This window comes from Ambystoma mexicanum, chromosome 2q, assembly GCF_040938575.1.
Source record: "Ambystoma mexicanum isolate Mex_15411 chromosome 2q, UKY_AmexF1_1, whole genome shotgun sequence".
Classification (NCBI taxonomy): domain Eukaryota; kingdom Metazoa; phylum Chordata; class Amphibia; order Caudata; family Ambystomatidae; genus Ambystoma; species Ambystoma mexicanum.
In genome coordinates this window covers 559,481,776-559,625,954 of record NC_090924.1, presented here as the reverse complement: position 1 = coordinate 559,625,954, position 144,179 = coordinate 559,481,776, and positions in this window count along the sequence as shown.

Below are 144,179 nucleotides of genomic sequence, written 5' to 3'. Positions count from 1 at the left end.
GATCCAGTTTCTGTAGTATGTGCATACTAACCTGAATATCTGAGTCTAATCTGACCATAAATGGATTTTAAAAGTTGTCTATGAATTCTGTAATCTGCTCTAGGGTGGAACATATGCCATTGACAATGGGCCTGCTTGGTGGTAAATAATCATAATTTGCATGCACTTTGGGTAACACAATAGATGAATAGTTTCAATGGATACTTTAGCTTTTTTTGGCTAAAGTCTTTGTTGCTAATGAAACCTTCAGTGTGCCAATGCTCTAGTTTCATGTTAGTACTTTTGGTTAGCTACAGCCATGGGGGATCTCTTATCAATTCATAATCTCCTTCTTCTTGTAAGTGGTGATTTCCTTTTTTTATATACTCATCTTTGTTGAGAAGAACCACATTACCACCCGTATCAGCTTTCTTCCGTCTAAATCAGTTTTGTTACTGATTTCCTGTAGACTTTTATATTCTCCTTTGGTTTGATTACATTTTGAAAAGGGTCTTTTTTTAGAATATATATCATCCAAAGTAATGATGTCTTTTGTTACTGCATTGAAGAACAGATCTATTGAGTTTTCATTTGGCAAGATTGGATTACATTTAGATTTCCCTACTTGTGCCATGATTAATCATCAAGTAATCTATGAGACGTAGTGTATTAGGTGTGTTATCATCATCATCTATGACACTATAATGGCACAGTTATGAGTTGGTGGATCTGAACAAGAGCCGGTCAAGTGGCACAGTGAGTAGAGTGCTCGCTTTGACATCCGTGCAGAGCTTGCTAAGGCAGGTTCGAATCTCAGCAGGGCCAAACTCAGCCTTTCATACTTCCGAGGTCAATAAATGAGCACCACACACCGTGGGTAATAATAAGCAGCACTCAGATACCTGAGGGTTTGTAGCGCTATATAAATGCAAAATTATTATTATTATGAGTAACATTGCAAATATTTCACAAGTGTGAGTGAAGTGTAGTTACGGCAGGCATCCCCTTCAAGTTCGAACCTCTTCCTTTGTTTTGTCTGCAGTGGAACTAGTGTTATCCGCGCTAACAGCATTATTGGAGTGCTCACCCTCCCTGTTGTTAGGACTATGGTTAGTCCTTCTACAGTGTTCATCACTGGGACACCAGACCTCACCTGGAAACAGAACGGAGGCTTAGAAATCTCACTCTGGTGCAAAGCACCATGAAGTGTGAGTGAAGTGCAGTTACTGCAGGTATCCCCTGTAAGTTTGAACCTCCTCTTTTGGTATTGTCTGCAGTGAAACTAGCATTAACAACGATAACAGTTCTATTGGAGTGCTCAGCTTCCACGTTACCCGTTAGTTTTCATCACTGGGACGCTGGATATCAACCTCACCTGGAGGTGGAAGGACAGTCTTAAATACATCCCTCCGGCACGAAGCGCCTTGAAATGTGAATGAATTGCAGTTACTGCAGGGATACCTGCAAGTTTGAACCTCCTTCTTTGGTGTGTCTGCAGTTGAATTAGCGTTAACAGTGCTAATAGCATTATTGGACTGTTCAGCATTCCTGTTGTTAGGAATATAGTTAGTCCTTCTACAGTTTTCATCACTGGGAAGCCGGACCTCAGCTAGAAGCAGAACAGTGGCCCTACAAACCTTGCTCTGGCGGGAAGCGCTTTCACAGTGCGAATGAAGTGCAGTTACTGCATGCATCTCCTGCAAGTCTGAGCCTCCTCCTTTGGTGTGTCTGCAATGGAACTAGCATTACAGCACTATCAGCATTGTTAGGACTATGGTTAGTCCTTCTACAACTTTCATGACTGGGACACCAGACCCCGCCTGGAAGCGGAACAGAGGCTTAAAAATCTCACTCCGGCGCATAGCACCATGAAGTGAAAATGAATTGCAGTTTCTGCACGGATCCCTGCAAGCTTGAACCTCCTTCTTTGATGTTTCTGCAGTTGAATTAGCATTAACAGTGCTAACAGTATTATTGGGCCGCTCAGCATTCCCATTGTTATGACTACAGTTAGTCCTCCTACAGTTCTCATCACTACAAAGCTAGAGCTCACCTAGAAGCAGAATGGTGGCCCTACAAACCTTGCTCTGGCAAAGCACTTCAAAGTGAAAGTGAAGTGCAGGGATCCCCTGCAAGTCTGAGCCTCCTCCTTTGGTGTGTCTGCAGTGGAACTAGCGTTAACAGAACTATCAATATTATTGGAATGCTCAGCATTCCCGTTGTTAGGACTACGGTTGTCCTTCTACAACGTTCATTACTGGGCTGCCAGACCTCACCTGGAAGTGGAACGGAGACTTAAAAATATCACTCTGGCGCTAAGCACCATGAAGTATGAGTGAAGTGCAGTTACTGCAGGTATACCCTGCAAGTTTGAACCTCCTCCTTTGGTATTGTCTGCAGTGGAACTAGCATTAACAGCTCTAACAGCACTATTGGAGTGCTCAGCGTCCCCATTAGTTTGCATCACTGGGGCGCTGGATGCCAGACCTCGCCTGGAGGTGGAAGAACAGCCTTAAAAATATCCCTCTGGCACAAAGTGCCATGACATGCGAATGAATTGCAGTTAGTGAAGGGATCCCTGCATATTTGAACCTTCTTCTTTGGTGTGTCTGCAGTTGAATTAGCGTTAACAGTGCTAACAGCATTATTGGAATGCTCAGCATTCCCGTTGTTAGGACTACAGTTAGTCCTTCTACAGTTTTCATCAATGGGAAGCTGGACTTCACCTAGAAGCAGAAGGATGGCCGTACAAACCTTGTTTTGGCATGAAGCACTTTAAAGTGCGAGTGAAGTGCAGTTACTGCAGGGATCCCCTGCAAGTCTGAACCTCCTCCTTTGGTGTGTCTGCAGTGGAACTAGCGTTAACAGAACTATCAATATTATTGGAATGCTCAGCATTCCCCTTGTTAGGACTACGGTTAATCCTTCTACAACTTTCATGACTGGGATGCAGGATCTCTCCTGGAAGCAGAAGGGCAGCTTTAAAAACCTTGCTCTGAAGTTACTGCAGTTTCTTGGGTGTCAAGGTTGGGCTCCTCATGGTGATCTCCTCAAGTGGGATAAGAATTCATCTTTATTCCAACTTAGCATGACCACCTATGATGTGTGCAGGAAAGCTAATATACCAAAGGATGATCTCCTGTCCGAAGCAGCAATGGGGGTTACAGAGTTAGTGGAGCCTACTAGGCATGCAGCTAAACATCTAAGAAGTAAGTCTTAACCGTTATACCGGACGGTGGCCAGCTGAACAAAATAACAAGTTTATTTTGACATCATTTGGAATGGACGTCTAGATTATCATTAGAGGGGGAATGACAGCATGATATGGGGTTGGTCGAGTCTGAAGATGATTCTGACTAATGGGATGATAACATCCCACCCCACCCCCGAGTACGACTTGCCACCCATCTCGGACTTGATCTCTGATGCCTCTATCCTTGCCCATGTGAACTCCCAAGAATGATCAAAACGTATGCACTTGTCATTAGTACATTGTTCATCCCGGCATATTATGGGGGGTAGGAGAGAGGAGGTGTTACTTTATTCAGCAAAAAGGAGTTTTCGATTCCTTGGCAAAATCAGCTGAAATGTTTGGCAGGCAGCCTCAGTCAAAGGATCTCGGCCACAGCTCTCCTTTGTTCAATTGTCCTGTTCAACTATTTGCCGCTTGGGCTGCTAATGGTCAAAGATCGTCACTCCAGGATAGTGGGCTGTACCGGGACCTGCGATTGTCGGGGGACGCTATCAACTACCCCTTGAATTACATTCCTGACTTGGAAAATTCAGTCAGTTTGCTCAGTTAAACTAGTTCTGAATTCCCTAATGAATGTATATAATAATATAAAACAGGACATGAGTGAACTGAAGACAATGTTGAGCTTGAATAACTCTAAACTGTGCTCGTTGGAGGGCTATATTAGCGCCCAGACTAAGGCATCTTTGTCTCCTGTGACTCAACCTCCTCCTACAATGCCTGTTGCAACGGTATTGGAGATATCTTCAATAGTCCAACATAGCTCTTCTGTAGCTTCAGGAAGAGAGAATGCCATCCCCATTCTTTCACTCGCAGTTTATAATATGTCTGAAGATGCAAACTGTATTTTACAATGAGAAGAATTGGTGGTTGTAAAGAGTAAAAGTCTGCTGTGGCAAACTGCAAGTCAAAGGGAAACATCAACCTTGGTCTGTAAGCCAATAAAAAAAACGGAAATCATGAAAATGCCTAAACATCAGGGGAACTGCAGATCGTGAAAGTTTTTTCGGAAGCTCAGGTTTAAGTTATTACTCTCTCAGGAGATGGTGGATAATGGTGGCTTGCAGCATTGGTCTGATTCAATAGAGGACAATTGGCCGTTAGCAAAGGAAAAAGGAAGCATTGGTCTAAACTGAAAAATCGGAAAAGTCCCAACTCGGTTGTAGGTACAATAATACATTTTCTTCATAAAGAAATTCCTCAATGAGAGGTGGAGGAAACCGAAACTTGTGAAAGTGACTGTGCTGTCGTGGAGGATCTGGAGGATCTGGACCCTGAGATTAGGGATGTTTCTTCTATACTGTGTGAAGGGTGAAACATGGCAGAGATTCTTTCAAAACCTCTGATAGTCAACAAGGTCTTTATAAATGATCAACAACCTGCCACAAGTCCTCATAGTAGATCTGGTCTATGCAAAGGGTAAATGACACTTGTAAATCAGGATTCTTTTGAATACATGCCTTTCAAACAAGATGCTGTTTATGACATACTGAGACTGGAAAGAATTTTAAAATCAAGGCAAGGATTCACTCTTAATATATCTCATGTTTTTGACCTTTTTTCCAACATCTGTTGCTTAACAAATGTCTATTCCAGTGATCTTGTCCTTGTAGACTTCTCTGATCCACAAAGAACTGTTGTGGTCTTTTTGCATATAAAATTGAAACTCGTGTTTGAGCTGTTGCTATCAGAGATGGAGTCGCTGCTTTTTATGGGTTATGCTCTCTTTAAGTGGGGTTGCCACAGCTGGAGCAATGCTCAACAAGGCGTATCACATGATGATAGAACTCAAGGTGATGCGGTTTTAAGATCAATGGCTGTACAGGATGGGAGGGTGTCTTCAAGGAAGTCTGTCATGGATTGGTGTTGGCTCCTGAGTTGTTTTGCAGGAGATTGTACGAAAGGGGGTATTACATTAGGAAAAAGTCTACAATGTGAACTCTTAGAATACACAAGGTTTCAATCAGCTTTTACAGAATGACAGAGAGCTTTATCCTTTTTTTGACATGGCATGTTATTAATTTACAGGAGGTTTGGTGGAAAGATCTCCCCTTCTTGATGGGTATACCATTTATTTTCAGCCTGCTATTCAGGGGCTGAAAGGCAGACCATTGGGGAGTTTGATTACAGCAGTGAAAAATAATCTAGGTTGGGATTCATGGTGTGTGCATACTTCCAGCCCTTGTCTCTATGCTGTGGGGTTATCAATATACCAGAGCGGGAATATTAGGAGGAATCTTAATGATTAATATTTATTGAAATCATACTTCTAAGGGACTGATGCGTTGGTTGGCCAGGTTGCTGATCTGTTGCAGGACTTGCATGCCTATGATGCTGGAGATTCTGTGATATTACTGGCTGAACTAAACTGTTATGTGCAAATAATACAAGAGAAGCAGAGCTAGTGAAGATCATGATTGATACCAGGGTATGAACCAATGCGAAGAAGTGGAGACAGCCTATGACTGAATGGCATATACTATGTGTGTAGGAAGATTACCACTGCTAATAGAGCAGGGAGTCTTGATTCTATTAAAGACAAGGAGGCGAGCATTATGCTTCATCTTCAATGTGTTCCTGTCGCCAGCATATTCAACAACAGACACATTTTGTAACTTTCCAAATGGAAAAGGATGTTTTTTCTTTCTTTTTCAACAAAAAAATCGACATTTCCCTTTGTTTCAGGTTAACTGTAGTCGCAATTTCCTGCCACGTGATCATGGTCCTTCCTCTTCCTGTTCTCTCTCTCTTCTTTAATTTTCTTAAACTGTATTACAACTTGCACTGAACTTTGAACTAGACCAAACATAGGGCTTCATCACGGGTTGGGCGGTAACGCTGTGCTAATAGCGCTGGCGCTATCTGCTCTACCGCCAAACCACCGGCGCTATTAGTGCCAGATCACGGGTTTGGCAGTATTGGAAGTCTCCATTCCCCATTGAGCCCATTCGGGAATGCCCCATTCGCCATTGGGCTCAATGGGGAAATTTCGCGCTCATAACGCTGGCGGATTTCCCGCCGACGGTATGAGCGTGAATTTTCGGCAGATTTCCCCCCAGCTCAGAGCTGGGGAGAAATCCGCCGAAGCCCTGATTTGGCAGACCTTTAAATCCGGCGGCAATAGCGCTACCACCAGATTTAAGGGTTACCGCCAAACTCTTGATGAGGCCCATAGTCTCTGTTCCTTCCACTGAACTCTCCTGCGTATCCTTTGCAGTAACTGGCAGCCTCTTTCCAAGGAAACGGACGCTCTTGGTTTTGGAACACATTTTTCTTTTAGTGAAGATGCGTTTACAGTTGGTCACAAGATCTTGCTGACCCCGAGGGGAAGCTGTAGACCGGTGAATTGCATCTTGATCGTTTTGTGTACAGACTACTTCTGGAAATTGTCCAGATACAACATGATGCTTTGGACTATTTAGTCCCTCCTTGGAATACCAGCAATTTTTGTTGGGCCTCTTCTGATAGTAATGCGCACTCCACAAGCACACACAGCAAATTCACTTCAGGCTTCTGATGAAGAGTGTTACCCCTTGAAAACGCGTAAAGCCGCCAGCATTGTCTATAATAAATGTGTGTTTTATCTCGACATTGAATGTTATATACAATTAAAATTTACTGTGTGCTTTTACAAATCTTGTGTATAAGTAATACTTTCAATAGAAAATGTAAAACTTGATTGATTTCACTTTTTCAAACTTTTTGTAATTAATTAAGTACGACTCTTTACTTCCTCTCGGGTGGTCCCTTGATAGTGTGCACGGGACGGGAGGGATCCGTATAGGTTCCTTTTGTTTCTTTTCGTGGGCCTGTTTCTTAAACGGCTCGTGTCTCTCAATAACCTGGGTCAGCTGTTCTTCTGGTCCTGTCCTAGTGGAAGAACATAATGAGCATGTTAGGGAGGCGGATACACACCCTATTCTGGAAAAGAAATCCATTGTGAGTAGATTACTATACATTCACATCTACTCTCCCGTGTATATAGGGCTGGAAAGTAATGCTCGCCTCCTTATCTTTAAGCAGGGATAATCTTCATTCTATGTCAAGACGGAGGCAAGCAATTTGCTTGTTCAAAGCTTGTCATTACCGTTGCTGCTACTGATTGCAGAAGCTTGAAATAGAATGTTCTAAAAGTAGTATTGCTGGCCAAGTCAGTCACACGCAGGATATCTTGCAGCAATACGCCCTGCGCTAGTGCGGCACTCTCAAAGCCATTGCACCGCTGACAGAATGCGCTCCGAACTTAACCATATCTTTTCCTGCCAACTGCACCACTTCTCTCACCCATCTCGCTATAGTAGCTGTTGCTACCGCCTTGTGCGGCTTTCTACGTGCTATGAGCAATTGTGACGTGCCATTGGTCATATCTCCTTGGTCCTATGCTCGTATTCTTGTATGAAGGCTGCCACACACAACTTGCGGTGCTCCTGCAGATAGGAATAGACTATGGTTGTTGAGCCTGTCTTTGTTCTTCAGACCAGGGAAAAGGTCACTTCTGGTCCATGCACTTTCCTATTTATGTCTAGGGCTCTGACATCTGCTAATCTGCTACATGAAACTAGGCACAGAAGCAACACCAGTTTCCCAGACAGTTGCTTCAGAGAAATGTACCTGTTCCTTGGCCAACTGGCTAGCAGCCTCAGGACTACGGAAATGTACCATAAGTTGTCATACCTCAGTGCCACTGGTTTTCTGATTCTTATTCCTCTAAGCAGTCGAACCACCACAGTGTTCTCACCTACAGACACCCCCTCTATTGGCAAGTTTCCCGCTGATATTGCGTATCTGTATACCACTAATTGTCCAGTATGCTTTACTGTCTTGGAGTAACTCTTCTAGGAAATTCAGTATTTCCACTAGAGGGGCTGAAATGGGATGAATACTTCTCCCTTTGCACAACTGTGAACATTTGTTCCAAGCTATGTCGTAGCTCCGTCTAGTTGATGGAGCCCATGTCTCTGCGATGAGGTGAGCAGCCTGTGCCGAAATTCCTGGGAGATTCCAGCATCTCCTGCTATCATGAAGGCCATCAGCGGAAGAGTCCCTCTCACTCTCAGACGATGAAATGAACCATTTGGGTCTGTGAGACGGCTGTCTCCTGGGGGTAACACTCTCAGATAATCGATCACTAGTTCCATCAAAATCAGGAACAATACTTGTGATTTCCATTTCGGGGCCACTACTATCATTGTCGCTCTCTCTCTGTGAACCTTCGCTAGAACCCTGTTCATCATTACAAATGGCAGGAAGGCATAGTGCATGTCCCTGTCCATTCTTGGAGAAAAGCATCTACCCCTGCCACTGTCGGGTCTAGCCTCCAGCTGAAGTAACTGCTCTTCTGCATGTTCAGTCTGTACACAAACAGATGTGTGTGTACTGGTCCCCATAACTCCTCTATCTGACGGAAGATAGTCTTATCCAGCATCCAGTTGCTGGAATTTGACATATGCCTGGAATTCCAGTCCGCTACTACATTGAGCAAAACCGGAAGATATTCTGCTACTACCGAGGTCCCTGACTCTAGGCAAGAGTGGCAAAAATCTTTCGCCAGTTCTGATAGTAATCTGGACGTCATCCCTCCTAAATGATTGATGTACCTGACTGCTGATATCTTGTCCATCTTCAGCAGGATACAAGAATTCACTCTGTCTGAAACGCTTTGATCGCAAATGAACTGGCTGGTAACTCTAGACAGTTGATGTACATTTAGAGCTCTTCTGAACTCCATTTTCCCTGTGTCTTTAATTCTCGACAGCGGGCTCCCCAGCCTGCTCTGCTGGTGTCTGATTCTATCACTAGGTCAGGCCGATCCCCAACTATGGCCTTCCCATTCCAGGCATCCATATTCTGGAGCCACCATTCTAATTCCGTTCTTGAATCTACATCTAGAGGTACGACTTGGTGATACTTCAGCCCTTGTTGGAGGCGTTTTATTTTCAGTTGCTGGAGGGCTCGATAATGTAGTGGCCCAGGGAATATCACCTGAATCGATGCTGCTAATAGACCCACTACTCTCGCTATCGTTCGCAGTGAAACTATGCTTTTGTTCAGACAATTCCTTATTTCTCTCTTTATATCTCTTATCTTTCCGGCTGGTAGTTCCAGTGTAGCAGTCCTGGTGTCTATGATGAAACCTAGGAACTCTATCCTCTTTGTCGGTATCATGTCTGATTTTCCTATGTTCACTAGGAAGCCTAGCGACGTTAGTAGATCTCTTACCCAACCTGTCTGATACAGAAGTGTCTCATTGCTGTTTGCCATCAGATGTTGTCCAGATATATTGTTATCCTTATTCTCTTCTCTCTGATCACTGCTTCAATTGGCTTCATGAGCCTTGTGAAGGCCCAATGACGCTGAAGCAAGCTCAAAGGGCATTGTCGCAAATTGCCAAAATTGTCCGCCCCAGTCGAACGCTAGGAAGGGACGATACTCTTCTTGGACTGGTACCCTAAGATAAGCGTCTTTCAGATCTATTCTTGTGAGCCAATCGCTCTGCCTGAGGGTATCTCTGAGCTGGTGAGTTCATTCCATTTTTAAGTGATGGTAAGTCACTCATACGTTCATTTCCAAGTTTATAACAGATCTCACTTTGTCCTTCATGTGCAGTAGGAACATGTTGATTATAAATCTTGGGGTTTAGGTGCTGGGCTCTATAGCCCTTTCCGTTGCACGGCTTTTCAGCTCTGTGTGCAAGGTCTCTTTCTCTATCTGTGCTGACTGTATGGGCTGTGGGGGTGGGCTTGTATGGGTATCTGCATGAATTCTAGCTGTAGTCCTCTGACTGTCTGCAGTACCCAGGTGTCGCTGGAAAGTGTGCACCAATTCTCCCAAAAACATGATGTTCTCCCCACAACTGGCGGATACTGAATATGTTTCACCTGAGGGGAAGCTTTGTCCTCTTCTCTGGCCTCTGCCTTGTGTGCAAGGTCTCTTTCTCTATCTGTGCTGACTGTATGTGCGAGGGGGTGGGCTTGTATGGAGAAAGGAATAAAATGAAGATCAATCATAATGCTAGCCACCGTCTTGACATAGAATGAGGTATTCTCACTGGGTATTCCTTTGACAAAAACTTGGCTCAAGTGGGGCTGCCTCCATGATTGATTACATGTTTATGTTATAGTCTAAGCTTGATCTTTGGGAGTTTCGTGGTTCTTAAAACAGAAAAGAGTGACAATGTTTTACTGCAAGGAGTTCTTCATTTTCTCAAAATATTTGAGAAGTTTCTGATGCAATCAACTTAAAGGTTAACAATTCAGGTACACGCCTGAGCTGGTCTCTGAGGCTAATTAAGGTATTAAATGCTCAATTGTGTCTTCGTGTTGTCTTAATGCTGAAACAAGATCTGTTGAATGATATCTCGGCTCTCAACAGTGGAGTAACTTTGCTGAAAAAGTTGGGGGGGACATTACATCTGAAGAAAAGGTGCGCCAGCCAAATGAATGAGGATAAAATGGTGTGCCATTAAAGCATGAAAGTTGGGGGGGACATGACATCTGAAGAAAAGGTGCGCCAGCCAAATGAATGAGGACAAAATGGTGTGCCATGAAAGCATGAAAGTTGGGGGGGACATGACATCTGAAGAAAAGGTGCCCCAGCCAAATGAATGAGGACAAAATGGTGTGCCATGAAAGTTGGGGGGGCTAACACCCCTGCCCCCCCTAAAATTATGCCCATAGCTCTCAAGTTCTCACATTTCATACATTCTAAAATGAAGGCTGTGGGGGAGTAGTTTTGTAACGCCTCCCACAGGACAGTCAGCAAAAGGAAGAAATTAGATCTTGAGGTACAAGAAAAAAAGAGGCAATTAAGCAAGGAAATATATGCAGCGAGAATATCAAATTAAGCAAGGCATTGGTTGGTTTAATGTAAAAGATCTAAATTGAGCATTTAAAAACTGTCTAAAACGGTGGAAATTACATATATATCAGAATGAGGGTGAAACAATGCTAAAGTGTTTATATAAACAGGACAGAAGGGATTGTTGGTCCCTTTTAAATGATGATACAGATGCCCAAGTCTTAAGACAACTAAGTGCCGTCGCAGATGCAGTCTGATGGATTACTTGAAGCCCCTGTATGCCTCGGTGACGAAAGATATTGTGAAAATTCAAGGTGACCGGCCGTTGTTATTAACACATGATGAAGAGGAAATTAAATTACTTATAAAGGTCTCAAATGCATAGCAAGCTGTGGCACTGTACCAGGGGTCCTCCACCAGAATATAAATCCTGGGAATTCAAATCATCCAAAAAATGAACATACACCAAGCAAGATGAAACATCAATTTATTGGACCCGAACAGCTGGGAAGCATGGTTCAGACAGCCCTGTGGGACTGAATTCAATGAAGTAAGCTGTCGACACCATCCACTGCGGTGGAATATTTTAAAGCTAATTTCCCAAATTACCATACAACATTTTATTTTTATTTTTAAGGCAGGTCACAAGAACTGATTGGTGGGGCCACATCAATCCCCTATATCCAGATATGCGTTGAAGGTTCCTAATTGCTGGATACTCTTTTTAGCCATTGTTGCATTAACCCCCCCACCCCTGTGACTTCACAAACCTTCCCACACCGCCCCTCAATTACGTGATCAGTCAAAATCACTTTCTTGACATTGGCTGACAATGTCCAATGTACATAATAATTCAAAAAGGCATCAAGCGCTCCTCTCCAGAAAAAACATGGCTTGATAACCTGTTCTGAGATGAGAGTTTGCAGCACACGCTTTTTGCTCACTGTACCTTTCACAGATGGGAAATAGCCATTTGCATATCAGTCTTTGTCCCGCCCACATGGGCAATCCAGCACCGAAATGCTATGGCAATTCCTCTCTGAACAAGAGTACCAACAGCAACCCCATACACGTGTTTCAGCCTTGTTGGGCCTCATCAGTGAGATGAAGCACCTGCTACCTTTTTTGCAATGTACATAATAGTTTGAGATGGCAAGAGGTGAGACAATCACATCAGGCCGGACCAATGGTGTGCTCCGCGTACATCATCAAGAGCACTGTACAATGTTGCACACTGGGGATACCAAAACCTCTCCCCACTGATTCACTCATCCCATGCCCCATAGAGCCAACCCCATCGCACTGGCTCCCCAGTTTCCCTTCTCACACCTTGCTGCCAGGGGTAGTCTGCGAAAACTATGCCACACTGTGGCTGGAGTTGAACCAACTGTATTTAATTTCTATTTCTCTGCCAATTCGCCCCATGTACCCAGGTGCCCAGCTCCTTGACCTCAAAAGTATCTCTTACAGTCACTTCTCTGTGCTTGCGTTCTCCTGGAAAACTTCAGCCGTGCAATATTTCAGCCTACTGTTTTTGCTGAATGCTCAAGAGATACATATTGCTTGTCACACAAGGGCCTGCAGCTTTCTCCTTATGAATGGTATGTGTGATATGTTTTCTAATGTTTGCTTTCAGATAAAATTACTTCTCTATTGTTCACACATTGCTAAACAGCCCCACTACCATATACTGCACTGCAACATCTTGCACCCCCACCCACTGCCCACTCTATGCAACTACCCCCGCTATGACAAAAGCACTCACCCTTCATAGAGTTCCACCGTGTGACTTCTCGAACTGTGCCTGCTTTGGTGCCACTATATACAAGCAGCACCATGTTCAATGACGTCTCCACCCTTGATGTCACCCTCCACATTACTCTTGAAATCACCAAGTTACTTGCACAACTGGCACATGCACCACCCTTGCAAGTGTTGGATCTGGACCTTTACAACAGCACAATAGAGTATCTAATGTTGTAATGAAGGCAAATCCTGCACCGTGGGCTAAGATCTGGGATGTATTATTTTGGTAGATTTCAGAGTCTTGGGAACGTGCCATAATAATTCCCATGTTTAAAAAGTGAGACAGGACCAATCCTATCAATTACCGCCCCATTGCTTTACCCAATGTGAGCAATAAAATGTTTGCTTCCTTGGTGTTGAAGTCTCGAAACGACTGGGTGATGAGTGCTGGCAGACTGGATGTAAATCAGCCAGGATTTAGGAGTGGACTAGGAACTCAACTCACTATTGTTTTGCTAGGTCTGGTGAATAGATAGATGAGGCAGAAGAGGAAAAGACACTATCTTTCATGTGTGGATCTCTCCTCTGCATTTGACAGGTTCAGTAGAGACACTTTATGGACAAAACTGTCTCATTGGACTATCCCATATAATCTCTTGGAGATCTCAATGGCCTTACATTTCAATTACAAGATCAGGGTGCGTTTTAATCAAAAGGGTGATTTATCTATGCCAGTTGACACTGATAGATGGGTGTGCCAGGGCTGCATCCTGGCATCTACTCTTTTTAATGTTTGCTTTTCCTCTGTGCATGCAGTATTTAGCATACGCTGATGACCCGGTGATACTCAATCAAACCACTATTGGATATAGCAGTATGGCTGGGTCAAGCAAAAGCATTTCCTGCAAGTGTGTGGTCTCTGCGTATGCAGTATTTAGCATATGCAGATGACCTGGTCATACTCGATCAAACACGTATTGGGTTGCAACTCCACTTTCAGTGAATACACAGAGCCTCATGACCTGGACAATAATGCTCTAAAGACGAATATAATGGTTTGTGGTCCAAAAAGAAACACGCTTTTATATGGAAAATGAAGGGTGTGCTCTTAAGTGTGGTGAACCAATTTACATATTTGGGCTTTTCTATTTATACCTGACAAACAAAGAAAAAGCATATGGATCATATGAAAAAAAGTATCACATTCTGTGCCAAACTAAAGGGCTTAGTAAAAGATTTGGGAAGTTTTCGCTCGTGCCTCTGATCATCTATTGTAAAAACTAAATCCTGCCTGCACTGCTATATGATGTTAATTTGTTTGCCTTTGAAGAAGTATGTGGCTGGTAGGTTTTAGAGGGCCTGACATGGAGAGGTGTGTTGTATTCCAGCTGCCATTATTCGTCAGGAGGAGCTTGGTCTCATTTTGATAAGAGTTTGTTTAGATTATAGAGCTCTCTCCTTTTATTGGAAGATCAGGTTGCCTCTCCATACATCTTCATTTTTAGACTTGAATTCAATGTTGAATGATAATAGCTCCCAATGCCTTCGGACATGGGTTTAATTTTGTGAACAGACCTCTAGGAGATGGCTTGTTCTAGTGAACTTCTGGACTCATCCCCTTATACAATTAAAAAAGCTCTTTGGGAGCTTGATTGGATAAGAATGAGGGAGTCATATATGAAATGTTCTCTACATCATGAGTTGCCCTTGCTCCTAAAGACCCTGGCAGTGTGTGAGGCTTATATTAAAGGGATTCCCTGTCCATCTTGGAGGAAAACATTTCTATGGTTATTTATGAATCTTTTACTTACTGCAGAAGTGGATGGCGCTAGAAGAGCAATTGAGCAAGTGGAAAGGATCTGTAGATTCTGTAAGAGAGAAAGGTCTGTTGAAACATTAAAACATTTGTTAGTGATCTGTTCCATAACTCATCCAACTAGATATAAATACTTTAAAAAATTCTCCTTTGGTGGTAGGTTTTTAATTGTGGAAGAGTTTTGGAATGAACACAGGTTTATTTGGTTCTAGCTATGGTTAGACGTACAGAAGACATTTGTAACATGATTTGATTATTTTTTCTATATTGAAACAGCCGTTGTTGGATTTATTATATTGGATGTCTTTGGATATATTGTGTATTGTGTTTTTATGCATTTCTGTATGTGTTTTTTATTTTTAATCATTTTTCACATATGATTTTATGTGTGTAAGGTTTTAATGAAAAACCAACGACACAATAAAAAAAAGTACACAACGATTTGGAATAAAATTAGTTTAATCAAGAAAATTGATATTTCTTTTGGAATAAGGCATCTAAGGAGGATCACTTCCTGAGCTTGAGAAGATTATTACTGACAACACTTAAGATTGCAAGTTTGTGTACCCGAATTTAAATGAAAAGCTTGAAACTTTGAAAAAAATGTATTCCGCTGCTATATGTTTTTTTCTGTGAACACATGATTAAGATCTGAAGTAATACAATAGTTGATTTATCAAAAGTTATGCACTATACATGTGGTTACTTTATAATTGTATTCGAATTGGGCAACTGTGCACAGATAGAAGTGCACTTTAGTAACCAAGTTGCCAAATAGTCACTGTACTTACTAACATCACACTAAGATTTGATTTTCTAAATGTTTAGCTCAGACAGTATTCCAGGTCCACTTTTTTCTACCTTTATGCTATCGTATTTAAAGTTTACAACTGCCACCAGGATAGCAACAGGGGTGCACATATTAAATGCACCCCCTGCACTGTAGAGACTTGACTGTCATTGCAGCTGTCAAGAGGGCACCTGTGACCTGAACCTGCTCTGCGCCTCTGATGAGCAGGCACTGCAAATCATGCTGTTAATTCAACAGTGCACTAGTGTAGACTATGCTTTTGGCATGGAGCTGATGAAAGAGGGACCTGTTTAGCAGGTCACCCTTCTGAGATGGAATTTCCCACATAATTTTACTCATTATTAAAAATGAAAAAATACAGGGCTTCTACACCCTTGCCCTATGGCAAATCCACACAGTACCATTCACATAAAGGTACGAGAGGACCATTATTTGCCATTGTCTGTATTCCACTGCAAAGAGTGTTTTAGAAAATTGACATCTGAAAGGTTAGGTTTGCACGCGCTATACCCCCTGAATTATTTTATTTGCTGATGTTGAGGAGTGTGCTACTGCCCACCTTCAAATAAAGGACAAAGTAATGTTTGTAATTAGAATTGTTGCCCAGTTTTTACTTCCACCTTTTGCTTTAAGGCAAATATTGGTGAACTTGGAATTTTTCCCTAGTCAGGTAGCATTTATCGCATTAGGCATTCCCAAAGGATACTGCATGATGTGTATGGTTTCATATCAATGATAAGATGAGTGGTATAAAAAAAAAAATGGTATAGTGTCTTTTTCCATCAGGTGCACATTTATAATGAGGACCTAAAAGTGCCTAAAGTTATCTTAGCGTCCAAACATGTCTAGTATCTTCAACTATCCATGTAAAATTAAAGGGAGGGGTGATTTCCAAGGTTGGCAACCATGGTTTGGTATAATCTACCTTCAAGTACTAGACAATAATAAGAATGGCCACCTTAATGAGAACACCCAGGTCCTACTCCTGAGTGAAACACATAAAACCAAACCATAAAACAACAATCTTCCCTCACTCTCTCCAGAATAATGGATCCTGTAACACTCCTCCAGGAATGATCAGCACTTATTCTCTCATCTATAAGCATTTACCGGCCACCCAATGGCCTCCTGTATAAATCTGTTAACCTAAATCTATTGCTCAAGATCTCAGAAAAGTGGGACAAACTTGCTTCCATATCCGGAGAATACTTGCACTGTAAAGCCAATTTGCTGCAATAAATGGTGCTTGATAAAGATAAATGATTATACAACAGATCAAAGATCGAGCTCTCACTGCCACGCTGGCATAACCATGCCCACAACCAAAAATACAATTTCTAGTATATCTCGTACATTACTGAAAGCATTTATAAAATATATATGTTACGTTATTTTCTTAGCATTACATAATGCCATCCTCACCTTGGCAGCAGTACTCAGTACTTTGGGCCTCAGTACGAGTTTGGTGTGGCAGTAATGCTGTTACCTTTTTGTGACATAGGTCCTCATTACGAGTCCAGCTGTAACCCTGCCGGTGATATAAATAATCACTGGCGCCTGACTTCTCGGGAACAACAGTGGATTACAACCCTGACCATCCAGGAAGTCAGGCGCCGGCAATTTGTAAGTCCCCATTCCCCTAGAGTCCTATGCGACTCTATGGGAATGTGCACCACGGAAGCACCGGCACTGTTGTTAACGGTGCCGGTGCTTCCGTGATGCTTACCTACCGTGGCCTTTGTGCCCAGTAGGGTCAGCCCTGTTGGGCACAGTGGCTCCAGCAGGCAAACCCATAGTGTGCTGATCCGTAAACAACGGTGCCAGTAAGCTTACCGGCACCGTTGTTTCTGGACCGGCACACTTGTAATGAGGCCCATGGTATCCTCCCTGACAAAGACGTGGCATTAATTAGCCATTAATGTTTATTCTGGTCGTAGGGTAGTCAACGTTTAGTCATCCACGTAAATAATATGACAATTTTGTCATTTACAGAAGACACATGACTAAGTTGATTTAAACTGACAATTAGTGACTAGGTTGGGACAACAACGAATGATCCATAGGAATCACAAGTTTAAGTTGGAGGCTGGTATTGCAATTCAGTGTCACAAAATCAACTTGACTCAGATGTGATTAAAGGCACATGTAATCCATACATGTGTTGTGTATACATAAGAAATTTAATTGAAATTGCATGCATTATGTCCATTAATTATATCGTTGAAATTCAAATTACATCCATATATGATCATGAGATGTGTTAATGTATTGCAGGTTCTTTTTCAGTTTCAGGTGCTATGCTGATTCCTGGCATAACTAATATGAACAGTATGAATAGCTACATCTTTTAATTAATTGGAGCATAATTGTACTTTAAGTTTATCCAATGATTATGCTTTTTCTGTATGCAGTAATTCCATTACCGTCACTTTATTTAGTGGTAACAGAATTACCGCCATTTTTACCACACAGCCGAATTCCAAATTTGACCTTGCAGTGGTGGATTTTCCTCCAGCATTATGCTGGTGGTAAATCCTTCCCTTAAGTCAAAAATCATGTAATTACTGCTCACAGAATTTACCTCTAACAGTAATTCCTCCAAATTCCCAAGGAAGTCCTATGGACTCCAAAAATTGTGAATTTACGCTGCCCTTCCACTACTTGTAATCGCATAGTAAGCACAAAGTACAGAGTGTAAGCAACGATAAACAGTTTGGTGGTAATTTGGTGGATTTGCACCCGAATTACTGCCAAACTGGTAATGAGGCCCTCTTCTCCGGCCAGCCAAATAAAGCATTTTTGTAATGCTTGTCAGAGCTAATGTCTCAATTCATTTCAATTTCTTTCTTTCGTACAACTGTAAAAAATATAAAAGTAGGGGAACTTCGGCTCTGAGTAACTATTCTTCGCAAATCAGGCTGAAAAACAGCTATTCTGCTCCAGATAAATACATTCTGGATACTTTATCTTCCCATTCTAATGCAATATAGCAACTCAGAGAGACTAATATGGAGAACAGATTACATAATGGAATAAGTTAAAGGATGATTGAAAGTATTCCTGAATGCACATAAGACCTAGGTGCATATGTTTGTTCATTGCAGACGAGTAGTGAGGATTTGTAACAGAGGAGCTTGTGTTTTGTCCTCTGCAAATGACTATAGAGATACTTCATAGTGGAGATGAGTGGAACTGGGGTAGACATAGGTCAGACAGAGTGGCATTCCTCGACCTAAGAGGCCTGTGAGGAACTTCATGTTGGCAAATATGTTCAGACCCCCTGTTGGCCAGTCTGCCAGAAGGACCATAGAGGGATAGGTGTGAGAACACTTTCTGGAATATGGAAAACGAAGTATGCTCTGTTGGTGACATAGGTAGGAGGGGAAAACGGAAATCAGAAGACTTCCAAACAGACGAGCTGCTCTTTCTACATCCATAAGGGCTGGGGAAGAGTCAGTTGCATATCAGGCAACACAAGAAGTGACTGACATTTGTCAAACTGCATTGGCCTGCTGGGAGAACTTGCTTGTTGGGAAATATGTCAAATAATATAAAAAGCCAGTCTGTTCCAACATAAAACATGTGAGAGAGGAAAGATAGTGGTAGAGAGCACCGTATCCGCTGGGGTTGTCGGATAGCGTGAAAAAAGAAATAAGAATCTTTGGAGACTTTCATTCTCTAGTGTGGTGGGAAAGAGGTGGGGCAAGGGGATGTGGGCCAGGATTTGGTGGAATTTAGTGAATACCCCTCACATAAGTGCTTTCTTAGAGCTTTTAGGTTTTAGGGAAATGTATTCACATGTAAGACCATACTCTGTGTGATTATCTCTGCTCCAATACTATCTGCCTTTCTGGGAGAGTCCAATCTCATGTTTGGGTCCCCTCTTTAAAAGTAGTAGTGAGATGCTGTTGACTTACCTTACATGTACCCTGTACTTCTGTGTTGCTTAACAGACAGAAACCAAAAGTATTGCAAAAGTGGGCATTCTTTATGGTAATTGTAAATTGTGGTATCTATTTTGTTCATTTCAACCTATCCCTTTGCATGCCTGAAGCCTCAAACTTGTTGTCTCTAACATCCGCCCCATTTCTCTTCTACTCTATTTATCTAAGCTTCTGGAGTGCCTTTTCTATTTTCATATCTCTTCTTTTTTTAATGAATCATCTGTTCTCGCATTCGTTTTCAGTCCGGATTTCGTCCCTGTCGCTCCACTGAGACCGCGTTAATGTGTGTGCTCAACTCTCTTCTGTCAGCAAGCCACTCTAAAGACTCTTCTTTTCTTATTCTTCTTGATTTATCAGCTGCTTTCAATACTGTTGATCGCTCTTTACTTTTGGACTCTCTCTCTTCTTTTGGTGTCAGGGGTTCTGTTCTTTCTTGGTTCTCCTCTTATCTTTCTAATAGAACTTTTTCTGTTTCTTGGGCTGGAAAGACTTCTGCACCTCTCTCTTGAGCAAGGTGTTCCCCAAGTTTCTGTGTTGGGTCCATTCCCATTCTCACTCTATTCTTCATTACTTACTCCTGTGTTTTCTTCTTTTGGAATCTCTCATCACTTCTATGCCAACGACACACAACTTTTCCTATCCTTTTCATCTGTTTACACCCGAAATTCACCACACTCTCATTTCTTGTCTCTCTGCCATTAAATCGTGGATGGCGTTGCACTTTCTTACCCTTAACACCGGGAAAACTGAGTTTGTATTCCTCCCTGCCAACACATTTCCTCCACCACTGTCTATTTCGTTTCCACCGTCTACTCTTTCTATTTCTCCTATTGTGGAACATCTTGGTCTTTATTTGGATTCTAATCTTTCTTTTACCCATCATATTTGTCTCAGATCCCGTTCCTGTCGCTTTCATCTGTATAATATTTGCAAAGTTTGCTCTTTTCTTGCCTTCCATGCAACTAAACTGCTTATTTCTTCTCTTATTTTCTCTTGACTCTTCTATTGTTCTGTTACGCTCTTTGGTCTCCCTTCTTCTCATCTTATTTGAAATCTATAAACCATTCCTATGTTCGCTTACTCTGTCTTCTTTCCTATTGTGATTCTATTTCAGTATCACTTGCATCTTTTGGATGGTTACCTTTTCATTCTCAACTTAAATTTAATTTTCTCTGTCTAGTCTTTAAATCTCTGTAGGGGCTAGCTCTAGACAATTTTGCTGCTCTCCTGTCCTTTTATACTCCTTTTCGATCACTTTTTTCTTCTTGTCTTTTTAAGTTGACTGTTCCCTGTCCACCCTGCTCTCAGTCTCGCTTTCGTTCCATCCAGCTTCTTGCTCCTCTTCATTGGAACACTCTTCCTCTATCTCTATGATCTATCACTGCCTATACTCTTTTTTGGGTCTCCTTGAAAAATCATCTTCTCCATTGTCCATGATTGTTTGCTTTCAGAACTGATACTTGAATTTCCTTATATTTCAATATTGTTGTACCGTTGTTTTCAATTTTGTGCAGTGCTTTGGACAATAAGCTTTAATAAAATACAAATACAAATGCAAAGCCTGGCACTTGGAGTATCACTGGTTTTGCTTATGCACCATCCGCCTGTACATATGTTTCCTGTGTTTGTGTTAATCTGTTTTTTTCTGGTTTGTGTCCGTTAAATATTGTTTAGATGTCTATTAAATGTTTATTTGCATAGAAAGAAATGAATTACACATAGGAACCCATATTACTTTTTAAACTGTATTTTTCTAAAATAAAACATATATTTGGCTTCATATTCATCTTGTCAAACTATTCAGCATTCGTCGAATACTAAATATGGTATTTGGTAGACCACTAATTAAAAGTGATTTTCAACCTATGCCACCCATTCACTCTCTTCTCTTTTCTGTTAGCTTTTACAAGGACTGTCTTCAAACTACAATAATGACATACTAATTGTGTCATTGACACGTACCTGTGCAATGACTATGAATCATCATACATATGTTCTATGAGCACCAGGAGAAGGGATCATGTTTCCACTCATGATTACCTCAGCATTAATGTCGGGGGCTGGAAACCATGCCTCATGTGCTTCGCGCAGTTGTATGAAAATGAAAAGCACATATAGAGACTTTTTAATGAACATCATTGTTAGGCAAGGTTGTATGCAGTACCCTGTCGGAGACTGCACCAGTCTTGTCCTCTTGGCAATAGTTAACACAACCTTTGGTATAAGCATGTACTACACAAGTTGGTAGAGTGACTGAGCAGTCAGTCTCATCTCAAGAGGGGTCAATGTGAGCTATAGGGTTGCAACATAGAGTTTCACAGTGACAAGTATCCAAATAAACGCTTACACTCAAGGTTTCTTGATTAAATAATTAACAGTCTGTTGAATAAGCCTTCTTGAGTAGGGAGCAAATATGTAACACTTAAAATATACTTCAAAAATACACATTTTCAGTTTCAATAAATCAGTAGTTACCCATTTGGGATGGCACAGAGGTGCTTCCTACACCCTGAAGTGACTTAGATAACTAGGACACTGTGGACATTCATATATCACTGGTACATTTAGAGCAATACTGAGTATGGTGTCAAAAGGAAAAGGTTAGAAAATAAAACAATGGTTAACATATAGGCCCTCATTACAACCCTGGCGTTAAGGGGTTAACGGCGCCGTAAAAGGTGGCGGCATCGTTAACCCCTTAACGCCTGATTACGAGGTCCCTTTGAAGGTTAGAGATTTTAACGCCTGCTTATTGCAAGCGTTAAAAACCAACCCGCAAAGGGACCTTGGTGCTAAGTACGGTGCCGCAATTTGCGGCACCGTACTTAGCGACTTCCCCATTCCCATTGAGCCCTATGGGGCAAAAATGGGAATGGGGAAGGGCCATGGCGGCATGGGGAATTACCACCCCGCCAACCTCGGAATGGGGCGGTAATTCCCCATTCCGCCAGGGTCGTAATGAGGGCCATATTCTTAAGCAGGTAAGTACTTTTAAACCCCCCAATGCAATGTAGATTACCCTTTCCCAGCAACACAAGTTATAGAATGTTTGACTTTTTGGAGGGACAGTTAAAGCACAAAGCCAGAGGTTATAAGAGTCTTTCAGGAAGCCAGGACAGCCAATGTCACTTGAGCAAAATCTAGAGGAGCTGAAGCACTTCTTGAAGGTAAGTAAAAAGTCTTGTAAAATGTTTTAGAAATCTTTGTAGAAAATGATGGGCCGCAAGCTGGGAGGCTTGTGAAGGGCAAAGCTGCAAGCAACTCTGCAAAAGGCAACAAAGGCAAGTCTCAACTGAGAGCTAGCAAGGCTGCACGACAAGAGGAAAGTACCCCTTAGTTTATAGTACCTTAGGTCTGAAGAAATTGGTTCCAGCTGGCTTATGTTCCAGTTCTAGTATGGCAGATGCTGTTGTTCCTGGGCCTCAGTCTGTACAAGAGGGAGGATGTCGTGGGGCTCCTGCAGTACGATTCGAAGGTCAGCTGCAGCAATGGGCAAACTTCAGATCAGCAGCACCTTGCGGTTTCAGTTTCTCGCAGCTAGCAGTACTGTGGTTCTCAGATACCTTATGGGCTTTCCTCACATCTGGGGTCCAGCACTCTGTTGAGGTGGCTCAGGCTCAGTCAGTCCTGCTTCATGGGAGTCCAGAGGATCTTCCTGGAGCTTGGGTCCAACTTAAAGACGACACACTCGAGTCTGGTGTTCCTCTCCCTGGCAATCGGTTCCTGCAGCAGCAATGGAAGTACAGCCAGATCTGATAGGATTTCCAGATGTGTTCGTCTTGGGGTCGATTGGTCCCACATACCCAAGGGGAGAAGTCGTCCTTTGCAGGGCTCCTCTAGTGAAGGAGGATTTGGAGCATCATCACTGCAGCAGGGCTTCACTGGACAAACCAACGGTCCAGGAGTTGTAACAAGTGTCTCTTCCAAGTTCTTCTTCAGATTCCTTCGTCCAATGGTCGATTCTGCCTTCCGAGCAAAAGACCTTGCCTTTTATGCAGGTTTCTCCCATTTATTTGCAGCCTAGCTGTCCCACACACAACAGGGTGGCTGTCCTCCAAGGACAGCCAGCTAGCCAATCACCCTTGGGTGCATTCTTGTAACCAAGGGGATTGGGCAGAGGGTGTTTTGTTTTCAGGCACCTCCCTCACTTCTTGCCTGCCAGGCACGCTGGAGCCAGAGGTGGGCTTCACTGGTGAATCCCATCAAAGACAAAATGAACAAAGGGACCAAACCTGAACGAATTTTCCAACAAGAAATAGCAAAAAAAAGAAGACCGGCCCATTTTGACAAAATGGGCACCCATGGATGCTTTACTGCAGCTGCAATTGTAGAAACACACAATGGTAGGAAAAAGTACACCACTGTCACCAGAGGGGATACTAAGTAACCCCTCCAGCACCCTATTGCAAGATAGTGTGTGCTGGGTCTATAAAGTTACACATGTAGGTAAAGTCAATTTCACTTCACTGCTCTTGGAAAAGGTAGTTTCATCAAGAGAAGGTATTTAAACCTTTGGGGATTCTGGAAGATTTCCCTGTGCCACTGCATTGAAGGTGCTGTGTGTCACAATGTAAAAAGATGATTCCTATGTAGTTTGTCAGACTCCAAAACCAAAAGAAACACAGTGTTCAAATTAAAGAAAAATATATGAGAGAGTGGGAAAAAGGCCTCACTCTACCCAGGATAAAAATAAAGAAAGTCCTAAAGTCCCACAAAAAGAGCTGGGGGCCTCTAAGGTAGAAAGGAATTAGCATGTTTCTGAGAATTCTCCCTAACACTCATTTGACTAACATTTCTCTAAGCAGAGCACGTTCTGTGATCATCTGGATGATATTTTGGAAGATTTAAAACACCCAGCAACCAGATTTAGATGTCAATATATGAATCACTTGTACCTAGACTCATTTCTATTCCTGAAATGTTATTTTAAAAATAATTACAAATAATTCCTTTTCCAGGGGTCTCCGTGTTGTATTTTTCTAGGCATTTATCTTTTACACTGGAAATAATATTTAAATGTAAAGGTCATCATTTCATGATTCAATATTTTTGGGGGTTGATAAGGTTTCCTTGATTCACTGTTACCTCCACGCCTAAAATTAAAATCTCCTACAAATGAATGCGAGTCGCCAAGGTCGTGCTTTACTAGAAATATCAAAAATAAGTGAATGCCACATTTGAATCCTACCCCCAAAATTACCGTGCATACATATACTACATAAATATGCTGCACACATCTCTTCCAAGAGAGCTGTACCACTAGTATGAAAGCATGGAGACGGGGGTATTGTCGCGATTTGTGCTCATTCATGGAATACCTATAAACGTTCACTACGGACAACTGCTTTCCCAAGTGCAAACCTCTCATATAGCCACTGCTTCATGTCTCTCTGTTGAAAAGTCCATACGAATTTGCATAGAGAAAAGTTTGGGGATACACACTTTGCTTACAACAATTCGATGCCAGGGTGCAGCATGCCAATCTATTGCACGCAGAAATGAAGCCTACATTTCTGAACCAAATGTGTAAAACACTTCAGTACTGATTTACGGAGCGGATTGTAAGCCACCTAAGGACACAGCGTGCCATGTGTGCCTTCTTTTACATGTCTGACCATTCCTCCGTCCCTAATGTAGCAATCCCTCCTCCTTCCACGGGTGTCTGCAACCCCAATATTAACATGTTCTTCTTAGGTCACAGCAGAGATCTGCCGTCAATTTGATTTATTTGCAGAGAGGGTCCACTCCGACTGGCTTTCATCCAAAGACAGATTCGGCAGCAAAGGGGATTTAAATGCAAATGTGCCTTGGAAGGGGATGACTGATAAGGAAAAGAGGATTAAAGCCTCGTTTATTTTCAGTTGTGTGTCAACTTCTGTCCCTATCGGAAGCTTGAAACACTCCACAAAGCCTGACTCCAGGCAAGAAGTGTTACAGTAATCATAATTCCAGAGATAAAACACACATGGGCACTCGCATGCACACACAAGCACATGCCCAAACGTGCAGATACACTAACATATACACATATGTACACACTCACAAGCATCTGAACAGACACACAGATGCAACAGTCAATAAACCACAAAACCACTTTTTTTACACTTGTTGTTCGCCCTGATGCAGCAGCTGCTCCAGATCCTCCACTCCTCGTGCACAGGTGAAGAGGTTAAGGAAGTCAGTCCTCTTTGGAGCCACAAGGAGGACATGATGACAGGACTACAATAGACGCCCTGATGGGCTCCTGTGATCTGGACTCCTTTGAAATCCCCTAGAGCCTGTAGTGACAGTGGCACTGCAGACTTCTCTGTAGGAGAGTGTGCCAAATTATTCTTGTTATGTAGCACACTCATGACGTGCACTGCTGTCCAGCAGAGAGATTTTGAATGTGTTCAAATAAATCATTTGTACAAATTCCAAAGGCCAAAGCTGCTTACTACTCCAACACCACCATTGCAGCCTCTAACAGGAGAAAAGCCCTCTTTGAAGTATTAAAGCATTTTACCAGACCCTCACCTGACCCAAAGCACCCAACAAATGGGGACAAATGTGACAGAATCAAGAACAATGTATTTTAAAATAATAGACAAAATCCGACAGATCCTCGGAAGTAACCACACAGCATTACGCCCCCCCCCTGCACTCCAGTAGGCAGTGTCTATCTGGACCAAATTCTCTCCATTCTCTCCCAAAGACCTCTTAAAAGCAATTGCTCCCTTCAAATCTACTTCATACTTTGATGAGATCATTTTTCCTCCATCATCAAACAATTGATGTTCCCAGCACAAAACCCACTCCTCAGCATAATTAATGCCTCCATCGCAGAAGGGTAATTCCCAGACATCCTCAAGAGTGGTCTCATAGGACCCCTTATGAAAAGAAATTACCATACACCGAGATGACCTGGACAATAACCTGCCCATTATGAACCTTGCATTTATTGGCAATATATTTGAAAAGTACTCGATACACAACTACTCGCCAGAATTGAACAAATAAGCCGCCTCTTACACAATTATCATTCAGTGTTCTTCCCGCAAGTGTAACATTGAGGCACCCACCATCCAGGTCATGGACGATGCCCTCCAAATCATTGATTAGGGCGACTCATGCCTCCTCGTCCTCCTTGACCTCTCAGCTTCATTTGACACCATTGGCCACCAGATCTTCCTATACCTTCTCTCTAAAAGGATGGAATTCTGTAGCATGTCCTGAATTGGTTTACCTCCTACCTCTCAGGGAGACACCAGGCCATTCAGATGAACACGTTGCATTCTACAGTCTCCTGCAGAGTCCCTTAAGGATTCATCTTCTCACCAATCCTTTTTAACCTTTACATGGAGGCTCTAGACACACTCCTCAAATCTCCCAATACAGCCATCCATCAATATGCGGATGATACTCAGTTGTACATGAGAATTATAAGCCGACAGGACATCAGTTGACTCCAAGATTACCTTGCCATCATTCAGTCCTGAATGTCAACTGGCTACCTCAAACTTAACCCATCCATGACCAAATTCATCCTCGTCTGTCCCCCTGCTGAACGACACATTTTCTTACAGCGGCTCAATGATATGCGTATAGAATTATTTGATCTGCAACTCTTGGATTCAGCAAAATCCTTAGCCTTCACCACTGACAGCAACCAGTTCTTTCAGAAACACATAGCCAAGATGGCCCAAATGGCCTGCCTACAAATCTCCACCCTTCGCAAAGTCAAACCCATAATCCTACTTCAGGACTGCAGGACCGTAGTGCAGGCCCTTGCGGTCTTGCCGATCGATGAGGGAAAGAGCCTCTTATCAGGGCTCCCAACCACTCACATTACTCCTCCATCATGATGTGCACATCTTATTACAGGTGTGTAGAAATGTGACCAAATCACCCCCCTCATATGCAATCTACATTGGCTTCCTCACCAGGCCAAGAAACTATTTAAGACTGCGCGTATCATCTAGAAAGCAGTCAAGAGTAGCATACCAGCGTACCTAGCAGCTAAGCTCCACATATCGGATGGGACACACTCCTCATGCAGCAAACCAATCAACCAGCTGAAATCATGCACCTGCAAAGAGAGGACCTGCAATCAATCTGTCTCTTCTCACACACCCACCCTTTGGAATTCAATCATGGTATCAACTTGGAATGCCCCCACAATTCACCAATTGTACACATTTCTCAAAACAGGGCTTTTTCAACAACACCTCATGGAGGCTAATCCCAATGTATGTACAGATCGATGCACAGACCATAACTCACAGTATTACGCTATTGTTAAAAGCTGGCTATCCACACCCTGGACAGCGCTCTGCTGCTCTCAAGCTAGGTGCGCACTTTAATCAATCAAATAAAAATTAAAATAACATTATAAAATGAACATATTACAAACTTAAACTGAAACAGACTGATACATTATTTTAAGTATTTGTTTTTGTACCAAAGACCACAGCTGAATGAAGATCATCTCCTCAGTGACGGGGCTTTGTGCCAGGCTTTAAGTGGGTCGCGGCTAGGTGGAGTGGAGCCACTGTAGTCTCCAAGAAAATTCCGTGAGCTAGGCAGCTGTCAGAGCAACCCCAGTTCCCCCTGTTAGTAAGCACCCGGTGTGAGAAAATGCCATCTGGCAAAGGAGCAGAGCCATTGCTTTTTTGATTTTTATTAGTACATAAGCTGATGTGGGTGATTCCTTCTCCAAAGGGGTAATCTGCTAACCAGGTCCCACTTTGTCGCAACTCCATGCCAAAAGCATAGTGTACTTGTGCCCTGCTGCATCAGTAGCCTGAATCACAGCACCTGCCTTTCTCGTGGCACAGAGTGTGTTCAAAGGTCATAAGATGCCCACTCAACCACCACATCAACATCAGTCACTGCAGCACAGGGGTGGCATTTAAGGTATGCCCCCTGTACCCAAACTATGATGATCATGAGTACCCCATGCTTGTGGCAGGGTAATGTCTAAGAATAATCTATGCGTCTAGGCATAGTGCATGGTGATACTAATGATCATGGCCGTCACATCCCAATTGATATTGCACTTGTGTCAGCTCATGTGAGTCAAATCTGCTATGGAAGATAATGTGTATTCAGGTGAGATGGGCTGATAATACTACAGGGTAGGACAGAAGCCCAGAAGACCCAGCCTCTCTGTGATTCTCTTTGGTAGGAACCAGTAACCCCCTCCACCAGAGACAGCCACTTAGCAGGCAGCTGGCCTGGGCCCAGGTATCAAAGGAGCACACCAAGTGAGGAGGGGTAGCTTCACACCAGAGTGCTCCATGTCCAAAGGTCTTTGTTGTCAGTAGGAAGGAAGTGCACAGGAGTAGGATAAGCAGGAGTGCTCTGGACACTGGAAGAAACCTTCCACCTCCTTGTTTCTCACTGATACTCTGTCCCTTTCCTGTCTCCTCCACTTGCTCTGGAGCAAAGCACTTACGTTGCAAGATCAACAGGGCAAAGTCCACTCGAGCCAGGTGCAGGGATTGGTGCCCTAAAACAGGCTAACATTAAACCAATCACCTGAAGACATCCCCCATTTCTTCAAGGCCGAATAGACGTTGCGAACATGCTCACCTGAACTTCCTTCAAGACAGTTGCACTGTCCGAAGCCCTCCACTAGAGATGATTGAGCAATTCAAGACAGAAGAAAGGTCTGTCCCCTAACCACTCCCAGGGAATATCATGAGTGACCAGTGCTGAAGACCAGGACCAAACATTTGTCAACAGATCTTCTGTGCCAGAAGAGCAGACCGTGAACTGGAGCATCCTGTCCTCAAGTCATTTGCAAAGGCTTCACAGCAACTGGAGGACCAGACCAGCCACAGCTCCCTGTTCTCTCACACAAAACCCATCTATCTGTGTTACCCGCATCCTGAAGAATAGGGAAGGTGCTGGTGCTGGTGTTTGCATTCCTCCAACCAGCCAAACTATTGCACTGCATCTAAACCAGCTTGACACTGCACAATGTCCTAGCAAAAGCACATCACTCGTTAGGTCCCAAGTGACTGCTCAATGCTTGAATCCAAACCGAATCACTTGAGGGTAACTCGCAAACTCTCACCCGGGGTTACTTCCACTGCTCAGCCTAGCTAGGCCAAGAATCGCCACCTCATTTACTGGACATAAACGCATCCTTGATCACCACTTCAACGACCGTTGCCCGATGACTCAAACCACTGGAGCGTCACTTGCCAACCTCTCCCAGTGGCCAAAGCCTGACTCAACCTGGCCAACTATGAAGCGTTTCTGTGACTGCCCCAACCTGTCTCATTAAACTACTGCTGTTGAAGCACACATAGCACCCACATTCACCCATACTCAATGCCTACATGCTTCCAGGGCCTCCATGATCCTACATGCCTGACTGAGCCTGATCAGCTCGCACTGACGTTCAAACCCACGTCTGATGCGTCAGCCCACCGGGAACTGAATTGAGGTACTGTGACACTGAACTGCCCCCGCGGTCCACTTGGGCCCTAGAGAATGGTTATGTCACTATTGCTCCTGTTTTCAACCTAATATCTGTTTTATGGTAGTACCTTACCTACCACCCCTGGAACTGTACTCAGAGTGCTACTTTCCACAGTCTGTCACATCTCTTCTGTTCTTTCCTTTGGTGTGGGTTTTGTATAGTAATCGCTTTTAGTTTTACTCGCAGATGTGTTTTATTAAAGTGTTTACAGTTGTATAGAAACTTGATTGGACATTCCCTTTATTTGGAACTGTGATAATGTGCTGTTAGGGTCACTACTGGCTCACCTTCACACCCCTCTTGCGAGTACAGTCTTTCCTTGTCCCACATTACCACAAAAAGCAAAGGATGTATATTGCTTGATTGACCCTGTGTTACCATAATGATTGTGTTGTGTTATGTTTTGGTTTGTAGAAGTTTGAGGTCTGAGTAGGCCATTTTATCCCTACTCATCCTTGTACTCCTCCTGCAAGGCGGAATCCAATTTGTCACACCCAGTACCCGAGTGTGTGCATGGGTGACATCTCCAACCCCCTGCAGGTAAGCACCCGGCACCTGAGTGTGTGCAAGGGTGATAGACCCCAAACCCCTGCTGAGGCACCCCGCACCTAGGTGTGTGCATGAGTGACTCTGGTTTGGGATGGATGATGGATGACAAACATAGGTTGTGACAAAAAGCCAGCATGTTACTCTGAAAAGCTGTATAGGTCCAAATGGTTATATATGGCTCATGGGTTTCAGCCATTTTATTATGAATGAAATAAGCAGAAAGACCATGTGCATTATGACCTAAGAAGGGGGTTACACTGTCATGGACCTATCATTTATACAATGTTGCATTTATTCTTGTGTTTCCAAAATTCCCTTTGATTGCATGGAAAGCAGCCACTAATTGTAGTGCTTTGTCATGTGCGATTTCAAAGCGAGCTGAACATGAATGGGGGCATGTGGAAGCCATGCATGCCTAGCTTCCCGCCCCCAAACTTTACACGCTCCGCACGATTTTGCCTCGTCGCCTTTCACGAGTCCACCTCAATTTATAAAGCACTGGATGCGAGAAAAGCGAGGACGTGCGCCCCAGCATCTATTATGCACCAGCAACCAATAAAAACACACAGTGGAAAGCAACCCTTTAATCATCACATGCATAATGTGAAAGAGCCTCCAGGACTGCTAGAGAGTGACAATATAGAGTTGCCTTCTGGAACAGGAAACACAATCATACAATGACAAAGCACGTAGATCTGGCGATTGTACATGCGTTGCTGAGAAAGAAGATGCGAGAATGCATCAAAGACTGTTGGTACTGTTTGGTAGCGCTTTAGTGGAACTGGAAACAATGCAACGTGCACTCTGTCTGATCTTTCTTAAGCTTAAAAAGCTCGTATAATGGGCACTGGTGGCACTTCAAAGTGCAGCTGATCCATTTAATGTGAAAGTATCAGCACTCTTTCACAGGACTGCTGTATTTCAATGGGCAGCAGTAGAGATCCTCAGAAGGGTTCGTTTCTACTTATAGGAACAGTGCAGTCATTCTGTAGTACTGCTGCGTGTACTTGTTGTCTTTCTCAGTAAAGGGATCAGTGTCTGAAGGGTCTAAAGGCATAGAACCAAGTACCGCTCCTGAGCAGATGTTATACACACCTCTATGGAACATTCATGGAACCCTCGTGACTTTTCCCCGTTCTGTCATCAGACAATACTGCCCAACCCCATCGCTTTTCAGAAATATTCTTTATGGTGAAAGCATGGGTTTACTATGCAACGAATAGCTACAACCTCCGTGATTGCCATGAATCTTGAATCGTCCACGTCTGCAAGAAAGCTGTGGTTAGGAAGGGAATACATGTGAAACTGGAAACATCCCCAGATAAGCAGAGCTCTCAGTTCCTCCCATGTCCAGTGTGAGTAATTAATCCAGTCCTTCATTTTGTAAACATGGTGAGATGGTCATCCCTGCGTCTATTAAATGGAGCAATCGCATCCACGTCCCAGAATACAAAGGGTAGCACGAGGAGGGTTGGAGGATCTACCCGGGCATGACACGGGTAAGCTTGACGGATCTAGAAAAGAAACCTATCAATGGAGGAAAAAGCGGAAGTCAGGATAATGTCCCTTTAGAGTCACCTGTCCAGGGACAGCTTTCTTCACACAAACAATGGGCAGACCATGACTAGATGGAGAGCAAATCTCTGCCTCATGATCCTGCACAGTATGATATATATTATATATATATATATATATATCATAGTATATTATCATGCACAGTATGATATATATTATATATATATGATAGTATATTATCATGCGCAGTATGATATATATTATATATATATATATATATGATAGTATATTATCATGCGCAGTATGGGTTGCTACAGTGCGGACACAGACATAGGAACCAGCAATCCACCCTTCATTTCTAGACACACCTCTATCCACCCACCAACATAATAGAAGAGCTAGCAGACTGCAGGCAGAAGGGCCCAACTAGCCAGGGGGTGGAACAGCACAGAGAAGATAACCATGAGGTCATCGGGCAGGAGGAGTAAGAAGAGGGCTGTGAAACTTGGGTGTATGTCCCCAAATCATCTCTGACATGGCACTTATCGGCGGGGGACGGAGGGGCTTGCTCACACGGCAAACATGTTGCAAAAGAGAAGCCTGTGAAACAGAAGGAGGGCGGATACGCCTCGTGTTACTAGATGAGGTGCATGCAGTTCTGAGCCAGAGCCCGGTGTCCCTAGGCCAAACGCCAACACATGGAATAGATTACTCACAGAAAAGCAGGAATATAAAAGCCTGAATTGTTACTAGTGAAATCAACTTTGATAACATTACAGCAACTTGAAATGAGCAAAGAAGTAAGAACTGTTACTTGCTTAAACATCATATTTAGATACTTAGCCTATAAAAGAACATTCCCAAAAACGCATGGATGGCAATACACCATAAACATTTTATGAATTCAAACATAAGCATGCTAGCCAACATAGGCCACACAAACATTAACTCTCTCTTTTAGTGTCACCAAAGAAAAATAATACATCATACTTAATCCCAGAATTGTTTTGGTGAGGATGCAATTGTGATGCTGTAACTGGAAAAGGGACCAGGAAGCTGCCGGATGATTGGTTTTACTAAGGGATTCGGGGACTTGAAAGGTGCATTTTAAATGTTCAGGTCTTCAATTAACTCCGCACAGTGCATCTTGGGAGAGGTGGATTTTTGGGTGCATTGACATAAGAATCATATTGTGCATCCCACATGACACTAAGGGCCTGATTCATGGAAATGTGCACAGAAATACTGCAAGGGCAGTGCGCCAAGAAGGACACTGTGCGAGCCTGCATGCAGAATAAAGAATACAAGCCCCGCGTATTCATGTAATTGTACACGCAAAGTAACCGTATTCGCAAGTCACACCATGAACAGCCCTGACATGCCCACATGCAAAGCATAAACAGCCAGACCAGCTACCATTGCACGCTTCCCCGGGGGTGAATAAACACACACTTCAAACAGTACGTGGAGTCCCCGCAAGCAGACCTGTATCACTGTTGCCGGCCACCCGACAACCTTCGTACGAAAACTTGTAACTCGTTCTAAACTAGGAAAATCTGCATGCGAACCTCCATAAACTGCCCCTGCATCCCGTTACACTGCCTACGCGCACCCCTAAGTTAGATCAAAACCCTGATAGAGTACACGCATACCGAAATCCGACATGCAACCCCGCTGCAATTCCTACGCGCAAGTGTACTTATGCCTACCTTCGGGTGGCAGATCATATGAAGGACTTGCATGGCCATTTCCCGGCTGAGAGGTTGCGCGATCAAATCCATAAATATGTCTTGTTTTGCGCAATTGTGGTCGTGCGAGGGACTGCCTGCAGCCCGTCCCTCGGAAACACACTTTTTTGCAAGTTCTTCTCCATTTTTGGTGTTCTGCCCTCTTGCCAGCCCTCTGCGCAACCCACGCCCATGCTCTGCCTGGAGTCTTGGACAAGGCCCTTGACGGCTAGCACAGATGTGCCAAGCCAGCGTGAACTCCACGGAAGTCCAGGAAAAGTACTACGCATTTGATTCCATGAATTGACGAAGGGGGATTTGCACACATTTGGGCGTGCAAGTACCCTATTTTCCATGCAAATAAATCAATTTTTTAGTAGGCAGCATCTCCCAGGCCACACAGTAAAGCTGCTTACACCAGGTGCTTGCATGCATAACTGCACAACATTCTATGCGCGTGGCATTTACATGCCAAGAACACCGGAAGAAAGGCAAATAGTCATGCAGTACATTTATGCTGTGGCGTGCTTCCCACCAGTGCTTGGTGCAATAGAATGCACCCATGTTGCGTTACGTCCCACCAGAGCAACAGAGCACATATACCGCAAACACAAATATTTGACACTCAATCAATGTTCAGGTTGTGTGTGATGCCAAGCGCATCATAACTGAAGTGTATGCCAACTATCCAGTAAGCACACACAATAGTTTTATATTCCGGATGTCACCACTACACCGAAACCTGCTAGCTGGCAACCATGGGAATGCATGGCTCTGGTGAGTATGAACGGACACAAACATGACTGCACGTTGCACACTAACCAATAGAAAATGGCAGCAAATTATAATGACAACCATATATAAATTTACAGGGGACAGTGCCTACCCGCTGAGCACATTCATGATGATGCCATACGGAATCTGACAACACCACCTGAGGTTAGGTGCAACACTGCCCATGTAGCGAGTAGGGGCATAGTGGACCGAACATTCAGAGTGCTTAAATCACGTTTCCGCTCCCTTGACCACTCTGATGGTTTGTAGCTATATGCACAACCACTTGTTTGCAGGATTATTGTGACAGCATGTGTCCTGCACAATGTCGCCACACGGTGTGGTGTCCCAGTGGACATGCTGGTGGGCTACCGCCTGCACCCACAGGTATGAGCCTTGCGCATGGCTAGCCAAATGGCACGTGGAGAAGCTGTACATACCCAGCTGGTGCAATCCTACTTTACCTAAAATCCTGCCCCTGTGGAGTGCACAAGATCAAGTCACATACCAGGTGCCATTCAATGATGACTATGGGCCAATCCTCTGGGCACACAAAAACAATGTGCTCTTGGGGTTGCAAAATTGGGTGCATCAATTAGACATAAACCAACATGTACAAGGTGTAGCCAAATGAAAGACACATAAGTGGGAGTATCCCACCAGCACCACAGTAAGAATGAACGATCGAATTTGCACAGTACCTTAAAAGCAGAAGAATGCTGTAGCTGAGGCAGTTCCTGCAGGCTCACGATTCCTGAAGCTTCAGTCGTGGTGACAAGAAGTAGGCCGGCTGGAGGGTACTGCACTGTCCAGGGATGAAGCCAGCAGCGAAGCAAAACATCAAATAAAAGGTGCGCTCCTTAAAACCCAAACTGGTTCCCTTTCCACTGGCTATCCGATGCACAGCAAATTTGACCAGGATGAGGACCTGTGTCTGGCGTTTGGCTAGCTGGTTGTTCCGACCAGGCTCAAGAGAAGAAGATTCCTTGCGGATCTCCTCTGTCGTCGAAGTTTCAGGTGATTCGGACCTGCAGCAGGACTTCACTGGGATGTCCAGGAGTTGCAGCAGTCGTCTTCATTCAGCTCCTCGTTGGTTCTCTCGTTCCAGTGGTGACTCTGTCTTCCAGTCCCAAAGACTGGCTTTTTATGCACCAAATCCCCCATTCTCACAGCCTGACTGTCAATCACACAGCAGGGTGCCTGTGCTTCCAGGACAGCCACCTAGCCAATCAAACTAGAGTGTGACTTGGGTCTCCAAGGAGACCCTGTGCAGGGGGCCTCAAACCCCTCCCTCACATCCTGTCCACCCAGACACTGAGGTGCCTAAGGAGGGCTTCTGTGCAGAAGCCCGCCAAAGGACGGCGAACAATGGAACCAAACCTGGTTTGGCGCGCAGAGTAAAACATGAGAAAGACCTTTACAAAAATAAATGGTGAATAAACCCAACCGGAACCAAATAAAAATAAAAGGGTTAGAGTTTGAGGCTACCACCATAGCCTCTAAGGCTATTGAGGCTATTTTCGTAGCCTGTGGTAGAATAAAAATGGTAGACCACTGCCACCAGCCAAATCTTAGAGAAAGGGGAACATACTAAGGTCCCCTGAGAATCAGACAAAAGGGGATAAATATTAACCCCTCCAGTACTCTATTGGAAGATAGTTGTACTGGGTCTGTACATTTAAAAAGACTAGTAAAGTAATTGGCAACTTTACATGTTCTGGGAGACAGTAGTCAGTCCCACAAAATGGAGTTTAAAGTGGGAAGTCTGAAAGGACAACCCTGTGTCACTGCACTGAAGGTGCTGTGTGACACACAGTAAAAAGATGATGCCTATGGAGTGGGTGAGACTCCATAGCCCATGAGCAGAAAAATGTACAACACACCCAAAACACATGTAAGAGTGGGAAAAAAAGGCTCACGCTCTTACCAGGTGAAAAAATTAAACCCTAAAAATCCAGCAAAGCTGCTGAGGGACTTAACAGGTAAGGGAAATTAGCCATTCTGGAGAATTCCCCCTAACAGTAAGTGTGGAGTTAAACCACTCCTTAGGCACAAAAACTCACTAATGTCCAAGAAATTATCACCCAGAGTATGTGTTGCCACAGATAAATTCATATACTTACCAAATATAAATTATGAGTAGCTAGGCATTCATGGACTCCAAAGGTATCATATACACCAATCCCCATAAGGCCAATGCAATAGGGTTGCACACCTTTGTGAGAATGTGCATGACAGGCACACATGTATTCTTGTTGCTGTGAGTGCAAAGGCAGTGGTGTCAGGATCCACATGTGACATACATGCACCCAATATGGAGAAATTGCACCCCATATTATAAAACGCACTGAACAGGAAACAATTGACAATTGAGAAAAGCGATTGACACACCCAAATGGACACAGTCACAGATGCAGCAAGTAACATAGACATTCCCTAGCAAATTTAATAGTGAGTCATGACCATAAGCAGCAAGGCAGTGCATCATTCACCAACACAGTCACAGGAACTGCAAATAACAGTGTACATGTAATTCACCAAAAACAACACATCACAGTAGACAAACTACCTGGTGACTATTACATAGACAACAACTGTACTGCATGTAGACACCAAACTTCACACATGAGACCACAAGTAGTAAGGCACAGTACTATCTAGAAGCCAATTAACCCATGCAAGAAAAGCCCTGGACCCACAATGAGTGTTACACAACAATAAATATGTACACTGGCTGAGACCGTACACCGACAGCAACATTGCACATGATACTCAGTGACATCAAAGTAGTCATTTTCAATATTAACCAAAGAGCAACAAAAGTGCACTGCTAGAGAAATATGCATCTTATCTATTTCCTGTGCATGCATACGGCTGCAAGTATCCTCTCAATCCCATCAGCCATCACATTACGACAAATCGATCTGCAGAGAAAGACAAAGCAATGTGAGAGCAGCCAACACATCCATGCACCCAAAACACACAGCATTACGTCCCCCCTTGAGTGACATGCAAAAAATAAAAACAACTCACATGCCGACCATCAACGTGTTTCTTGGCACACATGCAGACAGATCTGTACACTGCATGCAAATCAAACACACAAAACACACATACTGACAAACACCTACCCACAACCTACACACTGCCTGAATCCCCAAGTGCCATGCAGTGAATGTCCATGTCACGCCTACCCCATTATCAAGCTGATGGTACATACTCAACACACGCATCTGGCAACAGTCAGCATGACAATGATCAGAACCACTAAAAGTACATCACTGAGATCAATAAAAGGCTGGATCACCCTGGCAGTATTTTCCATGCCATAACATGGCATTCCATCATCAGCGTAGCACAGTGCACTGAACACTGGCATAGGCGCCGATGATGAAAGTCCTAAAATGTCTGAACCCAAATACTCACCAATTGCCCTGAAGACAGGATATTGCAGAAGGCAACACTTCACAGTGTCAGATGTCAGACCAGAAGGCTGGGCATTTTGGTAACTGGCATGAAACACACCAGCAGAAATGACAAGGGAATGAGAAACAGAGACAAAAGTAAAAAGCACACAAAACGGAGCCGGCACTCGAAAGTTCAAGTTAATGCAGACTTCACTGTGACTCAATTGCATTGAGTTAAATGTGCATTGAATTGAAGGTATCATTGACATGCACCGAGCACCTGTCAACATGCAGCTGTAATCCCAAGGATGCACCATGCATAGCACATGAATGTCAAATAACTAACCCTGCCTACCTGTCTGTTGACAACATAGCATCCCAAACAAGTGCATTAATGCTGTCATGTGTATGGATCATTCTTAGGACTGCACAACAAGAATGGCAAACCCTGACCAAGAAATGCTAAACAGTGTCTTCCGTGTACATGAATCCATATTAGTGAATCATTGTATGGGATGCTATGTGTCAGGCAATACACATGTGAAAAGTGCAATGAAACACACACCACCACCACCAACACATGTCACAGCCCACATGCAGCTAGCCCTGCCACCCTCCTGACAACTCAACAGGAAAGGCCCTACAGAGATACCCCATACACAATTATGATCCCGCAACCTGTGCCACCATATAAGTGTGAAAACAGCATGCACAGACACATGACCATAAGAATACCATGGATACTTGCATCAACAAACGTTGACCCATGCCCCACAAAACAAGTTAAACAAAAGTGAATACGCACAGTGCAAGACTCCCTGCTAAACACCACACCACAAGTGCCAGCCTGAGTGCTCTTCACTTACCCCACCTGTCTTCCATACACTGCATCCCACCAGAAAACACTTCCTCAAATTGTAAAGACATGCATTGCAACAACTTAAAGACAATGGAGATACATGACAACCATTTAGTAAATCAGAAAAGAGGCATAGACCACCCAGTCCAGAAGGACCACAGGGTGCAAGAGGGAGACAGGACACATATTGAGAATTACCTAGGAGTGGAGAGTAGCACAACAGAGAGAGAGAGAGAGAGAGAGAGAGAGAGAGAGAGAGAGAGAGAGAGAGAGAGAGAGAGAGAGAGAGAGAGAGAGAGTGCACTGTCTGGAGTGGAGACAAGGATGGACATGCTCAACATCACTCTGGGTGAGGGCACATAGAAGTTGACCTAGGGAGGATGATAGTGATAATAATACCTATGGATGTACCATCATGGCATGAGATCACGGCAGGCACATAGAAGGAAAATATCCACACGTAGAAGCCTTGAAGTTCAAAACTGGTGGGCAGTGAAGGACAGACTGGCAAATAATAGGCACATGTGTAGGGTCAGTCAGTAGCCTTATCTCACACAAACCAATGCAAACACCCACCATGGCATGCATTACACAACAAGACACATGTACCCCACTTCCATGCAAATAAGGCACTGAAAGCATGTACCCCTACTCTACATCAGCCACCATATACCCCTGTTGGACAAAACAGCCAATGGACATGCAGCTGTACTTTCACCACACAACAGACCACATCTCTGAGTGAGACTGCCACAGTAAGTGTGCATGAATTCCAGGGCTCACTTGAACCTGACACAGTGACACAAGATAATGCCAACTGGTGGGAAGTGGAGAAAGGCAGACAGTCATGCAATTACATTGTGTGGATGCAATGTACAACCACAGACTGTGGCAGTAAACATAATGTAGAATGTAAAAACAGAAAACATGTAATACACACCAGCGATGATAACCAAAAGTACAAAAACATGTACAAAAGGTCACCATACTAGGTAACACAGAAGCAGTCTGTCCGAGTTACACATGTGCATATCTGTCAATAGCAACTTGCATCAAGTGTGAGAAACATGTCCTGTGGAGTCAATGCACACACATTTACACAACGGAGTCACCAGAGCCCATGACATGAAGTGCTGCAGTCTAGGTTGTGCATACATGCCTATCGATGTGAATGGGACATGGTGACCAGTGGCCTGGCTGGGCGGGACATGTAAGTAGAGAAGGATGTGGATTTAGGATTGAAAACTGTCAAAGAGTAGTGTTCAGAGGGAGAACACCTGCAGGGCACAGTATGCAACATAGGGACTGGGGGAGTCGAAGGGTGGCAGTAAGGAGACATCACCACGGTCAGTGTGCCAAGTGTTGGAGAACATAAACCATTAGAGTGCAGAAGCATCAACAATGCATGTGTCCAAGCAGTACGTGCACCGACACAGAACAAAACACTCAGAATGAGGAATGTGACACTAGTGCTGCACAATCACTTCCAAACATGCTGACAACATCATGGGGGTCATTCCCAGTAGGGCGCAAAGGGATTCCGGGCACAGTTAAGGACATTGGTCCCGGTAAACCCTTTGTGCCCTACTACGAGGTCCCTTTACGGCCCCATCCTTAATGCCTGCTTTTACCAGGCATTAAGGACGGGATCCGCAAAAGGACTTCAGAGCTAATAATTATAGTTATTAGCACCCTCCCCATTCCCATTGAGCCCTATAGGGGCTCAAATGGGAATGGGGATTGACATTTTCAATGAGGACTTACCGGTCCCACAAAGGTCAGACTAGACCGGTAAATCCCCACGGAACGAGGGCGGACACGTTACCGGTGATGGTGCTAGTCATGGCGCTAATAGCAGGTCATCATCAATGTCTATCTGAATGGAACTGTCATGGTTGAAGGTCCTCAATCCAACTTTCTTCTCTTTGACAGGGTCCTACCTCACCATTTAAGCCTTTACTCTCCCCTGAACATGCTCCCTTGCCCACTGTGCCTCCCTCCTCCTCTGCACAGTCTCCCTTGCCTGCTGTGACTTCCTCCACCACAGGCACAATCTCCCTTGCCTACTGGCCCTTCCCCTGCCTCTGTACATGCCTCCTGGCCTTACCCCACTGTCCCGTCTCCCCTGTCGGCCTTGGCTCCTCCGCCATCCCCCACTATCCCTCTGAGTCTCTTGCCACCCTCAGGGGGGACCACTGTTCCCTGCGCCCACCCACGGAAGACCTTCAAAGAAGGCAAACTGCTGCATATTGCCACTCTTAACCCTTGATCCACTGTCAAACACTTGTCCGACATCTGTAACCCCCTTGAAGGCATGGATCTTGATGTGCTCATGAAGACTTGGTTCAAGGACAGCTCTGTCACAAGCTTTGACACGCTTCTCCCTGAAGGATACAAGATCCTCTCAGTACCCAGGCCCAAGGGGTCAGGAGGGGGAGTGGCATTGATCTTCCCAGAATGGATACATGTGGCCATGATCCTCACTCAGACCTACTCATCTTTCGGATGCCAAGCCTGCAGGCTTTCATTCTCTCCTAAATGTTACCTCCTTATGGCAACCCTCTATCAGCCACCAGGACAATCCACACTCCTCCTCTCTACTCTCCTACTCCTCTCAACTCCTGCTGTTGGGTGACTGCAACATCCATCTGGACTCTCCTGACTCCTCAGGAACTTTCTGCACCTATGCAACCTGTTGACACTAACACTCCCTCTGTCTTCATTCTTTCTTGACCTCTCCTCTGCCTTTGACACAGTAAACCACAACATCCTGATAGCACATCTCCGTGACACACTAGGAATCACTGGACAGGCTCTAGCATGGTTGACCTCCTTCCTGTCTGACCACCCATCCTTGGTGGAACTTGGGCCCTTTCGCTCCACTATCACTCTTTCAACCTGTGGCGTCTCGCGGGGCTCTAACCTTTCCCCTGGTTCTTCAATGTCTACATGGCTGCCCTTGTACGTGAGATTGCGAGTTTCACCTCTAATTTACAGTGTTATGTGGATGACACACAACTCTCCTTCAGGCTACCCTCAGCCAACTCCTCTACCTCGCTTATACCAGACGGTCTGTCCGCAATTCAGCTGTGGTGTGCTGCAAACAACCTCTGCCTCAACGCCAGTAGGACTGAGGTTGTTTGCATTGGGACTCCTGCTCCCACTTTGACACTCTCACTCTGGCCGGCCTCCTTTGGCCCTGCGCAATCTCTAATAAATCCAACTACTAGATGCATCTCCTCAGAGGTACTCTTCCTTTTCTCACCTTCCGCCAGAGCCCTGGTTCTCTCAAGGCTTTACTACTGAAACAGCCTCTTTCTCAACCTCCCTGCACCTGCTCTGCACCCTATGCAACTCATCCAGAACAGAACAGCGAGACTTATCCTTGGCCTCAAGCCCTGTGATCAAATCTCTCTGGCGCTGAAATCCCTTCACCGGCTCCCGTGGCTGGAAAAATCAAGTTCAAGACCCTGTGCATTGTCAACAAGGCTTTCTGGGCCTGGGACCCAGCTATCTTCATCAATGCCTTCCTAAATACTGTCCCTACTGAGCACTCAGCCTCCTCCAACCTTCTGCGAGTGAGCTGGTTCTGTAAGCAGAGATTTGGAGGGAGATGTGTATCCTCAGCTAGGGCCTCCCTCTTTAATAGCCTCTCTGCCGCCCTCTGTCTTGAGCCCCAGCTCCTTAATGTTCAGGAACGCACAAGAGACATTCCTCTTCTCCTCACTTCCTTCTCTCTCCCTCTATCCTGCTGAACAGGGCTGTCACAAGGGTGGGTGAGGCCCAGGGCAAAACATTTGGTGAGGCCCCCTTACAATTCTTTGCAGTGGGTCAGCGGAGGCACTGCTGCAAATAGGAGACGCAAGAAATCTCCCTTTGAGATTGTGTGGAGGACACAAATATTCTTTATTACTACAACTGAAAATCAACTGCAGCAAGGTGAGATTTCTCTGCTGATGAAAGGTTTATGCCAGACTCACCTTTGTATCATATGCATAAATAAATGTAGTATGACATGACAGCGTGTGGTGCGTGAGTCCCGGCATTAAGGAGTGCCCTGCCCCTGTGTGCGCATTAAAACACACATCATACACAGTGACAGATAGATGATGTACAGTAGAGGCTGGTGAATTTCTGAACTGTAGAGGCTTAAATGTTTGTGCCAATTATGCAGGATCGACAGAGCACAGTAAGGGAAAACAGACCAACCAGGGGGCGCTTGAGTGGGTTTCTCACGCCCAAGAAAATGTTTGAAACATTGGGTTAAAATGGTGCATTTTACAGCACTTTCTTTGCAAAATTGGGTAGAAAGCCATACAGTTTGCAACTGGTTTTGTATGGTAGCACAAGGAAAAACCTAATAGTTGCAAGTCACCAACCTTTGCCCACAACATATGCCAGCATAAAAATATATTCATGCTGGTTGTTCCCATGTATGTTCATGCAGGCTGCACCAATATATGCCAGTATTACCATATAAGGGCTCCCAGCCAGTACAAATGTCATGCCACAGAAAGCATGACCAGGCTGGCTGTGCACCATAAGTGTTATTACTGCCTAGACTTGCTATATTCAATGTGGTCCAGTTTAGTCAAGTAGTAACACTTATGTTTGCTTTAGTCCTGTCTTAACTTCTGGGCAACAAAACAAAAGTATCCTCCTTTTATGTAAAGCAAATTGGATTAATCATGAGTTTAAATGGTTTATGTATCCATAATGATATCACAGCCAATTTAAATTCTGGAAGCCATCAAAAGATTGTTTAGAGAACTGGATAAGTTTAATCAGTTTTTAAAACAACAAAAACATTTTAGGTAGGTGTAAGGAAAAAACATATTTGAAAAATATATATGTATGAAAAGACATTATTAAAACAATTAAGTAGAAAGAAACATTGTATTTCGAAAAGAGCAAGACAAATTAAAATGAAAATAGCAAAAATATTTAAACTTCAAATGTCTTGATAGGATTTCTCAAAACACATATTTAAGCTTCAAATGTCTTGATAGGATTTCACAAAACAAAAAAGTCTTGATTAGATTTTTCAAAACTTGTTGCAGGTCAGCCTACGTGCCGGTGTCGGCAATAGTGCCACCTGCCAGGCATTAAGTTCAGGTGAATGCGAAAGATGCCTTCCTCAGGGCGGTAAAGGAATGACTGAACCCAAAGGTTAGGCCACAGTGTATTTAGGAAAGCAGGCTGGGTTTTGCCCCTGAAGGTGTGCAGAGTGCAGTTCGGGAGAAGCCGCTAATTATGATTTTGCTGGTAAAAATCCAAGCTTACTGTTATAAAGGCGGGATGCCGTGATAGAAGAGGTTTAACATTGTGCCTAAGGCTGCATCCTCAAAACTTTAGGCAGCTCACGCGGTTTGGGACTGTGGTGTGGAAGTCTGGTACGGCCAAATGTTGTTTGAGGCAAGAGACGCTCCCATGTGCAGTTTAGGCAAGGATCATACACATACACAGAGGTTCCGAGAGGATTTGGAGTCCATAAAGCGGTAAACTGTAAATGAGAGAAATTCTGCATGTGTCTTTGATTCATGACCGTCAGGCTAGGAATAGCATGAGGAAAGGGATTCAGCTTTCAGATGGCCCACACCTCCAGTGATTAGCCTACCATTATGAAATTAAATAGCCACTGAATTGGGGTCTTATGACTAATGGCCAAAGGGAACGTGAAATTGCTATTCAGCTTCCTAAATGGGCTCAGGGAATTGAGAGGGAAGTGGGAGCAGGACTGGATGAAGATGTGTCAGGGCTGGTGGGGTCCCATTTCATTTTGATGTTTGGGAGGGGGCATCCCTTTCCTTACAGTTTGGAAAAATAGGCCAATGCACCTATGGAGTGCTTAAATCAACAATGAAGTCAAAAGAATGCAGCATCATGGTTAAAAGCTGCAGACTATCAGTATATTGCTGTGTCATTAGACTGCCAATATGGGGCAGCTGCTTGAGGGACCTTTTCAATTGTAAAATCTGAAAGGCCCTGACACCATCCCTCAGTGGAGAGTCCGACAGCGCTATTAGTTTATTGGCCCCACTCACTATCCGCTTTCAAAACTGTCATCTAGCCCCCCAAAATATTGAGGCTGGCTGCGCCCCTGCCTGGCTGACATACAGAGCCATAGTGGATAGAACAGGGCACAGATGTTAAATGGTGCCTGGGCTTCGCTGTTAACAAAGGCCCTTCAATTAATAAAACACTTCACTGCTAGCACCTGCATTCATATGCATACATTTTTAGGCAATTGAAATCGTGAAGTGGGGTTAGCACTTGCATGCAGGGGAGTGATAAGAAGGGAAGTGGGGACATGGGGCATAAGACGGCTCATTCTCAGACCAGTCAATAAGTGTGACATTTCAGAAATGAAGGAGAGAGTTAACTGCTTGTAACACTGAAGCATCACCAGAATAGTCTCATTCGAATGCGCAATTTAGTTAGATGCACCCACACAAGTAAGTTAGCCCCGGCCCCATAGCCTCTGAAGTTAGCGCCTCTCCCAACATTTAGGTGTTGGCTCCTCCTCCCTGAAATTGTATCTTAGGTGTAACCCGGATGCCATGCCCCAACTTCTAAAGTTAGTGGCCCGCAGGGCCGATAAATGTTAGTGTTGGGGCTTGCACACACACGCACATACAACATTTTTACATATGCATTCATCCACCAGTCACACAACTCCTTGCATGCACACATATATAAAACCAAACACAGCATTGACACAAACATAATCACCAACATACAGGGTCGGACTGGAACAAAAAATCTACCCGGGCACCAAAAATAAAAGTGGCCCATATTTCTGTATGGCAATGTGTAACATTTCACGACATACCTCTCTAGTAGTGCCTGGGAGTGCATTACTGGCATGTTTGCAAATGATGCATTTTAATGTACAGCGAGTAGTTTGTGTAAAACATGGCAAATGCACAGTGCACAAAATCATCAAACTGGCCAACATTGGACAGCCCAGTCAGCTTTTTGAACCTATTGCCTAATAGCCCAATATAAGAATGCCCAGAATAAATGCTCTCCTTGTGGAATGAATGTTCGGACCTGGAAAAGTGGAGTCGTTGTGCCAGTCACTCTAGTCTCACTAAATGTCCAGAGCTCCACTTATTTTCTGTCCTGTCCACAATAAACTACCAAAATAAATATACACTTTTCTCAATTTAAAATGCAAGGAACCAGCATACTGATAACATTTTGTGGCTTTACAATGAATAATCATGTTCTCCTCGTTTGGCAGTGTGTTACACTCTGCTGTCATTTGCACTATCCACCAATGTTCCTCTGCGCATTAACACAGACATCAAGTAACGTGGGGTTACAAAATGTTAGCAAAAAATTCACATGCTGGTTCATTGGTGGAGAGCCCATGTCTGAGTTGTTTAAGAGACCTACCTGGCATTGCCTCTGAAGCAGCTAAACTCTTAAGATAGATGTGTTGGGTGGGCAAGTGAGAGTTTTCTTTCCATTTCACTTATCCCAAGAGGTCCCTAGGCCCTCAAGAAGACATGCTAGCAAAATACTGAGGATAATGTTTCTGGAAAATTTCATGACAACAGGTCACCACTTTCCAGTCATAGGCTTCCTTTGTTGCAAATCTCATGAATTGGCTACTTATGTCTAATTGAAGTTAAAAGACTACAGCTCCCAGAATACATTCATTACTTCATGAAAGCCCAGGACTGGGAAATGGTGTGCGTAGACTTTGGAGTCATTGTATCCCCCCCAAACTGATGGATGGCCACAGTCTGAACCCTACAAGCGTGCCTGGCTGGAGATGAGACATTGCTTGGAACATGGTCAGAGTGTGGCCACTTTCAGCAACGATGATGAGTTAATGAGCAGAGCATTATGTTACAGGAATGGGGAATGTGCATCCATGGGGCTGTGCTGTTATATACAAGTCAACCCTGGCTCAAGGTGTTTAGAACAACCTGGAGCCAGCCATCCCCTGCACACGCAGACAGAAAGTATTGATGCTGCCCTGGCAGTAGGATGAATTATAAGTCCAGTGCTAATGCTCAGTGACTTGGGCATTAGTTCTAGCACACAGGATCTGTGTGTGCAACCTGCATTAAAAGGTTAGAATCTGGGGAGTGCCAATTAAGCACTTCAAAATGGAATGTTGATCAACTGAATACCCAATTTGATAGGTTATTATCATCCACTTTACTGGCTAAATGTTATTTCCATAACATCAACCCATGTTACTACTGATTATCAATGGGCTCAGAAGTGAGAAGAATAAACAAACAAAAAAGGCAAATCTGTCAAGCAATCATGCGACTTGAAAATACATGGTTGAAAATGGGATCCATTTCACTTCAACACTTGAAAATGCAAAATGCAACTAGAGGATGGGAAATGTTGAAGGGGGACCAAAAAGTAAAACAAACGTTTTTTTTTCTAGTTCAACAGACAGCCGAGAGGTGGAGAGAGACTAGCGTTTTAACCCTTAATTGCAAGTTGCCTACAGTACCAATAATGTATGCATGGGCTGCATCACAGCTCTCATAGAGCAGCAGTTTGTAGAGCTTATACAATTTGACAACAAGGTTTTGCGGCTATTGACGAGCAGACAGATCGAAATTCTGGGTAAGCATCATGGCGGAAAGGACTCATCCTGATACCATTGTTATCAAGGTAGCATATGATCGTTGACAAATGAACTCATATTCTTATACATTCGTTGACAAATTGAACCGTATTTTTATACAGTGGCATCATTACAGGGAAAACATATTCGAACACGAGGAATGCTGTCATTTTTTCTGCAAATGCTGTAATTTTACCGCAAATGCTCCTATCTCATGTAGATCCCAGAATTGACATATTGGTAAGGCACTAAGTAGTCAATACGCATCGTACACCCATATTACTGTAATTTTGCAGATACATTCACATTTGTGATCATCAACAGGTTAGACCACCAACAAGTTTGCTTGTCTGTAGATCATGGCCATATCAACTTCCATTTAAGCTAATACAATTGCTTTGTTTCTCTTTTTCCCTACCAATGTAATGCCTCACAGCGTACGTATTCATTACTGAATCATGCCACTTATGTTTGCTCTTCTTGTCTAACTTGTATATATCTGTGCTTGCACTTTATATGATGGATTTGCACACATTGTCACAGATGTTGATAAATACTCATGTGGACCATGCTAATGTATATCGACCGGTTATGGATAATGAATTGTAATTACCTGACCTAATTTGAAGAATGCACTAGCCCTGATGAAGGATAATATTGTCCAAAATGCATTGGCCCTAATATGCATCTGCTACTAATTGATGAATAACTAATTATTTTCTAAGACAACCATTAGAGAATAAAGTAACATTGAAGAATTTAGTAATTCGACTACTGTTCCCTAATCATTGATAATACTATAAACCACTACGTGGAGATTATGAGTGCAGCCCACGCTGCTGGCCTTGTAGCAAAGTTCTTTCTTTTTTGCTTGAACTGTGAGTGCTTTTCACGGAAGCACCTTCTACTGGATTTGCACCCCACGCAGAAAACTAACTGAATGTAAAAATGTAATTCACAGCTAATACAAACACTAGCTGTGCACACTCACCGCTTTCAGTCTCTCAGCACTTACCCAGTTTCTGACCAACTGGTGCATCTGGATACCCCCTCCCATGCACTTGTCCTCCTCCCCTCCCCTCTCCTGAACCCTCTGCACACTTGTACAATCTGAACGCCCCATGCTTTGAAGATCGTCTATCTTTTCCTCCCTGTCTCTCTTCCTGCATGTTTGCCTCTATGCCCTTGGAAAAACTGCAGAATCGTTGACAGACCTATTTGTTGTTTTCTACACTGTTAATTGTATTATATGCACCTACGTCTGCCTGGGCACCAGTTATCGTTCAGAAACTCAAGGTCTCTGAATGACTGTTGTTTCTCTCTCCTGTTCCCTCCCTCCTTGAGCACCTTGAAACACTTGTCTTATGTATAGGCGCTTTACAAATAAACATTACCATACCATACCAATATTCACTCAAACCAATGTTACGTGCACATGCCATCCCGTCCACCACAATGCAACCATGACAGTTGACGTCACTGAGCATTGCTGCATGTCCACCACTGCATACGTTATGGCCTTGAGAGGGCAACTGCACAACTCAAGCCAAATGTAAAATAAAAAATAAGAAAAACAAAAAAAGATTCCACATTGGAAAGGGAGGAAGCCACAAACATTTCAAAATCTAGGATAGGGGTCTTGTAATCAATGAAAGAACACCCAAAACAAATCAAAGGCCATGGCCATAAAAAATGTGACTATGAAGAAAAAAAAGAAAAAAAACAACCCTCCAAGGGCTCATGGATATCACCGCAACAGTGAATCAGGAGGCATGTCTGTGCTGGGACCCCCACCGTGTGGTTAATTTGCAGATGGGTTTGGGGCTGGAGGAAGACCACACAGTGCCAAGGTCTGGTCTTCAGAGGCGGTGGCCATGTGTGACACTGATGAATTCACCAGAACAGTTAGGCCAGTGATGTCTTTATGCATTGCATCACGCAAGGCAACAGAGTCTGCTTGTGCAGATGTCCGTGATGCACTTCCGAGAGTGACTGCTTGAAGGCACCCACCTCATTGTGGATCATTCTCCTTGTGGCTGTTGGTTCTGTACGGAGGGTAATACTCTGTGCCACCATCTCAAGCCTCAAGGTCTCTCTGTGTGCCTAAGCATCTGCATGAAGTGAAGCCTGCAGACACCCCAGATCACCCTGTTGATCCTTGATGTTGGCCTCCATGCGCAGTCTGTGGGAGCGGCATGAGGACCACATGACGTGCAATGCAGCTGTTCCTCTACCAGGGCACTGGTAGGGTTGTGGAATTGCCCATTTTATCCATGTCCTCAGATATCCTATCCAACACATATCCATGTCAAAGGGTGGCACACAACATCTGCTGCTCCCACTCTGTCTCCCCAGCCTGCATGCATCCCCCACATGTGTGGGGGCCACAGTGGCCTGATGCAAGGGACCTAGTCCTTTGCTGTGGTTCCCCTGTTGTTGGCTGCAGGACTGCATCCCTCCCTTCGACATCAGGCCCAGGACCAGATCCCAAATCAGGGGAGGATGGCCTTGCAGCCGTAAACACAGCAGATGGGTGCCACCACTAACAGGCTTTGTGAAGCCAGCCACCCGCCACAGACTCATGGGCCCTGACTGATGCACACATTGGGGTACTCACCTCTGGCCTCTTTGAGGCATGAACATCCCATTTAGCATCAGAGACATCTGAGTCCAAAGAGTTCGAAGAGTCAGTATGACTCAGGGTGGTCTGCAGCACCAGCGTGTTCTCACGGCCTACCACAACACGTCCCCCATTGGTGGTCTGCTGCACAACTGACTCTTCCTCATCCTCCACTCCTGCTTCTGGTGCATCCACATATCACAAAAATAAGGAGTAAGATGATACATTTTATCTACTCACATCCCTTCTCCTTAAATGAGACCCTCTGATAGATTTCCGGCACTGCACGTCTTGAAAAAATAGACTGCGTGCAACACTTTAACTTTCAAACAACATTTTTTGTTTATTCAAAATTCTTCGAGTAAAACATAAAACACTACCCTCACCTAACACAGTGTAATTGCTAACACTAAAACCATAGTATCTAAAACTTAGGCCTCACATAATACACATACCCAAGACACAAACGATATCACATGAAAATACAAAAAAACCTAAATGTGTCGTTAAAAAACATATAATCCCAACATGTTTCTGTTCTTCAAAGCCCCTTTCGGGCGAACATTCTTCAGGGGATAACTTAAAACATTCACCGTGTTGAAAGGGTAGTTTCAGGCAAACAGAGCCTGGAAAGGAAAAAACAGAGGACACTAATAAGTATCAAAAAGGAGGGGAATGCTATAAAAATGTAGATCTGAGATTGGCTCAAAACATGATGCCAACCTCACATGGTTCTATAAACCTTCTAGATTTACCTTAAACTGGTGAATCGCCAAAGCACGTCTGTAAATGACCAGTATGCTAATCTCTCGCCAATGAGAAACCAAAAACTTCACAGGGTGTCACAGTCCGCCGAGATATTGCAACACCTAAAGAGACAAACTAACTTTCAGAGACCATGTACTCTATAACAGACAACAATCACTGCAAGAGCTAAAGCTATAGCATCTTCATGCCAGATGTAATAATTACCTCCACACAAGTAGAGATGTCCACTGAAAGGAACACAGGAAGGTACTCCCTGATATCGCAAACAGGACCGGATCGCAAAAAATTCCACAGAAATTCACAGTACCAATCTGTAAAAACCAAAGATAAACAACCTGTAACGCCTCTGCAGATCAGGTACACCACCTTCTTCCCTCGTGCATTAGCGGAGCTGGGATGAATCATAGTATATAACTAAATGGTAAGCCAACCACTTTTCAGTTGTTTTTCAGTAGTGTGCCGTGTCTAAAAAGGGGTGGTAATAATGGGGCACCACTCCATTCACAGATCCCAAAGAGTGACATGAAGCATAAAAAACAGTATAAACCAGTGCTCTCATTCCGTGGCCTGACGATATCGTTGGTCCACTACATCAGTGCACTTCCACTGAAGCTACATCAAAAAGTGACATGCAGCGTGAAAAGATGTAATAACAAAACGTACACGTCCTTCTGACGTTAACCCACTTACCTTTAATAGAGCGTGCACAATTCCTACATGGAACAAGTTGCTGGCACAATTCCTACATGGAACAAGTTGCTGGCGTGCCGCGGAACAACAAATGGCTGTGACAAACCATCGGCAGTCTCCCAAGTGTATATTAACCAGCGCGGCAGCGCTGTGAGAGAAGCACTGACTCCCCCCACGGGAGTAAACACAAAAAAGGGGCTCAGCAAGTCAAAAGGGAGTTAGTGAATGGAAAAAAGAGCGGCCATCACTGCACAGGTCGGTGTTGAGGAGATTAATAGACTGCAACCTGACTAATTAGATCAAGCAATGTATTCAGACTTTGAAACAGCATATAAAATGTTGAACTTTCAGAAGAATATTGTGTAAGCAAAAAAGCATATTATGGACACAAAAAAGCATACAGTGTCTTGCAATCAAGGAAAACAAGTAGTTTGCTAAAGTTGCAGCACGCATCAAGCTATAATTGCAAAAGAGTTACAAAAATGCAGTAGTGGCAAACATACATGAGAATGCAATATTTCACAATGCCGTAACAGCTATGACACTAAATGTAAGCATTCACATATTCAATATTTTAATGCACAATTTGATCATATAGTAGAATCCAAATTTGCTCTTTTATAATTGGCTGACCAAATGCCAATCAATGCTTTCATTAAGCCCAAAACATTGCTTTGCAGTTTGAAAATAATTTTCTGCTCCAAATTCACAAGTCTTTGATCTGTCTCAATTTTACTATGGCCATATATAAGCCACGTAAAATCATTACAACCATGTTTCATATCAATGAAATGTTTCACTATAGGGGCTGCAATTACTTGGTTTCTAATGCAGCTCCGATGTTCCACCATTCGGACTTTGCCCTGCCTATTAGTCTTACCCACATAATGTAGGCCACAGGGGCACGTAATTAGATACACAACATTAGATGTGTTACAATTGGTCATTTCACTGAACACCCACTTGACATTAGGCAAAATTTGTATAGATCTTATTTCTTTGGTTTGGGCACACATACTGCATTTACCACATGGGAAATGTCCTTTAACTTCTGGCAGTCCCCACAATCTAATTTGTCTGACAGGAGGTGCATTGATTTCTGTCACATCATTCCTAATCAATACATTCCGTAAATTCTGACTTTTTTTGAAAGCCACCAACGGTGGCAACACCTCTTTACCTCGATAGACTTTCTTCCATGTTTTCATAACAATGGTTTTAATTTTGTAGGACAAATTGGAAAACGTGTTTACAAAAACAGTGCCAATCTTTCTCTTGATTTTCGTATTTTTCTCTAACAGAGCTTCCCGATTATTGTTATATGCTCTTTTGGAATCAGCTCTAATCACTCTGGATGGATAGCCTTTGTCTAGCAATTTCTGCGCCAGTGCATCCGCACTCTGGCTGAAATCCTCTTTCCTACTACTGTTACGTTTCAACCTTAGAAACTGTCTGAAAGGTAAATTGGTTTTCAGATGCATAGCATGGTGACTGTTAAAATGCAGTAAAGAATTGTTGTCAGTAGTCTTGTTATAGGGCCTAACTTGTAAAAGCCCATTGTGGTGAAAGATGGTAATATCCAAGAAATGAGTCTCAAGATCACATATTGACCCAGTGAATTTCAAAAAATGATTTTGTTGGTTGAGCTAAATTACAAAACCGTCAGCCTCTTCCCTTGTACCATCCCATACGATCAGTATGTCGTCTATATACCTCAACCACTTCCTCAAGTGATGGATATATGGATTTGTGGCTGGGTAGATTACCATTTTCTCAAAGTACTCAACATAGAGGTTAGCTAGGTTAGGGGCCATGGCAGCACCCATGGCCGTGCCCTCAATTTGTTGGAAAAATGTCCCTTGGAATTGGAAAAAGTTTTGAGTAAGGGCAAACTCTGTACACCATAGGATAAAAGCATTGCTCACCGGGTGTCCGTCCTCCCTACTGATCAAAATCTCTTCCACCACCTCTAGTGTGGCCCTTTGAGGCATCACCGTATAGAAGGATTGAATATCCAACCCTATCTTTAAGGAATGGGCCGTGACAAATTCTATATTCTCAATTTTGTTAATGTCATTGGTGGTGTCCCTCAGATAGCTTTTCATTTTCACAACAAAAGGTTGCAAATAAAAGTCTGCGAATTTGGACAAGGGTTCCAAAATGGCATCCACACCTGCACATGGAGAGAGAAAGACATTGATACATGTCAAAAGAAACAACAATGTACATAAACTCAAAGGAGTACTCTGAAGAGAAAGGGGCATTGCATGCACCCATCAGACATTGCGCATACATACACTTGGTCCAGTTAGCAACTGATGCATGGCATTTGCTGACAAGTGCCCCCCAATCATGTCCATGCCATTACTGGGCACATTGACATTCGACAGTGTTGTAAACGCACAATGAGGGGACATTCAACTGTCAAGTCGCCACACATGCCAAGGGAAAAGTAATGCACATGTGACATTTTAATGTACAATGAACTCACATGGGAAAGGCCAGACATCCATATCCACAGACAACACCACTGTCGACACAGTACACACTAGTCAGGTCTGGACAGGGAACAGGAGCCAATGAGGACCTGCAGGAAGGTGTGGAAAGGGAAGAAGCCCATTAGTGGGTACACCCGAAACTGTGATTTTTGGTCAAAGTCTCTGAAGTGCAGTGAGATGGAGAGTGGATTTGGCGATGTCAACAGGGCCCAAACAATCCACAAGAGGTTGAGGGCAGTGACCACATGGAGTGGGCACTGAGTGTGGGAGGGTAAGAGGGAGCATGCGCCACAACGAGTAGGCTCTCTGTGGCACTGGAATTGTGTCAATGTGTATGTGGTCTGGGGACACTCATGCAACTACACTCTGTGAACACGACAATGTGCATTGACAGACAGCTCAGATGTGCATCGTGAAGAGGAAATCCATAGCAGCAGGTGACAAAAGAGACATGCATCTCTGCATGACATGGCGTGCAAGTGATATTTTGTGTGCATACACCAGTCTAGCAGTGCAGATTGAAATGCAACAAGAATGTAGTAATGAACACTACTTGTCGGTGTCAGGTTTCCCAAGTACCCTGTGAGGGATGGGTCCTGTCACACAGAAATGTGCCACGAATGGCAGCCACACAGGCTACACTTTGTATGATGGTCAATTGACATGAGTATGTATGTCACAGGACATGCTTTACCCGGGGCTGTAGTTCAAATGCTGTCAGATGTCCCAAAACACAATTGTTGTGGGTGCTGCATGAATGGCAAAACACAGGAGGCGCAATGACAGAAACTCATCTGATGTGTCCTCATAATTCTCCAGGCCTCCCACGCCTTGAACCTGCTCAATGAGGATGAATTGGCTCATGGCCTCTTCATGCAGTGTCAGCTGTTCCACCTCTGGTGGCCCCGCTCCGTTCGCTAATGCAGAGGTCAGGATGACACTGAGCTTGTACTTGGTGCAATGGGTGAGATCATTCCAGCGCTTGATGACCTGTTCCGCTGCGCGCCTCCCCACCCCTAGGGCGATTATCTGTTACGTGACATGCTGCCAATGCATCATACATTGTGCAACTGTACCTGTGCTCCCTGCATACAGGCACATGTCACGATGGTGATCGGTCACACAGTCAATCAAGGTCTGGAGCTCCTCATCAGAGAAGTTCTTCTTCCTGTGCGGATCAGTGTCCTGTTCCGAGTATTGAAGTCGAGCCTCTTCCTACTGTGCAGGGCGTCCCTTCCTGCCACGAGTGGCAGGGGGGGTTGGAGCTACCCCTGTCTGGTTGGAACCACTTTGGCATCCAGGTGCCAGGCCACCTTTTTAAAATCTTTTATTGTGCTTTCAGCTTTAAAAACCATTACTCTTTACACACAATTCATCAACTCAACATCACACAATAAAATCTATGTTAAGAATTCAAATATAATTAACATCTCATGAATACGGAGTAAAATACTTCATCAGTAAAAGCTACATTTTCAATGTATTAAAATTGTATTAAATCATCTTTTCCCATCCATCGCTACCATTCTTTTTGTTCCATCAGTGTGAATTCAGCCCAGTCAAGGAGGCTATTTATACGTTTTTCCTCTTCCTCTCTAAATTCTATATACAAAGTATGTACTGGGGCAGTAATGAATTTATAGCAGAGCAAGATTCTCTTCCACGCTACGTAGGCTTCTAATGATAATAAACCCAATTCATATCTAATTACACTAATCGGGAAGGACTGGGGGAGCCTTAGAACGTTCTTCCAGATTAGACCCTCTAAATGGCAAACACATTCCTTAAGTAGGCTGTGATGGATTTCCTCTCCATAAGTCAGCATAGGCACTATCTTTGCTTTATATAGCTTCAAAAGCAGAATTAGGGAGAACTTGCCATATTTATAGTTAATGTGTCTTATCTGAGCCACTGCTTTAGATGCCATTGAGTAGAATCTTTCCATAATTAATTTCTTACTCGGGTATTGTGTATGTCAAAACCAAGATATTTTATACTATCCACTTCCAGAATTCGCTCCTCGCCAAGCCAAACCGATTTCTTCTTTCTATGCCTACCTGCTGTCAACGTCATTATTTGTGCTTTCTTAGAGTTAATGATTAGCTCATTATCCTCTCAATAGTCTTGAAAGGCCTTCAGCATTCTATGTATGCCCACCCAGGTACAATACATAAGGATAATATCGTCAGCATATGTTATCCAAAAGATGTTTGTGCCCAGGACTTTTGGGGCAACAAAGGATGCCTTTGTTAGTGGTTCTCTGAAGTCCGCCATGTATGCGTTGAATAGAAATGGTGCAAGTATGCAACCTTTCCGCAAGCCATTATTAGTAGTTATCCTTTCTGAAAGCAATCCTTCCTGGTTTAGTCTGGTCCTAATGCAGGAGTGTTTGTGCAGGTGGATCAATGGCACTAGTAGTCCCTTTGGCAAGCCACATCCCGCAAGGTTTTCCCATAAAGTATCCCTATTTACCCAGTCGAAAGCTAGAGAGAGATCCACTGATACCTGTAGGAGTAGGCATCTAGACTCCACATTTGAACATCTAGGCTCAGCATTTCAGCGTTCACATTTTAGTGAAGGCTTGGGTTTTAAATAGGGTCTGATTGAAATAGATGCCAATGCACAGAGCACATGCTAGAAAATTATCACTTTGCTCCAATGTGCTATTTTAATTAACCGAGCTGCACTTAATATAATACTAACATACATTTAACATACTTATTAACCCAACCCCATCTAACAAGTAACTAATTCCCTTAATAACATTTAGTGCAAATTAGTCCATGAAATTAACTGGATGCAGATTGAGCCAATACATGATGCTCTGAAAATGGGTAAGAAAAAAATGAACTTTAAATGTGCAGGCTGAATTTGCGCTCTGTGGTTAGCTGATAAATATTAATATCTGTTTGATTAAAAACATGGCATTGTATTAAAACAGGATGTGCAAGAAATATGTATCACTTTGCTCTTCAGCAATGCAGCTAGCACAATGATAGGCACAGTGGAAATCGCGTGATGTGGGTGGATCTGGTCAAGGGGAGGTGTTTTTCTGCAGTGACAAGCATTTTCATAAAAAGAGTTTTGAGGCAGAGTAGAGGGGCATTCCTCTTCTGGCACTCACTGAAAAAGGAGGCTGATTGCAAGCTGACAAAGGCGGGTCTCTCTCTCTCCTGGGTGGCGATATTTAGCAGAGCTGCAAAGTCTGGATAATCCTTATCTGGGTTGACCCTCTGCAAGTCACGCAGAAAGGCTAGGGAAAGATTTACTGCCAAGCAGAGTCTGGCATATCCCCAGCAATAGTGCCACCATGTCCCAGATTCTGGCTGAGTTTTCTGAATTGTCAGATTACCTCCAGGCAAAACTTTATGCCTATGCAGTTTGGTCCTCAGAAAATTTGACAATATAGAAAAACAGAATTAGCACAGAGGTAGGAAAGGAGGCATTTAAAAATATTTTTGATGAGGGAAGCATGGTGCATGTGTGCCTCCATAAGGTATTCCGAGCATCAGAATGCACAGAAGAGAAAAAGTACATCATCTGACTGTGTGCAACACTGTGGTTTCTGCTACACATATCTATAAAGATGCAGGGGAAAGACAGTGAAGTTATTAGCAAGTTAAAATGCAGTTTGGATAATGAATTTGATCAGATGCAGCAATTAAAAGCGGAACCAAAGCAGAGGGAGCTGGACACGGAATTGCAAACCTAATGCAGTGATCATGATACTCAATTGGCTCTTAGAGAGTGAGCAAGAATTAACCCACTTAAAAGCAATTTAGAAGACATAAAACAAGATAAAGATATTTCTATATTGGAAATGCAAGCCCTTAGAGAAGATGGCAGGGAGAAAGATAAAGAACTCCATACTGTGGAACAAGAAATATTTAAATTACTGGAAGAAAATGAAAAAAGCGCTTAATCAGTCTCAAACACAAAACAATTAATTTCAAGCAGTAATCAATAAGGTCAGGGATGAGAATTCCAATCTCTGTCATGAGGCAGAACAGCTTCATGGACAGTGCAAGAACCTAGAACAGCAAATATTTACTGCCCAATTCATGGAATTATTTGCGTGAAAATGCAGATTTGCGCGCCTTTCTGCCCGAAAATCCCCATACTTCAAACAGGGATTTTCAGGCAGAAAGGTGCGCAAATCTGCATTTTTCATGCAAATAATTCCATGAGTCAGGGTGTTAATCTCAGATCTCAGGAAAAGCGACAGAGTACTACATTCAATGGAACTGAACTCAATCACAGATATGGCCAAGGAAACAATGTACCAACAGCTGTCCCTTTGGCCAGATCTAGTTAAAAGCCAATGGTGGGATCTGAATCACCTGCAAATATTCACACGCATTCTTGCCCACAAGAGAAGAGGAATGAGCGACAAAATTACACACACCAGACTGCACCATGTAGTCCTATAAAAATTATTAAATCCATCAAGACTTTAATCCATTCAAAAAGGGAGGCCATTGTTGCATGCAAGACCATTTAGAAACCATTCATCATATATTCAAAGTCCTTCAGATACCTGGGGAACAATATAGACAGTACTTTCAGCTAACCCTAGATGCAGCATCTGCTAGTATCATTTGTGCTCTCAATGAACAGGAACATTTGTCATGGGCGGACTTTGAGAAAGAGGTTAGACATAAATTCTCATATTAACAGTCTATGCAGGATGCCAAAAAACCAGCGTATACAATGTTGACAAAGCCAGATATGTTACCTCGCCAATACCTTCAAAATTTAAAAAGAGCATTTTCAAGCTTTGATGTGGCCTTTAACCCTAAAAATGTAGAATTTAAGACTGCATATTTTTATGGGCTCCAAAAAAAGTCTACCAGTTAATTCAAGAAAAACCACTAGAATGGATAATTGAACCGGGGACCAAACTTTATAAAGTGATATTTGGTCAGAGAGAGGTGGGGCCTAATAATACAGAGACAAAATCAAAGTCTAAGGAATCCACACCAGCAATTTTGGTGGTAAAATCTGTAAAGATGCCGCTAGAATCAGCCCAACCTCAAACAAGGAATGACGTAACACCTAGCCAAAGGGGCGTGCCCCCACAGAGGACATTTCTCCAAACTCCTATGTTCCAATTCATTGATCCCAGGAATAGGGATTCTTACATTATCCCTAGATATCTTGGCAATTCCTCCAGAGTTGGATTTGGCCACAATATGCCAGTCCTAAATAACAATCAAAATCAAATGTACAATGGCCCATACCAGACACTAAGGACCCAGAGTAGATCTGACCCTAATACAATGGTATATGACCACCAAGAAACACTAAGATATGTGGATGGATTCATTTAAAATGGAAAGCAGCACAGGTAACAATTCCGACCAAATGAAAGACAAAATATGAATTATGTCCCTCGCCAATATAACCAATCACCACCACCAGTTGACCATGGTCAAAGGACGGCCACTCTGCGTTCTCCACCTCCTGTGTCACATGAATTCAGAGGTAACACAAACAGAAATCAATGTCCTGAAAGATATCAGAATACGCCTAATCAGGGTGAGTTTAATAGTTACCGGCCCAGGCCACAAAGGGAGGAGTTCAGAGACATGGATAGGTTTCAATGCTTAGAGGCCCAAGTCAAAATGTTGTCTGAACAGATAGGAAAATGATGTGCAGTCAGTCCAAAAGCAACAGCCAAGTAAAGGTGCCAAAGGCCATAAGAGTGATCTTGTGCGTAGTGACAACAAGTGACTATCTAATCACCTCTGCACTGATGAAAACACAGAGGCCTATAAATCACCTTTGAATAACGGTACTGAATTCCTAGCTGATTTAAAAATGAGAAAAAAAATGAATGAACGTGAGACAGGGAATTTCAACACACACACAAACAGGTAGTGTGGTTCAATTTAGAGTTGAACCAGACTATTCAGGTGTGTGAAACTGAAGAACAAGGTGGGGGAAATGAACAAGAAAAACCCAAAGAACAGAGAAGCAGATATTAAAAGAACATCCACTATGAAAGTGAAACATAAAACGAAAAATTAAGATCAACAAATAGATTATCCTTACTTGATGATCAGAATACTGTTGATACCCAGTCAGAGGAAATAATTGCCCAAAATTGTGGGTGCAGGTCAGTCACCTGAGGAGTATTTTGAACCACGGATAATCCAAGGGACAGAAATGACAGGTTCCATGCAAAAATGCAGATAAGTGTAATGCACCAGAGGTTGAAAGGCTGTTACGTGGCACTTGTGAAAATACCCAGTCAAAAGGTTGCAGTGTAGAAATAAATGGCGAGGGCCCAGACAATGAGAAAAGAACAATGAGAAATTGGGGTGTGAACACCAGTGGTCCCAAGTCAGAGGGGCAGTCCGTGGCTACACTCCAAATGGGTTTTGAGCCCCAGAGAATAGCCAAAGAAATTCAAAATGAAGTGGGCAAAAAGGAAGGTAAAATGTAATATCACATGCCCATTTGCCTAGCAAAGAGTAACAAAGAGTTAAGAAGAGTAAGTCCTGAAATAAGCAAAAATGCACACCTCTTATGTGTACTAGGAGAGGCTGAAGCTAGGTACTATGCTCCAGTTACCATCAAAGAAAAATGTAATACATTTGCAATGATTGACACCAGTGCCGAAGCAAAAATAATGTCAAAAGAACTGGTGAAAAGTATAAATGAAGGGAGATTCCGACACAATCACATAAGGGTGATACCAAATGAAAGCCTGTGCACAATTTCAATGGGTAAGAAATATCTAACGAAGGTGTCACTAAGGTTGACATAAAGTTAGGGAAGCATCGGATGAGACAGGAAGTGTTGATCACATCCATTAATGAAATACCCTTTCTCATAGGGACAAATTGCCTGAAGAGACTGTCACCCCTCATTGATGGGGTAAATGGGGTATTGTGGTCATCAGCTAAAAAGCCATTGAGACCCAAGAACATAATGACCCAAAGAAACACTGTAAAAGAATGCCACACCATTGCTAAATCAGAAAGTGCAGTGGAAGTATATCTTCAGAATGGCTTTGTGCCCAGCGTCATGTCATTCTCATGTATCAGGATGAAATGCGAGGAGAGAAAGAGAAGCAGTCTTTGGAAATTTATTTGGACCCCAAGAAAAACTGGCAAACAGAAATAGATGAAAGCACTCTGTGTTTCTAACTAAATCTAGAAAAATGCAAACCAAATGTCACTCCAAAGGTAAATAAAGATAAACATATTTCAACAATCTCAGAAATACACATTGGAGAAGGGTAGCCATGGAGACCTATCCATGTGAATGGGCATCCTGAAATGATTTAAGCCACTTGGGTGCTTGAACATGAAACGAGTTTCATTAATGAAAAGATAATCCAGAAAACAATTGACAGTGTGGAGATACTGAAGTTCAGAATGAAGAATCAACACATTTTTGGTCTAGATGACCACGACTTGGGACAAAGGATTGTAGAAAGATGCATGTTAAAGATTACAATTGGCCCTAAGAGTATTCATCAAAATGTGTGGATTGTGAGCGGGATACAAAACAAATTATTTTTGGGAAATGACATCATGCACAGGATGTGTATGGTATTAGACTTTCTAAATCAAAAGAGCTGCACCTAAATTTGAAGACAAAATACAAGCTTACCATTGTGCCCAAATGAGGCCATATGCAATTGAGCTTCAGGTAAAAAAGGACGTTACCATTCCTGCATTGACCAGACAATTTACAGTAGCATTAAAATACAGAAAGGGTCAACAGATAAAAGGTTCTGCTGCATTTGTATGCCTAAATGAATCCATAAGGCAGCAAGGGTTAGAATGTGAATATACACAACTGATAGAGATTGGGGATGGACCCATTCAAATCCTGTTGGACAATAAAGGGTGTCAAGACCTTCATTTGGAAGAGAATTCAGCAATAGGAATGGCAACACAGAAATCTTACTACACTGCTGATTGCAGTAACTCAGTGATCGGGAATGTTGCTGAAAGCTGTGTGACTGTACAGGGTGAGTTGCCAGAATCATTAGAGTATAAGCCTAAAAGATTCTTTAAAGTTCAGTCTGTGTACCCTTATGTCCTAAGTGAAATAGTGTTCAGTCATCTAGATGATTTCATCCCATTCGAATTCAGTGAATCTAAAAGAGAAAAACAGCATATTGAAATGGAGGTTGATATTTCAAAATATTTGAATATAGCGACCCTCCAAAGAGACACTGCCACACGATTAGACAAAAGTACAGAGGTTCCTCCTTTGGAGGACTTCTCAGAGTTTTCTAAAATGGTAGAGGAGCAAATTTAAGCTGCAGATGCTTGCACAAGTGAAGAAGAAAAAGATCAATTGAGAAAAATATTTATGAATTTAAAAAGGTTTTTTCCAAAGATGTTTATGACTGCGGGCTGACCGATATACATGTTGCCACACTACCAGAAGGACATGGTAGGGAGCCCATATTTGTGCGACAATATAGTTAATGGCAGGCATGTTTGGAATCACTAGCTGAAATAATCAAGACTTTAGAATCTAGAGGAATCATTAGGCCTTCGTCACAGTACATCAAATACTCCGATATTAGGTGTGCTAAAACCCAATGGTGCTTGCATGCAGATCAATGAGAATTAAACAAAAAAGTACCTCTTCCAAGGTTGCCTCTTCCATTTATTGATCAGGGTCTTGCACAGGCTTGCGGGTCAAAGGAGTTTACCACATTAGACCTTACAGCTGGATACAGGTGTGTGCCACTAGCTGAAGATATTCAAAATATGTTTGTATTTTCATTTGACAAATCACAACATGCATGGTCCTGGACCCCTTTTGGGTATGTCAATAGTGGAAGTGAGTTTGGAATATTCCTGAGCATGGCACTCCCGGATGTAGCTGAAAGTGGGACATTAGTTTATGTGGAAGATGTGCTAATCAAAAATGAAGATCTGAAAAGCAATTTCAATGAGATTAGACATGCGCTCAGTCAGCTACATAAGGCTTGGGCAAACATATCTTTACAGAAAGCACAGTGGTGCAGAAAAAGGGTAAACTTCCTAGGTCATGAAGTGACAGAGCATGGGTTACACCCACAATAGAAAAAGGTGGAGGTGATTCATAAACTAAAGGATTCCACTAACTTGAAAAGTTTAAAGAGTTTGTTAGCAATGACATGTTACAACAGCACATGTATTGAAAATTATGCAGCGATTACACAACCTTTAACGAGATTACCGAAGCTGGGCGACCCTGGATATGGGAAAAGGAACACAGTGAGGCAGTGGCCATGCTAAAAGAGTATCTAACAAAAGTGCCATGTTTGGCATATCCAATGAAAAACCAGGATTTCTTTGTAGAAAACGGGTTCACAGATCAATGCATGTCAGCAGTATTATATCAAAAACATGACGCAAATAGCAAAACCATTGCATATGCTAGCAAAGCATTGTCACAGGTAGAGACCAAATTCAGTGAATGCAAGAAAGCTCATCTGACCACTGTCTGAGTGTTACAACATTTCCGTCCCATAATTCAAGGGGAGTAGTTGACTCTTGAAACAAATCACCAGCCTCTGCAATTTTTGCAAAGTAAGAGAATCAGATCAGGGAATTTGGCCCAGTCAAGAATTACTTCCTGGACATTAGCACTTCAGGGATTTCAAGGCACGACAAGGCAAGGAAGGGGAAACAAAGGGAGGACAAATCAACGATTTTACTAGGCCTAGTGATGTTGAGATTGCACAAGTGCAGGTGAGAGTGAAGGGGAAAAGTGCCTCCGGAAGGGGAGGAGGGACAAGTACAAAACACGGGATAAAAACAGCAAAAAACAAAAAGTGCGACACAGAATCAAAACATCCACACAAAAAAACAAGTAATGTGGCCAGGAGGTGGAAGTGCAAGTGTAAGTGCAGACAACAAGTGACTGATAAGTGCAGGTAAGGGAACTGTAGGTTTGCAGATACAGGCCCAATTGTACGATTGCCATGAGGCAGTGCAAGTGTGCAACTGGGAGGGCAGGGACCTGGGCCCGAGATTCAGAGGGTAGCCAGGTGACCAGTGCAGTCTCAACAGGAGATCAGCAGGGAAGAGGAAGAGAGATGGCAGAAGCAAAGAGGAAAGTCTTGAGTTGCTTCCAGAACTGGAGATGGTTCTGCTCAAGTTTCAGAGAGACAGGGAGGCTGTTTTAGAGGGAGGAGCCAGGCAAAGAGAGATATCTGCCTCCAATTCGTTGCTTGGAATAGCAACTGACCCTCAAGGAGTTGGAGGTGAAGGAGCGAAGAGCTCGAGTAGGAAATTATTTCTGAAGAGAGAGTTGGATGTATTGCGGACCCAACCCCCAGAAGGCCTTGTGGACAATGCAAAGGGTCTTGAACTTGATCCTTGCAGCCACTGGGAGACAATGGAGAGATTTCCGGGCTGGAGAGATACGATCTCTGGGCTTGAGGCCAAAGACAAGTCTTGCAGTCCTGTACTGGATGAGACGGAGAGTAGAGTCAGGCAGATTTAAAAAGAGGCTGGTGCAGTAGTCAAGCCTAGAGAGAACCAGAACTCTGGAGACAGAGAGCTTCTGGGGAAGGAGAGGAAAGGAAGAATACCTCTGAGCAGGTGCAGTTGGTAGTTCGACTTTTTGAGATGTCAGAGATGTGAGGAGAGAAGGGGAGTGTGGAGTCAAAGATGACCTTGAGGTTCTAAGCCTCACAGGTAGCAGCAGTAAGAGGCCCAAGGGAGGACGGCCAGAGGGAGGCAGAAAAATAAGGTACAGGTGTGCCGATGAGGAGGATCTCCGTCTTACTGGCATTCAGATGGAGATCCTTGGCGGCACACCACTCCTGTATTGCAGACAGACAATTATGGATGAGAAAAATAGAAGAGGCAGAAGAGTGTAGCCTGACAGCAAGCTGAGTGTCATCCACATAGCACTGGAAGTTGGAGCAGAGAGCAGCGATGCAGTGGGCGAGAGGTGGCAGGTATTGGTTGAATAACCAAGGAGAAAGGTTAGACCCCTGGGGACACCACAGTTGGAGAGAGAGATAAAGGAGAGGAAGTACCCAAGTTGGACCTGGGAGGGTGGGTCCGAGAGGAAGGAAGTCAGCCAGGCCAGGGCATGATCAGTGATAAGCAGGTTATCACAGAGCCGGTTGAGCAGGATGGCATGGTTGACAGTGATAAAGGTGAACGAGAGATCAAGTAGGATGAGGACAGAGGGGAGATTAACATCAAGGTTAGGGAGGCAGAGTTTCCATCATTGTCGTTTCAAGGGTGTAGACACACCGTTTGCCAGGATTACAGTAACTTCTCCCAGGGATGACTGACAAGTGTAGAAGTTATTGCGGCCGCTGTCCCACAGTCCCAGCAAAACACTGCACAACACTCCTGTCTCAGTCTGCGTCACTCCATGAGTGGGTAGGTCTTTTGTTAGATTCCAGCACAGATGATAAAATAGACTGGGAAAAAAAGACTGTTTGTTCAGGCTTGCTCGAATCACAGAGGATCAGCGTCCCAACACTGCACAACACTCCTGCCTCAATCCATCACTCCGGGCTACCTTTCGACTGGGGCCTGTCATGTCCTCCTGGGGCTAGGGCAGGTGGGTAAACACCACTTCCCTGACCACCTGGGGTTGGTGTAGGTGTGTCACCACCACTTCCCTGACCACCTGGGGTTGGGGCAGGTGTTTCACCACCATCACACCCACCCCAACCCCCTCTGCACCCTTTCCCTTTTGGGGCCTTTCCAACCATGTCACAGGTGTATCGGATGAATGAGAGTCGATGTTAGTCAGGGAACAGACTACATGTTGTACGATGTAGATGTGTAGTCCAGCAATGCTCATATGTATCCCAAATGGCAAAAATAAGCAGTATGCAATACCAGCGGCACCCAATAACACAACAAGTGAGTATGCGAAACCTGGAAAGCATCAGAAAATGAAAAAAGATGTACACAATACACATTGACAACCAACAGCACAAAAAGTGTATACGTGACAACCGGAAAGCTTCTGACAATGAAAAAAGAGGTACACGATTCACAGTGGCAATCACAAACAGAAAAAGTGCATATGCAAAAGACCGCGTGCCTCAAAAAGGGGGAAAAAAAGAACAGTACGCTACCTGAAGAGAACAGATTGTGTGGGCCGCCAAAATACATGGAATCTACAATACTCCATCTTTGTTCTTTCACGCAGACAGTCAGTGATGCCTTTGCTCGTCCTTATGCATCCCCAATCAATGCCGTGAACCGAACATACACGCTAAGGGCCTCTACTCTGTTTACAGCTGTGTTTTGAGCTGCACACGGAAGACCCACACTCCTGCCTCTGTGCCATGTTATCTGCTTCCTCATGCCCTTTACTACCTCCAATGTTGCCATCTCCTGCTGCCTGTCCAGTGTGAGTGCCTGCTGTCCACCTGCACTGCTTTGGCAGGCTGCCTGCTTTCCAGCTATTGCCTATGCTCCTGTCTCCAGCCCTGTGACCACCTCAGCTGCTGTGTTGGACTCCCACCTTCACATACCACCACCACTGCTTCACAACCCATTTCCAGGACCAGCTTACCCACTCACACCTGCCTTGGGGGTTGCCATGTCCACACCATCTACCTCTGTCCAGAGTGGCAACCCCATGGCAGCAAGGCAGAGGGGTGTCAACTTCGGTGCCAAAGAAGTTGGCATCTTGGTGGATAAGGTCCTGGAGAATTATGATGCCCTCTTCAGACCAGCGATGCAATGCGGCAAGTAAGGGCGTCTCCAGATCTGGGAGGACATAATGGCTGCCATCAACGTGGAGGGGGCAGCAGTCCGCTGCTAAATGGCCATCCACAAGTGCTGGGAGGACCTCAAACCTAGGATCCACGTAAAGGCCTGGCGGTTCCTGAAGGCCGGTGCAACCATGGAGGTTGACCGTGCACACAGGTTCCGGTTGTCAAACAACAACATGCAGGTCCTGGAGACGTTCTACCCGGAGCTTCATGCCCAGGTCTGCACGTTGCAACGACGTCTGGAGTCGGATGATGAGTAAGCATGTGTTGTACTGCTCTAGGGTGCATGTGTGTTGTGCATGTGATAGCATGTTTGCAGTGACCCCCTTACTTTTGCAGCATGTATGTCTCACCGACAAACATCTGCATGCAGGCCCCAGACAATTCTCCCATGTGCGACATCTGACCTGTGCAGATTCGAAATGCACTGTATTTTGATTGGGTATTGTAGTACATGTGTGAAAACTGTGCACATGCAATGTTTCTTGTGTCTCGGATGTGGCTGGATGGAAAGTGGGCAGTTGAGGAATTGTTGACCATGTCATGTGCATTCATGCTGCTTATGTGGTTGTGGCAACAATAGCAAAAGTCTGGCGGTCACACGTGCATTCAGATGTTTTGTGTACTCACGTTTGGTTGTTGCAGGTAGTGGGATTGTGATGTGATCTGTCATGACACTGCTTGTGCACTTGGAGTGATGTGTGTGCATGCAAGGTGAATGTGCTTGTGACTATGCCATGCCATATGTGGCTGTGCAGTTGATGCATGTATGTGTTGCATGGGTGCATGATGGGTTGTGGCGGAGGCATGTTGTTTAATGTGATGGTGTGGAGAGGTTCCCAGGCAGGTTTCAGCATGGCAATGCTGTGAGAGTTTCAAGTATGGTTGGCCACTGGTGGCCATGTTTCCACTGTGTGTCTTGGCCACAATGTGTCAACGGCATTGGGATGCCACTTCTGTGTTCACATACTTTACATGTGTGTATGTCATACAGTTTTCTCCCTACCCACACCTGTGCCCATGTGGCATGTCTCTCAGGGATGTGCATCAGGTTGCTGTTGGGTCACATTGACCTTCCCCTAGGGTCATGTGATTCATCTTGGTATGTGTCTGTGCTCTGGCCACATTGTGCTGCGTTTACATGTGGATGTGTCATGGAAGTTTTTCTCATCGTGCCTGGGTTGCTGTGTCTGTTTGGATGTGGACTGAATGTCCATGTGTGTGGTTTTGGATGTTGCTGAATGTTCCATAGACATGTCATGTTCCTGCAAATGTTGTTGATGCCACACCAGCTTAGTTGCAGTACACTGATATTGCTGTTCTGTGTCTCCTTTACCACAGTTGCTGCATCTGATGAAGAGGGCGGAAGTGGTGCTGTGGAGCATGGAAGCAGGGATTGCTCCACCAGACATAGGCGCAAGACCCAGCCACTCCTCCTTAACAGCTCATCTTCAGGGAGCGATGTGGCTGAGGTGGCTTCTGTACCATTGGGCATGGCTGCTGGGTGTAAGCCCAAGGAGGTGGAGGTGGCAGAGGACTCCTTAGCAGTGGTGGCACAAGGTGATGCATTACAGGGGCAATCCATAATTGAAGACACCCTGGAGTCATCCATGTTGATGGAGGGGGAGGCGTAGGAGGTGGCCATTGCTGCCCAGCCCATGAAGTCAAGTGGGAGTCACTGTGTGTCCTGCCCGCAATGTGTCAACGGTATTGGGATGCCACTTCTGTGTTCACATGCTTTACATGGGTGTATGTCATACAGTTTTCTTTTTACCCACACATGTGCCCATGTGGCATGTCTCTCAGGGATGGCCATCAGGTTGCAGGTGGGTCACATTGACCTTCCCCTAAGGTCATGTGATTCATCTTGGTATGTGTCTGTGCTCTGGCCACATTGTGCTGCGTTTACATATGGATGTGTCATGGAAGTTTTTCTTATCGTGCCTGGTGTGTCTGTTTGGATGTGGACTGCATGTCCATGTGTGTGGTTTTGGATGTTGCTGAATGTTCCATAGACATGTCATGTTCCTGCAAATGTTGTTGATGCCACACCGGCTTAGTTGCAGTACACTGATATTGCTGTTCTGTGTCTCCTTTACCACAGTTGCTGCAGCTGATGAAGAGGGTGGAAGCGGTGCTGTGGAGCATGGAAGCAGGGATTGCTCCACCAGACATAGGCGCAAGACCCAGCCACTCCGCCTTGACAGCTCATCTTCGGGGACTGATGTGGCTGAGGTGGTGTGTGTACCATTGGGCATGGCTGCTGGGTGTAAGTCCAAGGAGGTGGACATGGCAGAGGACTCCTCAGCAGTGGTGGCACAGGGTTATGCATTACAGGGGCCATCCATAATTGCAGACACCCTGGAGTCATCCAGGTTGATGGAGGGGGAGGCGGAGGAGGTGGCCATTGCAGCCCAGCCCATGGAGTCAGGTGGGGGAGCCGAGGTGGGAGTGTGTTCTGCCATCCTGTCTAAGGGGCATGAGGCTGTGCAGGTGACCATAGAGGTGCCTGTGCAAAGTCCTGTCCATGGGCCATCGGATGCAGGACTTGTGACGTGTGACTAAGTGGAAATGATGCACTCAATGGCTTCCGTTTTCAGAAGCTATGAATGGCAGATCGTAGCAAAGATGCAGCGGGCACAGGAAGCTAGAGTGATGATGGCCAGGGCTGAGGTTGCCCTGAGTCCGGCAAGGAGGTGGGATGCCATCCTGGATGCCACTTGCAGGGTGACGCAGGAGGCCAAAGCACAGACGATGTCCAACCTGCAAGCCCTCCAGGAAACAACAGAGGCCCACCTGATGGAGGAGGGCGTGGCGTTCGCCTCAGCCCTGGTAGAAAGCTTGAGTGAGATTGGAGAGGAGAACCAGCCTGCTGCCGTTGTATATAGTTTTTTAGGTTTAGGTTTACTTTTTATGTATTATTTGCCCCAGACTTTGCAGACATACCTCCCTCTTTTTCCTGTATATAGTTATTTAGGCGTAGGGTTGTTTTGTAATTTCACTTGGACACCTTCATTCCCTGATTTTCTTGTACATATTTGTATACAATACATCTTTCATTTTGTTCCATTCCTCTCTTCAGTCAGTTCATTTGTGAGTCTGCCACTATGATAGTTCACTGCAACTCATTGTCTTGTGGTGTGCCTATGTGTGTGTTGTTTTGCTGTAATGGTTGCAGCTGGAAAGATGCACATGTGCCTGGCATGTGGGAGTGGGTCAATCAGATGACTGGGTATGAGCTGCCTGTTTTCATTTTCATTTACATGTGCAGCAACAGTGTGTTTGGCATCAGTGTGGTTGGGGTGGACGGAAGGTGGGTTCACTCTGGAGGTGTGCCCTGGTCACGTTACTTGCACATTTGTTTGTCATTGCTGTGTCAAACGCATGTCAAGCGGACATGCCCACCAGCATGTGCAGTCACACACTGCCTGCTCTCATGTCTTGCTCCACCTCTGCAACTGGAATGCATTTGCGAGCCATGTTTGCTCTTCCTGTGTGGCAGCACACATTTCCTGTCTCAGTGAGATACGCACTCTCTCACTGACCTCTTCCACCACACCATGGACCTGTCATTTTGTGATCCCTGACAGGGACTTTGACACTGTGTCCAGCCAGATCACTTGTGCTCAGACTGTGATGCACCTGGTCATTATTTTTGGATCTGGCCGATGTATGAATATGTTTACTTCTGTCCTTGCCACAAATTTAGTTGGTGTGCTTTGATGGCTTTGCAATGACCCATGGCCAACAGTCACATGCCCCTTTGCACTGCATTCACTTGTCACATGTTGATTAGGTGGCCACAGTGCTGTTGATGCAATGTAGTGCTGTCTGACTGGGGGGATTCATATTCCAGTCTGCCAGGGAATGACAGAGGATGCTCCAGTCCAGGACTGGTCTTCAGTGCTTCCTGTTGATCGTGTTGACGGTGGACAGGTTGGTGGTGTGCTTCATGGTGGAGGCCAACCACAGAGGTTCAGGTGAGTTGCAGCCATTCATTGTTATGCATGCATGGGAGAATGTTCTGGGGCTGCTTGGGGTGGTGTCTGAGGTGAAGGCGGCTGGTGTGTGGTGTCTGGACTTGAGGGTCTGTCTGAGGCGGTGTCTGAGGTGAAGGGGGCTGGTGGGTGGTGTCTGGACTTGAGGGAGGTACCTGGGAGGTCTCAAAGGTGAAGGGGCTGCTGGGTGGTGTCTGGACCTGTGGGGGCTGCTAACTGGGGTGGTGTCGGAGGTGAAGGGGGCTGGTGGGTGCTGTCTGGACTTGAGGGGGCTGCCTAGGGTGGTGTCAGAGGTGAAGGGGGCTGCCTGCCATAGCGTCAGAGGTGAAGGGGGCTACCTGGGCTAGTGCTGGAGGTGAAGGGGGCTGGTGGGTGGTGAGTGGACTTGAGGGGGCTGCCTGGGGTAGAGTTGGGGGTGAAGGGGGCTGACTGGGGTAATGTCGGGGGTGAACAGGGCTACCTGGGGTAGTGTTAGAGGTGAAGTGGGCTGGTGGGTGGTGTTTAGACTTTAGGGGGCTGCCTGGGCTAGTGTGGGAGGTGAAGGGGGCTGCCGGGGTAGTGTCGGAGGTGAGGGGGGCTGGTGGGTGGTGTCTGGATTTGAGGGGGCTACCCGGGGTGGTGTCTGGACTTGAAGGGATTCTTGGGTAGTGTAGGAGGTGATGGGGGCTGCCTGGGGTAGTGCTGGAGGTGAAGAGGGCTGTCTGGGGTAGTGTCAGGGGAGAAGGGGGCTGGTGGGTGGTCTCCGGACTTGAGGGGCTGCATGGTGTGGTGACAGAGGTGAAGGGGGCTGCGTGTGGTAATGTCAGAGGTGAAGGTGGCTGGTGGGTGGTGTCTGGACTTGAGGGGGCTGCCTGGGGTGGTGTCAGAGGTGAAGGGGGCTAGTGGTTGGTGACTGGACTTTAGGGGGCTGCCTGGGCTAGTGTCAACGGAAAAGGTGCCTGGTGGTTGGTGTCTGGACTTGTGGGGGCTGCCTGGCGCTGTGTTGGAAGTGAAGGGGCTGCCTGGGTAGTGTTGGAGGTGAAGGGGGGTGGTGGGAGGAGTCTGGACTTGAGGAGCCTTCCTGTGGCAGTGTCGGAGGTGAAGGAGGCTGGTGGGTGCTGCCTGGAGTGGTGTCGGAGGTGAAGGGGGCTGCTTGGGGTAGTGTCAGACGTGAAGGGGGCTGTCTGGGCTAGTGTTTATTTTATTTTATTTTTTACATTTGTATAGCGCGCAGGCAACCCAAGGGCATTGTGGCGCTGTTACTTGCCGACAACTTAGTTACATTATGCATAAGTTACCGATTGGGTACATAGGCGTAACATATAATATGCATAGTGTCAGAGGTGAAGGGGGCTAGTGGGTGGTTTCTGGACTTGAGGAGGCTGCCTGGGGTGGTGTTGGATGTGAAGGGGCTGTTGGGTGGCATCTGACTTGAGGGAGCTGCCTGGGGTGGTGTCAGAGGTGAAGGGGGCTGCTGGGTGGTGTCCGGACTTGAGGGGGCTGCCTGAGGTAGTGTTGGAGGTGAAAGGGGCTGGTGGGTGGTATCTGGACTTGAAGGGACTTCCTCTGGTGGTGTTGGAGGTGAAGGGTGCTGGTGGGTGGTGTCTGGACCCGACGGGGCTGCCTGGGGTTGTGTCAGAGTTGAAGGGGGCTGGCTGGGGTAGTATTCCAGGTGATGGGGGCTGGTGGGTGGTGTCTGTACTTGAGGGGGCTGCCTGGTGTGGTGTCGGAGGTAAAGTGGTCTGGTGTAGTGTTGGAGGTGAAGGGGGCTGATGGGTGGTGTCTGGACTTGAGGGGGGTGCCTGGGGTAGTGTCAGAGGTGAATGGGGCTGCCTGGTGTAGTGTCAAAGGTGAAGGGGGCTGCTGAGTGGTGTCTGGATTTGAGAGGGCTGCCTGGGCTGGTGTGGGAGGTGAAGGGGGCTTGTCGGGTCGTGTCTGGATGTGAGGGGGCTCCCTGGGGTAGTGAAAGAGGCAAACTGGGCTGGTGGGTGGTGTCTAGACTTGAGGGGGCTGCCTGGGGATGTGTCGGAGGTAAAGGGGCTGCCTGGGGTAGTGTAGGAAGAGAAGGGGGCTGCCTGGGGTAGTGTTGGAGGTGAAAGGGGCTGGTGGGTGGTATCTGGACTTGAGGGGACTGCCTCTGGTTGTGTCAGAGATGAAGGGGGGCTGCTGGGTGGTGTCTGGACTTGAGGGGGCTGCCTGAGATAGTGTTGGAGGTGAAAGGGGCTGGTGGGTGGTATCTGGACTTGAGGGGACTGCCTCTGGTGGTGTTGGAGGTGAAGGGTGCTGGTGGGTGGTGTCTGGACCCGAGGGGCTGCCTGGGGTTGTGTCAGAGGTGAAGGGGGCTGCCTGGGGTAGTATTGGAGGTGATGGGGGCTGGTGGGTGGTGTCTGTACTTGAGGGGGCTGCCTGGTGTGGTGTCGGAGGTGAAGGGGTCTGGGGTAGTGTTGGAGGTGAAGGGGGCTGCTGGGTGGTTTCTGGATTTGAGAGGGCTGCCTGGGCTGGTATGGGAGGTGAAGGGGGCTTGTCGGGTCGTGTCTGGATGTGAGGGGGCTCCCTGGGGTAGTGACAGAGGCAAACTGGGCTGGTGGGTGGTGTCTAGACTTGAGGGGGCTGCCTGGGGATGTGTCGGAGGTGAAGGGGCTGCCTGGGGTAGTGTAGGAGGTGAAGGGGGCTGCCTGGGGTAGTGTCAGAGGTGAAGGGGGCTTGTAGGTGGAGTCTGGACTTGAGGGGGCTGCCTGCAGCAGTCTCAGAGGTGAATGGGGCTGGTGGGTGGTGTCTGGATCTAAGGGTGCTGCCTGGTGTGGTACCAGAGGTGAAGGGGGCTGCATGTCGTAGTGTCAGATGTGAAGGGGGGCTACCTGGGCTAGTGTTGGGGGTGAATTGGGCTGGTGGGTGGTTTCCTGAATTGATGGGGCTGCCTGACGTAGTATTGGAGATGAAGAGGGCTGATGGGTGGTCTCTAGACTTGAGGGGGCTGCCACAGGTCATTTCAGGGCTACAGGGGGCTGTTGGGTGGTGTCTGGACTTGAGGGAACTGCCTGGGGTGGTGCCTGGACTTCAGGGGCCTGCCTGCAGCAGTCTCAGAGGTGAATGGGGCCAGTGGGTGGTGTCTGGACATAAGGGTGCTGCCTGGGGTGGTATCAGAGGTGAAGGGGCTGCCTGGCATGGTGTCAGAGATGAAGCGGGCTGCCTGGGCTAGTGTTGGAGGTGAATTGGGCTGGTGGGTGGTGTCTTGACTTGAGGAGGCTGCCTGGGGTAGTGTGGGAAATGAAAGGGTCTGATGGGTGGTGTCTAGACTTGAGGGGGCTTCCTCAGGTCGTTTCAGGGCTAAAGAGGGCTGCTGGGTGGTGTCTGGACTTGAGGGAGCTGCCTGGGGTGGTGTCTGAAATTGAGGGGTTTCCTGGGGTGGTGTCAGAGGTGAAGGGGGCTGATGGGTGGTGTCTGGACTTCAGGAGGCTGCCTGGAGTTAGTGTCAGAGGTGTAGGGGGCGGGTGGGTGGTGTCTGGACTTGAGGGGGCTGCCTGGGGTAGTGTCAGAGGAGAAGGGGGCTGGTGGGTGGTATCTGGACTTGAGGGGGCTGCCTGTGGTGGTGTCAGAGGTGAAGGGGGCTGGTGGGTGGTATCTGGAATTCAGGGGGCTGCCTAGGGTGGTTTTGGAGGTGAAGGTGGCTGCCTGAGGTGGAGTTGGATGTGAAGGGGGCTGGTGAGTGGTGTCTGGACTTGAGGGGGCTGCCTGTGGTAGTGTCGGTGGTGAAGGGGACTGGTGGGTGGTGTCTGGACTTGAGGGGGCTACCTAGGATGGTGTCAGAGGTGAAGGGGGCAGCCTGGGATAGTGTCAGAAGTGAATGGGGCTGTCTGGTGCTGTGTTGGGGAAGAGGGGGGTTGGTGGGTGGTGTCTGGACTTGAAGGGGATGCCAAGGGTATTGTCAGAGGTGAAGGGGGCTGCCTGGGGTAGTGACAGGAGTGAAGACGGCTGCCTGGGGTAATGTCAAAGGTGAAGGGGGCTGGTGAGTGGTGTCTGGACTTGAGGGGATTGCCTGGGGTAGTGTCAGTGGTGGTGGGGACTGGTGGGTGGTGTCTGGACTTGAGGGGGATACCTGGAGTGGTGTCAGAGGTGAATGGGGCAGCCTGGGATAGTGTCAGAAGTAAAGGGGGCTGTCTGGTGTCGTGTTGGGGGAGAGGAGGGCTGGCCGGTGGTGTCTGGACTTGAAGGGGATGCCCGGGGTAGTGTCAGAGGTGAAGGGGGCTGCCTGGGGTAGTGACAGGTGTGAAGACAGCTGCCTGGGCTAATGTCCAAGGTGAAAGGGGGCAGTGGGTGGTGTCTGAACTTGAGGGGGCTACCTGGGTTATTGTCGGAGGTGAAGGGAGCTTCCTCGGGTAGTGTCAACGGTGAAGGGGGCTGCTGGATGCTGTCTGGAGTTGAGGAGGCTGCCTTTGGTGGTGTCTGGATTTTAGGAGGCTGCCTGGGGTGTGTCAGCGATGAGGGAGGCTGCTGGGTGGTGTCTGGACTTGAGGGGACTGCCTGGGGTATTGTCGGAGGTGAAGGGAGCTTCCTTGCGTAGTGTCAACGGTGAAGGGGGCTGCTGGATGGTGTCTGGAGTTGAGGAGGCTGCCTGGGGTGGTGTCTGGATTTTAGGGGGCTGCCTGGCGTGATGTCAGAGGTGAATGGGGCTGGTGGGTGGTGTCTGGACTTGAGGGGGGTGCCTGAAGTAGTGTCAGAGGTGAAGGGGGCTGGTGGGTGGTGCCTGGGCTTGAGGGGCTGCCTGGGGTAGTATTGGAAATATAGGGGGCTGGTGGGTGGTGTCTGGACTTGAGGGGATGCCTCGGTGGTGTCAGAGGTGAAGGGGGCTGGTGGGTGGTGTCTGGACTTCTGGGTACTGCCTGGGGTGGTTTTGGAGGTGAAGGGGGCTGCCTGGGGTAGTGCCAGAGGTGAATGGGGCTGCCTGGGTTGGTGTCTGGATTTTAAGGGGCTGCCTGGGGTGATGTCAGAGGTGAATGTGGCTGGTGGCTAGTGTATGGACCTGAGGGGGCTGCCTGGGGTACTGTCAGAGGTGAGGGGGGCTGTTGGGTGGTGCCTGGGCTTGAGGGGCTGCGTGGGGTAGTATCGGAAATATAGGGGGATGGTGGGTGGTGTCTGAACTTGAGGGTGCTGCCAGGGGGGGTGTTGGAGGTGGAGGGGGCTGCCTGGGGTAGTGTCAGAGGTGAAGGGGGCTGCTTGGGGTGGTGTCTGGATTTTAAGGGGCTGCCCAGGGTGATGTCAAAGGAGAATGGGGCTGGTGTCTGGACTTGAGCGAGCTGCCTGGGGTAGTGTCAGAGGTGAGGGGGGCTGGTGGGTGGTGCGTGGGCTTGAGGCTACCGCCTGGGGTAGTCTTGGAGGTGAAGGGGCTGCCTGGGGTAGTGTCAGAGGTGAAGGGGGCTGCCTGGCGTGGTGTCTGGATTTTAAGGGGCTGCCGGGGGTGATGTCAGTGGTGAATGGGGCTGGTGTCTGGACTTGAGCGAGCTGCCTGGGGCAGTGTCAGAGGTGAGGGGGGCTGGTGGGTGGTGCCTGGGCTTGAGGGTACTGCATGGGGTAGTGTTGGAGGTGAAGGGGCTGCCTGGGGTAGTGTCAGAGGTGAAGGGGGCTGCCTGGGGTGGTGTCTGGATTTTAAGGGGCTACCCGGGGTGATGTCAGAGGTGAATGGGGGTTTTGGCTGGTGTCTGGACTTAAGGAGGCTGCCTCCGGTAGTGTCAGAGGTGAGGGGGGCTGCCTCTGGTAGGGGGGCTGCCTCTGGGGGCTGCCTCTGGTAGTGTCAGAGGTGAGGGGGGCTGGTGGGTGGTACATGGGCTTGATGGGCTGCCTGGGGTGGTATTCGAAATATAGGGGGCTGGTAGGTGGTGTCTGAACTTGAGAGTGCTGCCTTGGGTGGTGTTGGAGGTGCAGGGGGCTGCCTGGGGTAGTGTCAGAGGTGAATGAGGCTGCCTGGAGTAGTGTCAGGGGTGAAGAGGGCTTTATGGCATAGTGTCAAAGGTGGCCAGTGAATGGTGTCTGAACATGAGGGGGCTGCCTGGGGCATTGTCAGAGGTGAACGGGGCTGCCTCAGGTAGTGTCAGAGGTGAAGGTTGCTGTTGGGTGGTGTCTGGGCTTTAGGGGGGTGCCTGGGGTGATGTCAGAGGTGAAGGGGGCTGGTGGGTGGTGCCTGGGCTTGAGGGGCTGCCTGGGGTAGTATTGGAAATATAAGGGGCTGGTGGGTGGTGTCTGGACTTGAGGGGGATACCTTGGCCGGGTTCGGAGGTGAAGGGGGCTGGAGTCTGGACTTGAGGGGGCAGCCTGGATGATTTTGGAGATGAAGGGGGATTCTGGATGGTGTCTGGACTTGAGGGGGCTGTCTGGAGTAGTGTTGGAGGTGAAGGGGGCTGGTGGGTGGTAGCTTGAATTGAGGGGGCAGCCTGGGTGGTGTTGGAGATGAAGGGGGATGATGGATGGTGTCTGGACTTGAGGGGGCTGCCTGCAGTAGTGTTGGAGGTGAAGGGGGCTGGTGGGTGGCTTCTGACTTGAGGGGACTGTCTGGGGTGGTGTTGAGGTGAAGGGGGCTGCCTGAGTTATTGTCAAAGTTGAAGGACTGCCTGGGCTAGTGTTGGAGATGAAGGGGGCTGGTGGGTGGAGTCTTGAGTTGAGGGGGCTGCCTGTGGTGGTGTCGGAGTTGAAGGGGGCTGAGGGGTTATGCCTGGACTTGAGGGGCTGCCTGGGGTAGTGTTGGAGGTGAAGGGGCTGGGGGGTGGTGTCTGGAATTGAGGGGTCTGCCTAGGGTGTTGTCGGAGGTGAAGGGGGTTTCCTGGGGTAGAGTCAAATGTGAAGGAGCTGGTGAGTGTTGTCTGGACTTTAGGGGGCTCCCTGTGGTGGTGTCAGAGGTGAAGGGGACTGCCTGTGGTAGTGTCAGAGGTGAAGGGGGCTGCCTGGTGTCGTGTTGGTGGAGAAGAGGACTGGTGTGTAGTGTCTGGACTTGAGGGTTGGCTGTGGTGGTGTCAGAGGTGAAGGGGACTGCCTGGGATATTGTCTGAGGTGAAAGGGGCGGGTGGGTGGTGTCTGAACTTGAGGGGGCTGCCTGGGGTGGTGTCAGAGGTGAAGGAGGCTGGTGTCTGGACTTGAGGGTGCTGCCTGGGGTGGTGTTGGAGGTGAATGTGGCTGCCTGGGGTAGTGTCAGAGGTGAAGGGGGGCTGGTGGGTGGTGGCTAGACTTGAGGAGAGAGCCTGGGGTGGTGTTGGAGATGAAGGAGGAGGCTGGATGGTGTCTGGACTTTAAGGGGCTGCCTGGAATAGTGTCGGAGGTGAGGGGGCTGGTGGGTGGCGTCTGACTTGAGGGGGCTATCTGGGGTGGTGCTGGAGGTGAAGGGGGCTGCCTGGGTTATTGTCAGAGGTGAAGGGGGCTGCCTGGGTTAGTGTTGGAGGTGAAGGGGGCTGGTGGGTGGAGTCTTGACTTGAGGGGGCTGCCTGGGGTGGTGTTGAAGATGAAGGGGGCTGCTGGATGGTGTCTGGACTTGAAGGGGCTGTCTGGAATAGTGTCGGAGGTGAGGGGGGCTGGTGGGTGGCGTCTCACTTGAGGGGGCTGTCTGGGGTGGTGCTGGAGGTGAAGGGAGCTGCCTGGGTTATTGTCAGAGGTGAAGGGGCTGCCTGGGGTAGTGTCAGAGGTGAAGGGGGCTGCCTGGGGTGGTGTCTGGATTTTAAGGGGCTGCCCAGGGTGATGGCAGAGGTGAATGGGGTTTTTGGCTGGTGTCTGGACTTAATGAGGCTGCCTGTGGTAGTGTCAGAGGTGAGGGGGGCTGGTGGGTGGTGCATGGGCTTGATGGGCTGCCTGGGGTAGTATTGGAAATATAGGGGGCTGGTAGGTGGTGTCTGAACTTGAGAGTGCTGCCTTGGGTGGTGTTGGAGGTGCAGGGGGCTGCCTGGGGTAGTGTCAGAGGTGAATGGGGCTGCCTGGGGTAGTGTCAGGTGTGAAGAGGGCTTTATGGCATAGTGTCAGAGGTGAAGGTGGCCAGTGGGTGGTGTCTGAACATGAGGGGGCTGCCTGGGGCATTGTCAGAGGTGAAGGGGGCTGCCCCAGGTAGTGTCAGAGGTGAAGGTTGCTGTTGGGTGGTGTCTGGGCTTTAGGGGGGGTGCCTGGGGTGATGTCAGAGGTGCATGGGGCTGGTGGGTGGTGTCTGGGCTTGTGGGGGCTGTCTGGGGTAGTGTCAGAGGTGAAGGGGGCTGGTGGGTGGTGCCTGGGCTTGAGGGGCTGCCTGGGGTAGTATTGGAAATATAAGGGGCTGGTGGGTGGTGTCTGGACGTGAGGGGGATACCTTGGCCGGGATCGGAGGTGAAGGGGGCTGGTGTCTGGACTTGAGGGGGAAGCCTGGGTGGTGATGGAGATGCAGGGGGATGCTGAATGGTGTCTGGACTTGAGGGGGCTGCCTGGAGTAGTGTTGGAGGTGAAGGGGGCTGGTGGGTGGTAGCTTGAATTGAGGGGGCAGCCTGGGTGGTGTTGGAGATGAAGGGGGATGATGGATGGTGTCTGGACTTGAGGGGGCTGCCTGGAGTAGTGTTGGAGGTGAAGGGGGCTGGTGGGTGGCTTCTGACTTGAGGGGACTGTCTGGGGTGGTGTTGAGGTGAAGGGGGCTGCCTGGGTTATTGTCAAAGGTGAAGGGCTGCCTGGGCTAGTGTTGGAGGTGAAGGGGGCTGGTGGGTGGAGTCTTGAATTGAGGGGGATGCCTGCGGTGGTGTCGGAGTTGAAGGGGGCTGAGGGGTTATGCCTGGACTTGAGGGGGCTGCCTGGGGTAGTGTTGGAGGTGAAGGGGGCTGGTGGGTGGTGTCTGGTATTGAGGGGTCTGGCTAGGGTGTTGTCGGAGGTGAAGGGGGTTTCCTGGGGTAGAGTCAAATGTGAAGGAGCTGGTGAGTGTTGTCTGGACTTTAGGGGGCTTCCTGCTTCACAACCCATTTACAGGACCAGCTTACCCACTCACACCTGCCTTGGGGGTTGCCATGTCCACACCATCTACCTCTGTCCAGAGCGGCAACCCCATGGCAGCAAGGCAGAGTGGTGTCAACTTCGGTGCCAAAGAAGTTGGCATCTTGGTGGATAAGGTCCTGGAGAATTATGATGCCCTCTTCAGCCCAGCGATGCAATGCGGCAAGTAAGGACGTCTCCAGATCTGGGAGGACATAATGGCTGCCATCAACGTGGAGGGGGGCGGCAGTCCGCTGCTACATGGCCATCCACAAGTGCTGGGAGGACCTCAAACCTAGGATCCACGTAAAGGCCTGGCGGTTCCTGAAGGCCGGTGCAACCATGGAGGTTGACCGTGCACACAGGTTCCGGTTGTCAAACAACAACATGCAGGTCCTGGAGACGTTCTACCCGGAGCTTCATGCCCAGGTCTGCACGTTGCAACGACGTCTGGAGTCGGATGATGAGTAAGCATGTGTTGTACTGCTCTAGGGTGCATGTGTGTTGTGCATGTGATAGCATGTTTGCAGTGACCCCCTTACTTTTGCAGCATGTATGTCTCACCGACAAACATCTGCATGCAGGCCCCAGACAATTCTCCCATGTGCGACATCTGACCTGTGCAGATTCGAAATGCACTGTATTTTGCATTGGGTATTGTAGTACATGTGTGAAAACTGTGCACATGCAATGTTTCTTGTGTCTGGGATGTGGCTGGATGGAAAGTGGGCAGTTGAGGAATTGTTGACCATGTCATGTGCATTCATGCTGCTTATGTGGTTGTGGCAACAATAGCAAAAGTCTGGAGGTCACACGTGCATTCAGATGTTTTGTGTACTCACGTTTGGTTGTTGCAGGTAGTGGGATTGTGATGTGATCTGTCATGACACTGCTTGTGCACTTGGAGTGATGTGTGTGCATGCAAGGTGAATGTGCTTGTGACTATGCCATGCCATCTGTGGCTGTGCAGTTGATGCATGTATGTGTTGCATGGGTGCATGATGGGTTGTGGCGGAGGCATGTTGTTTAATGTGATGGTGTGGAGAGGTTCCCAGGCAGGTTTCAGCATGGCAATGCTGTGAGAGTTTCAAGTATGGTTGGCCACTGGTGGCCATGTTTCCACTGTGTGTCTTGGCCACAATGTGTCAACGGCATTGGGATGCCACTTCTGTGTTCACATACTTTACATGTGTGTATGTCATACAGTTTTCTCCCTACCCACACCTGTGCCCATGTGGCATGTCTCTCAGGGATGTGCATCAGGTTGCTGTTGGGTCACATTGACCTTCCCCTAGGGTCATGTGTTTCATCTTGGTATGTGTCTGTGCTCTGGCCACATTGTGCTGCGTTTACATATGAATGTGTCATGGAAGTTTTTCTCATCGTGCCTGGGTTGCTGTGTCTGTTTGGATGTGGACTGAATGTCCATGTGTGTGGTTTTGGATGTTGCTGAATGTTCCTGCAAATGTTGTTGATGCCACACCAGCTTAGTTGCAGAACACTGAGATTGCTGTTCTGTGTCTCCTTTACCACAGTTGCTGCAGCTGATGAAGAGGGTGGAAGCGGTGCTGTGGAGCATGGAAGCAGGGATCGCTCCACCAGACATAGGCGCAAGACCCAGCCACTCCTCCTTAACAGCTCATCTTCAGGGGGCGATGTGGCTGAGGTGGCTTCTGTACCATTGGGCATGGCTGCTGGGTGTAAGCCCAAGGAGGTGGAGGTGGCAGAGGACTCCTTAGCAGTGGTGGCACAGGGTGATGCATTACAGGGGCAATCCATAATTGAAGACACCCTGGAGTCATCCATGTTGATGGAGGGGGAGGCGTAGGAGGTGGCCATTGCTGCCCAGCCCATGAAGTCAAGTGGGAGTCACTGTGTGTCCTGCCCACAATGTGTCCACGGTATTGAAATGCCACTTCTGTGTTCACATGCTTTACATGGGTGTATGTCATACAGTTTTCTTCTTACCCACACATGTGCCCATGTGGCATGTCTCTCAGGGATGGCCATCAGGTTGCAGGTGGGTCACATTGACCTTCCCCTAAGGTCATGTGATTCATCTTGGTATGTGTCTGTGCTCTGGCCACATTGTGCTGCGTTTACATATGGATGTGTCATGGAAGTTTTTCTTATCGTGCCTGGTGTGTCTGTTTGGATGTGGACTGCATGTCCATGTGTGTGGTTTTGGATGTTGCTGAATGTTCCATAGACATGTCATGTTCCTGCAAATGTTGTTGATGCCACACCGGCTTAGTTGCAGTACACTGATATTGCTGTTCTGTGTCTCCTTTACCACAGTTGCTGCAGCTGATGAAGAGGGTGGAAGCGGTGCTGTGGAGCATGGAAGCAGGGATTGCTCCACCAGACATAGGCGCAAGACCCAGCCACTCCGCCTTGACAGCTCATCTTCGGGGACTGATGTGGCTGAGGTGGTGTGTGTACCATTGGGCATGGCTGCTGGGTGTAAGTCCAAGGAGGTGGACATGGCAGAGGACTCCTCAGCAGTGGTGGCACAGGGTTATGCATTACAGGGGCCATCCATAATTGCAGACACCCTGGAGTCATCCAGGTTGATGGAGGGGGAGGCGGAGGAGGTGGCCATTGCAGCCCAGCCCATGGAGTCAGGTGGGGGAGCCGAGGTGGGAGTGTGTTCTGCCATCCTGTCTAAGGGGCATGAGGCTGTGCAGGTGACCATAGAGGTGCCTGTGCAAAGTCCTGTCCATGGGCCATCGGATGCAGGACTTGTGACTAAGTGGAAATGATGCACTCAATGGCTTCCGTTTTCAGAAGCTATGAATGGCAGATCGTAGCAAAGATGCAGTGGGCACAGGAAGCTAGAGTGATGATGGCCAGGGCTGAGGTTGCCCTGAGTCCGGCAAGGAAGTGGGATGCCATCCTGGATGCCACTTGCAGGGTGACGCAGGAGGCCAAAGCACAGACGATGTCCAACCTGCAAGCCCTCCAGGAAACAACAGAGGCCCACCTGATGGAGGAGGGTGTGGCGTTCGCCTCAGCCCTGGTAGAAAGCTTGAGTGAGATTGGAGAGGAGAACCAGCCTGCTGCCGTTGTATATAGTTTTTGAGGTTTAGGTTTACTTTTTATGTATTATTTGCCCCAGACTTTGCAGACATACCTCCCTCTTTTTCCTGTATGTAGTTATTTAGGCGTAGGGTTGTTTTGAAATTTCACTTGGACACCTTCATTCCCTGATTTTCTTGTACATATTTGTATACAATACATCTTTCATTTTGTGCCATTCCTCTCTTCAGTCAGTTCATTTGTGAGTCTGCCACTATGATAGTTCACTGCAACTCATTGTCTTGTGGTGTGCCTATGTGTGTGTTGTTTTGCTGTAATGGTTGCAGCTGGAAAGATGCACATGTGCCTGGCATGTGGGAGTGGGTCAATCAGATGACTGGGTATGAGCTGCCTGTTTTCATTTTCATTTACATGTGCAGCTACAGTGTGTTTGGCATCAGTGTGGTTGGGGTGGACGGAAGGTGGGTTCACTCTGGAGGTGTGCCCTGGTCACGTTACTTGCACATTTGTTTGTCATTGCTGTGTCAAACGCATGTCAAGCGGACATGCCCACCAGCATGTGCAGTCACACACTGCCTGCTCTCATGTCTTGCTCCACCTCTGCAACTGGAATGCATTTGCGAGCCATGTTTGCTCTTCCTGTGTGGCAGCACACATTTCCTGTCTCAGTGAGATACGCACTCTCTCACTGACCTCTTCCACCACACCATGGACCTGTCATGTTGTGATCCCTGACAGGGACTTTGACACTGTGTCCAGCCAGATCACTTGTGCTCAGACTGTGATGCACCTGGTCATTATTTTTGGATCTGGCCGATGTATGAATATGTTTACTTCTGTCCTTGCCACACATTTAGTTGGTGTGCTTTGATGGCTTTGCAATGACCCATGGCCAACAGTCACATGCCCCTTTGCACTGCATTCACTTGTCACATGTTGATAAGGTGGCCACAGTGCTGTTGATGCAATGTAGTGCTGTCTGACTGGGGGGATTCATATTCCAGTCTGCCAGGGAATGACAGAGGATGCTCCAGTCCAGGACTGGTCTTCAGTGCTTCCTGTTGATCGTGTTGACGGTGGATAGGTTGGTGGTGTGCTTCATGGTGGAGGCCAACCACAGAGGTTCAGGTGAGTTGCAGCCATTCATTGTTATGCATGCATGGGAGAATGTTCTGGGGCTGCTTGGGGTGGTGTCTGAGGTGAAGGCGGCTGGTGTGTGGTGTCTGGACTTGAGGGTCTGTCTGAGGCGGTGTCTGAGGTGAAGGGGGCTGGTGGGTGGTGTCTGGACTTGAGGGAGGTACCTGGGAGGTCTCAAAGGTGAAGGGGCTGCTGGGTGGTGTCTGGACCTGTGGGGGCTGCTAACTGGGGTGGTGTCGGAGGTGAAGGGGGCTGGTGGGTGCTGTCTGGACTTGAGGGGGCTGCCTAGGGTGGTGTCAGAGGTGAAGGGGGCTGCCTGCCATAGCGTCAGAGGTGAAGGGGGCTACCTGGGCTAGTGCTGGAGGTGAAGGGGGCTGGTGGGTGGTGAGTGGACTTGAGGGGGCTGCCTGGGGTAGAGTTGGGGGTGAAGGGGGCTGACTGGGGTAATGTCGGGGGTGAACAGGGCTACCTGGGGTAGTGTTAGAGGTGAAGAGGGCTGGTGGGTGGTGTTTAGACTTTAGGGGGCTGCCTGGGCTAGTGTGGGAGGTGAAGAGGGCTGCCGGGGTAGTGTCGGAGGTGAGGGGGGCTGGTGGGTGGTGTCTGGATTTGAGGGGGCTACCCGGGGTTGTGTCTGGACTTGAAGGGATTCTTGGGTAGTGTAGGAGGTGATGGGGGCTGCCTGGGGTAGTGCTGGAGGTGAAGAGGGCTGTCTGGGGTAGTGTCAGGGGAGAAGGGGGCTGGTGGGTGGTCTCCGGACTTGAGGGGCTGCATGGTGTGGTGACAGAGGTGAAGGGAGCTGCGTGTGGTAATGTCAGAGGTGAAGGTGGCTGGTGGGTGGTGTCTGGACTTGAGGGGGCTGCCTGGGGTGGTGTCAGAGGTGAAGGGGGCTAGTGGTTGGTGACTGGACTTTAGGGGGCTGCCTGGGCTAGTGTCAACGGAAAAGGTGCCTGGTGGTTGGTGTCTGGACTTGTGGGGGCTGCCTGGCGCTGTGTTGGAAGTGAAGGGGCTGCCTGGGTAGTGTTGGAGGTGAAGGGGGGTGGTGGGAGGAGTCTGGACTTCAGGAGCCTTCCTGTGGCAGTGTCGGAGGTGAAGGAGGCTGGTGGGTGCTGCCTGGAGTGGTGTCGGAGGTGAAGGGGGCTGCTTGGGGTAGTGTCAGACGTGAAGGGGGCTGTCTGGGCTAGTGTTTATTTTATTTTATTTTTTACATTTGTATAGCGCGCAGGCAACCCAAGGGCATTGTGGCGCTGTTACTTGCAGACAACTTAGTTACATTATGCATAAGTTACCGATTGGGTACATAGGCGTAACATATAATATGCATAGTGTCAGAGGTGAAGGGGGCTAGTGGGTGGTTTCTGGACTTGAGGAGGCTGCCTGGGGTGGTGTTGGATGTGAAGGGGCTGTTGGGTGGCATCTGACTTGAGGGAGCTGCCTGGGGTGGTGTCAGAGGTGAAGGGGGCTGCTGGGTGGTGTCTGGACTTGAATGGACTTCCTCTGGTGGTGTTGGAGGTGAAGGGTGCTGGTGGGTGGTGTCTGGACCCGACGGGGCTGCCTGGGGTTGTGTCAGAGGTGAAGGGGGCTGGCTGGGGTAGTATTGGAGGTGATGGGGGCTGGTGGGTGGTGTCTGTACTTGAGGGGGCTGCCTGGTGTGGTGTCGGAGGTGAAGTGGTCTGGTGTAGTGTTGGAGGTGAAGAGGGCTGATGGGTGGTATCCGGACTTGAGGGGGGTGCCTGGGGTAGTGTCAGAGGTGAATGGGGCTGCCTGGTGTAGTGTCAAAGGTGAAGGGGGCTGCTGGGTGGTGTCTGGATTTGAGAGGGCTGCCTGGGCTGGTGTGGGAGGTGAAGGGGGCTTGTCGGGTCGTGTCTGGATGTGAGGGGGCTCCCTGGGGTAGTGAAAGAGGCAAACTGGGCTGGTGGGTGGTGTCTAGACTTGAGGGGGCTGCCTGGGGATGTGTCGGAGGTGAAGGGGCTGCCTGGGGTAGTGTAGGAAGAGAAGGGGGCTGCCTGGGGTAGTGTTGGAGGTGAAAGGGGCTGGTGGGTGGTTTCTGGACTTGAGGGGACTGCCTCTGGTTGTGTCAGAGGTGAAGGGGGCTGCTGGGTGGTGTCTGGACTTGAGGGGGCTGCCTGAGATAGTGTTGGAGGTGAAATGGGCTGGTGGGTGGTATCTGGACTTGAGGGGACTGCCTCTGGTGGTGTTGGAGGTGAAGGGTGCTGGTGGGTGGTGTCTGGACCCGAGGGGACTGCCTGGGGTTGTGTCAGAGGTGAAGGGGGCTGCCTGGGGTAGTATTGGAGGTGATGGGGGCTGGTGGGTGGTGTCTGTACTTGAGGGGGCTGCCTGGTGTGGTGTCGGAGGTGAAGGGGTCTGGGGTAGTGTTGGAGGTGAAGGGGGCTGCTTGGTGGTGTCTGGACTTGAGGGGGGTGCCTGGGTAGTGTCAGAGGTGAATGGGGCTGCCGGGTGTAGTGTCAGAGGTGAAGGGGGCTGCTGGGTGGTTTCTGGATATGAGAGGGCTGCCTGGGCTGGTATGGGAGGTGAAAGGGGCTTGTCGGGTCGTGTCTGGATGTGAGGGGGCTCCCTGGGGTAGTGACAGAGGCAAACTGGGCTGGTGGGTGGTGTCTAGACTTGAGGGGGCTGCCTGGGGATGTGTCGGAGGTGAAGGGGCTGCCTGGGGTAGTATAGGAGGTGAAGGGGGCTGCCTGGGGTAGTGTCAGAGGTGAAGGGGGCTTGTAGGTGGAGTCTGGACTATAGGGGGCTGCCTGCAGCAGTCTCAGAGGTGAATGGGGCTGGTGGGTGGTGTCTGGATCTAAGGGTGCTGCCTGGTGTGGTACCAGAGGTGAAGGGGGCTGCATGTCGTAGTGTCAGATGTGAAGGGGGGCTACCTGGGCTAGTGTTGGGGGTGAATTGGGCTGGTGGGTGGTTTCCTGAATTGATGGGGCTGCCTGGCGTAGTATTGGAGATGAAGAGGGCTGATGGGTGGTCTCTAGACTTGAGGGGGCTGCCACAGGTCATTTCAGGGCTACAGGGGGCTGTTGGGTGGTGTCTGGACTTGAGGGAACTGCCTGGGGTGGTGTCTGGACTTCAGGGGCCTGCCTGCAGCAGTCTCAGAGGTGAATGGGGCCAGTGGGTGGTGTCTGGACATAAGGGTGCTGCCTGGGGTGGTATCAGAGGTGAAGGGGCTGCATGGCATGGTGTCAGAGATTAAGGGGGCTGCCTGGGCTAGTGTTGGAGGTGAATTGGGCTGGTGGGTGGTGTCTTGACTTGAGGAGGCTGCCTGGGGTAGTGTGGGAAATGAAAGGGTCTGATGGGTGGTGTCTAGACTTGAGGGGGCTTCCTCAGGTCGTTTCAGGGCTAAAGAGGGCTGCTGGGTGGTGTCTGGACTTGAGGGAGCTGCCTGGGGTGGTGTCTGAAATTGAGGGGTTTCCTGGGGTGGTGTCAGAGGTGAAGGGGGCTGGTGGGTGGTGTCTGGACTTCAGGAGGCTGCCTGGAGTTAGTGTCAGAGGTGTAGGGGGCGGGTGGGTGGTGTCTGGCCCTGAGGGAGCTGCCGGGGATGGTGTCAGAGGTGAAGGGGGCTGCCAGGGGCAATGTCAGAGGTGAAGTGGGCTGGTGGGTGGTGTCTGGACTTGAGGGGGCTGCCTGGGGTAGTGTCAGAGGAGAAGGGGACTGGTGGATGGTATCTGGACTTGAGGGGGCTGCCTGTGGTGGTGTCAGAGGTGAAGGGGGCTGGTGGGTGGTATCTGGAATTCAGGGGGCTGCCTAGGGTGGTTTTGGAGGTGAAGGTGGCTGCCTGAGGTGGAGTTGGATGTGAAGGGGGCTGGTGAGTGGTGTCTGGACTTGAGGGGGCTGCCTGGGGTAGTGTCGGTGGTGAAGGGGACTGGTGGGTGGTGTCTGGACTTGAGGGGGCTACCTAGGATGGTGTCAGAGGTGAAGGGGGCGACCTGGGATAGTGTCAGAAGTGAATGGGGCTGTCTGGTGCTGTGTTGGGGAAGAGGGGGGTTGGTGGGTGGTGTCTGGACTTGAAGGGGATGCCAAGGGTATTGTCAGAGGTGAAGGGGGCTGCCTGGGGTAGTGACAGGAGTGAAGACGGCTGCCTGGGGTAATGTCAAAGGTGAAGGGGGCTGGTGAGTGGTGTCTGGACTTGAGGGGATTGCCTGGGGTAGTGTCAGTGGTGGTGGGGACTGGTGGGTGGTGTCTGGACTTGAGGGGGATACCTGGAGTGGTGTCAGAGGAGAATGGGGCAGCCTGGGATAGTGTCAGAAGTAAAGGGGGCTGTCTGGTGTCGTGTTGGGGGAGAGGAGGGCTGGCCGGTGGTGTCTGGACCTGAAGGGGATGCCCGGGGTAGTGTCAGAGGTGAAGGGGGCTGCCTGGGGTAGTGACAGGTGTGAAGACAGCTGCCTGGGCTAATGTCCAAGGTGAAGGGGGGCAGTGGGTGGTGTCTGAACTTGAGGGGGCTACCTGGGTTATTGTCGGAGGTGAAGGGAGCTTCCTCGGGTAGTGTCAACGGTGAAGGGGGCTGCTGAATGCTGTCTGGAGTTGAGGAGGCTGCCTTTGGTGGTGTCTGGATTTTAGGAGGCTGCCTGGGGTGTGTCAGCGATGAGGGAGGCTGCTGGGTGGTGTCTGGACTTGAGGGGACTGCCTGGGGTATTGTCGGAGGTGAAGGGAGCTTCCTTGCGTAGTGTCAACGGTGAAGGGGGCTGCTGGATGGTGTCTGGAGTTGAGGAGGCTGCCTGGGGTGGTGTCTGGATTTTAGGGGGCTGCCTGGCGTGATGTCAGAGGTGAATGGGGCTGGTGGGTGGTGTCTGGACTTGAGGGGGGTGCCTGAAGTAGTGTCAGAGGTGAAGGGGGCTGGTGGGTGGTGCCTGGGCTTGAGGGGCTGCCTGGGGTAGTATTGGAAATATAGGGGGCTGGTGGGTGGTGTCTGGACTTGAGGGGATGCCTCGGTGGTGTCAGAGGTGAAGGGGGCTGGTGGGTGGTGTCTGGACTTCTGGGTACTGCCTGGGGTGGTTTTGGAGGTGAAGGGGGCTGCCTGGGGTAGTGCCAGAGGTGAATGGGGCTGCCTGGGGTGGTGTCTGGATTTTAAGGGGCTGCCTGGGGTGATGTCAGAGGTGAATGTGGCTGGTGGCTAGTGTATGGACCTGAGGGGGCTGCCTGGGGTACTGTCAGAGGTGAGGGGGGCTGTTGGGTGGTGCCTGGGCTTGAGGGGCTGCGTGGGGTAGTATCGGAAATATAGGGGGCTGGTGGGTGGTGTCTGAACTTGAGGGTGCTGCCAGGGGGGGTGTTGGATGTGGAGGGGGCTGCCTGGGGTAGTGTCAGAGGTGAAGGGGGCTGCTTGGGGTGGTGTCTGGATTTTATGGGGCTGCCCAGGGTGATGTCAAAGGAGAATGGGGCTGGTGTCTGGACTTGAGCGAGCTGCCTGGGGTAGTGTCAGAGGTGAGGGGGGGCTGGTGGGTGGTGCCTGGGCTTGAGGGTACTGCATGGGGTAGTGTTGGAGGTGAAGGGGCTGCCTGGGGTAGTGTCAGAGGTGAAGGGGGCTGGTGGGTGGTGTCTGGGCTTTAGGGGGGTGCCTGGGGTGATGTCAGAGGTGAATGGGGCTGGTGGGTGGTGCCTGGGCTTGAGGGGCTGCCTGGGGTAGTATTGGAAATATAAGGGGCTGGTGGGTGGTGTCTGGACTTGAGGGGGATACCTTGGCCGGGATCGGAGGTGAAGGGGGCTGGTGTCTGGACTTGAGGGGGCAGCCTGGATGATGTTGGAGATGAAGGGGGATGCTGGATGGTGTCTGGACTTGAGGGGGCTGCCTGGAGTAGTGTTGGAGGTGAAGGTGGCTGGTGGGTGGTAGCTTGAATTGAGGGGGCAGCCTGGGTGGTGTTGGAGATGAAGGGGGATGATGGATGGTGTCTGGACTTGAGGGGGCTGCCTGCAGTAGTGTTGGAGGTGAAGGGGGCTGGTGGGTGGCTTCTGACTTGAGGGGACTGTCTGGGGTGGTGTTGAGGTGAAGGGGGCTGCCTGGGTTATTGTCAACGTTGAAGGACTGCCTGTGCTAGTGTTGGAGATGAAGGGGGCTGGTGGGTGGAGTCTTGAATTGAGGGGGCTGCCTGTGGTGGTGTCGGAGTTGAAGGGGGCTGAGGGGTTATGCCTGGACTTGAGGGGCTGCCTGGGGTAGTGTTGGAGGTGAAGGGGGCTGGTGGGTGGTGTCTGGAATTGAGGGGTCTGCCTAGGGTGTTGTCGGAGGTGAAGGGGGTTTCCTGGGGTAGAGTCAAATGTGAAGGAGCTGGTGAGTGTTGTCTGGACTTTAGGGGGCTCCCTGTGGTGGTGTCAGAGGTGAAGGGGACTGCCTGTGGTAGTGTCAGAGGTGAAGGGGGCTGCCTGGTGTCGTGTTGGTGGAGAAGAGGACTGGTGTGTGGTGTCTGGACTTGAGGGTTGGCTGTGGTGGTGTCAGAGGTGAAGGGGACTGCCTGGGATATTGTCTGAGGTGAAAGGGGTGGGTGGGTGGTGTCTGAACTTGAGGGGGCTGCCTGGGGTGGTGTCAGAGGTGAAGGAGGCTGGTGTCTGGACTTGAGGGTGCTGCCTGGGGTGGTGTTGGAGGTGAATGTGGCTGCCTGGGGTAGTGTCAGAGGTGAAGGGGGGCTGGTGGGTGGTGGCTAGACTTGAGGAGAGAGCCTGGGGTGGTGTTGGAGATGAAGGAGGAGGCTGGATGGTGTCTGGACTTGAAGGGGCTGCCTGGAATAGTGTCGGAGGTGAGGGGGGCTGGTGGGTGGCGTCTCACTTGAGGAGGCTGTCTGGGGTGGTGCTGGAGGTGAAGGGAGCTGCCTGGGTTATTGTCAGAGGTGAAGGGGCTGCCTGGGGTAGTGTCAGAGGTGAAGGGGGCTGCCTGGGGTGGTGTCTGGATTTTAAGGGGCTGCCCGGGGTGATGGTAGAGGTGAATGGGGTTTTTGGCTGGTGTCTGGACTTATTGAGGCTGCCTGTGGTAGTGTCAGAGGTGAGGGGGGCTGGTGGGTGGTGCATGGGATTGATGGGCTGCCTGGTGTAGTATTGGAAATATAGGGGGCTGGTAGGTGGTGTCTGAACTTGAGAGTGCTGCCTTGGGTGGTGTTGGAGGTGCAGGGGGCTGCCTGGGGTAGTGTCAGAGGTGAATGGGGCTGCCTGGGGTAGTGTCAGGGGTGAAGAGGGCTTTATGGCATAGTGTCAGAGGTGAAGGTGGCCAGTGGGTGGTGTCTGAACATGAGGGGGCTGCCTGGGGCATTGTCAGAGGTGAAGGGGGCTGCCCCAGGTAGTGTCAGAGGTGAAGGTTGCTGTTGGGTGGTGTCTGGGCTTTAGGGGGGTGCCTGGGGTGATGTCAGAGGTGCATGGGGCTGGTGGGTGGTGTCTGGACTTGCGGGGGCTGCCTGGTTTAGTGTCAGAGGTGAAGTGGGCTGGTGGGTGGTGCCTGGGCTTGAGGGGCTGCCTGGGGTAGTATTGGAAATATAAGGGGCTGTTGGGTGGTGTCTGGACGTGAGGGGGATACCTTGGCCGGGATCGGAGGTGAAGGGGGCAGGTGTCTGGACTTGAGGGGGCAGCCTGGGTGGTGATGGAGATGCAGGGGGATGCTGAATGGTGTCTGGACTTGAGGGGGCTGCCTGGAGTAGTGTTGGAGGTGAAGGGGGCTGGTGGGTGGTAGCTTGAATTGAGGGGGCAGCCTGGGTGGTGTTGGAGATGAAGGGGGATGATGGATGGTGTCTGGACTTGAGGGGGCTGCCTGGAGTAGTGTTGGAGGTGAAGGGGGCTGGTGGGTGGCTTCTGACTTGAGGGGACTGTCTGGGGTGGTGTTGAGGTGAAGGGGGCTGCCTGGGTTATTGTCAAAGGTGAAGGGCTGCCTGGGCTAGTGTTGGAGGTGAAGGGGGCTGGTGGGTGGAGTCTTGAATTGAGGGGGATGCCTGCGGTGGTGTCGGAGTTGAAGGGGGCTGAGGCGTTATGCCTGGACTTGAGGGGGCTGCCTGGGGTAGTGTTGGAGGTGAAGGGGTCTGGTGGGTGGTGTCTGGTATTGAGGGGTCTGGCTAGGGTGTTGTCGGAGGTGAAGGGGGTTTCCTGGGGTAGAGTCAAATGTGAAGAAGCTGGTGAGTGTTGTCTGGACTTTAGGGGGCTTCCTGTGGTGGTGTAAGAGGTGAAGGGGACTGCCTGTGGTAGTGTCAGAGGTGAAGGGGGCTGCCTGGTGTCGTGTTGGAGGAGAGGAGGACTGGTGTGTGGTGTCTGGACTTGAGGGGGGTGGCTGTGGTGGTGTCAGAGGTGAAGGGGACTGCCTGGGATATTGTCTGAGGTGAAAGGGGCGGGTGGGTGGTGTCTGAACTTCAGGGTGCTGCCTGGGGTGGTGTTGAAGATGAAGGGGGCTGCTGAGTGGAGTCTGGACTTAAGGGTGCTACCTGGGTAGTGTCGGATGTGAAGGGGGCTGGTGGGTGGTGCCTTGACTTGAGGGGGCTGCCTGTGGTGGTGTCGGAGGTGAAGGGGTCTGGTGGGTTATGCCTGGACTTGAGGGGGCTGCCTGGGATAGTGTTGGAGATGAAGGGGCTGGTGGGTGGTGTCTTGATTTTAGGGTTCTGCCTAGGTTGTTGTCGGAGCTGAAGGGGGTTTCCTGGGGTAGAATCAAATGTGAAGGGGCTGGTGAGTGGTGTCTGGACTTGAGGGGGCTGCCTGTGGTGGTGTCAGAGGTGAAGGGGACTAGTGGATGGTGTCTGGACTTGGGGGACTACCTGGGGTGGTGTCAGAGGTGAAGGGGGCTGCCTGGGGTAGTGTCAGAGGTGAAGGGGGCTGCCTGGTGTCGTGTTGGAGGAGAAGGGGACTGGTGGGTGGTGTCTGGACTTGAGGGGGTGACTGGGGTAGTGTCAGAGGTGAAGGGGGCTGCCTGGCACATTGTCTGAGGTGAAAGGGGCTGGTTGGTGGCGTCTGGACTTGAGGGGGCTGCTGGGGATCGTGTCGGAGATGAAGGGAGATGCCTCAGGTAGTATCAGAGGTGAAGGGGGATGCTGGGTGGTGTCTGGAGTTGAAGGGGCTTCCTGGGATGGTGTCTGGATTTGTGGTGGCTGCCTGAGGTGATGTCAGAGGTGAATGGGGCTGGTGGTTGGTGTCTGAACTTGAGGTGGCTGCCTGGGATAGTGTCGGAGGTGCAGGGGGCTGCCAGGGGTAGTGTCGGAGGTGAAGGGGGCTGGTGGGTGGTGCCTGGAGTTGAGGGGGCTGCCTTTGGTAGTGTTGGAAATGAAGGGGGCTGGTGGGTGGTGTATGGACTTGAGGGGGCTGCCTCGGGTGTTGTCAGAGGTGAAGGGGGCTGGTGGGTGGTGTCTGGACTTGAGGGGTTGATGTGCAGTAGGGGTATATGCCTGCAGATTGGGTGCCTAGGTGACTTGCGGTTTTGCAGGGGTGCCTTAACATGCAAGGGAGCCCATGTGTTTTCGTTGGGGGTGTGGCCTCTACTTATGAGGAGGCTCTCGCGTTATCACAGGTGTGCCACCTTAGCTTATGCGGGGGCCTGCGTGTTTTCGCAGTGGTGCTGGATGGTGGCTCAGGGGTGCATGCAAAGGTTTGTGCTTGGGTTTGGGTATGGCTTGGGTTTTGGTTTGCTCCATTCCCTTTCCGTGTCTGCTGGATTTGTTCATTTGGATCCATGAATATGCCAAATGCGCAGATTTACACTTAATAATGCAGCCTTGTGCAGTGTCCTTCTCGGTGCGTGGACCTTGCGCGATTTCTGCACACATTTCCATGAAGCAGGCCCAAAGTGTTAAACCTGACTGAACAAAGTTAACACTTTTTTCTACCACTTTGTGCAAAAAATGTAAATGCCACCCACAATTAACAATTGCCAGGGGCATTTAAAATGGATTGCCTTGGAATCTAGCTGTTTATAGACGATGCGAAACCAGGCAGAGTCCATAGGAATCCATTGATTTATCTCCAAAATAATAACGTTTCAATGGCATTACGCCATCTGTTTTTATGCAGGCAGAGCGTTGAGGAAAGGTGGCACAGAAATCGCACTCCAGTCTCCAGTTCTGTTCGCAAAAATATACAATATTCGCCAGAACACTAAAAGATGTGTAAAAACAGGCATTGCATTTTAACAGCTGTTCATGCTAGCACCTGTGTTAATGATCCGGTAAGTTCAAAAAGGAGATCATAAATGTTTAGAGAGTTTTTGAAGCACAATAAACTGCCAACAGGAAGGAAGGACCAGCTTCCGCCCTAACCTTAGAGGATGCTGCATATCATGGCCTGTAAATTAAATGAAGTCATAATTTTAGCCCTGCAGGCTCCAGAATCCCAGAAAAATATAGCTTTGGAGATGTAACTCCTGACTTCATGTTATCCATCATCAGGATGGTCGAAAATGCACAAACAAGTTCCAAGTCTCAGATCAGTTCTGGAAAACGCATCTTGGGTGATGCACTTTCTGTGTGCATGATACTTAGATTTTTAAAGTGCAGGTTCTGGGTTTTGGGATAGTTCACTAAAGTGCACTTTTCCAGATGCCATTTCTAGGGGATCAGTATCTCGCATTACAGCATTACCAAGTTCCTGGTGTCTCAGTCCTTCAACACAGTGTTTCTTGCCATATGTAGTTTTTACCTTAGTTTTATCCATCTAGCTTGCCAGTATCGGCAATTTTGAAAAATTAAGGATACGATTTCAGTAGCTCAGCACTTAGAATTGAATGGTGTAGAGCTTTCTTCTTTTGCATGCTAAAAGGCAATATATGGTAAGGTGGAGTTAGCCCTACAGGACCACATATCCTAAAAGGCAATTGCTGCAGTGATGAGTATTGTGGACCTTCTCTTATTGAGTTAGTTCCTCTATCTCTCAAGAGCACACAGATGAAAATGAGCTTTAAAGTGCTAGACAAAATTGGACTCATTTATTGCATTAACAACCCTGTAGTTATGGTTAAGTTGCACTATCCATAGGCAGAGCAGGTTATGGGCAGCTTTTAACTTTGGTGCAGTTCGTCGAATCCTCACAAAACACTGCAAAACAAGTACAGAGGGAACTCCAAAGGATTCTGAAAAGTTTTGTGCTGTTTTTTCAAGGGAGTCAAAAGTTATAACGGGGTGGGAGGGTTCCAAAAATGTATGAAATCTGGATAGAAATTAATGGAAAATTATTTTGCATGCGTCTACAGCCCAAACCGCTGGATGGATTTGCACCAAACTTTCATGAGGAGCAGTGGGATGGCCCCAAGAGCGTGCTTTTGCAAATTTGGTGTAAATCCATTCAGTAGAATTTTAAAAAAATGCTCAAATTACAGGGCCCAATACATGTGTGATTTCTCTGTCCGGTTTGTGGACTCTCTTCCAGATTCTTTGTTCGCAAACGCCTCTGGACCAATAAAAGAGCTGTGTACCATTCACAGACATTAAACGCGGCCATTGACTGGTTAATTGAACAACGGAAGGATCGTCAACACATTTAAAACAGACACCATGTTGAGAATGGTTGTGTTATATTATATGTTACAACAATGCTTACTTTGGGTTTTATTCAAATGTAATGAAACTAGTGAGTTTGACTAATAGTTATGTATATGTCTGGCTATTTTGAGGATGAAAGACTGTAGAGGGTGAGAGAAAGAAGAAAAGAAAAACATGTATGTGTGTTTGTGTGTGAAAATGGCTGTGGGGTTATCTCAGAGAATGGATATAGTAGCAGTAGTAATAACAATACACATTGTTGTGGCCATTGCCAGTAGCCAGATGGTTTGGGGCATGGCTGAACAATCTGGCCAGTGGCCATGGCCACAACAAATTGATTATTTCAAACAAATATGGCCACTGGCCATGGCCACAACAATATGTTTACTGTGGGTTGGATGGGTGCAACCACATGGCTATTGGCTATGGTCACAATGGTATGTTTACTTTGGTTTGAATCCTTGCTACAATTTGGGTAGTGCCGTTTGGTACAATCTGGATTCTGGTTATGGGCTTAATAGTATATTTACTTTGGGTTGAATGCTTGCAACAATTTGATTGCTGGCCTTGGGTACAATGTTGTGCTTAGTTGGAGATAGTAACAAGGTAATATTGTTTGGGGCATTGCTTAATGGAGAATAGATATAGGGCCTCATTACGAGTCTGGCGGTAACCAGGCTGTTTTACCGCCTCGGTTACTGCCAGACTCGTATTACCATTCCACCTACGTGACTCCCGAAAATACCAGGGCATTAGGACCCTGGTATCCCGGGAATTCCGGAGGTGGAATTTAGTAAATCCCCATTCCCATTGAGTCCCATAGGACTCAATGGGAATGGGGAAGTGGAAACACTGGCACCATCTCGTGATGGTGCTGGTGTTTCCACGTCTGCCTGCAGGCGGGCGGTGTTAAACCCGCCAGGTCAGACCTGGTGGGAACATCACCTCCCGCCTGCAGGACTCGGGATCGGGTGGTCCGAAATTAACAGTGGCAGCGGGTTTACCGCCATTGTTAATTCCGGACCGCCCGACCTGTAATGAGGCCCATAGTCTTGGTAATGACAATACATATTGTTGTGGTCATGGGCAGTGGCTATATTGTTTGGGGCCTGGTCTGAACAATGTGTCTATTGGCTATGACCAACATAGTATGTTTACTTTGGGTTGAATAGGTGTAACAATGTACCTAATGGCTATGGATAAAACCGTGTGATCAGTTGGACATGGTAATAAGGGAACATTTGTGTTTCTTTGTCTGTAAAGTAAAGAAAATATAGTTAGCTATAGAACATAGTATGGAAGATATACAAACTTAAGGTTTTACACACACCTTTACTTTTGTTGATCCTCATAAGTAGTACATTGCATATAGTATGTTTTCTACAACATTTGTGTGGTGTGATACTGTTGCTGTTTTAACATATTGTAATCCTAGGGTCATGGGGAAAAAATCCAAGGTGGATTGAAAAAAAACATTTTATACATTTACTGTTAATACAATTTGCATTTTGTTCAACTTGTTCTCTATTTTTACATGTAGTAAAGGGGCATATTTAGTATGTTTAGAATGTAAGACAGTAGTAGTATGGGTGTATTAAGTAATTACATAAGTGATGTTGGGTTTTAAGTGTACTTTTATTAAGGAATATTTGTTTTGTGTGTGTATTTATTTTTGAAGTAGTTAGATACCAATTGGCGTATTCTAACTGTATAGTATTGTAAAAGTAGTATACTGATAGTATGGATGTATTAAGTAATTAGAAAGGTGATGTGTGTTTTAAGTGTATAGTAATTAAGGAATATTTGGTTTGTGTGTTCGTTTATGTTTAAAGAAGTTACATACATATTGGCATATTCTAACTGTATAGTTTTGTGAATGTGATTTTAAAGCATAATTGAGTGACTGCATTTGGGCTTAAGGAATATTAAGTAGGCATTTGTTAGATTTGCTGGTAACCTATGTTTTTGATTAACAGACGTTTTGCTATATTCAACCCAACCACTTGTTTTTTTTCACATATACAGTATAGTGTCTGAAAGCGGTGTTGGTACCAGTGTCGTATATTATGCCTACTGCTGTGAATGTTTTCTGTTAACAGATACTTGGGCATGTGTAAAGTTTGTGAGTTTACAGTTATTTTTAGTGCTCTCTACATTGTATCTTAAAAGCCTGAATATTAAATATTCAGCATGTGAATCTATTTGTATGTTTGAACGATTGTCTTAATAGCAAAATGAGTGTGATATGCCACGATTTGCATTCTGGAGAAGTTGTTTAAATCGAATTGAATTACAATTTGGTATAGATACATTCACAAGCTCTTCATTAGGGACCTGCACTTATGAAACATGGTTGCAGAGACTTCATATATGTTTCCAAGTGTAGGAAATGTCTACAATTTCATTTAATGAGATGTGCAGTGTCTCTAGTGCCTCTAGTAAATACATTAGGAATTCTTGTGGATCCTCCTGTGTGTTATGGTGCAATTAACAATTATTGCACAGTAGTCCGATTCCTATCTTATCCCTGATACACTACAGATAGCGTCAGGGTTGTTAGTGGAATTTCTGTGCAGGATGAGCATTTGTAAATATAGGTGATCTGAGCTATGTTCATAAATAGTGTCCACAATTGGTGGAAATTGGAATAGAAGATTGATTTCTACATTTGTATAGAAAATTACTCCAGTTGTGTTGCTGAATTTAAAGGTACAAGCACATTTATAATCTCCCTTTGATTTGAAGGCTCTGCAGTGATATATATATATATATATATATATATATATATATATATATATATATATATATATATTTTGTTGCAGGAATTATGGGAAGATCTGCTATAGTTTCTGTTCATACTAGTTATCTGTTTAAATGTTTTCTTTTTTTGAGGGACACGGTACATATTCAGATGTGGAGTATGCAGTGCATGCAGCTTGTTGTATTCTAGGATGCAAAGAGTGTCAGAATTGACTTTGTTTGCATCAAAGTTAACTAAGAATAGACCAGTGAGTGTATGAAGATGTGAAAGTGGCAAGTAACTCCCACCTTCTTTGAAGGTGGTGCTGTCAATGTCTACAAGTGTATGGTTAATCGTCGGACCTTGTGAGTTGTGAATGGTAACTGCATACACAACAGAAAGAGAGAATTTTTCTCTGCGTACATACATAGCTTTAAAAAGAAGGAAACGTGCTGTGAAGCATGGGATTTTTTGTTAGTTTATTCAAGTTTTTTCAAAATTGATTATGACAAACTGGATATTGTTTTTGTTTGCTCCATGGTCTAAACATTGTTTTGTGTAACGGTTGTGTTTTAGTAACACTCTGCAGTTTAAACAGTTTAAGCAGAGAGTTTAAGCAGAGAGTTCATAGTTTTTACAGTCCAGCTGTGATTTTTCTAGGTGGTTTAGTTGTGATGTTGCTTTTTGACATATAGGGAGTGTCCTATCATGTACGTATATTTTGTTCAGCTGATGTGAACTATGGGTTGCATCTCTTCTTTCAGCATTGTTTCATTAACTCATTTACAGTTTGCAAGAGTTGGCAGATTAAGCACATGTATTTCAATTTGGTTGAGTTAATTGTATAAGGGGCAGATGTGTTTTGTCCATACAGCAGATTTACTAATCTACTTTTCAAGGATGACTTTGCATCTTCAGTAAGAAAACCAGTTCTAATGCTTTTTAAAATGTGAACATATGTTGGATCTGTAGACTGGTGCATGTTTTGTGCAAGTTCTCTGTAGTGAAAATGACACAAGAGATTGGCATTGCCGATGCTGCTGAGTGTATTATGGTATTCTTTGTAGCCTAATGTTTTAAATGTGGGTTGCCCTTTAATTTGGTGTTAACTGTAGGAGGTCTCCAACGACAATGACATGCTTTACTCCTGCCAGATTTCCTCGGCAAATACTTGACCACGTAGTGTAGCCGAAGATATCTTCCTAACAATGTCACTGACTGGCCGCCAAATATCAGACAGACTGAGACATTCTTTGAAAGATGGAAATCCACAAATAGTCCGGAGGAACCCAGAAGACGCCCCGAGGATCAAACAGCAAGGGATGTCAGCCAACTCCAGAAACCTATAGAAAACACCCCGATTAATTATCAGCACAATGCAAGGCAACCTTTTATGGTAGGAAAACAGGAGCCGGTAAGAAGTACAAGGAAATCTATCCTCCTAAATTCTGCAACAAAGTAAGCAAAGACAAATATGATAAGAGGAGGAAGTCCTAAACCTTCGAGTGAATAATGTGTATTTTGTATGATGTACCTTACCATGGACCCCAGGAAGTCAGCAAGAGAGGTTAATCAAGAGATGCCGTATCCAGGTAGCAACAGCCCAACTGTGCCCGACGACACGAGGACGCCTTCGTAGAGTCACTAGTTCCACATGGAGAACCCGACGAAACGAGGACGCACAGAAAATACACCCAAAGTGAAGTCTCTAGTCCAAGGTGTATGTCTGGGGGAAAATGGTAAAGGGCTGAAGTTACGCTGGGATACAGGCACCTAACTTGAAAGGTCGTAGTGAAGAGAAGGTCAAAATAGGTCCGGTACACTTGATCCGTAGGAAGCACAGAAAACACTGCACAGTACGAGCAGCACACGAAGCAGACAAGGAAGTAGCCAGGCAATCCAGGAAAACATTCCGAGGTCGAGGAGCCAGAGTTCCGAATAAATCCAGGCAAACACGCAGAGAAGGATAAAGCAAGGACAAATCCAAAAAACGAAATCCGAGGTCAAGGATGCAGGAATCCAAACGGTTTACGAAGCAGGAAACAAAGTGCACTTCCGCGTAAATCAGAAGCGCTGAATCCAAAGCAAACGGGGACTAATTATCACCAAGTCACATGACAGGAATGCGAACAAGATGACGAAAACATCACGGGTGCCACAGTTTCCAGGCCAACCGCCAGGAACGCCTGTAACGTCCCATATGCTGAGCCTTCTGGGAAATGTAGTGTACGTTAGGACAATGTGAAAACGGCGCAGGTTCTTATGCAGAACGAGGCGTTTGGCAGTTACGTGAGACCTGGGTGCGAAGAGAGTATGTTTCCTGCTATATTGCGAGGTATCTTGTAGATTAGAAGAGCCCATTAAAGCCTGTGTGCGTGAACGGAGCCTAGTGGTAGATGGATTCCTAACAACTCCAAACAGTTGGTTGTATCCAGTTTTTAATAGTTTTTAATACTTCCTGCATTCTTGGATGAATGTAATCAAACATTAGCTTCATCTACTAGGAGGACTTTCATTTGGTGCAGAATTATGTGTACTTCAGTTGCAGATTCTGCTGACAATTTTTAACATTGGAATTTGTTTTGGTGTTCTACAGGGAGGAGTAGTAGTCAGTGTAAAGTATTTTGTAAGCAGCTAGACCTGTGGGAGCTGTTACATTAGCAGAAATGATATTTGTTTTGTCTTATAAAAAAAGTTTCTGATTGTTTTAATTAAGAAGGTTCTACCAGAACCAGCTTTGCCACTTTCATTCAAGAGCAGAGGTTTGTAAGTTTTACAACTGCACATATTCTTTTCATGTTTTAGTCCATGCCAAATGTCTTCAGTGGCTTCTAGGTAAATTGTGAGTTGTTCTCATTTAACTGTGATTAGGAAGTGGAAATATGTGTAAGTTATTATTGATAATTCAAGATGGCATTTGGTTGTCATCAGCTTACTATTACAGTATGTGCAAATTATTAAGGGATCCGTTATGTTGGATTTATGATCTGCTGTTAAATATAAGGGCAATTGGAACCATTGTGATTCCTCATTGCCTTCTATGTGGTAGGCCATATCTACTATTTGTATACTTTTCGTATAGCAAGTTCTGCGACAACAGATACATACTTTGTCTGGAATTTCAGCAAATGTATTTCCAAACTTTTCTATTTCTTTTTTGTATATGTTTTTAAGGAGGTTAGTGTTAGAAAGTTGTTGGTTAATGATTTGTAAATGAACTGTGTTTGCATGTATACTATTTGTCTTGGGACCTTTGGGCTGCTCCATTTAGGAAATGGTCATTGAGTTTTTGCAGATCTAAATCAGAACGTTTAGCAATACATAATCTAAGCACAAGGGTTTGCATTATAGAATGTTTATTGCTAACATTTGTATATTTTGGGAAGTGCTTTTACTGAAATGTAGGCTAATCAATGTACACATAGTCCAGTGTGGATGAGTCCATGTTTTGTAACATTTTGATTCTTCTTTTGTCTTGTATTTTAACATTGTGGTTGAGGAGTTTTCTTAAACATTTGAACAACTGTTAACGCATAATACATATTGAGCTACATGTTCATTTGCACACTGGATGACTTGTGTGGACATGAAGAACATTTGTTTGAAAGTGTGTTGGGGAGGATTGTTCTATTAAGGTTTCTTTTGCAATAATGGGATCTGCTGCCATTGCATAGCCTCTTCCATTAGTGTTTATGGCAGTTGGGTTTGCTTGGTATTGATTATATGCTTCTTCATTGAAATACCGTTCTGTGCTACTGCTGTGAAACCATCCACTTGCTGTGAAGGCATCATGAAGTAGACACAGACAACTGAATGGATTTTAGGATGTAAACTTTAATTAACTAAAAAGGAGGGTTGGAAAAGGTCTAACTTGCCCTGCATTGAGGTGGGATTTCCTTACCTAAATACAACTAAGGATAGTCTGTGCCAGGAAGTCCAAAGTAAATGTATGTCTGTGTCCAAAACCTATACTTGCCCTCACACATAATTATATACAATATACAATTATATGCGTGGGGATGTCAGCATCAAATGAAAAGTGTTGAAATAAAAGTTTAGAGCATCTTCCAGCGCTTTGGTGGAAAAGGAGTTTTCCTTCCCCAAGGTTCAAATAGTTGATGTTATCAAAGAGGGTTTCCCTTCCCCAAGCTTTCAAGTCTCTCAATTGTCTCAAAAACCACAATCTTTCAAATCTCTCAATGTTCCAAAATAACACTATTCCTTGGGATACTTCCCAGCTCTTCTGGTTTAGTTACCTTTCACCAATGTATAAAGTTCAGTTCCTCAATTTCAGTTCACATACATTTTAATGGGCACTGCTGGTACAGTGTTTAAATGGGATCATGGGGAGGTACAGATCGGCAATATGATGACTCCACTTGAGCACATGTGCGAGATACTGCAATAGCACCTGCACAAGATTTTGAAATATCACTTCAATGGGTAAGGTACACTGCGAGTCAACTTTTCACATCGTCCCAGAGAGGGGACCCACTAGCCGGAAATCAAATGTATCTCACAGCGATATACAAGGGGCAAAAGTTGTACAAAGGATATGGAGTTTTAGAATTATGGAAATTATAGCAGGAGTAGGGCGCACCCAGGTACAATGTGGGAAGTGTGAAGGAGGGCATGAGCACCCTGGCCCAACAAGCACAGCAGCTTCTGCAACACTGTCAGCTCTCCCCATAGCAGAGTATTTTCCTCCAGAGGCCACCGCGGTCTATATCAACCCCTGATATGCCCCAGACAGGCCAAAAGATACAGTAAAAAGCACTGCCACACATTGCAGATGTACATTGAGGGACTTAGTGCTAATTTGGTTACAGAGATAGGGAAGAGCAGGCAGAGACAGATCATTGAATTGCTGAAAGAGGCATAGGAGGAGCTTGAGCACGCAGCAAGGGAGCAAGAGGAGGGGTGCAATGTGTGACCATACCCCTGATCAATGGAGATCAGGACAGATAATGTTTAAATTGGACAGAAAGTCAGTTTTCAATAGGAATTTTCCATTGAATGGGTAATTCGAAAAAATTATTCAGATTGCAGGGCCATGGAGGAGGAGGAGGAAATATTTGAAATATGGGCGCATGAAGAGGGGGAAGAACAGGATGACAGGCCATGGGCACAGAGACTCAGGAGGAGGCTGACCCGCATAGCTGTATCTACAACCAAAGGGGGCATAGAGAAGGGAGAGATTAAAGATTTGCAGATGCAGTTCCACCTATTACAGAAAGGTCATGGGGGTACCTAGTATGTATCATGGTCAAACAAGGACAAACTTAGTTTTATGAGTAGTTTGCCATCCGTCACAAAGGGTGCAGGAAAATGGATTTTTGACATTGAAAAAGAGAAGACAGGAATAACTCTGTCAGAGGTTGAGATGAAGAATTTGTTTGCCACCATACTGGGGGAACACGCTAATGACTTATGGCAGAAGGCACGGTATGATGGGTGGTCATAACCAATGATGCTCACAACAGTGCACTATTCAATAACTGCCAGACAAATGTATAGAGGGCGCTAAGGGAGCTGTACTCAGATTCGACCTACATGCAGTCCTTCCTCAGTGAAACGATGGGTTCAGATAAGGACCCTGCACACTACATGCAGGAGATTAAAGAAAAGTGGCATTTAGAAACACGACAAACATGTGAAACTAAAATACCTGTTTTTTACGGTTGTAGGTCAAATGGTCGAATCTAAATGGTCGACAGGACAAATGGTCGACACCAAAAGGTCGACAGGTCAAATGATCACATTTTTTTTTTGTTTTTTCACATTTTTTTTTTGGGGGGCCCTCAAACCCCTTTTTTTTGTTAAAAAAACCCTTTTTTCCCTAAACGAAAACCTAAAAAATATATATATAACTAAAAAAAAAATTGGATCATTTGTCGTGTCGACCAAATTGTGTCGACCATTTGTCTGTCGACCATTTGTCTGTCGACCATTTGACTAGACACCGTTTTTTACCACATCCTATTGATAGGCCTCCCAGTGGAAGTACATTTTATACTAGGGAAGGTTGTAAGGATAGAGAATAAGGGGGGGTTGTTAGGGAGAATTCTCAAAATGTGCTAATTTCCCTTACCTTTTGAGACCTCCAGCGACTTTGCTGGATTTCTAGGATTTCATTTTTTTCTTCCAGGGAAGAGTGTGAGCTTTTTTTCCCACTCTTCCATGTATTTTGATGTGTGTTTTACTTTTGTGTTGTTTGGTTATGGTGTTTTAAAACAACTACATAGTCATCATCTTTTCCTGTGTGTCACCCAGCACCTTCAGTGCAGATAAACAGGGATGTCTTTCATACTTCCCAAGGTTTGAATACCTTCTCTGGGACTGACTACCGTCTCCCAGAGCATGTAAAGTTAAATTGACTTTACTAGTGCCTTTAAATTTACTGACCCAGCACACACTATCTTCCTATAGAGTTCTGGAGGGGTTGCCTAGCTTCCCCTGAGTCAAAACACTCATGTAACAGTCAAATGTTACCTTTTTTCCTACTTTAAATGTCTGGTGGGAGTGGTTAGGTGAACTACCTTGATTTTTCCCAACCACTAACAATGGTAGCTAAAAATCGGGTCAGCCATGTTTTTTTAATATGGCGCCCTAGACCTATCTGTAAAAACAGACTCCGGTTATCTTTTTTCGCCATTTCTTTTGTCAGACCAGGTTTGGTACCTTTATTCATTGGCCTTTAGTGGTCGTCAGTGCTGAAGCCCTCCTCTGGCGCCTGAGTGTCTGGGGTTGACAGGATGTGAGGGAGGTGCCCAAAACTCCCTGTGCTTAGTCTCGTAGGAGACCTGAATGCACTCTGGCGTGATTGGCCAGCTGACTGTCTGGCAAGGACAGCCATCCTGTTTTGTGAGTGACAGCCAGGCTGGAATGAATGGGGAAAACTGTTTAAACGCAGGTCTCTTGGACTTGGAAAGCAGAGTCGACCACTGGAACGAAAGAACCAAAGACGAGCTGAAGGAAGAGGACTGCTGCAACTCCTGGATCACGGTGAAGCCATGCTGCAGGTCCGAATTGCCTAAAACTCCATCGACAGAGAAGCCCTTCAAGGTTAACTTCTTAGCCTTGAGATTGGTGGGAACAACCAACTCGCAAGCCACATGGACACCGTCCCCATCTCGTCGAATTCTCATCAGAGTGCTGTTGAAAACTGGATAGGAGAGGGGAAGAAACCAGCTTGTGGACTTTAAGGCACTCATACCTTAAACTGACGTCTTGATAAAGCTTTTGGCCTCATCCCTGGGCAGTGCAGGAACCTGCCGACATCATCCTTCTTGTCCCCACGACAGAAGCTCAGGAACAGCGAGATCTGCTCGAACTGCCAGGAACAACTGCCTAAGCTACAGCTCTTTGTCAAAACAAAGATACTGTGCAAACGCAGTCCGGAAATCTTTTCGGCCATTGCGAGAGTTTGTGGAAAGTTTCTCAACTTTAAAGGCTTGTCCTTCCCTAAACATTTGGCAAACCTTTTGCCTAGCCAAAGTCTTCTAAACTCTATGGCAAAGACTTAACCGTTACTACCAGAACTGTGCTATCCTATACAAAGACTCTGAACCATTGACTTTGGCCCAGGCGTATGAGAAGAATTGCTGGTTGTAGTTAACTGAAACCCTCTGCCCTGCCTATGAATCTATTTGGGCTGTCGATTCTTATAACATTGTCTTTTTACTCCTTTATTAAGTATCTAAAGTGCCATTTTTCTCCCACTTCAGGGGAGCTAAACTTCACTTACCGGTTTATTTTTGTGGTTTATTAGTGTGTGATATTGAGCTGCTTATGCTAGTGTAATGTTTTCAAACTGACTGAATAAATAAATGTATATTTTTTAACCAAGAAACCTTGAGTAAGTCTTTGTTTGAATCTGTATTAGTTGGTCCTTTGTGGTACTTGTTTTACTGCTCACTTAAACTCTTGAGATAAGTCTGACTGCTCAGCCATCGCTACCACTTTACTGTGTAGTACAGGCTTCTACCAAAGGTGTAATTGTGCTCACACTTGTAGTCTTAATTGCCTGCAGTGTTCCCAAAGGGTACTGCAGGTGATTCTGCCTAACAGTGGTCAGGGATACAGGCCAACATACCATATCACTACAAGGCAAAACAGGAGATGCATAGAAAGAAGATAGATGATTCACAAAAGGCAGAGGCAAAATTAGTACAGAATTGGCTAAAATTAGCATTGAAGGAGCTGTCCTAACTGCTCTTTCACAAGGGGGACCCGTACCCAAGGGGAATTTATGGAACCAGGTTTCATACATCAGGAAGGGTTTTCACCCTAGGGAGGTTTTCACCATATGACACATTTTCGCCACAAAAAGTGTTCTCACCACCAGGAGGGTTTACCCACAAGGAAGGTTTGCCCAACGAGGGGGGTTTGTCCAGCAAGGGAGGTATTTCCCAAGAACTAAAGGGGTGTTTCAAAGAGAAAGGGGGTTTGGCTATTGAGGAGCAAAGCGCCATATGGAGGGCAGTGTAAGGCTTGTGGAGGTATAGGTCAATATGCAAGGTAATGTAGAAGCAGAAATCAAACACATTATGGCCCTGGTGGCACCCCGTTCTACCACAACACGCCTTACTATTCACAAACATAGCAGCAAAGGCAGCCCATACAATACACGTTTCCCCAGAACAGTTATAGAATGCCACAACAGCAAGCATTGCCCTTGTACCACACATTTCCCCAACACAATTCAGACCATGCTGCCAAAGCAACCATCAGCTATCCTAAGTGCCCAGAATGTGCCAGGGATGCCCCATCAGCATACGCCAGTTCCAAAGGCACAACCAGCCTCACAGCTGCGGTCACCATTTGTTCTCCCACTCGCAGTGGCCCACAGCGATGTCAAATTCTGAATCCTTTCCAGACACAAATTCAGGCACAGACACAAGCACAGGCAACAAACCAGCAGTGGGACACCAACTTGTTACCCCAGTGCATGTTAATACACTATACGGGAGCAGCAGTGTTGGGGGGAAATCCTTTCTGCCCTCCTGGCACCTTAAACACACAATAGGACAGCCCTCAGAAGGCTGTGGGGTGCCCAATCCTATCAGTAACTGCAGACCCGGAAGGGGAACCACAGGTGGCAGTGAGCATAGGCGGCAAGATATTCTCATTTTTGCTGACACAGAGCTACCAAATCTTGCATTAGAGAAGGAAGTTTACCTTTGTTGGACAGGATTATGGATACAAAGGGATTCTCTGAGGCTGTTGTAATGGTTCCAATAACAAAAGATCTACCCCTTACCATTGGCAATCAGGACATAGTCGCGCCCCTATTGTATTCTAAGGAACCTCTGGTCAACATATTGGGCAGGGATATTATGAGCAAATTAAACATGACTATTTCAGTTACTGACAAAGGCATAGTGTGAAGGTATAGTGTGTTTCTCTCTTGGGGTGTATTACAATCTAGCACGTGCATTGCTGCAAATGCCGTGTGCCCACACCTCACAGCGAGGTATCTCAGTATACCCCCAGTTGTTTCTTTATGGGGTACAAATGCTGCTAGCATGGGTACCTAGGATAAGAGGTCACACATTATGGTTGCCCACAGTACTTTTGCAGGGACCAGCGGTGCACAAAGAGGTAGTGCCAGGAACTCTTATCACGATACAGCTGGATGTTGTAATAACAGCAAAGGACTAGTGGATCTTAATATTACAGGGGATAGATTAGGACGGTATTGAATGGTGCACTGTCCTGTGTATTGACCACACCCAACGCTTAACCGACTTGACCGATTAGAAACCTTTTGATGATGACAAGGATGGTGTTCAAGATCAGCATATCATGTCACTTGCACATACAGCATAGGGAGGCCCCACAACTAGCAATCCTCGTGGGAGAGACGACAACGCGTCTGCAGGAAGATTTTCAGAAGGTACTTGCAGAGATTTAAACCAGATTTAGACCAGCAGTCCCTATGATGTAGGACTGCTGATGGGCCTTTGTGCAGTACGCATCAAACTGAAGGAGGGGGCCATGTTGGCTTAGGTCTATAGGTACCCCTTGTCCATGGAGGCATATGAGGGGATATACAACATCATTTTAGCATTGTAGCAACAGAGCATAATACAGTATTCAGATTCCCCATGTAATACGGCTGTGCAACCTGTGAAAAAAGTAAAATGTGGAGTGCAGGATCTCTGTCCACTGAACGGCATTGTGGAGGCAGAGTTTCCACTAGTACCAAACCCAGCCCTGATTGTGTGTAATATTCCTACAGGGAGAATATGCTTCACAGTGATTGATCTTAAGAATGCATTCTTTTCGATACCATTACACCCATATTCCAGTACGTCACTGCATTTACTCACCATGGTCAGTGATTGCAACACACCAGACTTCCACAAGGGTACTGAGAATCCCCAAGAATATTTAATATGGTACTGCAGGCAGACTTAGGAAATTTCCAGACACAAAGCACAGTGATGCAATACTTGGAAAACCTCCTGGAGTGCTGTGCCACAGAGGAGCAGTGCAGGGAGGATTTGATAACACTCTTGATGTTACTGGTAGAAAAGGGGTACAAGGTGGGCAGGGAAAAACTGCAATATTGTGAGAAAGAGATAGTTTATTTAGGGCCCATGTTGTCCTCAGAAAGGAGATTAATACCTGAAATGGCAGCAGCAGAATGGAATACACTCCAGCCAAACACAGTAAATGAAATGCAGCAGTTCCTGGACTTGTGCAATGACGGCTGGTCCTGGATTTCTGACTTTTCCAGTTACACTAAACCATTAATGCAGGGGCTCAAGGTAGCACTGAAGGTGAAGGGTCCCATCACTTGGACGTCAGATGACATAGGAGGGGTTTCTGGAAAAGTGACAATGCAACGGTGGAGCATGCTCACTTGCTATCACAATTGATAGAGGTTTTGCAGTTCCCATCAGCTCTGGCAGGGGTCAAATATGCTGCCCACATGGGAGGCACAGGCTTCATGTCATGTGGCAAAGAGGCAGTAGACATGGCAGCCAAACAAGCAGCTTATCTGCCATACGTTACAGAGCAGCTGCCCATATTCACATGCATGACACAGCAGCAGGTGCAGTTCCAAGACTGCTACAACGCTTTACCAATCACACAGATAACAGAGTTACAGGCAGATCATCCATACAGGAAGAGGAATTATGAAAAAAAAGAGGGTGTTCTTTGTCCCCCACTGATTTAATGTGGCATCAAAACATTTCACAGAAATCAGTGATTCCCGTAGATTTACTTAAGATGGCTCTTGAAAAGCTGCACCGCCCAGCACACAACTCGAAAGAAAGCATTGCAGCTGATCCCCAGGCAGAGTCATTCATCCCTTATTTGAATGAACATGTGTCAGAATGTATTGCCAATTGAATAACATGGCAGTAGTTTACTGCAGGGCATATACTAAAAACTATTACATCAACCTTACCTCACCCCTCAGGGCCTTTCCACCGTTTGCTTTATATGGCCTTTTCCCCATAATTTGATTACATTGATATACAAAAAAGGGGTGCCAACTATCGCTATCTAATTGTTGTGGATTGTCCATTCTCCCTTTGGCTAGAGGCAGGAGCATCTGTTCACTGCAATCCTAAATCAGGAACTAAGTTCCTTGTGCGTGAGGTTTTCCCACGGTGCAGAGTATGGAAGTATTATGATATGACAATGGTCCGCTCTTCTCCAATGACCTGTTCGAAGAGATAACCTCCCTATTAGGCATCAAGCACAAGCAGTGTTCTATTTATCGCCCTCAAGCCAAAGATCTAGTGGAATGTCTTAACTGCCTGCTTAAGGAGCGCCTGGAAAATTAATGTGATACACTTCACAAGAGCTGGCTCTACAGCTTGTCATTGGTTCTCTTTTCTCTTCGCAATCAGCTCGGGTCCCACCACCATCTCACCCCTCATGAGATTGTGACCGGCAGGCAGATGCTAATGCCTAATGCTCCAACTCAAAATGCTCATACTCTCTCTGATGGTCATATTACTGTTGACATATTGGGGGAGGAGTTCAGGGGCTACCTTAGGGAGCTTACTCTATATCCCAGATGTATCTCCCTATAGACTAGACCTGACAACACCAGCCGGCACAATCACTTTCTGAGGCATCGCCAGTGCAAGTGGAACATGACATTCCTCCCTCACTGCAGCTGAACCCAGGGGACATGGTGTTGATCAGGAACTTTACCAGGAGGAAGTGGAGTGAGGCATGTTTTCTGGGCTCTTACACCATTTTCTTTTGTCACCCCCACCACTGTCAAAGTTGAGGGGAAGCATCAATGCATCCATCTCTCTGATGTCCGGGACAAAAACATTGCATCCCTGCAGGAGAAGAAAGGGAGGGCAACAAAAGGGGAGTTCCTGGCAATTAAGTATTTATTTGTGGTCTTCCTTTTGCAGCTTTAGCAAATGAACTGTCTTTTGGGCAACAGGAAGGGACAAAATGTTAACAACAATGATGTATTGCCTTGTTTTATTTTCTCTTTTGTCTATCCTCTATCTTTTTTCATGTCTCCTCCTTTTAAGTGACTGATGTGGGTTTATTGTTTATAGCGGGGGGGAGGTTATGATGCAAACCAAGCAATTGATAATAAGAGGACAACAGTTGATGCACCCCCAGCAGCTGTTCTCACTATGACATGTGCTGAGTGTGATGTATCACACTCTGATTTATTCTTGAGTTATACGGAGGCCAACCTCACAAAGACTCTGGTAATATCTAGTATGATCACATGGCAACACTGGGAAGATAAAGCGTTAACGGAACATGTTATGTGTACTCGCTGATGCCTGAGGCGATAGGGACACCCAGAACAGTGGGCACAGAAGGTGCAGTGTTTACTCCACATGCAACTGTGTGAGGTCACAGGTCTTTTACAGGGTCAGACAATAACTTTACATTTGGTGGAGGAAGGGGAGGTAGTGCATGATGACAACTACAGAAAGAAAGATTAAGAAGATGGCAGAGAACCCCAACAGGAGGGACACTGTGTTCAATTCTGAGGGGGAGGAACTGCAGAGGGGGAGTTTATGTTCACAACACATGATACACACATGTGCCTCAACACGTTGGGGCACACCATACCCTGGTGTAGGACTCACCCATTAATGCACATCAGAGGGGTGATTTTCTTCACAGGTGAATAGATGGAGAGGATGATGAGCTGCAGGGCAAATTGTCTGGCGGAATTTGGGCCTGAGGTGGCAACTGCCATTAATGCATCGAGTTTGAAAACATGGGGGTGGAATGTGCATGCTCTCACTTGGATATCAAAACACAAAACACCTGTCAGAATATGACCACTCACACACCCATCTCAGTGTTTCATAGCACAAGGCACCATCTGCATGGAGAACATGAGGATTGCACCAAGACGATTGAGCTACCTATTGTGCGAGAAGGGACCTCTACCTTTAGGGATGTGTGGTGGGCCTGTGGGCCCAACCCCCATCTCCAGATGATACCAAGTTGGGCCAGCTCATGCTACCTTGTTGCACTGCACACCCCAGCACTGGTAGTGTCTCATTCAGACGTTGCCCCCTTAATGTTCATACTATTGCAAAATTTCAACCAGTGCAGATTCTCTTATCAAATATTTGTTTTTCGGACAATCCAGTACTAATGGCTTGCCCACTAAAAAGAATATCAGACAGTTGCAACCTATGTGTACCATTGAAGGACTGTTGAATGCTAGGCAATTTTTCAACAACATTCCGAATGATAGCTCGCGGGTGCTAGCATGGTACAGGAAGAAGTAGTATTCTGGAATGGAAGTAGAAGCAGAAGGCATAGGGAGAATAATCATACATCTCAAAAGTCATCAGAATTACTGCATAAGATACCAACAGATTTTAGATTATTTTCTTCAACTGCTACCTTTTTTGCATCTCTTTTAGCACCAGCTTTTCAGGCATCTGTGAATGCTAAGTCACTCCAGTTCACAAGGTGGGAGCTTTTGCAGCTAGCAAATGCAACTGAGAGGGGTTTGAACGCAATAGGAGAGGAGCTTAGAGCAGGGAGATTTATGACCCTACAGAACAGCTATGTCTTGGACCTGTTGACAGCTATGGAAGGGGGGTTTGTGCAAGGATTGTCGCAAGCTGCTGCATCCTGATACCAGCTAACGATGAGCAAAACTGTAGTTTAATGGCAGCTATAAAAACTCTGCAAGAGCTACACATGAGGATGGAAGAAGAATCTAGTAGGGTCAACAATGAAGATTGGTATGACACAATTTTTCATGGCTACCCACGTAGTTGGCTCAGATCATGAAGGTATTGGTCCCTGTCCGCACAGTGGCTCTCATCATTCTTTGAGACACCCAGCTTGCACTGCGTTGTCTTCCACAGGTGGAGTGAAACTGGGAAAGTGATTGTGGGGTAAATTTGGGAGAGGGATATCATATTTGGGAGTAAAGAAGGAAGCGGTGAGAGTGTGAAAAAGGAATGCTAGTTTGGTAGGGGTGTACTTTGACTTTGAAAGCTCAGTACTTTTTACAGAACGACTAAATACTGAAAACACACTAGGTTAGTTGCATTGGTGGGGAGGAGTGTATTATCCTCCCAGTGTCTCCCACGGTCTCTAGAGTAATGTGTTTAGGAGCTCTGCAGCTTGAAGCATTTCCAGAAGATGTGGGTGAAGAAGAAGGATGAGGATTGAGGAGAGGGGGAGGAGTTGTTATTTTAGTGACATACCAATGATTCAGATGCAGGTGCACCACCCCCCACGTGTGTGCAGGTAGTGCCTGAGGAAGATCATCTAACAAGGCAGTAGGACCTCTGCAGTGATTTAATGACCATGTCACACATGGCTCATAAGATTAGATAAACAATTGAAAGGTGACAATATAGCACACAGTAGTAGATGTTTGCTTTTCACATATCACGGCAGTGGCTGCGTTTGAATGTTGCTTCTGCCAGCATTGTGGCAGACAAAATTGCATTGATTGAATGCACTGCCTTTCATAGACAGGGTGCAGCACATACATTTTGTCAGGTAGCACATTGCCCCGCATCTGAGCACGACCCGCAGCACACAGCATGACATATTTTTCACCCCTTTTCTGCACAGCATGCTTGAAGAAACACCTGGTGCACCTGCCATAGAAAACACACACCACATTACGTGACACACCGGATGGGCAGCCCAGCTCAGGGCACCACATTTACATGACAGCTGGACAGAAACTGCACAGCACACAAGAACACTTTCATCAACTGGGGCAGCACATCCACACGCCTACATACACCTCACATTATATCTTCTCACATAATGGGCATGTGTACTTTTGCTTTTGGTAGCTTTAGAACACATAGTGTGAAGCACATGATACAGCATTATTGTGTCTTGCGCCTTTAAAGATCCTATGTGATGTGAAAAAGAGCTCTACCATTTTTGAATATGTCTCAGGCTAAGGCACTAAGCTGCCCTTACAATGTATTACAGCATAGTTGCTAGCTGAGAGCGATTGATTGAATTTTGTCTTTCCCTACAAACAGGCTGAGAGCTCAAGGGCAGGTGGGGAGGGGGTGTGAGATAGTTGCCAGCTCTTTATTGCAAGGGAAGTGTTTCTCATGGGAAAAATACCTGGTCCCAGACAGCAAGTGCTACCTCCCCGGATTGGGAAAGAATACATCATATTTGGGAAGGCAGCAGCGAGGGTTCTCATGCAGGCACAGTGTCAAATGTGCTGCATAACATGGACAAATTAGCAAGAATGATGGTCCAGGAGCAGTGTTCATCAAAGGACCAGTCATGTTTTTTCTTGAAGGCCATTCATTGAAGGAAGGGTACTAGGATGTGGTGAACCAGGGCTGGCAACATGCAACAAGATAGGGAGTTATATAGTCAGCAGCTACTGATGGCGAGAATGGGAGATGAATAGAGGAGGTCTATTCCATGTTGGCTTGTTCGTTGCTTATTAGTCCATCTCGGTGGAACGTTTCGGCCCCAATCATCTGAGGTGGCTTGATCCAATTAAAATGAAGCCCATTATTTAACTGTTTTCCTTATATGGGATTGGTGCATTATTTAGGCTCGTCAAGGGGGTGTGACAATGCGGGGTAGGTGGGGTTCTTTTTGTGATCAGAATGGCAACTGCCAATTGTTTTTAAACAATGTATAGAGCTGTTAAGCTGGCTGCTGACGACCAGCCAATCATAATGTTAGGAAGATGATTTTCTTACCGTTTTACAGCAATACATTAATGTCCTGTTTGTGGCTATAAAATGTTGGGCCTGCAAGGGGCAAGTCGAAGTTGGATTGTTCTGTTCATCTTTGTGGCTGTGATGTATGAATACATTTTGTGTTTTATCCTGCATGTGATGCACTCCGTTCTGAGTTTTGTTAATTGTTTTCTTTTTCCTGCTTTTGGACCAGAGTTGGTATCACCCGTAGCTCTCCAATAACTGCTGGTTTATTTTCAAGTGTTATATAGCTATCACTTATTCGGTCAATAGAAGGAGTAGTTCTTGAATTCTCCATGCTCTGTTGAGGTTTCTTTGGCAATCTTTTTTTCTGGAAATGTAAAAAAGTGTTTTGGGCAAAATTGTACACTGCTGTAAGTAGTAGTATATGGCATTCACAATGCAAGCAGAAGTATCTTTAAAAGCATTAATGAACTATCAGGATTGGTGCTGCAGTGAAACATGTTTTCTAGCACAGAACACCACGTGTAGGTGAAGTGAAGTCAAAGGTAGGGTTGTATAATACATTGCAATATGAAAGTGTGGTATAGTTTTGAAGGAAGACAGGTGATTAAAAAAAATAATTATTATGTTGTGTGCTCTACCTTAGTAATTGAGGCATGTATATTGATGCAATTGTGAAGTGCTATAAGTAGTATCACATGGAGCAGTCACTATACACGCAAGACCAATGAACTATTTGGATAGGTGTTGCAGTAAAGTATGTTTTGCAGCACCAAAACTATTATTCTTGAAGCTTAATTATAAAAAGGTGGTATAGAATATAAGTTAAAAAAAAATTATATTTCTTAGATATAGAATTTGGAATGTAGCTCCTATAGTTTTGTAAAAAGAAATCTGTAAAAGTATGTTGTGGTAGAGCAGTCTTTGAATCACCGTACGAATGGAATCTCAGAGTTGAAAGATATATGTGATCTGTTGTACAAATATGGGAGGGTTACAAGTAGAGTTTTTGGATGTTATTGGTGGATGGGTGTGTGACTGTTTGAATATAGCCAATCAGAGAATGCTGCAGAGTTAAGTATAAAATGGGAAGAAGGGCTGCTCTATGTCCCAACATCCGTGGAAGTTTGCAAACATTCATGAAAGTACCGCATGTGCCATCCAGGACTCTTTTATTATGCCCTGCAGGGAAAGAGGACTGGGGACACCATAAAATGGCTCACTAGGGGTGAGGTAATGGCTTTACAATGGATCGGGGAGCTCCTCTTTCTATGAACCTTAAGGTAGCCATAGCCACGCCTCCGTAAATCCAAACATTGCACTTGGATCTGAGGCACTATCCAGGACGTGCGCTCAGATTAGTGAGGATTTTCCCCTTGAAGGCGAGGACTTAACTAAAGGTAAGCACTGAGGTGTCTGCTGTTTTATAGCTGACTGTGCCTAGCACTTTTTGCTCATGACATTTTATTGTAGGTGTTCTAGTGATTGCAAACATCATGCATGCAAGCGGCTATGTTGGTCCCTGAGACACTGAGCTCTCTGCTTGACCAGTGCCGGACTTGCACAGCGCTCCCGCGCACACAGCCCGTCTGCCGGTGGCAGGTTCATTCTCCTTAGTGAACATACATCTTTTTGACATTACAAATTTATGAATAGTAAATGTCTGCAACTTTTTTATGTCACACATTCCGTTTCAGATGTGGTTGCATACTTCAGAGGCGGCATCCATAAACCTGTGTGAACCGTGTTTGGTGTTGTGCTTCATGACTCCAGATTGCCGAGCTAGGAGGAAACTATAGTATTTTTTTTAGGTATATACTTAGCCCCCAGGGGGCTATCTTCCTTCATCATTAAATATGGGAGTCTATATTCATATTTAGACTTTTTCTCACATTTGCACTTTATTATGTTTTCTACGTTTTATTTATTATGTTTTTCTTTGCTATTCTTTAGCATTTTTGCACAATGTTCATGGACATTATATAATACGAGGGCTTTGTTTCCACCTCACCTTTGACTATGGAAAATAGGAGGGAGCTGGGTGGGGTCTGCCTGCCCACCTAAAGGGGTGAATGCCTGGTGTTCTATACCATTTGTTGGTGTTTCCAAAATCACCTTTCGTTCTCATACTTCACATTGCATCTAAACATGTTTTTGAGATAATACAATTTGATGGGATGACATTTGACTGTATTTATAGAGGCTGAACTTAAGATTGAATTTCCTGAAGGTGGTGGTCTTTATCCATCTACACACCACCGAAACGCCAATTTTGCCATGCCCTAGGCATAGGTGCATATGTACCTCTGACCAGAGGACGCGGCCTACCACGCTTACCACACCACTGGATAGCGGAAGGCGTAGGACATCTTTTCAGCCCGGTGTTCAATCTTCTAGTTTTTTGTTTCATTAAAAAGAAAATGACTACATTTTTTTTTGTACAACCCTCTAGCTCTTTGGTTTTTGCCCAAATAAGGCTAAATGCATATTTTGTTTTTTGCCCAAATAAGGCTAAATGCATATTATCTTGTACTGTTGCATAATTCTTCAGTCAATTATTTTGTGTTTTTGCATGAATAAGGTTACCATTTAATTGTCACCTATGTTATAACTAAATCTACAAATCATACCCTTGATCTAGCTAGGGCCAGTTAGTTACAGTCTGCTCTTTGCCTAACGCAGTTCAACTAATTGTATGGATTGATAAAGACTTCTAGCAGAACAAGTGTTTTGTTAAACCTATTGCTTCTGCATGTTTTTCCACTTTATTTACCATTCTCTCCTCTGTCCCCCCTTTCCTTTCCCACTAAAACTGAATGTATTTTGTATATATTCAAAGGTTTGTCTACATATGTTTACCTACTTGTGTACAGTTTCCTCATTAATGAAGTTGACAAGTGGCTATATTCATGTTCACTTCCATAAATAAATATATATATATATCAATGAAAAAACGTTGTTAAAGGGACATTATGGTTAAGTTGCGCTACTAAAAACCTATGAAATTCAGTGAAAAAACTTTGTTAAAGGGACATTATGGTTACGTTGTGCTACTAAAAACCTATGAAATTCAGTAAAAATACTTGGTTAAAGGGACGGTATGGTTCCAAGTAAAACCGAAAAACCCTTGAAATTCGCCAGTTATGGTAAGCTAAGCAACCATAACTGGCGTCACCACCGTGCACTGCAAAGACTAACACCCACGACATCAAAGATGACATCACAAATGTCATTGATGACATCACTGATGACATCACATGTCTGGCTCACTCTTTTTTCTTTTGCTGACATATCTAGGCCACATGGTTTTCTTCAGTAACAGTCAGAAACTAAAAAATGTATTTAATTTGTAGACATATCCTTCAAGTAGGTTCTTACAGTAATTCCCTTAGAGTCCAGTCACATCATATGAAACATATACACACGGGAAGACACAAGCTTGAAAGACAGCAATCCTTTTTGTGCATAAAGATAATCAATACACTTATCAGCACTTTCTGAAAGTTCTGTTGTTTTTTATGGCTGTACTTTCCCTGTATATGGTCATATTTGTATACATTGTACTCACACTACTTTCCTTAAGGTCCAATCACATCAAGTGATACATATACATAGGGTAAATAGCAGCTTTGAAACAGAGCAATCATTTATTTGCTTGAAAATAATCAGTTAATTTATGAATTGCTTCTGCTACTACTTGTGCTTTTTTTGCTAACTTCACTTTCCCTGTATATACCCATATTGGTATGTGTTCTTATCTCTTTGTGTTTTGTCTATAGTAATGCAATTATGTAATACATGAGTTTTATTGCCTACTTATTACATATTTCACAGTACACAAAACTCTATTAAGAAAGCAATTATCATTTCATTATTCAACATATTAACATCAGGAATATTATACCTTCATCTTGTACGCTGCACACAATGCTATGTTTCTGCATGAGTAGCTTAGTATACTAGATAGACCCCATAATAGAATGCTATTTATATCAATGCATCGTTCAATGAACTAATTAGGTTATGATATTTATTGCAATGATCCTTGACACTTTTTTCGCAACATTATAATAAGAATCTCTTGTACACATATTTCATGAAAAGTACATACACATGTGATGTCATCAGTGATGTCATCAATGACATTTGTGATGTCATCTTTGATGTTGTGGGTGTTAGTCTTAGCAGTGCACGGTGGTGGCGCGAGTTATGGTTGCTTAGCTTACCATAACTGGTGAATTTCAAGGGTTTTTCGGTTTTACTTGGAACCATAACGTCCCTTTAACAAAGTTTTTTTACTGAATTTCATAGGTTTTTAGTAGTGAAACTTAACCATAACGTCCCTTTAATAAAGTTTTTTCACTGAATTTCATAGGTTTTTAGTAGCACAACTTAACAATAATAACTTTGACTTTATGTACATATAATATGGAACATACTGAACCTCTTCTACTGAACTTGATGTCCGCGAACTCTTTTAATGTACGCGGACATGTTCGGAGAACAGTACCACTACCTAAAAACTATGGGGGGTATGTTTGATTGTTATATCATGTCATAGGAACATTTAACAAATTCAAAAAGCAGCACACATACACATTATAGTGATACATAAGAAATGTAACCCATATATGTAACACACTAACCATTCATTTAAATACACTATGTTCTAAAATGGAATATACCAAAAGAAGATAAATTGGCTTCCAACATAATTACCTCACAGACACTAAGGAACTAAGAACAAGACCAGACCTACACAGTACTTAGAACATATCTTACCTGAAATAGTAAGTGTACTTCATTTTACTCATATATTTATAAACCTTCGGTATTAGATAAAAAAAAAATATATTATCTTTTTTTTTCTTACAGAAATGTTTAGTACTCTGGAATGGCTAGAGGAGCATTTCCCACATGAGGAAATGTCACAAGATAGTGAAACTAAGGGTAAACACTTTACAATATAAACCATTTAATCATTATTATTTTATATACATTTAACATATATATATTTGTTTGTACAGGGCATACCAAAATAGAACATACCTCTGAAGAAACTGTTATGGATTTATGGATAACAAGCTTGACAGCATAAAAGAGAACATGGATTTATTGTTGACCAATTTTAATAATTTGAAAACTTTTGTTGAAGATCATTGTAAAACAAAAACCTCATACCATTGTCCCACATGTACTTGTCCCCCTCACCATATCCCAGTGAATTATCCCCAAATCATCTCCATAACCCAAAACGTTTTGATGAGACTTCCATCCCTTCTTCACCTGATACCAATCATGTTGAAACCCCTAATTCTCCTGTTTTTGTTTCCGTTTCTGCCTCACTTTCTTTGTCATAAATTATTAATATATGTTACATAAAGTTATATTTTTATATTGTGTTGTAATTAGTTTCCGTTTTAAAAAAAAAACAATGTAGGTGTCCGTGGACAGCGCGGGTGTTCTGAAATGTTCGTAAATAAACGAAAATGGAGCTGTCCTGAAGAACACTATACCTGTCCGTACTGTTCGCTAGCAAGTTGAAACTGTTCTGAGAACACAATTGGTGTCCTGAAATGTTTGTAATTAAACAAAAATGGAGGTGTCCTGAAGAACACTATACCGGTCCGTACTGTTCGCTAGCAAGTTGAAACTGTTCTAAGAACACACGCAGTGTCCTGAAATGTTTGTAAATAAAGGAAAATGGAGGTGTCCTGAAGAACACTATACCTGTCCGTACTGTTCGTTAGCAAATTGAAACTGTTCTAAGAACACAATTTGTGTTCTGAAATGTTCATAAATAAACGAAAATGGAGGTGTCCTGAAGAACACTATACCTGTCCGTACTGTTCATTAGCAAGTTGAAACTGTTCTAAGAACACACGCGGTCTCCTGAAATGTTCATAAAGAAATGAAAATGGAGGTGTTCTGAAGAACACTATACCTGTCCGTACTGTTCGCAAGCAAGTTGACACTGTTCTAAGAACAAACGCCTGTCCGTAACTGTTTGTTTTACATCTGACACACTTTTAATTACTTCAGGAACCAAACAGTGTCCGTAGAACATCAACGCGCATGCGCAAACCAATGGCCATGCATTTGGTGTCCTGCGGACAGCCGCTTCCTTCGCGAACATGTTCGCGAAGCGACCATGTGACCGCGCCCACACTGATCGCGTGTTTTGAATGCGGACACTGTTCGTGTCCCTGAACAATTTAAAAGTACATTTTCAAGTAATCCACAATATTTTTCAATAAAAACTCACCATAGCACAAGTCCCACATACTAATTATAAGTTTATACATACTTTTTGAAACCTTTTGAACCTTTTTTGTGTTCGATCTGTCCACGGACAGCGCGCATGTCCGCGGACCGTGCACAAGCACCCCTATAAAAGACTACGCCCTAGAGCTTATTCTCATTGTGTTTCTGGCTATTCTACAGAGCACAGAGATTTTTGCTGCAACCTGCAAATTTCCATCTTCAACCTGATGGCTTCTGTGGCTCCACTGCTGCCACCTGGTGCTGTGTCTGCCTCAGCACCACCCCACCACCTCCAGCACCACCACCTTCCCAAGGGCCTGAAGAGGGGAACAGGAGTGAGGATGCAGAGGAGGAAGAAGAGGATGACGAGAATGAGGTAGAGGAAATCCCTACTACCGGCACTAGGCATGAGTCTTGGGTGAGGCGGTTGTTTACCATTCATGGGAATGGTACTAAGGCTCGTGCGAACTGTGTCACCTGCAATGAGTGCAAAGTGATACTCAGTCGCGGGAGGCACGGTTCATACAGCTTTGAGACCACTACCATGAAGCGACACCTGAGGTAATTTCACTCTGGGGCTATTCGCAAGGTTGTATCATATGTCTTGAACTTGTGCGACATATCTTATGTAAATAAAATAGTTTTAATGGTTTTGAGGAAGGCACTGAGGATTTCCATTAAAAAAATCAATGTCTAAATTGAAAACAGTGCTATATACAAATAAAATTACTAATTTGTTTCTTTTACAATTGCAGGGAAGACCATTCTCCTGAAAAGAAGCAACCGAATTTGAAGAACAAAGAAGAACTAAGAAGTAACCTGTTCATTTCAGAAAAAAAGTAAGTAGAATATCACCATAATATTTGTATTATTACTGAAACACACTGTAAAGTTAATTCATGCTATTTCTGTGCCTAAAAATAGAGATTGTGCACCATTCTGTCCAAAAATCCCCATGTCTTAAACAGCGATATACAGCCAGAATGGCCCACAAATTCCTATTTTTGGACACACAAATTACCCAACTCAACCGCTACAATTTTGATATTATAGAACAAACAACTGTTTTAATTGTATACATTAGATTTACTATTTGTACTTCTCCACACCACTAGCTTACTTTTTTCTGTCATCTGAACCCCAGTTTAGCAGAACATAAATGCAAGAATACCCATCCCTACTAGTTGTAGTTCCAAATGCACAATCAAACACCATTACATACATCTTTATCATCTTACTCAAAAACTCATGCACACAGCACACATACATTGCAGAACACCCCAACCCATACCTTCTTTATTTTTTTCAACAGACCCTAAAGAATGCCTACCAAATGTCAAGTCCGTAGAAAGCAACGCAGAAGTAGAACAAATGAAAATAAAAGTGTCCAACATAAGCATCCATGTCTAGCAGAATTTGTAAAAAAAAGTTGAAACAAAACAGCTAATGCAATCGTTTAGTGAAACAAAAGAAGTTACAAGTGCAAAAACTTTGCCTCCTCTATCAAAATGTAAAACAAACCAGAAAACAATTAACAAAACATCAGCTATCACTACAGATAAAACTGCTTCTATAAATCTTGATAAAGTTCAAAGTAAGCATACCAAGAAAAGTGTTTTAGCCAAAATGTTCCGTCACAGAGTCCTTCAAAATCTTATAAAAACAGGAGAGAAACCAGGTTCAACCCTTAAAACCTATCGTAGGAAATTATTCTTAGAAGCGTTGATAGATAGTGCAATTCTTCTCAAAAGAAAGTTATTTATTTTAGTGGTAAACAAAATGAAACCACTAACAAAACTAATATCTAAATTACAAAAAAAAACTTCTCAACAAACAAAATGTCAACAGAAAGAACTTCTTAAGTATCTGCAGAGGTGAATGGAATCACACTACGAGCAAAGAACCATACTTTAATGAAGAAGCGTACAAACAAAAGCAAACAAATACAATTGCCATACATAGCAGTAATCGAGGTTATGAAAAAGCGAATAATAACATAATGGAACAAGAAGTACTCCTTACAAAAACATGTCCTGAAAACTTAGAATTACCCGTCCATTCAACTGAATCAGAACATCTAGTGTACAAATGGCCATGCACGTCAATGTGTAACATTCCCAAACAATTTTTACAAGTCTTTACGCCAATTCATCAATCAATATGTAAAAAGCAAAGACAAAATCAAAATTAAACTACTGCAAAATATGGATACCTGTCCAGTGCACAAGTACACAGGACTACAGGGACATTCATTGGCCTGTATTACAGGACCTACTTGTAAAACCACCTTCCATGATATCAAAAGGATATCAACACATCATTCAACTATAAGAAATCTAGTTTATAAACTGTACTGTGCTAAAAGTCCTGCTTTAGCACTACCAAATTTAAATAACATTCTTCTACATGGTACAGCAAAAGACCTACTTAAAGAAATTGACTATATTCAGAAAACAGTCAAAAAATTTTGGAAGTGAAAGCCACTTACAGAATGAAATAGCTTTAAATCAAATTAGCAACAATTCTACACATGGCAATCTTTTACTAAACACATACAAAAAACAAATACTAAAATTTAAAAGTACATCAGCTGAAGTACCAAACCATGTGTGTGCATGTTGCCGCAGAACTTTTTATAAAAGTAACACAAAAACTGTAGATCTATCATACAAAATAGAAGACAATGAATATTCTAAATGGTTTGAATTAGCTCTCTACCTTGTAGCAGAAAACAAATACGAAATAACTGACCCCTTAATACTTTGCAATTACTGCACTACAAAACTTGACAACAACTAAACTCCTTCATGTGCTATCACAAATAATTTGGAATTATACCCACTACCAAAACCCCTACAACAACTTAATGTATATGAGAGCATCATAATTCAAACAGTGCACCCACTTCAAGCAATAATACGCCTTCAACCAAAAACAGCAAAATTACCTCCCTCTGAATTCGTAAAAGGCATTTGTGGAAAAGTAGTTTATTTACCATTAGATTTAAAAGAAAATGTGCATACTCTAGGAGTGCAACATCCAATGCAGCAATCTTTAATTATCTTAGTAAATGGAGTAGCAACAAAAGACAAAGAAATATGGCAACAGCTGGTAGATTTACATAAAGTCAGACATGCCTTGCAATATCTTAAAGAGAATAATGAATATTACAAAGAAATTAATATTGAAGAAAACTTGAAGGATACAACTGAAATAATTCAAGAAACACAAGAAGCTGGTCAATTTGAGCTCCTAGATCCTGCTACAATATCAAATACTTTAGACCATTATACAATTCATCCTTTGTACTCTAATGACACCATAGAAGATGCACTGGAAACGTACCAAATGTGTCAAACAAAAGGATCACAAATCAGCATATGGGAAAAAAGTATAGAAGCACATGCTTTTCCTCTACTCTTTCCTACTTGCAAAGGAGGAAGGTACGATTATAGACCTATTCAAATATCAGCTTCAGAATACCGCTCATTACGGATGTATTCTGAAGATCCACATTTTGTCTAAATCTGGGAATACATATTCCATCTACTCTTTGAAAGTGAACTAGCAACTTTATGTTACGGAGTTGCACACATATTAAAATCAGGATCACACTTTCAAAATATGACAGCTACACAATTATTAAAAAAGTGCAACAAAAGGATGAGGTTTTACAATTAAATATTACAAATCTATTAGCAAATACGCGTGGTACTAAAGAGTACTGGTTTCGACATCATGGAGATGTACGTTGTATGATCAGAAACCTTGGGCCACCCACTTGGTTTGTTACATTAAGTTGTGAAAAATATGCATGGGAAGGTTTACATGATTTCCTACGCATATCAAACAAAAACAAAACAAACATAGATATACTAACACCTGGAGAACTTTGTTCTTTCGATCCAAGATATTTTCACCATCGCTTCATTGCTATGCTACATTTTATTTGTAATAAAACTGTTCCTCCCCTTGGAGAAGTGCAACACTTTTTTTGGAAAAAAGAATACCAAGCCAGAGGAGCACCACATATCCACATGCTTTTAAGTATTAAAGATGCTCCTAAATTTGGACAAGACAGTGATGCCACTGTTTTACAGTTTATTGAAAAATATGTCACTTGTGAAACTCCATCAGAATCCACAAATAGTGATCTTCATGCACAAATTTTACAATTTCAAAGACACAATGTGGAAAATATTGTCGTTGCAAATAAAAAAACACAGGGAAATACTACACCAAATGCCTATTTGGTTTCCCTATACCAGTTACAAATACAGGTCAAGTGAACAACCTCATGTCTTCAGTTAGACATAGTGTTAAAGGTAAGTCACCTAAAAATACATATTACATAAAAAGAAAAGAAGAATAAAAATATATCAATGATTACAATGCAATCATTGCCCACTTATGGAATGCACACATAGATGTCAAGTACATTGCAGACAATTCTACTGCAGTTGCACAATATGTCACAGCATACTTAACCAAAGCAGAAAAGACAGAGCTCCAAGACCTCTGGAATGACCTGTCATCAGATAAAACAGTGTCTCAGAAATTATACAGCTTGGGCATAAAAATGCTCTACCATAGAGAATGTGGATCATATGAAGCAGCTGATTGTTTAACTGGTACTGCATTGTATGGTAAATCTGAAAATATAGTATGGCTAAGTCTTGATCCAGCGACATCTAGAAAAAGAGTTCTAAAATCCTACGAAGATATAGAAACAATAGCCAAACGTGATCCCAACAGCCAAGACATATTAAAAAACAATGTATTGGACACATATTACCCAAACAGAAGTAATACTTTGGAAACCATGTGTCTATACCACATAGCCCAAAACTACACATACAAAAATAATATAAAACCTGATGAAAAAAAAGGTAAATACAGAGTGACAAACTGTGAAGGCAGCTTAGTTAAACTCACTAAACCAAATATAATTAATCATATCAAATTGTCATTAAAGACTCCTCAACATAAAGAAGTATATTACATGTCCCTGCTACAACTCTCTAAACCATGGAGAAAAGAAGAAGAGATACTAGATAACTATGACTCATATGAAGTTGCTTTCAAAGCAAATGAAAGCACTAAAACTGATGTAAACTTTGCACAGTACAAAACATTGTTGCACAATGAACAGCAACACGAAGAAGAACTCCAGGCCCAACTAGATAAGGACACTCCTAACTGTAGTCAACCTTTTGTAACAGGAAGCCAAGAACCACTGGGAGAGCCACTAATAGCAAATGAGGCAGAATTAGCTATGATAGAATTAGAAAACACCATGTGTCAGTATGAAGATAAAGAAGACTTAACTATACTACAATAAAAACTAAACAATGAGCAACGTAGCACTTTTCAAGAAGTAACAAAACAAATTGCACATGGTGTACAACACGAAAATAAAGAATGTTCCTGACATAATTATAAACCTATACTACTGTAGGTCAGTGGTGAAGCTGGTTCTGGCAAAACATTCCTAATCAAAATCATCAGTAAGTTCCTTCAAAAATTGACAAACAACAAACTGTCAGCTGTTGTCACTGCTCCCACAGGTTTATCTGCCTACAACATAGGCGGTGTCACGTTACACCGATTACTACTACTGCCAGAAGAACACCAGAACAAATTAGACTATTACAAACTTTCTGCAGAAGCTGCAATGGAACTACGCAGAGTATTGAAACGAATGAAAATGCTACTAATAGATGAAGTGAGCATGGTCTCCAACCTAATGTTAGCTTTGATTCACCTCGGATTACAAGAAGTACTCAAAACAAACTATGAAGAGCTCTTTGCAGGAAAACACATCATTGTTTTCGGAGATCTTCTTCAATTGATACCAGTAAAAGGTGAGCCTATTTTTAAAACATTAGGACACAAACTCTGCGTAAAACTGTTGGCAGCATTGAAATGTCAAACTTTGGCAACATTTCCAATACAGAGAATTAACAGAAAACATACGGCAATCTGCAGATCTCACTCATGCCAACATCTTAAAAAAGTATCAGAGTTGGTATACTTTCTAAAGAAGCAGAAGCAATATTGAAAACCCGGCACATTAATGCACTTTATGGCGATAATGCATGTGCTACAGATGTTATGGAACAATTAGCCCACAAAAATGTCAATTGTATGGCCTTAATGCCAACTCTTGCAAGCTGTTTCAAATTCAATGAAATAATGTTAAGTAAAGAGATGTAACCAATAATGGAAATTAGCGCCACAGACAAACTAGATGTACATGGTATGACACTACCTATGTGTGAACAAGCCACAACAAGACTAAATAGTTTAGAAAAATCAATCTCAAACACAGCAGGCTTAGAAAAGATATTAAAATTATCCTTAAATTGCAGAGTAATGCTTAAACGTAACCTTGACGTGGACCAAAGACTAGTTAATGGAGCACTGGGTACAGTTGTTGGCTTTCAAACATACCCACGTGACAACAAAATTCAGTTTGTCAATATTCTCTTTGACAAACTTTCAGAAGTAAAAAGGATAGGACGCTCAACAGCTCGATTCCTTCTCTTCAAAGACATGTAGGTACACAGAAAACAATTTTCTCTAACTCTTGCATACGCATTCACAATTCATTAATCACAAGATCTTACCCTAGACAAAGCAATGATAGATATTGGTAACACAGTCTTTAAAGAAGACATGAGCTATGTAGCACTATCATGCTTATGCACACTTGACGGTCTATTTCTAATCAACTTTGATGCAAGTAAAGTAAACGCTGATATTCCTTTATTTTAGAATACAATAGACTTTGCTCACTATACACCCCCATCTAAATACATATTCTGTTCCACAAACGTTATAAAAGAAAAATAAATCAAACAGAAATGCAACAGGATGTCACTGCAAATCCTCCAAAGAGAGTAAAAGAAACTAATACTTCATTAAGTACCACAAGCAAAAAAAAATCAATTAGGGAAAGTAAACAAGGTACTTCTTCAAAGAAGGAAGACAAACTCCAAAAAAGCAGTCAGATACAGAACTACCTGCTCCATTTAAACTCTCAAATATAGTCGGTGTAAGTTGCTACGCAAATATAGCAATGAATATTCTATTTCAATTACCACCAATTGTTGACAACATTTAGGGGGTAATTCATAGAATTTAGTGCACAAGTGGGGCACGCGGCTGGTTCACAGTGTGCGCGTGGAAATCTCTGCGCACAGCTTATTCATGGATTTTAGCTACCAAAACCAGCCGTGGCGCACAGTGGCGCAGCGAGCCTGCAGCAGCGCCAGTTACACCCCCCAAGAACGCCCCTCATTCAGGGAAAAGCCATCAAAATCCCCAATCCAGCGCAAAGGGTAGGCACTAACCCTGTACCAGTATACATGGCCGCCACACAGCACACAGCAAGCGGGGAACGTGTATTACTGGAGTTCACAGGAAGTTTCACATGCAAATGGGCCTGTGCGAGTTGGGTACGTGTATTACTGGGGTTCGCGGAAAGTTTCACACGCGATAGGCCCTGTGCGAGTGGGGTACATGTATTACTGGGGTTCGTGGGAAGTTTCAAACATGATAGGCCCTGTGCGAGTGGGGTAGGTGTATTACTGGGGTTCGCAGTAAGTTTCACACGCGATAGGCCCTGTGCGAGTGGGGTACGTGTATTAGTGGGGTTCACGGGAAGTTTCACACACGATTGGCCCTGTGCGAGTGGGGTACGTGTATTTCTGGGGTTCGCGGTAAGTTTCACACGCGATTGGCCCTGTGCGAGTGGGGTACATGTATTACTGGGGTTCATGGGAAGGTTCACACGCGATTGGCCCTGTGCGAGTGGGGTACATGTATTACTGGGGTTCGCAGTAAGTTTCACACGCGATTGGCCCTGTCCGAGTGGGGTACGTGAATTACTGGGGTTCTCAGGAAGTTTCACACGCGAAAGGGCCTGTGCGAGTGGGGTATGTGTATTACTGGGGTTTGCGGGAAGTTTCACACGCGATAGGCCCTGTGCGAGTGGGGTAAGTGTATTAGTGGGGTTCACGGGAAGTTTCACACGCGATTGGCCCTGTGCGAGTGGGGTACGTGTATTTCTGGGGTTCACGGTAAGTTTCACACGCGATTGGCCCTGTGCAAGTGGGTACGTGTATTACTGGGGTTTGCGGGAAGTTTCACACGCGATTGGCCCTGTGCGAGTGCGGTACATGTATTACTGGGGTTTGCGGGAAGTTTCACACGCGATTGGCCCTGTGCGAGCAGGGTTCGTGCATTACTGGGGTTCGCGGGAAGTTTCACATCCGAAAGGGCCTGTGCGAGTGGGGTACATGTATTAATGCGGTCCGCGGGAAGTTTCACACGCGATAGGCCCTGTGCGAGTGGGGTACATGTATTACTGGGGTTTGTGGGAAGTTTCACACGCGATAGGCCCTGTGCGAGTGGGGTACGTGTATTACAGGGGTTCGCGCGAAGTTTCAAATGCAATAGGCCCCTGCCGAGTGGGGTACGTGTATTACTGGGGTTCGCGGGAAGTTTCACACGCGAAAGGGCCTGTGCGAGTGGGGTACGTGTATTACTGGGGTTCGCGGAAAGTTTCACACGCGATTGACCCTGTGCGAGTGGGGTACGTGTATTACTGGTATTCGTGGGAAGTTTCACACGCGAAAGGGCCTGTGGAGGCCACCAGGGGGCGCGCAGGCAATGGCTGCCTGAACGTGCTGCTCTCCCCGAAGCCAGGCGTCCAGAGGGATTTGAGCCCCCCCTGAGACCCTCCCGGCGGGCCCAACATGGCGGACAGGATGGGTGAACCCTTGGGGCGCCCCGCGGGAGAAAGAGCGGAATCCGAAGACCCCGGGGTTCCCGAGAAAGGCCCCAGCGGAAGAAGACGCGGCCTGGACACGTGAACGCGTCCGGGCGGGCGCCGCTTCAGAGGCTCCCTCGCCGCGACGTGAAGCCGGAGGTCCGGGAGGCCCGGCGGCAGCTCGGGAGACAGGCTCCCCCCCGCCCCACCACCCGGAACAGAGAAGCGCAGGTACAGCGACCGGCCCGGAGCCCCCGTGGCTGGACCCGCTCGAGCGGAGGGGGCCGGTGCTCGACCGCCCCCGCCCCCATCGGGAGTCCCCCGGGCGGGCTGCCGCGGACCGCGGGGTCCCGGAGGGGAGGGGCGAGGAGAGTGAGCGGCAGCGACGCGGAGGGGCCCGGGCCTGCCCCCCCCGCTGGCGCGAGTGGGGACAGTCGCCCGCGCCCCAGAAACACCACGAGGAGGACCCCCGGAACAGATCGACTCCACCCTGCTCCCCCCCAGCGGATAACAGAACTCGGGGTAGACGGGGTGTGAGGCCCCCACCCGCCATTGGTGGGGCGTGTGCCGCCCCCCCACACCACGGGAGCCCTCGGGCGGGGCGCCGAGGCAGAGGTGCCCTCCGCGCCCGCTGGCCCAGGCCGCACGCGACACCCTTCTACGGGGTTGGCCAGAAGAAGCCACGGATCACTGCGGACGACATCGAGAGGGGTGTGAGGCCCCCACCCAGGAATGGGTGGGGTGTGTGCCCGCCCCCCCCCATGTAAAGGCTAACCCCCAGGAAATAGCCAAGCCCCCATCCGAACACTGACCCGGAGCGGGCGGGGATCGACACTGCTAGTTGCAGGTGATTATCCGATGAACTGGCGGGAAGCCCTACAGGGATACCGTTTCCAGGAGACCCCCAGAGGCAACATGAGCGCGGACCCCAGGGAAACCATGCCCGACAGGAAGACGCGGCCCCTTCGTCGGCAGCAATGGAAAGAGGCTTTGCCTCGATCTTGCAGGAAATCAGGGACATGCGTTCAGATATAGCCCAGAAATTTGAAAAAATGGACCAGAGGGTGGACAAGGTCGAAGATAGACTACTACAAGTGGAGGCCAACCAATCATCAACAGCAGCCCAGGACATACAACTATGTATGAGGCTGGAAGCCCTGGAGAAGAGGGACGAGGAAAGGGCCCGACAAATGGATGACTTTGAAAACAGAGAGAGGCGGAACAACCTCAGAATTTTCGGTGTGCCTGAAGCGGAGGGGGAAACGGAGAGGGACGTCATTCGTATAGTGAAGGACATCATCACCCTCCTATTTGCAGGGGAAATGACAACCAAGCCAACATTCGACAGAGTGCATAGGGCAGGGGGCAGAGCGGGGGCCCCCCGGTCAATCTTGGTCCGATTCCACTATTACTCCGAGAAGACAAAGGTGCTGGAGGAGGCCCGAAAGACCAGAGAAATCACCTACAACAATGCCCAGGTCTCAATATACCAGGATCTTTCCTCCTACACGCTGGCCAAGCGCAGACTATGTCGACCCCTCACACTACTATTCAAGGAAAAGGGCGTGCGTTATAGATGGGGCTACCCCTTCTCCCTGAACTTTGAATACATGGGCCAACGCTCAACCCTGATCACGGAAGAAGACATCCGGAGTGCCATTCAAGAGTACACAGTGGATCCGCACCCCCAGAGAGGTCCAGTGGGACCAGAAAACCTCAGAACGAACAGCCCCGGCCCATCCGGAGAGAGGAGAAGGCGCACCGGCGCAAGGAAATTTCGGAAAATGAACACCCCATCTCCAGCAAAAGAGGGAGAACGGCATGACTCCGAGGACTGAGAACGGGGGTAACCCACTGAATCCGGGACGGATATGCGCAGATTCGGAGAGTCTACCACTACTACCGTCCCCACGAACAGCAAGTACAGGGGACACATGGTCGGGTTGCGACCGGGGGAGAATGTTGGGGGCTCAAAGGGATGAGCTTTATGGGTGAAATGCCTGGCCGAGGTGGGCAGGCTGGTGGTTCGGCCAAAAGCCAGCAATGGCAGAACTAATTGGCTGGACGCCGGGGAGGGGGGTGGGGGTATATTCGGGAGTGGGGGTTGTTCAGACACGGTTGGGACACGGGGGGCAGTTGGGGTGTTTTAGGCCCACCGGGGGGGAAGGAGAAGGGATCCACAAAGTAGAACCAAGGGAGCACGCGAAGGAAAGAGATACAAGGGTAATGACCGAGAGGGAGGGAATCTGGGACTATGGCTGATAGTCTACCTGCCCTGGGAGTGGGTTCCCTCAATGTACGGGGCTTAAATACGCCCACAAAGAGATCCCTGGTCTGTAGAGAGTTCAGAAGGACCAACCTCGACATCCTCTTCTTGCAGGAAACCCACTGGCTACGGGGGAAGGAACCCAAAATCCGGGGAGGAGGTATTGGGGAGGTCTTCAGTGCATCCCACAAAAATAAAAAGAGAGGGGTGGCCATCTTGGTAGCGAGGAACGTGGGGCTTGAGAAAGAGGCTGTGCTGAAGGACCCAGAGGGGCGCTACCTGATGGTGCGGGGATCCCTACAGGGAGCCCCACTTACCCTAGCAGTTGTCTACGGCCCAAATGAAGGCCAAATCCAGTTCTGGGAGGAGGTGAGGGACAAACTTAAAGGCTTCGTCCATGGGACGGTGGTGGTGGGGGGGGATTTTAACATGGTCCTGGACCCAATCCGGGACAGGAAACGAGCTGGTCCCCAGGCCCCCAGGGCACTCGATGAGATCATGGCATGGGGCTTCCAGAGGGTCAACTCGGAGCTGGGCCTGGTGGACACGGTCCCGACCCCTAGAACGGACACCCCCATATTCACTTACTACTCACCCGTGCACACATCATTTTCCCGGATAGACTATGTCCTGGTGGACGAGACCTTGTACCCATTTGTCACTGGCCATAGGGTGGATCCAGTCCCCTGGTTTGACCACGACCTGGTCCGAGTCACAATAGCGAGAGGGGGCCTTAACGAACACAGGGGAAGATGGAAGTGTAACGATTCCCTCCTGAAGGACGAGGTCCTAGCCCAGGAGGTCCTTGACGCCATTACAGAATTCTTTGAATTCAATGACAACGGTGAGGTGCGTACACACACCCTGTGGGACGCGTTTAAGGCAACCCTGCGGGGAGTCCTGATCCGATTGGGAACCCGGAGGAAAAGAGAAAGGGAAGCCCAGGAGCGGCATCTGAAGGGAAAAATCGCCCAACTTCAACCGGGAGGCTCCCCCACGGAGCCCTTGAACCGGGACCGGGTGGCCGCCCTGGACGACTACAGGCTCCAACTAAAAGACCTTCCCCTCCACAAAACAGAGAGAACCCTCCACCTGGTTAAACAAAAGTATTATGAAAAAGGGGACAGGGCGGATAGGATCCTAGCTTGGAGGTTGAGGGAGGTACAGAGGAGCAGAATGGTGAAAGCAGTGAAGAACGAGGTGGGGGAGCTGGGACATGATACTTCTCACATTGGAGAGGCCTTCCGCCGATATTACGAAAGGCTATACTCGTCTGAGTACAGAGGGGACGGGGGGGAGATCGAGGATTTCCTAAACTCCATCCAGGTCCCGTCTTTGACTAGGGAGATGGCGGAGGGGTTGGTGGGTCCGGTGACCGAGGAGGAGGTGGAACATGCGATCATTGGCATGAAGGTGGGCACTTCCCCGGGCGAAGATGGCTACTTAGTGTACTTCTACAAAAGGTTTCGGTCGGCCCTCGCCCCCCACCTGGTCAGGGTGTTTAATGCGGTTCTGGAGGGGGGTCCTCTCCCGGACTCCATGATGGAGGCAGTTATTGTAGTGCTCCCAAAGGACGGCAGAGACCCCTCGGAGTGCTCCTCCTACCGCCCGATCTCCCTGTTGAATATTGATGTTAAGATCCTGGCCAAGGTCATCGGGAGCCGGGTGGAGGGGGTCCTACCGAAGCTGGTCCACGGTGACCAGGTGGGGTTTGTTAGGGGGAGACAGGGCTCAGATAATATTCGCAAGACCATAGACCTGTTTCATTACGCCCAGGTGTCGGACCTAGACGCGAGCGTCCTCTCCCTAGACTCAGAAAAGGCATTCGACAGGGTCGAGTGGAGGTTCATGGAGCTCACTCTTCAGAAGATGGGCTTCGGGACCCACATTAGGGACTGGGTGGCCGCACTGTACAGGGCCCCAAAGGCCAGAGTCCAAGTGAATGGTAGATTGTCGGCCCCACTCCTTCTATCACGAGGAACAAGACAGGGATGCCCACTCTCCCCGTTGATCTATGTCCTAACTATGGAACCCCTGGCAATAGCAATCAGATCACACCCAGACATCAAGGGGATCAGGAGAGGAGAGTCCTTGACTCACATATGCCACTCCTGCTTCCCTTATCCATGGGCTCGCAAGGATGGTTTGGTGTAACAGCCTATTACACAAGGGCAATAGACTGTCATATCTGTGGCATGTCTGCTGCTGTGGAACTTGTGTTAACACCCCTAGTGGGGAGGATTGGGGTGTAATTGACCACTGTTCTTCTTTTGCTAGATGGGGTGTTTAATGATTCATGTGTACATTCATTGCTATGCATTGTGTAGTATGTTTCTTATCTTTAATGAACATGTGCTTGTTGAAAATCATGCCGTAGATGGTGTGTTCCACACTGTTGCTGTGAAAGATGAACTGATGGTGTGATTTCTGATGTATGTTTCTGACATGATCCACTCATGTAATTCCTGAAGAGACACACACAAATGAATATTAAGCATTAATCCTGTGTTTCATGGACTTTCTGCAGGGGGATGAGCCTCAAGACCACCTTTGCCAGCAGACATGGGCCATTGGACTTCTGGAATCTGGACACATTTGGTGGTGCCGACATGCACATGTGTGCGCAAGCAGAGGCACAGGGATTGCGATCATACATCCAATAAACAATGACGTGTTTCAAGGGACTCTAGGCAAGGTGAGCAGCACAGGGGGGTCACAACACAGCAAACCTTCCACCTGGCCAGTTGAACATGCATGCTTAGTAGCAGCACTGACGGTGAGCTTGAACAAATATTGGTGTTGAAGCGCACAATATAGCTCAGATGTGTTGGTGGACTGATGGCTAGTTGATGGGAAAGTTGTCTGGGGCACCTACATGGGCAGTGGCACATACCCTCTATTCTACCATGGTCCATTGAGGCACTTGTATTAGCCATGTAGCGCTGCAAGACATGGAATGAAGCAGCTCACAGGGACAGACCGCAAGGGACAGACTCGGGTGCAGTGCATTTTTAATTTCCAAATAGAATTTGATACATGCACTGGCTACTTTATTTTGGTCATGGTGGTACAGGACTTGTTCTGAAGTCAGACCTTGCTATATGTGTCTGTCTGCTTACCCAGGGAACATTGCATGTTGTGTGAATTGTGACACATTGGTGTTCCATTTGCCACGCACCCACCGGTGCCTGACTTAATGCATTGACTGTGTATGAACCATCACAGGGGTAATGTTACGTATGGGTATGAAGCATCCACACAAGATTGTCTGTTTGTAGAATATTTTTTTACTTTGGGGAATATTTGGTGGTGTGTTTGTGTGTTCTGGGCATGCACAGATTATTAACTCTGGCTCTCTTTGCAGCATTGAACTGCTCCTGTTACCGGACTGCAGAGTGCGCAGGCAGGAGGCCAGCACTCACCCCAGAGATAAGTTTCTCTTTGACTTCCATTTGAGTAATTTGCTGCTATGTGCATGTGAGCAGGTTTGGTCTATTTGTGTATGTGTTAATGTGTGTACTACATTTTGGTGCATTCCCTACTTTCCCGTGTCAATCCTACTCCCCTCTCCTGCCCCTCATTCCGGTTATCCAGTATGCTAGTGCCTGTGCCGACTTTATATCCCTGACCCTCCTTCCCCACCAGGGTCTCAGAGGCCTTGGTGAGTTAGCCCTTGCAGGCACCCAGACCACGGTGGGGGTGGTTGTTTTGTGCCACACCTGCGCCTGTACACGGGAGCTGTGACAGTAGACATCCGTTCGTCTTTCATCATTCTATGTTATTTACCACACATGGTTCAGATCCTGTTGTGACATTGTTTTACTGTGCTACCTTGATTGCTAACATCACTGTGGTAGTACTTGGCCTTTGCGGCGTACTGCTACTTGAAGTCATCTACTGGAGGCTGTTCTGGTTTGTTTCACTGCCTGCAGGGTATTTGCTTGGCTTCTGTGTTGTCCTGCTTTGAGTTCTCTTGGATTTTGTGTTTTTGCAAATATAGGTGGACTCTGAGGGTGCTGGCAACTTTTTACACACAAGGTGGGAGATGGTGACAAAGGGGAAGGGTGATCCTGTGGCCAGGTGTAACTCAAGGATGTCGGATGAATAACCCAGATGAAGTGGGTTGTGGTGATTTGTGAGGGGGGGGGTGTTTTGTTGTTGATAGTTGCCTTGCCCTGCAGTGTGATGGGCACCCTGAAATTGTAATTGTGCTTTACTATGTACATGATGTATTCTGCTCATCAATGCCTGTTCATGTGTTGTGTTTACCTTTCAGGTGTGAGGGGTAAGTTGTGGTTTGACATGCTGGGGTATACACATGGTGAATGTTCACATGTGATGTGTAGAGGACAGTGACGGTCACTTGATTTCACATGCAAATGTTGAGTGCATGTCCCTACTGACCCACACACTTGCACTATGATCCAATACATGCACAACCACCCTTACATGTCCACGTGTACACTCTGTTTGCCTTCTGGTGCCCACTGTGTCCCTGCAGCGAATGTTGTATGACCGTTTGTGGATCCTGTACATGCCTAATTTTGTTATCTTATGTAGTTTGTCGTTTAGATGTGATGCTCAGGGTGTGCATCATACACAATGGCTGTTCACTGCGCTGTGCGCTAAGCAGTGTGTTGCAGGAGGTGGACATGGCACACAGTAGCTGCAGTGTTGATTATGCAATGCACATTGTGCATGTGGACAGGCATTCATTGTTATGTTTCAAATAAGAATTTTGGAATGCATTTGGGTATGACTTATTTTGGGTGGGAGGTTGTTGGTCAGTCATTTCATCTGATTCCATGTCAGGCATCATTGTCTGATGCCCATTTACATTTTTCACATGGGAATGTGTACCTTATTCGTACTGTGTTGGTGTATGGCTATTGCTTGCCATGTCATGTTGTGGTTTGGGAGGGTTTGAGTGACATACCAGTGATAGTCATGGCCTGTTTTGCAGGTCTGTGTGATTCACACCTTGCATGTGTGCCTTTTGGTCACACAGGATTGCTTGTGTTTAAGTAGCTAGGGATGCACACAATGTGGCAATTCCATGGCAACAATCTCAGGGTGTTAAGGTTGTAGCAGTTGACTGTCTCTTTGTCATCATCGATTGTCACCTGGTATGTGCCAGTCCTGTGTGCACTCCGCATGGTTGGGAGTTTAGGTGACAAATCTGGCCACAAGCTGGGACCGGGCTTCCTCGCATGCCCTATCCCCTCCCATGGGCAGCGCCTGTGCCTGTGGTTGGGGATGTGGGGGCACCTCCATGTCCACCGGTACGCCCTGCCGTGTTGCAACATTGTGCAGGACATGCTGCCACAATGATCCTGCACACTACTGGGGGTGCATAGGGTAGCTGCCCGCCAGAGCGGTCAAGGGAGCGGAAGCGTGACTTGAGCACTCCGAATGTGGGCTCCACTATGGCCCTGGTTGCAATATGGGCCACGTTGTATCTTACCTGGGGTGGTGTGGTGGGGTCCTGGATTGGCGTCATCATGTGGTTGCTCAGAGAGTAGGCACTGTCCCCTGGAGAGGTGATAATGGTTGTGATTATTGAGGTTTGGGTATTTGTGTGTGTGTGTCTGCCTTTCTGCGGGTGTTCTGGGCATGTATATGTGCCTGCGGACTGAGTCGTGTGCTGTCATGATTGCCAATACCTGGTGTAGGCAGCGTGACTGCGTGGCCTGTGTGACCCCACCCACTATGGCAGTAGTCCGCTGAAAAGACCCAGTGGCCCAAAAATGCAGGACATTGAGAGACCTTCTCCAAGGGGCTCAATGCTTGGGAGCAGAGGGTGGGGGATGTTAGGTCATCTTCCCACTCCCTGACCAGGTCTAGGATGATATGGGGTGGAAACCTATACCTGCCATAGACCTGATCGTCAGGCATCCCAAAAAGGCTTGTCCGTGGTGAAAAAATGCATGCCCTGGCTATTCTCCTCCTCCTGCGGTGTCCCACGATCAGTGCTGCGACAAATGGGGCATTCATCGTAGCTGTATATACGTGTTTGTTGTTTGCGCGCACTTTTATGCTGTGCGCGGGGACGCTTCCCCCTGCCTCCGTGTGGCGGACATGTTGATGCCTGTGTGCGTCCTTTGCCGTGCCCGGGTTTCCCGTATTCGAATCCATGAATACGGGTTGTTCGCGTGCGTGTGGGCGTTCCGTGTAGTTCTCTGCAGTACTTCCCCCAGTTACGCCTTCTTTTTCACGCGTTGTTCCCCATTCTGCGTGTTACGCCCACTGTTCCACCCACTTTTGTTGTGTGCGCTGCGCGATGTGTGCTTATGCTGTGTGCGAAGCGCACGTCGTTTGATGATGTGTTTGCCCACTTACGCCATGCACTGATTTGGCGCACAACCAGTGGGAAAGTAGCGCAGCGCCTTCCTTGAAGCGCACGCGTGTGCGTGCGCTTGCTTTCTCACGCTTGCGCCTCCTTGCGCCTGCTTGCGCTGGGATTTTCGGCGCACGTTGTTCCATGAATCGGCCCCTAATTTACACAGTACAGACCAATTGTGTTTGCAAATGTTAGTACTTCACAGAAATGCAGCAAACAATCCTGATAACACATATAGTGTTTATGGAATAAGACAACAATTGGACTACTGTACTGGAATGGTGAAATTCACTATAAACTCACAGGAAGATCCACAAGAATTTCTAATGTACTTACTACAAGTACTGGAAAATAAAAACATACCTATAAATGAAATCTTCCAGATTTCATACATGTGGAAACATACATGCACTCTCTGCAACAATGTGACTCAAGAACAAATCCCTAATGAACGCTTTGTATATATATATATCAATACCCAATTGTGAATCCATTCCATTTCAGCAACTTGTACAAAATGCAAACCATGGTAGATTATGTTCTACCTGCAATTCAGATAATCACTCCACGTTACTAATACAAACACATTAAATATGTAATAATAATGCTTCTACGTTACAATGCAGATGGTACCAAAAACAACTGCAAGCTGACTGGATTCACACACTGTCAAGTATCACTTGGTAAGAAAACCTTCACAACAATAGGTATAATCTACCACGCAGGAGCTGCAACCAATTCAGGGCACTACACTGCATATATTAAAAAGAAATGTGGATGGTTTGAATGTAATGGTAGTACAATTACTCTAAAGCAGAGATTACCAGCAAATCTTACAAACGCTTATTTAATGTTCTTAAAACCAAAATTTGATAACTAAACTGTACTTAAACCCTAAGTAAACTTGTAGTAAAAAAATGTAAACTGTTAGAATATTCCAAAAGCTATCTAACTGCCCAAACATTCTACAACTAATCAGATAAATGAATACCAGTAAATTAGAGCAAAAAATAGAGTTATCTAACTGTGCCAAAATTTAACAATATCCAAACAGATAAATGAATACCACTAAAATATATCAAAATATAGACAGTTAGAATACGCCAATTGGTATCTAACTGTCCCAAAATTTAACAATATCCAAACAGATAAATCAATACCACTAAAATATATAAAAAAATAGGCAGTTAGAATACACCTACTGGTATCTAACTGCTCCAAAATTGTATAATATCCAAACAAATAAGTAATATGTTGCTGCTCCAAAAAAATGCAACAAGCCAATGTATAAAGCATTATCCAGAAACAACAGGTGAACACTGAAAACAAACAAACAAATAAACTGTAGCATAACAGAAAAAGGTTTTTTTTTTCTCCCACAGACCCAATGATTTTAGCAACAAACACAGAAACTGAGCAAATTGCACAGTACTCTGGTTTGTAATCTACTAAATATGAGGGTCCAAAACAAATACAATAAAAACAAAAATGTTGATTAGACAATGTAATAAGTCATTACAAAATACTAATACTAACATGCTATTTTCTTTTATCACAGAAATTAACAAGAAATACATGTACTCCAGTTACTAAACCAAACAGCAAGTATATTATACACTCTATGCCCTGGCCACAACCACCGCAGCATATCACACCCATAGAGTCAAACATTTCAAATATGGCCTATGGAAACTTTTAATGTCCGCGAACATTATGAGTGTTCTTAGAACACTTTCAACATGCCAGCGAACAATACGGACAGCATCTTCAGGACACCCCCTACGAACATTTCAGGACAAGGCGATAGTTCTTAGAACACTTTCAACTTGACAACAAATTCAGGACACCACGAGAGTTCTTAGAACACTTACAACTTGACAACGAACATTACGGACAGGGTCCTCAGAACACCCCCATTTTGTTTATTTACGAAAATTTCAGGACACTGCGAGAGTTCTTAGAACATTTTCAACTTGACAATGAACAATACGGACAGCGTCTTCAGGACACCCCCTACGAACATTTCAGAACACCACGAGTGTTCTCAGATCACATTCAACTTACCATCAAACAATACGGGCAGAGTCCTCAGAACACTCCCATTTTGTTTATTTGCGAACATTTCAGGACACCACAAGTGTTCTTAGAACACAATCAACTTGATAAAGAACACTACGGACAGCGTCCTCAGAACACCCTCATTTTGTTTATTTGCGAACATTTCAGGACACCGCGAGAGTTCTTAGAACACATTCAACTTGCCAGAGCACAATATGGACAGCGTCCTCAGAACACCCCCATTTTGTTTATTTATGAACATTTCAGGACACCGCGAGTGTTCTTAGAACACATTGAACTCGCCAGAGAACAATACGGACAGCGTCCTCAGGATGAACAGCATCATCAGAACACCCCCTATGAACATTTCAGGACACCATGAGTGTTCTTAGAACACATTCAACTTGCTATCGAACAATACGGACAGCGTCTTCAGAAAACCCCCTACGAACATTTCAGGACACCGCGAGTGTTCTTAGAACACTTTAAACTTGCCATCTAACAATACGTACAGCGTCTTCAGGACACCCCCTACAAACATTTCAGGACAACGCGAGGGTTCTTAGAACACTTTCAACTTCACAACGAACAATACGCACAGCGTCCTCAGGACACCCCCATTTTGTTTATTTGCGAACATTTCAGGACACCGCAAGTGTTCTTAGAACACATTCAACTTGCTATCGAACAATACGGACAGCGTCTTCAGAACACCCCCTACGAACATTTCAGAACACCGCGAGTGTTCTTAGAACACTTTCAACTTGCCATCTAACAATACGGACAGCGTTTTCAGGACACCCCCTACGAACATTTCAGGACAACACTAGAGTTCTTCGAACACTTTCAACTTCACAATGAACAATACAGACAGCGTCCTCAGGACACCCCCATTTTGTTTATTTGTGAACATTTCAGGACACCGCAAGTGTTCTTAGAACACATTCAACTTCCCAGAGAACAATACAGACAGCGTCCTCAGGACACCCCCTACGAACATTTCAGGACAACGCAAGAGTTCTTAGAACATTTTCAACTTGACAACAAACAGTACGGACAGCGTCCTCAGAACACCCCCATTTTGTTTATTTACAAACATTTCAGGACACCGCAAATGTTCTTAGAACACATTCAACTTACAAGAGAACAATACACACAGCGTCCCCAGGACACCCCCATTTTGTTTATTTACGAACATTTCCAGACACCTCGAGTGTTCTTAGAACAGTTTCAGCTTGCTTCCGAACAAAACGAACACATATTGAGCCCTCAGAACACCCCCATTCAGTTTATTTAGAACATTTCAGAACACCCATGATGTCCGCAGACAAATTGAACACAACAAGAACGTCTACCACATGAAAAAACACAACTTTCATACTCTCCCACCCTCCCCAAGCACTCCTACACACCAACACACTCTACTAAATACAAATTTTGAGCCAAGTTTCACCACGCTGTCCGCGGACGTCCGCAAATCCAAGATGGCGGGTGCCACCGAAAATCTGACGCGCTTTACGCTCCACACCGTCCAATCAGCAAACACGTCACATGTCCGCGGACATGACGTAAGCTGATCAGCCGATCAGGACACTATCCGCGGAGCGAACACAGATATCACACATTTTTTATGACCCACTTTTCTGTCATTTAAAAATAAAAATACTGGACAATTTTGACCAAATCTGCAAAAGCACGCTTTTGGGAACTAAGCCGCTGCTCCTGGTCCAAATTTGGTGAAAATCCATCCAGCGGTTTGGGCTGTAGGCGTGAGCAACGTTTTTTTCCCATTCAGTCTATGGGAAAAAAAAATATTTTGGGACCCCCCTATAACTTTTTCCCCCCTGGACGATTCCTCACCAAACTTTGCAGAAAATTCAGAGTGGGCAATATACTTTTTATGCAGAGTTTGGTGAGGATTCGTCCAGGGGGAGCAAAGTTATGAGCCGCCCAAAAAGTGCTCTTCCTATGGAAACACCAACTTAACCATAAGTACATGGCCACTACTGTAGCCGTGTAATATATATATATATATATATATATATATATATATATATATATATATATATATATATATATATATATATATTTTTTTTTTTTTTTTTTTCAATATATTTTTGAATTTCCTGAGATATGTGCCTTCGATAATAGGCACAACCGAAGTTTAGTATGACTGGTGGTATACTGTATATGTTAAACTGAATGATTTATTGTGTTCTAGCTACCAGTTGAATGTTCACCGATAGCTTCCCTAACCATCTTCTAACTTTAGCCATACGGGAATGTCTTTTGTTACATGTTAGCTTTCTGCTCCATTGTGTTCCCGAGGCATTTGGAGATCCTCTCTGTTTATATTATACCAAAGTTGTTTGTGCATTTCTGTGAAATTTTGGAATGTGATTTTTTGGAAAATAACAATATACAACATGATGGAGTGAAACATTTTAGAAAAGATGAAGTATATCTTACAAGTGTTGCAAATGACCATTTTATTTGCAATATTCAGAATGCAGTGAACAATGTTTGGTGAAAGAAATTAAATTGGACGAAGAGGAGTGTGTAACATTCATACATTTAGTACATGTAAAGAGTACCAAAGAAAGGAATCAGGTTCATACAGCTTCAGTTCTCTGTTTTTGATCATATAGTCTACGGACATATTCTCCCGTCCACAGACATCACAGAGCTCATGCTCTTTGGTGGTGTAATGTGAATGCAAAGTGTAAAAGCCTTAATTGAGGCTTTAACATCTTCTATTCACGTCACGCTAAATTTTTAATTGTTTGTGTGACAGAGAAGAGGGGGCAATTCCTTTTGTGAGTCTTCACAGCAGCCTCGAGTGTGCTCTGGCATTGCTCCCCCCTGCAGGTCAGTGGATCACAGTATACCACCGTGCACTGCTAAGACTAACACCCAGGACATCAAAGATGACATCACAAATGTCATTGATGACATCACATGTGCATTTACTTTTCATGAAAAGTCTGTACAAGGGAATCTTATAGTAATTTTGATTTAAAAAAAGTGTGAAGGATTATTGGAATAAATATCATGAGGTACGTAGTGCATTAAGTAATGCATTGATATGAATACCATTCTATTATCAGGTTCTTTCCAGTCTACTAAGCTACTCATGTAGAAACATAGGCATTGTGTGCAACATACATAATGGATGTACAATATTATTAATCTTACCATGTTGAATAGTAAAATGATAAATGCTTTTTATTACAGTTTTGTCTACTGTGCAACATTTAATAACTAGCTAATAAAACCCACTTATTACATTATTGCATTATTCGAAACAAAACACAAATAACAACACCACATACAAATATGAGCATATACAGGGAAAATGAAGTAAACAACAGTATTACCAGCCAATCTTCATACCCCAACTGATTAACTTTATACACAGAAATGTAACTAAAGTACTTCGCTATGTATAACTATCATATAATGTGTCTGTACCCTAAGGAGAGTAGTGTGCATACAATGTATACACATATGAGCATATTCAGGAAAGTAAAGTAATAAAAAAAAGACAGAACTACAAGAAAGTGTTGATAACCTTATGATTATCTTTATACACACAAAACATTGCTGTTTTCCAAATCTGTGTTTTCCCCTATGTATATGTTTCAAATGCTGTGAGTGAACCCCAAGTGAACTACAGTAAGAACATATTTGAAGTATAACTCTACAAATATAGTACTTGAATATGAATTATGCGTATATGAATTTTTAGTTCCTGACTGTTACTGGCCTAGATATTTCAGTAAAGGAAAAAAGAGGGAGCCAGACATGTGATGTCACCAGGAATGTCATCAATGGCATTTTTGATGTCATCTTTGATGCCCTGGGTGTTAGTCTTAGCAGTGCATGGTGGTGGTGCGAGTAATTGTTGCTTAGCTTACCATAACTGGCGAATTTCAAGGGTTTTTCAGTTTTACTTGGAACCATAATGTCCCTTTAACAAAGATGTTTTATTGAATTTCATCGATTTTTAGTGGCGCAACTTAACCATAACATCCCTTTAACAATGTTTTTTTCACTGAATTTCATAGGTTTTTAGTAGCGCAACTTAACCATAATGTCCCTTTAACACAGTTTTTTTCATTGAATTTCATAGGTTTTTGGTAGCTCAACCTAACCATAATACCCCTTTAACACAGTTTTCTCACTGAATATAGATAGACAGTAATGTCATCAATGGCATTTTTGATGTCATCTTTGATGCCCTGGGTGTTAGTCTTAGCAGGGCATGGTGGTGGTGCGAGTAATTGTTGCTTAGCTTACCATAACTGGCGAATTTCAAGGGTTTTTCAGTTTTACTTGGAACCATAACGTCCCTTTAACAAAGATTTTTTATTGAATTTCATCGATTTTTAGTGGCGCAACTTAACCATAACATCCCTTTAACAATGTTTTTTTCACTGAATTTCATAGGTTTTTAGTAGCGCAACTTAACCATAATGTCCCTTTAACAAAGTTTTTTTCATTCAATTTCATAGGTTT